General features: G+C 42.1%; 1 protein-coding gene, 2 long non-coding RNA genes and 1 pseudogene across 5 annotated transcripts; 2 read left to right on the forward strand and 2 right to left on the reverse strand.

The window, feature by feature from the left end:
- Positions 1-61,850: 61,850 nt before the first annotated feature.
- LOC140516011 (uncharacterized) lies at positions 61,851-62,568 on the reverse strand. Its single transcript, XR_011971239.1, has 3 exons — positions 62,435-62,568; positions 62,236-62,309; positions 61,851-62,019 (listed from the first exon to the last, which is right to left on the reverse strand). It is a non-coding gene; the product is annotated as an uncharacterized lncRNA (long non-coding RNA).
- Positions 62,569-63,083: 515 nt separating this feature from the next.
- On the reverse strand, positions 63,084-73,506 carry LOC140516010 (uncharacterized). The gene is made up of 3 exons (XR_011971238.1): positions 73,379-73,506; positions 63,474-63,550; positions 63,084-63,175 (listed from the first exon to the last, which is right to left on the reverse strand). It is a non-coding gene; the product is annotated as an uncharacterized lncRNA (long non-coding RNA).
- On the forward strand, positions 72,705-114,546 carry LOC140516008 (uncharacterized). Of its 3 annotated transcripts, none has more exons than XM_072626917.1 (13): positions 72,705-73,192; positions 76,883-76,934; positions 78,541-78,592; positions 79,031-79,139; positions 80,187-80,238; positions 82,362-82,488; positions 86,486-86,616; positions 86,750-86,951; positions 87,066-87,428; positions 88,705-88,835; positions 91,856-91,910; positions 92,127-92,201; positions 97,430-99,020. In XM_072626917.1, exons 1-13 carry the CDS (start codon positions 72,970-72,972, stop codon positions 97,442-97,444), a joined length of 1,587 nt encoding a protein of 528 aa, XP_072483018.1. In that variant the 5' UTR covers positions 72,705-72,969; the 3' UTR covers positions 97,445-99,020. The 3 variants fall into 3 exon arrangements, with proteins under 3 accessions (XP_072483018.1, XP_072483016.1, XP_072483017.1); XM_072626915.1 differs by lacking the exon at positions 97,430-99,020 and adding an exon at positions 114,382-114,546 and having other exon boundaries at positions 72,725-73,192; XM_072626916.1 differs by having other exon boundaries at positions 72,736-73,192; positions 86,450-86,616.
- On the forward strand, positions 97,545-98,432 carry LOC140516009 (uncharacterized; annotated as a pseudogene).
- Positions 114,547-144,179: the final 29,633 nt, after the last annotated feature.

The raw sequence follows: 144,179 nt of genomic DNA on the forward strand, positions 1-144,179 counted from the left end.
TACATACTTTTTGGCTGCTTACAGTATCTTTTCTTGATCCGATAATTCTGGGATTTGGCTACAATATTTCTTGAAGTTTTCATTTTTGAATCTCTTTCAAAATGTGACTAGTGGATTCTTTCAGGGGCTATTTTACCCTCTGCTTCTAGGACATCACAGCAGATTTCCTTGATTATTTCTTGAAAGACGCTGTCCAGGCTCTTCTTTTGATCATGTCCTTCAAGTAATCTAAGAACTCTGAAGTTATCTCCCCTGGATCTGTTTTCCAGATCAGTTGTTTTCAAGTGAGATATTATACATTTTCTTCTATTCTTTTCGTTCTTTTAATTTTCTTTGACTGATTCTTGATGTCTCATAGAATACTTAACTCCCGCTTGCCCAACTCAGATTTTTAAGGAATTATTTTCTTCAGTTAGATTTGTGTCTCCTTTTCCATTTGACCAGTTTTGCTTTTAAATTTTCTTCAGTTAATTTTTTTTCCTTTTCCCAGCTATTGACTCTTTTTTTCCATAATTCTCTTGCAAACCTCTCATTTCTTTTCTCAGTTTTTCTTCTACCTGTCTTACTTGATTTTTAACATCCTTCTTGAAGGATTTGCCTTTGAAACTTCACATGCAGGCATTTTCACATTTTTGTCCTTGTCTGAGTTTGTTTTGATCTTCTCTGTCATCTTAGTAGTTTCTATTTTCAGGCCTCCTTCTGTTTCATTTTTTTCTGCTTAATTTGTGGCTTTTAAAGTTGAAATATGTTCCTGGGGCACAGGGAGCAGTGTACCAAGTTTCTTATACAGGGTACTAGGGGTCTGATCACTTGTTTTCCACACCAAGGACTCAGGTGCTTGTGGCTGGTCTATTGTGTTATGGTGACCTGCCCTAGTTTTGACTGTTGTGCCAGGGTTCCAGGTGTTGAAGTTTGCCTTCTACAGTGGGGCTAAAGGCTTCACACAGCCTGTTGAGCCAAGACCTGTCGGCCTTGGCTGCTGATCTGTGCTGTGGCTAAGAACCTCCCACTGACTTTTGCAGACACCGTCTGCGTGGGACTGTGCTCTCCCTTTGCCCCAGTGAGACAGACGTTTCCTGAAGTCCTTCTAAGTTATTATCTGAAGTTGGAAAATTATTTCACTCTTTTTGTGGGTTGTCACTCCAGAATCCATTTAGAGTCTTGATTTAATGTTGTTAATAGGGAAAACTGTGAAAAGTTCGGGCAGCTTCCTGGCTTCTCCTTGGCATCTGCCAGTATTTGCTTTTCCAAAGATTTCTAAGTATCCAGAAAATTTTAAGTAACAAGCTTACATTTTACAGGGAAAATATATAAAGTGTTCCTCAAAAGTTTCCAAAAAGGAATCATTGGCAGGGATCTATCACCATATAACTTGGAGTCTTGATTAATTCTTTCCTAAATGATTGTATAAGACAAATTTTGATTTTATGAGCTAACTCATGAGAGATATTTAAGAGATGAAGCAGTAAAACCTTTTCATTTTATGGATATGGAAATTGAGCCCTACGAAGTTAAAGGAGCTTGTCCCAAGTCATAGAGTGAACAAAAACTTGATTGGAAAATAGAACTGAAGTCCTCTGGGTTCCTAAGCACTGCCACAAAATTGAACCTGGCTGGTCCCATGTTAAGGATTACTTGAAGCAAAGTGAGGTATTAGTGGAATAGCATCAGTTAAATTACCAAGGATTTCAGGGGTATGGATTTCAAAATAAGAAATACATAGAAGGATGCTTTCAATTGTAATCCCACATTTGTAACTGATGAATGGTTCTAGTTGGATTGAAGATACTTGAACAGGACTAGATTCCCATACAAGGAGAAAAAAAGGAAAATTCTTTCCAGGTGGGAGAAATTTCTTATGCAAAATTAGTGAGACAAGAAAGAGCAACATATTTTTAAGTGATTGATCATATGACAACATAGGTGACACAATAAATAGAATGTGGGTCTGAAGTCAGAAAGATGCATTTTCCTGAGTTCAAATCTAGTCTCAGACATTTAATAATTGTGACCCTGGGCAAGTCATTTAACCCTGTTTGCTTCAGTTCCTCACCTGTAAAAATGGCCTAGAAATGACTACTGAGTATTCCTCCAAGTACTTAGATTGCTCTTCCTTTTTTTAAAGAGTGTTTTGTAATAGAATTTATAGAAGTAATTTTTATGTTTTGGAAAGCTGTATGCCAGACATTTAATGCATTTTGTAGTTATTTGGAATGGGATTTCCCTTTCTATTGTTGCTTCTTTTCTATTGTTGTTATCATAATATTGCACTGCTGTTGGTTTTTGAGGATTTCTTTCGTAGCCTAAAACTTTGCTGACTATTTATTGTCTCAATTAGTATCTTCACAAACTACTCGGTCTTTTCCAGCAAAACCATCACACCATCAGCAAAGAGGGATAGTTTTATCTCCTCTATACTGATAATGTTTAATATAAAATTTTGCAATAATCTCTTTGTTCTCTGAAGCAAACTCAGAGAATGCCTCTTCCTATGTCAGCAAAAGCCAGTCAAGGCTGACTCTACATTCCTTAGGAGACCTTTAACCTAAGACACTATCTTGAATAACGGGACATTTTCCATATCTTAGTATTTGTAGACATATACTATGTTATGGCATATTAATGGTAAAGAAAATATAGACATCTTAGGTCGTAATTTCAATTGAAACTTTGTTTACACTTTCCTGTGTCAGCTATTTCGAGTACCTGTTTAGGACAGGAAGCCTGGTGGGATTTTCTTATTGTATGTCACAGAGACTATATGTTTACACAGCCTGGAATCGCAAGGTCCAACTGACATTGCTTTGTTAATTGTCCTGTCTTACTGAATTTATGGTTTGATTAATTAGGAGAGTTTCTTTCTCACGGCAAAATGTATATAAGCCGGAAGATTTCTGCGCTGGGTAGCCAGAACATTTCTGGCTCCATAATGCATTATGTTACCGTTGTCTTTAATAGGGAACTGATTAATTAATTAATTAAATTATAAAATGTATGCATTTAGCCTGTTACCTTTTCTTAACAAAGTTTTCAGGTCAACAATACATATCTTTATTCCTTCAGTTTCTTTCTCTTATCTAATTGCTATCACTCAAATTTACATTTATATATCAAATAATGATAGGGAGAGTGGGCATCTTGGCTTCACTCCTTTATTTATTGGAACAGATTCTATTTGCAAATGATAGCTGCTTTTATTTGTAGAGTCTTTATGATACTAGGGTTTTTAGCATAAAATATTGTTATACTTTGTAAAAGACTTTCTCTACTGAGATGATTGCATAATTTGTGATGTTTGGTGTTAAATATGATTAACTTATATTGGTCACTTTCCTAATATTGAACCATCGTTGCATTCCAGGTGATCATATCCCATTTGATCATAAGGAACGCTTTCTTGGATCAATCACTGTAATTTGACAGGATTTTGTTTTAAAATTTTGAGTTAATATTCATTAATAATGTTAGCCTATAGTTTTCTTTTTGAGTTTTATCTTTTCCCTCGTTTAGGCAGTAGGACAATATTTGTCTCATAAATAAAAGAAATCTAGAAATATTCATAAAGTGTACCCATTGAATGTTCTTTAAGAGTTTAGTGGATTTCTCCTCTGAATTCACTGGGCATAGGAATTATTTTTGGTAGTTCCTATGGAGATACACCTCTTTCCTTTTCTGAGATTGGACTATTTAAAATCTCTATCAGGCCTTCTGATAGAAGGGATACTTATTTATTTTTGAAGGTAATCCTCTATTTCTTTTGTGTTCTTAGTTTTATGAACATATTACTGCCCATAAAATATTCTAACTATTTTTTAAATTTCTTCTGAATTCAGATTGATTTCACCTTGCTCATTAAAATTTTATTGATTTGATTTTCTGCTTTCTCTTTTTTGAAAAAGATTAGCTAAGGATTTATCAATTTTATTGGTCTTTTCAGAATAGTCTCTTTTAGTTTTATTGACCATTTCTACGATATTTTGTTTCCAAGTATCTATTTCCCCTCCAATAATTAATATTTCTTCTTTTGTGCTTATTTTAGGTTAAGTTATTTGTTGATTCTCTAATTTGTATAATGCTTATTCACTTATTAATTTCTCTTTGTCTATTTTGTTAATGTATGATTTTTAGGATATGACTTTTCACCTGTGCGCTGTTATAGCTTCATCTCCCAGATGTTTATATATTGTTTCTTAATTATCTTTTTCTTTTATATTGCTGTTAGTTATTTCTACAATTTGTTCTATAGCCCACTACTTATCTAAGATTTCATTGTTAAATTTTATTTGAGTCATTATCTTTTGGTTATGATCTCTGAAGCAGTTTCTTCTTACATTATGGCGTAAAATGTATAAATTGATCAATACTGCCTTTTTATATCTGTTTGCAATATTGTGTGCCTAATGTGGTGCAAAGGACAATATTTATTACTTTCCTGTATCATTTAGAAGATGTAACAAATCTTTTTTTGTCAAATGAAATTTGTTTCTGACAATTATTTTGAAAATTTTTGAGTTTCAAATTCTCTCCCTTGGTCCTGCCCTTCCCCCTCAAATTTGAAAACTGAACCAATAAATTCATTATACATATGAAGTTATGCAAAACATATTTCGATATGAGACATGTTACAAAATATAAACTAAGAAAAATAAAGTAAATTTTAAAAGGATGCTTCAGTATGCACTCAGATCTCAGAAATCTCTCCGATTGTCTTTTGCTTTTGCTCACTTCACATTGCATCCATTCATATATACATACACATATATACGTATAGATACATATATATACATATAAACATATACATACACACATATATATACATATGTACATACATACATATGTAAATATATATGCATATATATCTTCCCAGGTTTTTTTGAAAACATGCCCTTTGCGATTTCTTATGCCACAATAATGGTATTCCATCAAAATCATACAGCACAGTTGGTTCAGCCATTCCTCAACTGATGAGCTTCTCCTCAGTTTCCAATTCTTTTCCACCATAAAAGAGAACTGATATTAATATTTTGTACATATAGGCTCTTTTCCTCTTTTAAAAAATAAATCTCTTCATGATACAGGTCTTGTATTGGTACTACTGTGTCAATGGATTAGCAAAGTTTGACAGCTCACTGGGAATAAGTCTAAACTATTCTCCAGAACAGTTGGATCATTTCACAACTCCACCAACCATGCCTCAGTGTCCCTAATTTTCTACATCTCCTCCAGCATTTGTCATTTTCCTTTTCTGTCATGCTAGCAATCTGACAAGTGAAATGTGCTATCTCAGAATTGTTTCAATTTCTATTTCTTTAATCAATAGTGGTTTAGAAGCTTTCTTCATGACTGAATATATCTTAGATTTCTTCTTTTAAAGCTTCCTATTCATATTTTTGTTCATTTGTCAATCTCATGGAATATTGTATATTATATTACCTTCATTGACTTTTTTTCTTATCTTATTGCAAGAGGTCACATTTCGAGTACAATAGTGAATCATTATAGTAATAGTAGGTATTCCAGCTTCATTGCTGATCTTACTGCAAGGGCTCCTAGTTCATTCCTATTATAGATAATGTTTGCTCTTGGTTTTAGATAGGTACTACTTATCAACTTATGAGAAACACCTGTTAAATTAAATTAATTAATTTTAAAAAAAGAACTCCATTTATTCTTGAGTTTTCTAGGATTTTTAGTTGGAATGGGTGTTACATTTTGTCAAAAGTTTTTTCTGCATCTATTGATATAATCACACTTTTTATTAAATTTATTGTTCACATGATCATTTACTCTTATATTCTGCATAGTATTGAACCAGACCTTTGCTCCTTGTAGTAATTCAACGTGGTTGTAGTTTCCACTCGTTGTGAAATATTACTCTAATCTGCTTTCTAGTATTTTGTTTAAATGCTTTATATCAATATTCGTTAGGAAAATTGTTATATAGTTTTCTTTCTCTGTGTTTGCTCTACCTGCCTCAGGTATTAAAACCATAATTTTGTCACAGAAGGAATTCACTTTGACACCTTTTTTTAAAAAAATAGTTTTTATAAGATTCAAATTAACTGCTCTTTAAATGTTTGGTAGAATTCACTTGTAAATTCATTTCGGGCTGTGTATTTGTTCTCACAGAGCCAGCTCATCTATGTTTTGTTCAACATTTAAAAAAAACGATAGAATTACTTAATTATTCTATTTACTCTTCTATTAATCTGAGCAGTTTATATACATTTCACTTAGACTGCTACTTTTATTGGCAATTAGTTGCATAAACTAGCTCTTAGATGTTGCTTTAATTTGATTATCATTGATAGTAAGTTCATCCTTTCCTTCTTGGTTTAGTTTTAATTTAGTTTTCTTTATAAAAATCAAGTTTTTTTCATAAAACAAGCACCTAGTTTTGCTAATCAGTTAAATGTTACTATTGTTTTCCATTTTATTCTTCCCTTGGATATTCAGTGTTTTAAATTTGTTGTATGATTTGGGGGGATCTAATTTGTTTTTCTGTTAACTGATATAATTATATTAAAATTATTGGGGAAAACTTAACTGGTTGACATGCAATTCCCTTTCTGAAATCATGGCTGAACTACAACCATAAGTTAGCAATGGACACAAGAGTCCTGCAAAAATCAAGAAAACAAGTCTGAGATAATCTATTGGCTATATGAAATTTATAGAAAGTGGTGTTGTATATTGCATTTTTGTTTTCAAATTGTCTGCTATAGTAACTTAGTTTAAAATTATTGATAATCACACACACATACACACACATATGCAAGCTTTTTTTTAAAAGTCAGTTTTTAAAAATTAATTTTTTTTTTTACCATTCTGCCTTATGACTTACTAGAATTAACACTGGAGAATGTAATCAAAAAGACTACTGACTTGATCATTATACTAAGCAATGGAGCTAGATTCAAATATCATTCTTCTTATCTCCAGTCAATCAATAAGCACTTATTAATTGCTTACTATGTGCCATGTACAGTGTTCATCCCTGATGATGAAATGAAAAGCAAAAGATGGTCCCTGCCCTCCAGGAGTTAATAATCTAATGAGGGAAGTAGCATGAGAACAGCTATGTACAGACAAGACACATAAAGAATAAATCAAAGATCAACAGTAGAAAGGTACAAGATAAGCAGAAATTAAAATTGTTTCCTGCACAAAGTAGAATCTTAAGTAGCGCTCTAGGGAAACCAGTAGGCAGAGATGGAGAGAATTACAGACATGGGGGGTAACCAGAGAAAATGGCCCAAGTGAGAGATGGAATTTCTTATCTGTGAAGCAGAAAGGAGGACAATGTTATTGGATCAAAGAATGCTGGGAGTCGGGGAGGCTGGCAACTTTTAAAAGTATAACAAGACAGAAAATGGAGGGACATATTTTAAAATCTTTGAGCATGAAAGAATTTTATATTTGATCCTGGAGATGACGGAGAGCCACTGAAGTCTACTGTGTGTGTATTGTTGGGAGATGGAGGAGCAAAGTGTCATAGGCACTTTAGGACGATGATATTGGCAGTGAAGTGGAGGAAAGGTTGAAGGGGACAGTCTTGAGGCAGGGAAACCATCCAGCAGGCTGCTGTATAGTCCAGGTAACAAGTGATAAGGACCTGCAGCAGTTGGTGGCACTGTTAGAGGACAGAAAACATGAAAGATGTTTCAAAGTAAAATCACTGGGCCTTGGCACTGCTTGGACTGGGCTAGGATGACTGAGAGAAAGGGAATAGTTGAGTTTCCAGGCTTCTAGCCTAGGTGATTGGAAGGATAGTAGTGTCCTCTATAATAATAAGCAAGGTAGAGGGAGGAAATGGGGTAGGAGGAAAGATAAAGAATTACCTTTTATTGTGATTGTTTTAAAATATCAACTACAAAGGGAGGTAGAGAGAACAAACTTTTATTAATTATCTACTATGTGCCAAGCATTGTTCTAAGTATATTATAAATATCACCTTCTTTGTTCCCCAAAACAACTCTGAGGTTGCTATTGTCATCCAGTTACAGAGGTGAGGATATCAAATGGACAAAAGAGTGCTCTACATGTATAATTTACCTGCCTAAACTTTTCCGTATACTGCAATACTTTTTTCTAGTAACCAGATGTGCCTGAAAGAGGGTGCTATTTTTCACAATGGTACTAAAGTATTCAACAAGTATTTTTTAAAGAACCTAGTATATGGAAAGCCCTAGGTAGGTGCTAGGATACAAATATAATAATCAAACCCCTGCCTTCCAGGAACTTAAAACCTTTGGCAAATACAACATGTACATGCATAATTATGTACAAAATATAAACAAAACACAAGTTAATTGTTTGGGGGAAAGGAAGGAAATTTCTCTAACATCCCTCTCTCCCCATGCTGAAGTATTCAGGAATAGCGAGAAGTAGGAAGAGGAGTCACATTAACTGAACTTTGAAAGGAGCTAGGTATTTTTAGAGGCAGAGGTAAGGATTGATTGCATTCCACAAGAAAGCTACAGACTGTACCAAGGCTTGTAGATGGAAAATAAAATGTTATGTGTGAAAAAGAGCAAGAAGACCAATATGACTGGCCCTTAGAGTACACAGAATGACAAGTTTAGATAGATAGGTTTTAGCCATTATGAATGGTATTGAATGACAGTGTTGTCTGGCTTTGATCCCGCATAGGCTAGGGAATCACTGTAGATTATTTAGTGATGGATTGGTGTAATCAGAACCATGGTGTATGAATATCATTTTGGCAGCTGAGGAGAGGTTGGAATGGAGAGAGGAAGGACCTGAGCAGGGCATCTTGAAATATTGTTATTATTAGTCCAAGGGAGATGGGACCAGGTTATGTAAGTGGACAGATAAGGATGCTTGTCTGAGGTATTTAGGTTGTTTTTCCAAGACTTGACAACTGAGGGTGCATAGAATCTGGAGGAGAATGAGGACAGTGGGATTAATAAATGAGCCTTTACAATGGACATCACTTTTCCTGGAACGGAATCCGACGTCAACTCTGCCAGTTTTATTTCAAAGCTTACATAAGTTCATTCCTCTGCTCTTATATCTTTGCCAAGAAAACCTGAAGTGGAGTTAGGAAGAGTGAGAAATAACTGAAGGGACTAAAGGATAGCATCAACAAAAATGTGGGGTTCATTAAGCTTCAGACAGATTGCAAATATATTAAATGATGTTCTAATGTAAATAAACATATGCCTACATTAAGAAATGATGAAATCTTCTTGACAAAATCCAATCCTCATCCCTCTTAAATATTCAAGAAAACTTAAGAGTAAATGAAACTTTCTTTAACCTACTAAATCATATCTGTCTAAATCCAAGCATAATAACTATATAATGAAGAAATTTAGAAGCCTTTCCATTAAAATCACGGTTAAAGGAAGGGTGCTTATTATTGACACTATGATTTCACATAATTCTAGAAAAGATGACTTTTATATTAACACAAGAAAGGGAGAGCGAATGATTGTAGACAAAGTGGAAAGTATAGCATCATTGTTTGCAGGTGATATGATGTTTTCTTTAGAATCCCTAAAGAGTCAAATAAAACATTCAAGTAATTGGTTAAATCAGCATAGTTTCAATAAACTAAGTTAATTCATCTATATCGTCAACATTTCTGTATTTCAACAAAAAATCCAGCAGGAAGAGCTAGGAAAAGAAACTACAGTCAAAATAACTAAAGAAACTATATAATATTTGGAAGATTATCTACCCAGATGCATCAAGGTGAATCCAAGTACAAAACACTCTGCTCAGATAAAGATGGATTGCATACTGGAATGCATACAAGTTGTTCATGAATAGATATAGCCATTACAATAAAAATAACAATACTATTTAAATTAATTTACTTAAATCCTACTGTACCAACCAAACGACCAAAGTTATATTTTATAAAACTGGAAAGATAATAGACAGTATCACAGGGAAGAAAAAAAGGTCAAGGATCTCAGTGGTAATAATGAAAAGAAAGTGGAAATGAGGAGGCCTGTCAGTACAAGATCACAAACTGTATTATAAAATAATAATCTTTAAAATGACCTGGTACTACATAAGCAATTGAAAGGTTTGTCAGTGAAACTGATCAACATACATAATACACAGGAGCAAACAATCACAGTAACATAGTGTACGATAAACTGATAGACTCCATTTTCTGTGGGAAGGACTCAATATTGAAGAAAATTACTAAGAAAATGGACAGCAGTCTTTCAAAAATCGTTTTGAACCAACATTTTATATCACATGCTAAGATAATCTCCAAAAACATACATGACTTAAATATACATGTGTCTTCTTGGCTTGTAGATTGGCCCTCTACCCACTATACAACACTGCCTCTCATTAAACCTTATTCATTGTCAGCCTTCATCCTCTAGGAATGATTTTTTTAAAGAAAAAACAATTATGGAGTTGGAGTCAAGATGATGGGTAAAATGCAGGAATTCGCCTGCTGTCTCCTACACACACTTCCAGACTCCTTTAAATAATGTTCTAAAACAAATTCTGGTGCATGGAGCCACTCCTATTTTCTCCAAATCTTAAACCAGAGGCCTTTCTCCTATTAGAGACCTACACAACCAGTAGCCCACCAAAGGATCTTAGGCAGCCCACAAAAATTGTAGAGGATGTTTTCCTCCATGTTTTTTGTGGACCGTCCAAAATCCTTTGACGTGCCATAGCTGTAAGCAGCCCAGGCCACAGGCTGTGAAGGCCTGCCTCATGAATGAGTGGAGTTTATAGGTCAATGGTAGAGAAATTTGGAGGTAGGAGAATGGACATTTTGGGTTTTTGTCAAATCACTCTTTCTAAGATGTTCCCTATTTGAATCCTTGAAGTTAGGAAACAAATGTTATAGAAATGATCATGTATATGATCATTTTCTGATGTGAGAACAGGAAAGAAATTGGCTTCTCTACTAGAATGCCTAATAGTGAATGAACACCTTAGTACAGTACTCCCAAAAACTTGGTCATATAAAAAACTAATTGAAAATTGGAGAGGACCATTCAGAAATTAACGTCTCCATGAGCCAATCAAAATCTATTAGAAGAAAATCAAAAACAGAAATAGATCATAATAGAGAGGTGACATAAGTCTTATCGTAATACTAGAAAAGGTTAAACACAAGATGCCTAGATACCATATTTCAAAAAATTAGAAATGAAAACCTAGGTGAACCAGAATGTGAAATGAAAATTAAAAAAATATTTTTTTTAATCTCCAAAAAGAAACCTTACATTGTAAGCGCTAGAAATTTTGTTAACCAAAATTTAGAGCCTCAAATTCAAAGAACTACAGAAAGAAAAAAAGAACAGAAAGAACACATATTCTAGGTAGTCAGTCAGCATCACTGAAGATCTCGTAGCTACCACTGCAAAGAACAGGTGAGATTAGATTATAATATTCCTGGGTGAAACAACCAGTGAAAACTGAATTAGCATAGAAGAATATAGTACTATAAGTGGGACGACTGGACTTTAATGAATGGAATGGAATGAGGATCTCAGTGCCCACGACTGTGCTAAGCCCATTTTAAATATTTTCTCATTGAATTCTCTGAATAGCCCTGTGACTTATTGTGCTGGTACAGAAGAGAAGACTTCCAATTATTCATGAAGAATGTTCTTCACTTGAGTAGATACTTTGAATCTTAAACTTTGGAGTCAAGAGAAACATGGAGAAATATATGGAAGGGATAACCGATGAAACATTTATGTTCAAATGGGGAGAAAAATACACATCTTCTCAGAACTCTATTTTATTCAATGGTCTCAGAGGAGATAAAAAGAACTTGAGGTAGTTTTGTGTATTCTGATTATATTATGAGATAAAAGATAAAGAAAAGGAAAAGGAATAAATAGCCTAGGAAGGAAAGAAGGATAAGAAAGGAGGAACTATTTCACCTAATCAAGGAGTGAGAAGGCTAAAAAAAAAAATATGAAGCAAGTAGACTCCCATCACTTTTTCTTCTGAAATAAATAAGGGTTAAATACATATATGCATGTAGAAAACATGTAGGCAAACTGAATTTTGTGTGGATGTACATGAAAGTCGAGCTGCTCTCATGCCTGTCTCAGGTCTCTGCTGCCCCAAATCCAGCCTTTACCATCACTTAGAAGGAGTTTCACATATGGGGTTTCAGCAACTTTTCTTGGATAGTGGCTAGCTTATGTGGAAGCCAAGGGAAATTAGAGTATGAAGCACATCTCCAAGAACACCTTGCTCATCCACTGCAAAATGGGAGAATAGCTCCATTGAAAAGATCCAAACAATTACTTAGGAGAAATACCCTTAAAGTCATCTGAAATGGCAACACAATTTAAATACAAAATACTGTAAGTCTCTTGAACTCCGATTATCTCAAAATCAACCATGAGCAGATTTTTTTTCAGATAATTAACGATTATTCCAGCATTCCTGTATCAATTATAGGCTATTACTAGAGTAGAAAGGAGCTTCCTGACAAGTATAGGAATATGGACAGAGGAGACCAGTTGAGATGGTAGAGCAACAGGAAGAAGGACACTCAGGCTCTGCCACATAAAAGAACCACAACCACATGGAAAATGCAGCAGCCTGAGTACTGAGTGTGAAATACAAGAACAAATTCAGACTGTCATTGTCCAGCTCAGGTCAGGATAGGTCAGCAGTGACCAGCAAGTCTGGAGACAATGAAGAGAGACTCTAGCCCTTATTAAGCTCTGTGGAACTTTCTATCATTCAGGTTCAATGAGAGCCTATAGATAATTGTGCACTAGGGTGAGAAGAAATAGTGTTCAGGCCTGCATAGAGGTCTTGTCCTTGTTCAGATGCAACTATCAAAGTCCCACTAGAGACTGTGCTCCTTCCTTCTCAAGGCTAGGTCAAAGACCCAGTGAGAGACTGAGGCTTGATTAGGAGGTGGCAGACTAAGGCAAGGAGTCTTCATGGGCCCTAAACTGGGAGACTTTGACCCCAGAAGCAGATCAGGCTCAGAGATCCACTGCCCAATCATTCTTGGAGACTGCCATTGAATAATCAAAGTAAGAAAACCAGACCGAAGGGAACCCTAAAGTTCTCTCATCATGAACCTGTAGATCTTTCCAGCTATTTCATCATGGGTTGAGGACAGTATGACCTGAACTAGATTAAAACCTGAAACCAAAAGCACTAAATCTCAGAGTTCAGATCCCCACTGCATGATTCAGAATCACCCAGATCAGACAGACATTTAAGAAAAAGGAAAGTTTGCAGGTGATGTTCCTGATATCCTGGAATAACGTACCACTCAATACCCTAAGGAAGCAGCAGCATGATCCAAGAGAACACAAACGTGCCCCAGACATTTTCTCTACAAGTCTAGAGAGCCAAGCACTAGTAAAAAGTTATAAATCCAGGAGAACGGCCTGAAGAATGAAGAAACAAAAGAATCTTATCATAAAGGGGCATTAGAATGACTGGAATGCTCAAGCAGCAAACTCAGAATAAGTGAATGACTTCAAAACTTCTATAGACAAAACTTCAAACAAAACACATTTGGGGCAGAAATGTCATCAGACTTTGTTTTTCTTTTGATGTGTCTGACGCTTTTGACCCCTTTTGTGGTTTTCCTGGCAAAGATACTGCAGTGGTGTGCCATTTCCTTCTCCAGGGTTAAGTGGCTTACCAAGGGTCATACAGCTAGTAGCCTATACACTGCACTACCTGGAAAAATTAGGTTGATCTAAATAAAAAGATAATGGCTATATGAGACAAGAAAATATATTAATACAAAAGCAAAAATAAAGTGAAAAATAAACAGAAGAAAATATAAGATATCTCATAGCAGAAACAACTAACTTGGAAAACAGATCAAAGAGAGATCATAAAAGAACAAATAGATTATCTAAGAACCATGACCATGGATGGAGTCAGATATTATATTTCAAGAAATCTTATATCTGATCAAACATCTCATAACCAGAATGCAATTTAGAAATGAGAAGAATCCAACAATCACCTTCCGAAAAACACCTCAAAATAAAACTCCTAAGAACATATTCATCCATATGCCAAGCTTCTTAGTTGAATAAAAAATACTACAAACAGCAAGGAAAAAAAAGTGAAATTCCAAGTAGCCAGTCAGCGTTACACCAAATTTAAATGACACTGTTATAAGAGTGGAGAATGTAGAGTATTGTAACATAGGAGGCAAGAAAACAGGCTTAAAATCAAGAATAACTCACCCAGAAAAACTGCCTGTAAAGTATGAAACTGATGACTGATTATTCATCGGTTAGTAGTTAAAAATTTTCTTACTCATATCAACAGCCATTGTAACCAGTTTCTAAAGTCTTAGATTTGGAACTATTTTGCATACACCTTGGTTGTATGATATGTGATCGGAGGTTATGTAACTTTAACTAGTGTAATATTTGATAGGAGTATATTTGTCACTATGAGCGAATTTGCCACTTGAAGGAGATATAGAACATGAACGAATGAAGGACGATTTAACCTGGTCATGGCATGCTTTTGTTAGCACCGGGTTTCTGTAGTACAGGGTATATGAACTGGAGACTTTCTAAGGATATTGACCACCTCTGTGCCCCTGTTGCCATGACGTCTGGAAGATCATTTTGCAAGTCAGAATAATTGTGGACCAATCAATACTAGTTGTGATATCTGGAAGGATCCTAGGAGAATGGGTGCTACACAAATTTTTCAGAGAAGTGCAGTATCAACAAAGACTGGATTGTATACCATAATGTTCCTTAATCATTCAGTAAAAGTTTCTCAAGTCACTACTAACTTCCAAGTATTACCTCATGTATGGCAGATTCAAAAAGAAAAATAAATCAATCCCCATCTTGGAAGAATTTTGATCCCCTTAGCAGACATCAATTTTTTCTAGTAAAAAATAAAATTGCCTGCGCAGGAGCTGATTAAACTCTGATCTACCTATATATCAACCAAGTTAATTAATACTTGGCAAAATATGAGATTTTTTTTCTCTTTTATGCTGTCTTTTACTAGTAAAAAAAAAAAGATCAATCATGGAGGGAAATGCCCTCAGGGATTCTGGCTAAAACTCATTTCTTAATTTCTTATCTGTCCTTAATTACTGTATGGGTTTTGTCTCAGTCAAAATGAGACCTGGGAAAGAGCTTAGTTTAAAGCCTGAGGTTCCCCACGGCATCCTGGGCCATCTCTAGCAGTCTTGATTTATATATCACCACTGGACCCAGGTGGTTCTGGAGGAGAAAGTGAAGCTAGTGACTTTAACAGCCTTCCCTCACTTTAATCCAATTCACTTGAAAGTCATGGCATCACCTTCCTGATGCTGTGGAATTCTTCAAGAACGAAGGACAAACAACGACCACAATAAAACAACCTTGAAAAACTCCTGAAAATTGAACAACCAGTTCTTGGAAGCCTTTAGGAACTGATTCCCACCTGTAAGACTGTCTCAATCACCCTTTGGTCCTTATTTCATAAATTTCCTTCTGTGACCAGAACAGCCGTTTTCTTCTCTTTCCCCGCCTTTGCTCTTGTGACAGTGTAACATTAATACTTCCCAGGGCCAGGCCCTGTGGAGTGAAGCCTGGTCCATGTTCTCTCTACTGCTACCATATCTTAACTTTTATCATATCACTGCTGACAAGGTTAGGACGGTAAGCACTAATTTAACTGGTGATGATTTAGTCTGAAGTTCTATTTTAACAGAAATAATTCATTACACACATCAGTTCATAAATACAAGGTTTCATTTGTCTCCTTTCTACCTTTCTATACAGCAAGTGAGTTTTCACATTGCAAAAATACAGGAAAAACGGGATTTAAGCAGGGAGAGAATGTAATACCAGAGTTTGGACACGGGATGGCAGACTAGAATTGTAATATCTGAACCGGCCACAAGGGGGCAGCCGTGCCCAAAAAGATTGCCTCGATAACCTGCAACCTTACTCTTGGACAGCAGATGGCAACAAATGACCGTTTTATCTAACTCAAATCAAATAATTGCTTACAAAGTTTACTAAAGCACCCAATATATTCTGGGGGCTGCTCTAGATGCTGAGAGTACAAAGACAAAAATGAGGCACTCCGTGCAAGGAAAATATATACATATGTATGTCTACACAAAACACCAACAAAAGGCAGGCTAATGACATGGGGGTCTCATAATTAGAGGGGATCATATTAGATTAAATTAGGCATTTATTAAGTGTCCACAATGTGTCAGACACTATGCTCAGTACCGTGAAAGGAAAAAAGGTCTAAAAAACAATTCCATCCCTCAACTAGCTTACAATCTAATTGAAGAATCAAAAAGAAAATAAGATAAAGCTTTAATACAAAATAAAGAATTAATTAAGATAGGGAGCGCCTTAGAACGAGAAAGTTTGGGATAGGCTTCAATTCAAAGATGAGTTGTTGGCTACAACTTAAAAAAATCATGGGAGCTCATAGCGAAAAATAAGAGGGAAAATCATTTCAGGCCTGTTGGATTGGCAGAGAAAATGACTGGAGCCAAGTGATGGAGTATCTTGATGATAGAACACCAAGGAGGATGACGTGCTCTGATTTCAGTTTTAGGAAAATCACTTTGGCGTCTGCCTGGAGGATGGATTGAAGTGAATAGAGACTTGGGGAAAGGCAAATGGAAGAACAAGCTCTTGCAATAAAAGAGAAGTGCATGTATGAGGTGATGAAAGCTTTCAGTGGACTGGTGGCACTGTCAGAGGAGAGAAGGGGGTACAGTGTAGAGATTTTGTAAAAGTGGCAACAAAAGGCTTTGGACATAGTTTTGACATATGGAGTGAGAGACTATAAGTAGTCAAGGATAACACCTAGGTTGTTAGCCTGAGGGACTGAGAAGTGATGGTGGAGTCTATAGTAACACAGAGGACAGGAGGGGATTTAGGAGAATGGATGAGTGGTTTTATACATATTGAGTTGAAGATTTCTACTGAACATCACATTATAAATCCCTGAAGGGAATGTGAAGGTGCAAGGTAAAGGTAAGTAGAAGTGAAGGTGAGTAGACAGGTTAGGGAAGGATAGGAAAAATTAAAAATAATCAAGACAGAAGTGGTTATTAAATCTAGGTAAGTTGGTGAGATCAACAAGGGAAACAATATAAAGAGAAGAGAAGAGGGCCAAAGACAGGGTTCTGTATGTCACCTACAGTTAGAGGGTATCATCCGGATAAAGATCAAATAAAGAACAATGAGAGGAGCAGTCACGTTAATAGGAAGAGAACCAGAGGAGAGTGCTGTCTCTAGGACAGGACAAAAAAACAAGAAAGAAAAGAATATGAAGGAGGAAAGGGTGTTCAGCGGTCTCAAAACTGCAGAGAGGTTGGGGAGAATGAGGGCTGAGAACATAACATCGGACCTGGCAACCAAGAGATCATTGGTAACTTTGAAGACAGTAGTATTGGTGCACTTATAATGTTAGGAGGCAAATAATAAAGGGTTTGAAGAGAGTGACAAGTAAGTGAAGCAGCGATTGCAGAAATATGTTTCAAAGAGTTTATCTAAAAAAGGAAAAGAGATACACGTTGATAGAGGAGACGGAAGAAATGAGTGGTGGCTTTTTGAGGGTGGGGAAGTCATGAGTATGTTTGTAGGCAGTAGGGAATGAGCCAGTAGGCAGGGAGAGGTTCAAAATAAGTGATAGAAGAGGGTGATAGAGGAAGCAATACACTGGGGGAGACAGGGTGGAAGAGGTTTGGCTGAGCAGGTATAGGACTTGGCATACTTAATGTCTAAAGACACCTCATCAAGTGAAATCCTGGTGAAAGATGAGACCTTGAAAGAAGGCACGTTCTTCATTTAAGATGAGGGAAGTAGGAGAAAAAAGAGCTAAAGTTAAATGGCCTGAACTGTTTTCTGTAAAAGATGAGGGAAGATTCTCATCTGAGAGCTTGGAGGACATGAGGGCTTTGAGGAGGGATTAAAAGGTTTGGGAGAGCTGCTGTGGAGAGTAGGGATAGTGAGTTGATAAGACAGGTGTAGCAGAATTCCCAAGCAGCAATGAGAGTGTTATGGCCGGCTCAGTGGAGAGACCCCCGACCCGCGGGATGTCTCGATCTCAGGCATGCAGTGATGATGCAAGAGACAAAGATGTTACAAGCTCCCTTTATTATTAGGAAGTACAAGCCTTGTATGCTGTGGAGCCGTAAGTTTCATACTCGTGGCAAGCTCGTGCTGTGATTACTTTCACCAATCCTCTTTCATTAACAAACGCAGGTCCCAATGACTGCCTCAGGATGTTTGTCAAATACTAAGATGTTTGCTTAAGACCCGAAAGTCTTGGGGCTATTGTATGAGATCCCGGAGGGCCGAACCAACAACCTCTGCTCCATTAGCACAATAGAGTGGGCTTATCAGGCCATCATGAACTCATGGAACTGTTGTGGTACTCAACTGCTCCCTACATGAGGATACAGTTGAAATGTTGTAACATAAATTTGTAGTGTATCCAGCAGGACTGGTTTTGTGGTTTTCTCTACCTTCATTCAGGAGAGAAACTGGAGAAGCAAAAGTGACACATGGAAAGAGAGATCCCATTCTGAGGCTTGGAAAGTCATCATTAGTGAAATAAAAAGGGGGTTGGGGATACTAGAGAAGAGAATAGGGTAGAACTGAAATGATTCGTCAAGTGAGCAAGACAGGGATAAAGTGTCCAATGCAATAGTTAGGTATGGTAGCCCTCTGGAGAAAACTGAAATGGGATAGAAAGGAATATACCTTTTTCTCAGTGGTATTTGGCACCTACACAAAAACTGACAACGTACAAGGGCACAAGAAACCTCACAATCCAATACAGAAAAGCAGATATATTAAATGCATTCTTTTCAGATGATGATACAAGAAAAATTATATGTAATAAGGGGTCATGGAAAGTTAGACTAAATATTAATTGGAAACTAAATAATCCAATCCTAAAGAATGAGTGAGTCAAACAACAAATCACAGAAACAATCAATAACTTCATACATGAGAATAACAATAATGAGACGGTATAATAAAATATATGGAACGTAGCAAAAGCAGTTCTTAGGGGAAGTTTTATATCTCTATGAACCAAGTAGAGAAAGAGGATATCAATTAATTAGGCATGAGCGAAAAAGGATAGAAAAAAAGTTTAAAATCCCCAGTTAAATACCAGATTAAAACTATGGAAATCAAAGGAGAGGCCAATAAAATTGAAATTAAGAAAACAATTGAACTAATAAAGAAAGCTAAGAGCTGGTTTTATGAAAGAAAACAGCAAAATAGATAAACCTCTCGTTAATTTGATTCAAAAAAATGAAAGAAGAAAACCAAATTGCCAGTATCAAAAATAAAAGGGATTAATTCACCACAAATGAAGAGGAAATGAAAGAAATAATTAGGAGCTATTTTGCCTAACTGTACGCCAATAAATCTGATAATCTAAGTGAAACGGATGAATAAGTATAAAAATATAAATTGCCCAGAATAACGGGAATAAAGTAAAATACTTAAATAACTGCATCTCACAAGAAGAAATTGAACAAGTCATCAATGAATTCAGTAGAAAAAAATCCCCAGAGCAAGACAGGTTCACAATGAATTCTATCAAACATTTAAAGAACAATTAATTCCACTACTTATAAATTATTTGGAAAGATAGATGAAGAATGAGTAACATGAGTAACATTCTTGAGACACAAATATGGTGCTGATACCTAAACCAGGAAGAGCTAAAAGAGAAAGAAAATTATGGACCACTTTCCCTAATGAATATAGATAGAAGAATTTTATTTTTTTTTTCTCCTTTATTAATTTTTTTATTTTTTTTAATGTTTAACAATCACTGCCATACAATTGCGATTTTATCCCTCCCCACCCACCCCCCACTACCTCCCTCCCTCCCCACGACTGCATACAATTCTGTATAGATTCTACATATACTTTCCTATTGAGTATATTTTCACTATCGTCATGCTATGTAGTCAGACTAAGATAAATGAAAGAATCCGTATAACAAATCAGAACATGATACACAAACACATACACATACACAAACATGATCTGCTACATTATGTGAGTGACTTCCATATTTCTCTCTCTGAGTGTGGAAGGCTTTTTGCCTTGAGGTCCACCATTGGGATTTTTTTTTTTTCAGAGGTTCTTGTGTTATTACAAAAATCTAAGTCTACCAGAAAAAACTCTCACACACTGTGGTTGTTGCTGTGCATAAAGTTCTCCTGGTTCTGCTCCTTTCACTCAGCATCAGGTCATATAAGTCCTTCCAGGCCTCTCTGAAGTCTTCTTGTTCATCATTTCTTATGGCACAATAGTACTCCATTACATTCATATACCATAATTTATTCAGCCATTCCCCAATTGATGGACATCCCCTTGACTTCCAGTTTTTGGCAACTACATAGAGTGCTGCTATAAATATTTTTGTACATGTGGGACCCTTTCCCATTTTTATGATCTCTTGGGGATATAGTCCTAGTAGCGATATTGCTGGGTCAAAGGGTATGCACATATTTGTAGCCCTTTGGGCATAGTTCCAAATTGCTCTCCAGAATGGTTGGATGCGCTCACAGCTCCACCAACAATGAATTAGTGTTCCAACTCTCCCACATCCTCTCCAGCATTTATCATTTTCTTGTTCTGTCATGTTTGCCAATCTTATAGGTGTGATGTGGTACCTCAGAGTTGTTTTGATTTGCATCTCTCTAACCAATAGTGATTTAGAGCATTTTTTCATATGATTATAGATAGCTTTAATTTCTTCCTCTGAAAATTGCCTGTTCATATCCTTTGACCATTTATCAATTGGGGAATGACTTGTATGATTATACATTTGGGTCAGTTCTCTATATATTCTAGAAATGAGGCCTTTATCCCCGAGCTTAGCTGTAAAAATTTTTTCCCAATTTACTACATCCCTCCGGATTTTGGTTGCATTGGGTTTGGTTGTGCAAAAACTTCTCAGTTTAATGTACTCAAAGTTATCCATTTTGCATTTCATAATGCATTCTATCTCTTCTTTAGTAAAGAATTCTTCCCTTCTCCATAGATCTGATAAATACACTATTCCTTGCTTCTCCAGTTTATTCATGGTATCAATCTTTATACCTAAATCATGTACCCATTTGGACTTTATTCTTGTGTACGGTGTCAGGTATGGGTCTATGCCTAATTTCCGCCACACTGTTATCCAGTTTTCCCAGCAATTTTTGTCAAACAATGAGTTCTTATCCCAGAAGCTGGGGTCCTTGGGTTTATCAAACAGAAGGTTGCTATATTCCTTGCCTACTGCATCTTGAGTGCCAAGTCTATTCCACTTGTCTACCTCTCTGTTTCTTAGCCAATACCAAGTGGTTTTGATAATTGCTGCTTTATAGTACAGTTTAAGGTCTGGTAGCGCTAGGCCACCTTCCCAAGCATTTCTTTTCATTAGTCCCTTTGATATTCTGGACCTTTTGTTTTTCCAAATGAATTTTGATATTATTTTATCCAGCTCTATAAAGTAATTGTCTGATAGTTTAATTGGTATGGCACTAAATAAGTATATTAATTTGGGTAGAATTGTCATTTTTATTATATTAGCACGGCCTACCCATGAGCAACTAATGTTTTTCCACTTACTTAAATCTGAGTTTATTTGTGCAAAAAGTGTCTTGTAATTGTGTTCATATAGTCCCTGGGTTTGTTTTGGCAGGTAGACTCCTAAGTATTTTATACTGTCTACCCTAACTTTAAATGGGATTTCTCTTTCTATCTCTTGCTGTTGGACTTTGTTGCTAATATATAGGAATGCAGAGGATTTGTGTGGGTTTATTTTGTACCCTGCAACTTTGCCAAAGTTGTTTATTAATTCAAGTAATTTTTTACTTGAATCTCTGGGATTCTCTAGGTAAATCATCATATCATCTGCAAAGAGTGATAACTTAGTTTCTTCTTTGGCTATTCTAATTCCTTGAATATCTTTATCTTCTCTAATTGCTACAGCTAACATTTCTAGTACCATATTGAATAATAGTGGTGATAATGGACAACCTTGTTTCACCCCTGATCTTATTGGGAATGCATCTAGCTTATCCCCATTGCATATAATGCTTGCTGAAGGTTTTAGATAGATACTGCTTATTATTTTATGGAAAGTTCCCTTTATTCCTACGTTCTCCAATGTTTTTAGTAGGAATGGATGTTGTATTTTCTCAAAAGCTTTTTCTGCATCTATTGAGATAATCATGTGGTTTTTGTTAGCTTTGTTGTTGATGTGGTCGATAATGCTAATAGTTTTCCTAATATTGAACCAGCCCTGTAGTCCTGGTATGAATCCTACCTGATCATAATGTATTAATCTCGTGATTAGATGCTGTATTCGTTTTGCTAAAATCTTATTTAAAATTTTTGCATCTATATTCATTAGGGAAATTGGTCTATAATTTTCTTTCTCTGTTTTGTCTCTTCCTGGTTTGGGTATCAAAACCATATTTGTATCATAGAAAGAATTTGGGAGGACTCCTTCTTCCCCAATTTTCAAGAATAGTGTATGTAGTATTGGAATTAACTGTTCTTTAAATGTTTGATAGAATTCACTTGTGAATCCATCTGGCCCTGGAGATTTTTTCCTAGGGAGTTCATTGATGGCTTGTTCAATTTCTTTTTCTGAGATGGGGTTGTTTAAGTATTCAACTTCCTCTTCTGTTAATCTGGGCAATTTGTATTTTTTAAAATATTCATCCATCTCGTTTAGATTATCGAATTTGTGGGCATAAAGTTGGGCAAAGTAGTTTCTAATTATTGTTTTAATTTCCTCCTCATTGGAGGTGAGTTCACCCCTTTCATTTTTAATGTTAGTAATTTGGTTTTCTTCTTTCTTTTTTTTGATCAGATTAACCAAAGGTTTATCAATTTTATTAGTTTTTTCATAAAACCAACTATTGGTTTTATTTATTAATTCAATAGTTTTCTTTATTTCAATTTTATTAATCTCTCCTTTGGTTTTCAGTATTTCTAATTTGGTATTTACTTGGGGATTTTCAATTTGTTCTTTTTCTAGCTTTTTCAACTGCAAGCCTAAGTCATTGATCTCCTCTTTCTCTATTTTATTTATGTAAGCATTCAGAGATATAAAACTTCCCCTAATAACTGCTTTTGCAGTGTCCCATAAGTTTTGGTACGTTGTCTCACTATTGTCATTCTCTTGAATGAAGTTGTTGATTGTTTCTATGATTTCTTCTTTAACCCAATCCTTCTTTAGAATTAGATTATTTAGTTTCCAATTGATTTGTGGTTTCTCTTTCCATGGCCTTTTATTACATGTAATTTTTAATGCATTATGATCTGAAAAGGATGCATTGATTATCTCTACCTTTCTGCACTGGATTGTGAGATTTTTATGTCCTAGTACATGGTCAATTTTTGTAAATGTTCCATGTACCGCTGAGAAAAAGGTATATTCCTTTCTATTCCCATTTAATTTTCTCCAAAGATCTATCATATCTACCTTATCCAGAGTTTTATTTACCTCCTTAACCTCTTTCTTGTTTATTTTAAGGTTGGATTTATCTAGTTCAGAGAGGGGGAGGTAGAGGTCCCCCACTAGTATAGTTTTGCTATCAATTTCTTCCTTCAACTCCCCCAACCTCTCCTCTAAGAATCTGGATGCTATACCACTTGGAGCATACATGTTTAGTAATGATATTGCTTCATTGTCTATGGTGCCTTTTAGTAGGATATAGTTTCCATCCTTATCCCTTTTGATTAGATCTATTTCTGCTTTTGCTTTGTCTGAGATTAGGATTACTACTCCTGCCTTTCTTACATGAGCTGAAGCACAATATATTCTGCTCCATCCTTTGACCTTTATCCTATGTGTATCCCCCCGTTTCAAATGTGTTTCTTGTAAGCAGCATATTGTTGGATTATGGCTTTTAATCCATTCTGCTATCCGTCTCCGTTTTATGGGAGAGTTCATCCCATTCACATTCACAGTTATGATTACAATCTGTGTATTTCCCTCCACCCTCTTTCCCACCATTTGTGCTTTTAACTCTCCCGTCTCCCTTCCCCTCCTCAATAGTATTCACTTTTCTCCCCCTCCTCCTGCAGCCTTCCCCTCCTTCTTTTAGCCCCCCTCCCTTTTAGTCCCCTTTACTCTTATTGCTTCTTTCCTCCCTTTTAGCCACCCTCCCCTTTCTTCCCCCTTCCCCTCCTACTACCTATAGAGCTAGTTAGGATTATCTGCTTAAGGTTATTGTTCCCTCCTTTGAACAAATCAGATGAGAGTACCTCTCAAACAATGCTCATCTCCCTCCCCTCCTTCCCTCTACTATGGTTTTGTACTTCTTCCTGTGATATAATTTGCCATTTTCTGCTTCCCCCTTTCCACACCTCCTATTACATTCCCTTCTCATACTTAAATCATATTTTTGCCATGACATCATTTACTTTATGCCCGTTCCCTCTACATATATCCCTTTTATCATAATAGCTGCACAGTTCTCAAGATTAACAGGTATCATCTTCCCTTACAGGGAGGTAAACAGATTGCCCTAATTGAGTTGCAAGTTTTTGTTTTTGTTTTTTCCCCTCTGTTTACCTTTTTATGATTCTCTGGAGACCTGCATTTGAAGATCGATAGAAGAATTTTAGACAAAATATTACCGAAAAGATTACAGCAATTATTACAAGAATTATATCCATAACAAAACTGACATAATTATGTGTAGATGCAGAAACATCTTTTGACAAAATAAAATACGCAGTCCTATTAAAAACTCTAGAGAGCATAGGAATAGATGGAGTCTTTCTTAAAAAGTACCACGTACTTAAAAACCATCAGCAAGCATTACATATGATGGGGATAAGCTAGAAGCATTTCCAATAAGATGGGGGAGGGGTACAGAAGAGGGTTGGGCTGAAACAAAGATATCCATTATGACCACTGTGATTCAATATGGTAGTGGAAATGTCATCTTTAGCAATCAGAGGAGAAAAAGAAATTGAAGGAGTAGAACAGGCAAAGAAGAACCTAAGTTATCACTCTTTGCAGATGATATGATGATAATCTTAGAGAATTCTAGAGAATCAAGTAAAAAACTATTTGAAATAACAAACAAGTTTAGCAAAGTTTCAGGAAATAAAATTGTTGTTGTGTTTGTCCGTATTTTCCAAGAAGGCCATGACATCAGGGAGATGATAACATGACTTGCAGTTGACTTTGATTTGAGTGAAGGAGGGCTGTGCAAGGGCACTAGCCTCACTTTCTCCTCCAGAGCTATCTGGGATCAGATAGGCATCAGAATATGACCATCAGGACTAGAGAGGCTGAGGATGGAATGGGAGACCCTGACCCTTCTAGGCAAAGGTATTTTCAGATTCTCGCTTTCAGTGAGGAACATCCATTCAGTGAATAGGTCCCTTTAAGAGGTGAGTCAAGGGATGGCCCCTTAAATCAAAGAAAAAAAAACCAACTGGGAGGGGAAGACCCTCTGGATTGACGGCCAAAAGAGAAGCTATTTACTATTTACATTCACTCAGTGCTGGAAAGGCAAGGACCTATTGTTGTTCAATGCATTAACTCCAGAGTGAATTGGTTTTCAGGCTTTGTCTTTGAGAAGAAAATCCCGGGAAGCTACGTGGTGCAGTGGATACAGTACCAAGCCCTGGAGTCAGGAGAACCTGATTTTAAATCTAACTTCAGATACTAAACACTTAGGATATAAAATAACCCCACATAAATTATCAGTATTTTTTGTATTGCTAAGAAAGCCCAATAGCAAAAGACAGAAAGAGGAAATTCCACTTTAAGTTACTGTAGACATTGTTAAATATTTTGGAGTCTACCTGCCAAAGCACACCAGGAACTATATTAACACAATTACAAAACACTTTTGACACAGATAAAGTCAGATCTAAATAATTAGAAAAACATTAGTTGCTCATGGGTAAGCTGAACTAGTAAAATAATAACAATTCTATCCAAATTAATTTACTTATTCAGTGCCATACCAAACTATCAAATATTATTTTATAGAGTTAGAAAAAAATAATAAAATTTCATCTGGAAGAAAAAAGGTCCAGATTATCAAGGAAATTTATTAAAAGAAATGCAAGGGAAGGAGGCCTAGCTGTACCAGACCTTAAATTGCTTTATAAAACAGCAATCATCAAAACTGCTTTGTACTGGCTGTAAAAGAGTGGTAGCTCAGTGGAATAGGTTAGGTACACAAGACTCAATGGTAAATTTCTATAGTAATCCACTATTTGATAACACAAAGGCTCCAGCTTCTGGGATAAAAACTGCTGGGAAAACTGGAAAACAGTAAAGCAGAACCTGGGCATAGACCAACATCATACTACGTATACCAAGATGAAGTCAGTATGGGTACATGATTTTGATAGAAAGACTGATGCTGTAAGCACATTATGAGAGCAAGGAATAGTTTACCTGTCAGATTTATGGAGAATGGACAAAATTTATGGCCAAGCAAGACAGAAAGAATATTATGAAATGCAAAATGAATAATTTTAATTACATTAAATTAAAAGTTTTCGCACAAGCAAAGTCAATGTTAGAAGGGAAGCAGAAAATTGGGAAAGTATTTTAATAACCAGTGTCTCTGATGAAGGTTTCATTTCTAAAATTTATAGAGAAACGAGTCAAATGTATAAGAATACCAGTCAATCCCCGGTGGTTAAATGGTCAAAGGATATGAACAGGCAGTTTTCACACGAAGAAACTGAAGCTATCTATAGACGTATGAAAAAATGTTCTAAATCACTATTGATTAGGCAAATGCAAATCAAAACAACTCTGAGGTACCACATCACACTTATCAGATTGAGTAACATGATAAAAGAGGAAAATTATGAATGCTGTATAAGATCTGGGAAAATTAGAACATTAATTCATTGTTGGTGGAGTTGTAACCTGATCCAACCATTCTGGAGAGCAATTTGGAACTAGGGCAAACAATTCAAAACTATGGCCTCGCTGAAAGTGAGAACCTGAAAATACCTTTGCCTAGAAGGGTCAGGGTCTCCCATTGCATAAAAGGGCTAAAAAAATGTGCATATCCTTTGACCCAGCAATATCACTTCTAGGGTTGTATCCAAAAGAAATCATAAAAAAGGCAAAAGGACTCACATGTACAAAAACATTTATAGCAGCTCTTTTCATGGTGGCCAAGAATTGGAATTTGAGGGGATGGTCATCAGCTGAGGAATAGCTGAGCTTGTTGTAGTATATGAATGTCATGGAATACTACTGTGCTATAAGAAATGATGGTAAACCAGGAAAGACTTATGATGCTCAGTGAGGGGAGCAGGACGAGAACACTGTACACAGTAACAGCCGCACTGTGTGATGACTAACATGGATAGATTTAGCTCTTCTCAGCAGTGCAAGGATCTAAGACAACTCCAAAAAGCTTATGATGGAAAACGCTATCTGAATCCAGAAAGATTTTTGGAGACTGAATGCAAATTTAAGCATACTATTTACTCTCTCTTTTTTAGTTTTGTTTCTTCTTTCTCACGGTTCCCCCCATCGGTTCAGATTCTTCTTTATAACATGAGTAGTGTGAAAACATGTTTAATATGAACGTATATATAGAGCCTATATCAAATTGCGGGACATCCTGTGGAGGGGGGAGGGAAAGGAGGCAAATAAAAATTAAAACACAAAAGTTTATGAAAGTGAATGTTGAAAACAAAAATAAATAAGTAAATTTAAGAAAATAAAATAAGAATAAAAAATAAAGTGTCTAATGCAGGGGAGATTGGGAGAAATCGAGCGGTACAGAAATTGGAAGGCACAGTAGGCATGAAGACTAAGGTTTAGTAAAGGAAGTGTCAGAGGGAGAAGGAGAAAGACAATGGATAAAGAGGATTTGGGAATTTTTGAAGATGAAGGGAGAATATTTGTGGAAGATAGTAAAATCAAGTCTATAGCCAATTGTTCGGTAGGACTAAAGTGGGATAAAACAGTAGGACATTAGAAATGAATAGGCAAAGGAACTGAGTGGTCAAGGGTGGTCGAGGGAGAATTAATATGTAACATGAAGTCCACTTCTAAGAGTCCTGGAGTTGGAGAAGGAAAAAAAATTTGAGTGATTTATGAAATTCACGGAGAAAGGAAGGGGGAGTGACTAAAGTCTGCAGACAACAGGTACCAAGATTCTGATTGGGTAGTAGATTTGAAAAGCACGCACTTCAATGGAGAAAACTTTACTGAGGGAGAGATTTGGGGGGGGGGGAATGAATATTCCCACTCCCCTTCATGGACATGTGAGCTGAGGGGGATGTGTAAAGGTATAGGCAGGAGTAGAGAAGGTGGACAGGAAGAGTATAAGGAGGGGACCAGGTGTGAACTACAGCTAGTAGATGGGAGGAGTGGAAGAGGAGAAAATTTGAAATGAAGGAAAGTTGGTTGTTTGTGGACAAAGCATTTCACTGGGTATATTGGAAGGGGTGGGGATGTTTGATTGAAACTTTGAGTTTGGAAGGTTGAAGGAGATAAGAAAAAGAAATTAAGTGATAGATTCTCTGTGTAATTAATTAAGTGATAGATAATTATCTAGAGGGATTAAGACTCATTGAGATATGTACTATATGCCAAAGTATAAGAAAGAGCCTAGACATTGTCTTCCAAGAAATTATCAAAGAAAACTGCCCTGATATTCTGGAACCAGAGGGTAAAATAGAAATGGAAAGAATCCACTAATCACCTCTTGAAAGAGATCCCAAAATGAAAACTCCTAGGAATAGTGTAGTCAAATTCCAGAGTTTCCAGGTCAAGGAGAAAAATATGACAAGCAGCCAGAAAGAAACAACTCATATATTGTGGAAACACAATCAGGATAACACAGACTTAAGCAGCTTCTACACTAATGGATCAGAGGGGTTGGAATATGATAATCCAGAGATCAAAAGAGCAAGGATAGAAACCAAGAGTCGCCTAGCCAGCAAAACTGAGTAAAATATTTCGGGGAAAAATGGAATTTGAATGAAACAGAGGACTTTCAAGCATTCATGTCCAAAAGACCAGAGTTGAATAGAAAATTTAACTGTCAAATACAAGAATTAAGAGAAACACGAAAGGTAAACGGGAAAGAGAAGTTATGAAGGAGGCATTAATGTAGAACTGTTTACATTTCTACATGGAAAGATGATATTTGTAACTCAGGAGACCTTTTTCAGTATTAGAGTAGTTAGAAGGAATACACACACACACACACACACACACGCACATATACACATCCATATTCATATATATGTATATGTGTATACATGTGCATGTGTGCATACATAGGTGTGTATATGTATATGTGTGCATGTCTATATTATCTATGTGTAGGTATATGTACATATATATGTGTATATATGTATACATATGGGTGTCTGTGTATGTGTGCATATATATATACATATTTACGTATATGTATGTGTACGTTTGGGTATACACGCACGTACACAGACGGAGGGCACAGGGTGAGCTGAATATGAAAGGGGCACACTTAAGAAGACAGAATTAAATATTGAGAGGAATATTCTGGGAGAAAGGGAGAGAGGGAGAATGTAGTAAATCATCTCACATAAAAGAAGCAAGAAAGAGCTTTTACAATGGAGGGTGAGGGGGCAGGTGAGAGTGAAAAAGTGAGCCTTACTTTCATCTGATTTGGTTTAAGGAGGGAACAACACACACTCACTTCCATAAGGAAATCTATCTTAGCCTGTAGGAAGACGAGGGGAAGGGTATAGGAGAAGGAGGATAATAGAAAGAACAGCAGATTGAGGGAAGGGGTAATCAGAAGCAAACATCATTGTAGGGGGACATTTCAAGGGAGAGAGTGGAATAAATGGAGGACTGGATAGGGTAGAGGGATACGTGGTTAATCTTTCACAAAATGTTATGGAAGTGTTTTGCACAGCTACATATGTAGCGAGGTGTGAATTGTGGAGGGCCTGGTTGAGAGTATAATATGAATGGATGATATCTAAAAAATAAAATTAAGCAGTGAAACTTACTGGGGGAAAGAAAGGGAGAGAAGAACGGGATTATTATCATACATAAAAGCAGCAAGAAAAAAGTACTACAGTGGAGGGGAAAGTGGGAAGGTGAGGGGGAGTGAATGAACTTTGATCTCATCAAAATTGTCTCAAAGAGGAAATAACATACGCACTCTGTTGGGCATAGAAATCTATCTAACCCTACAGGAAAGTAGGATGAGAAGGGGTTTTGGGGGGGGGGGTGATGGAAGGGAGAGCATATTGGTGGAGGGAGTAGTCAAAAACAAAACACTTCTTAAAAGGAATATGGTGAAAGGAGAGAGAAAATAGAATAAATGAGGTGGATATGAGGGAGGGAAATATAGTTAGCAATATTGTAGGGCAAAACAGATGTCTATACAGCACTGACTGTATATTTCCCATTTCCATATAAAAACAATTTTGAACATTAGTTTTTAAAATTTTGAGTTCCAAATTCTCTCCCTTCCTGCCCATATCCCACCCTTCCCCACTGAGTAGGCAAGCAGATATAGGTTATACACGTGTAGCCATGCAAAGCACTTCCATACCAGCCATGTTGTGAAAGACGAAATTTATTTCCCTCCATTCTATCCTGAACTCCTCTTATTCTGTTCTCTCCTTTCACCTTGTCACCCCTCCAAAATGTTTGCTTCTAATTGCCCTCTCCTCCCGTTTGCCCTCCCTTCCATCACTCCCCCATCCACCCCACCCCCCAATTTCCTGTAGGGTAAGATAGGTTTTCATACCCAACTGAGTGTATGTATTATTCCCTCCTTAAACCAAATCCGATGAGAGTAAGGCTCACTCATTCTCTCTCACCTCTTCCATCTTCCCCTCCACTTTTAAATGGTTTTTCTTGTCTCTTTTATGTGAGATAATTTAACCCACTCCATCTTTCCCTTTCACCTTTTCCCTATATATTCTTCTTTCATCCCTTAGTTTTATTTTTACATATCATCCCTTCATATTCAACTCACCCTGTTCCCTCTGCTCAGATACAAACACACGCACTCCCACATATATATGTACACAGACGTATATATCAGGTTGCCCTGTTGTAGTTAAACCTCTGGATAAAACACTGAGACAGTAGGCACATGGCATTAGACCTTGCCCTTGCTACTTAAACAGGTCTATTCGATGAAGGGGCATTACCTCACCCTCAATGAGTAACTGCAAAGACCTTGGCCTAAAGGGCCCAAGGTCTCCCAGTGCATCCTGAGTCATCTCCAGTCATCCTGGTCACTGGATTTAGATGTCTCCGGAGGAGAAGTAAGTGAGTGAGTGAGAAGGAGCTGGTGACTTTGCACAGCCCTCCCTCACTCAAACAAATTCAAATGCAAGTCATGTCATTATTTCTCTGATGGCATTGTCTTCTTTGGCAACGAAGGATGAACACAATATATGTATATGTAAGTATACATGTACACATGTGTATACATATGTGTGTGTGCATTTATGTGTACATGGGTATGTATTCGTCAAGGAAAGACCTTCACTTGGCTTGAGTTAACAAGTTTCATCCACATTGAGAGGTTTCTCTACCACTCCCCGCCAAAATCAAAACAGCCCCAGAGCAGGCAAACCTTGTCCTAACATCATCAAATAACTTGTGTCCTTGCTTCTGAACCACTGTCAGGCAGCCTGTCCTTCCCTCAGGGGCAGAGAGGATGCGGGGTCCCAAGCCACTGGTCTCCCTCCCAGTACAGAGCCCAATGAAAGATAGGTTTGGAACAATCCATGCATGTACAAGACTGGCTTGCAAATATCCTCAAACTCTCTTTCGGGCCCTAAACTCACCACCTTCTTCATGCAGAGCCCTGCTTCCTAGAATCTAGGGATGGGATGCAGAAAGTGAGACTAGAGGGATTTTCTCCTTCAGGTCTAGACTTCCCACTACCCCATTACCCCTCCTCTCCTCACAGTGAGTTCTGCAACACATCTGGACCCAGGCCACAACCCCTATCGTTCCCAGCCCTTCAGACCCCAATAACATCACCCTCTAACCTGGCTATGTATGGCATTCCAAGAAAGAGTGAATGAGGATTGTGACCAAGGCCTGCCAGAAGGGCTCAGCAAAAGAGAGAGAGGAAGCGGCAGTCAGGCCCTTCACAAGAAACCAGAAGCACTTCAACTCATCCAGCGTAAGGGATTGAAGAAGAGCCCTGATGTGCAGATATGGCTAGGGAGAGAATCAAAGGATCCGGGTTCGAATTCCCAGCCCAACACATGCCGTGTGAACAGGGGCCAGTCCGTGAACCTGAGATTAGAAGACGAGGGGGTGGACCTAGAAGGCCTCTGGAATCCTTGAGAATGCTAATCCCAGGGTGTCTCTGATCTGAAGTCAATACAAAGAGGGACCAAAGAAAGGCACACAGAGTAATCTGCGGGAGTCAGGTGAGGGATGTACTGGTTTTGAACTTGTGCTTCCCCCACACACACCTTGCGGCATTGTAGAGGGGCAGGGCATTGGGTTCGTGGTAAGGAAGTCCTGGATTCACATTTCCCCTCCCTTCCTAGCTGTGTAACCTGGGCCAGGCACTGACTTCTCTGTGCCACCAGGCTCCTCATCTCCATGACCTCCTCTGCTCTCTAGCCCCCTCCCAACCCATCTGTGCCTGGACCTCCCCACCCCTGCCCCGCCCAGCCCCATCACAGGGAGGAGGGGCCTGAGGGGGCTCCAGTATCAAAACCAGAAGCACCCTGCACTCCCCTCAGGCACAGCCCACCTGTAAAATCGGCCCAGCCCGACTAGGGGCGGGAGGGCTTGAGTCCACCCTAGGCCATCAACCGGACCCCCTTGTGTTACAGATGGGGAAACTAAGGGCGCCAAGGCCTGCCTCAATTTCCCAGTCAGTGTGGAGGAGACTGGGTCACCTAAGCAGATTCAGCTCCCCACGGGAAAGGGGCCCCTGGCTCACCTGCCCTCTGCTCCTCCTGCTGTTCCTCCTGCTGTCCCTCCTGCTCCTCCTCCTCCTCAGACACTGTTGCCTCACCAGCAGCCTCAGAAGCTGCTGGAACCACCCACACAAGGGACACGCCATCTACTTGGGCAGGACAGGGAAACACATGGGAGACCAAGGTGGGGCTCTTCGCCCCTACGGTGAGGCTCTTAGCCTCCTGCAGGGGAGCAGTCAATGTTGACTGGAGGCGCTGAGGGAAGCGGGAAAACTATGAGTCCCAGCGTGCCTTGTGGTGCTGCCTCCAGCCCCTTCACCTCCTTTAAGCAGATCCTTTGGTCAAGCTGGCCCATGCTCTGCAGGTTCTGCGTGTCTGTTTGGAGGCTGAAACCTCTCGAGAAAGTTTGGGGTCTGCAGGCCTGGTGTCTTCACCTTACACCTTTAAAAAGCACTCAGTCTCTCCCAGACTGCCCAGCTGGGGTCCTAAACGAGTCTCACCTAACACTTGTCTTTGGCTCAGAGTGGATGCAAACAGCAAAGGCCAGAGGCCCCCACGACACCCCGGGCCATTTGTAGTGGTGGGGGACACACTCTGGCGACCCCTGGCCCTGTCCCAGACCCCTCTCTGGTGTTCCCCTGAGACCATAAGCCTTTCATTATCGCTGTGCCTAATTCTGTATGACCCATCACCTAGCCTAGCCCCCCCAGGCGGCTCTCTCTGGGTCACCTGCAGCTACTGCCCACCCTTGGTCCTCTCTAAGACCCCATTCCTTTGGCTGTGATCTCTGGTCACCCCAGACTACTAGTCACTCCCATCAAAATCCTCCCAAGATCCTCCTCTCGTCACCCCAGCCTACTTGGACAAGCCTAGATCCCTCCCACAGTCTTTGTATAAGACCCATCTCAGTTTCTAAGAAGATGCTCAGATTCAATCTGGCCCGTTTGCATCAGCATTACAAATGTTCAGGTTCCTTAAGAGGTTGGCCAATGTGATAGATCTTCAATAAATTTTTCTTTCTTTTGGCTAAAAGGACTGAATAGAATTCATTTGCGAAAGACCAAGGTGTTGCTATTTTGGGGCCCCAGCACACCTAAACATCACCATTGACATCACATTCCTAATGTCATATTCCCCATGAGAAACATGCTGACTCTACAAAGAACAATATAGATGTGAAGCCAGGAAAGTTGTCATTACATTTATTTTACCTTCATTCTGAATGAATGGGTGTGTATTCGTCCTTTGTTGCTGAAGAAGAACATACCATCGGAGAAATAATGGCAAGACATCCACTTGACTTTGTTTTGAGTGAAGGAGGGCTGTGCAAGTCACCAGCCTCACTTCTCTTCCAGAGCCATCTGAATTCAGTGACCAGATATTCATCGGGATGACTGGAGATGACACAGCATGAGGCAATTGGAGTTAAGTGACTTGCTCTAGGTCACACAGCTAGTGAGTGTCTGAGGTGAGATTTGAACTCAAGTCCTCCTGATTCCTGCATTAGTGCTCTATCCACTGCACCACCTAGCTGCGCCAAAAGAATGTGTATCTCCCTAATGGAGTACATTTGTTCAGACAAGTGCAAGATTTTTATACTGTTCCCAAATTGAGTTCCCCCACTTGATCTCCATTGGTTAGATGCAACCTCAACAAACCTCAATTCATGTTCCCTTACTTGATATGTGCTCTTTCAAGCAGCTTGTTAAGCATACAAGCTTTTGACCTTTTACCTCATTAGAAGCCTGGTTCTGCTAGGTCAAGCCTCTGACTAGAACCTGTCACTTCTGACTTACATTCTGTTATCACTCAAAGCTGCCAGGAGTTTGAATCCTATGGAAAGAGAATTCCTTCTTTCCTTTCTCACAGTCCTCTTCAAGAACAAAGGACAAACAACAACACTTTCCAGGATATTAGTTTCCACCTAGTTTCTGCCAAACTACTTTTCAGTTTTCCCAGAAATTTTGTCAAATAGTGAATTGTCCTCCGCAAAGTCTGAGGCTTTGGGTTTATGGAACAACAGATTATTATGGTCATTTACTACTACTTTGTATTGTGTACCTAATCTATTCTATTGATCTATCACACTATTTATTAGCGATTATGCAGTTGTTTAGATAATTATTGCTTTACTTTTTTTTCTTTTTTACCAGTTTGAGATCTATTAAGGCTGGGCCACCCTCCTTCAGGTGCTTTTGGTTTTCATTGATTCCCTTGATATTCTTGATCTTTTGTTTATTTAGATGAATTTTGTTATTATTTTTTCTAGCTCTACAAAATAAGTCTTTGGTAGTTCATTGGTATGGCACTGAATAAGTAAATTAATTTGTGTAGAATTACCATTTTATTATATTGACTCGGCCTACCCATGAGCAATTAACCTTTTCCAATTATTTAGATCTGACTTTATTTGTGTGAAATGTATTTGGTCTCTCCTCCTTGTGTCCTGATCTTGAGCAGGGAATGCTTCCTTACTGATAATAAATCCTGCCAGTTTGATTCCAAGTAATCCCCTTTCTGGCTGACCCGACTCTTTATCAATCCCTCCCTCTCCAGGGAAATGTTTTACTTATCCACCCTAAATTGCTACAGAAGGTTATTGATTGGCTGTGTACTCTAAGAGGGCTTGAAAAATGACCCCCAGGAGGCAGAATGTGCTCTTAACCAGAGCTGATTCCTATACATGACTCTCGGTCAAGGCACCCTTGAAACTCCAAGTGGTGGAGAGAATTCCCAAACATTATCATTGCCTTGTGAGTTAATAATGGTACACTCTGGGCAGGATCTGGCTTTTTCATCCTGTACCTTCCCCTTTATTGGTATCCTTTTCTGCTCTAGGTTCCCTGGAGTTAGTGATCTGTGTACATAAGAGGTTTCCAAACTTATTTGGTCTACCGCCCCTTTAAAAAAAAAATTACTCAGTGCCCTTCCCCGGAAGTACATTTTCTTTAAACATTTAACAGTTTCTTTTGAAATTTGCATAATTTCAACATACACACACACACACACACACACACTCATATTAAACTGACACCTTTTAAATTTAATAATTTGTGATTTCTTGCCTGCACTGAAATTTTGATGATGCAATACTGAATCATGTAACCATATAGCATCATATTGTAAACAAGTCGTTCCATGCCCATATTCCTGCTGATGCATGCTGGACTTCCAACAATGTGTGATACACTCTGTTGACTACACTTGCTTGTCTAGACCTGTCAGTGAACTTGACCACTGATGGTTTACAACTTGTGTTTTATGTGATTATTTGGAAAATAATGTCATATGACTTTAACACAGTTGCACAACAGATGAAACATGTACAAATGTTTCTTTCTCAAAAGGTTCTACTCTTCTTTCTTTATGATTCCACCACTCCCTTGCTTTTATTCAATGCCCCAATTGCACCCGAGGTTACTACCCCACCCTGGATAGTTCAGCTCCCACCCAGGGGCAGTACTTCCCACTTTGCAAACCGGAGAGTAGATGCTTTTCTTTGCCTTAGAATGAGTGATTATAAGCACTTTGAGGTCAGAGGTTGCTTTTGCTCATTCTTATCCTTATTCTTCCTGTGAGGCACACAGTAAGAGCTCAAAACATGGTTGATTGGTTTGTTAATTGAAATTCAAGGTAATTTCTCCTGACAGTAGTAGATGTTGGGAGGGGGTGTCACTATGAAAGGACATAGGGGGAGGGAGGGAGTCAGGGACTCTAAGAGGCAGAGGTGAAGAGGAAGTACATTCGAGGTTGCACAAAAGTGTGGAGGTGGGAGATGGCATATTGTGTGTGAGAACCTGTGAGACCATAGTGTGCCTAAGATGAAAGTATTCTCTTTTGCAATTCCACAAGCACCTACTACATACTTCATCTGCAGATTGCTGTTGTTTGTTGAAGATGACCATGACATCAGGAATGTGATGCCATGATTTACGAGTGAATTGGATTTAAGTGAGGGAGGGCTTTGCACAGGCACCAGTCTCACTTTCTCCCCCAGAGCCATCTGGGTCCAGCGACAAGATATAAATCAGGATGACTGGACATAGCCTTGAATGCATCAGAAGACCTTGTCTATTAAGATTAAGGGTAGGGAAGAAATGAGTCAAAGAATAGCCTCTCTTCCCCACCTAACAAAATAAATCAACCTGGGAGGGGAAGACCCTCAGGGTTTTTGGCCAAAAAACAAAACAAAACAAAACAGTTTCTGTTAACATTCACAATGAGCCATCAGAGCCCAAACAATGACCGGATGGGGGTTGGGCTGGAAAACTATTGTTGACCATTCAATGAAAACCAGAATGATTTTTTTTTTTGAGAAAGAAATCCAGCTTGTAAACCCAGAGATATCTTACAAGTTCCCAGTGATCAAAATTTTCATTCTTTGGGCAGAGTGCACGCAGGTAAGGGTATTTTACCCTATGTGAACAGAGAGAGAGAGGAAAGAGTAGGACAGAAGAGGAAGAAGAAGAGAGGAAGGAAGGAAAGAAGGAAGGAAAGGAGGCCCAGTGGGGCAGCTACCAAGATAAGATCAAGATTGGTTCAGGATTTAGATATAAAGGGTGATACCATAAGCAAATTAGGAGAGCAACGAAGAGTATATCTGACAGATCTATGGAGAAGAGAATTTATAAACAAACAAGAAAGAGAGCATTATGGGATATTAATTTACCAAACTTTGATTTTCTAGTTCTAATTTTCCAATTCTAGTTTTAATCAGAGTTCATGGGTTTTCCTTTTTATTAAATTGTGTACTTAAGAACAGCAAAAAAGGGAACATTTCCATGTGCAAAGTAGAACAGGAAAAGATGACCCTACATGAAAATGCAAATATCTATTATGTATAGCTTGTTTTTTAAATGTATATAACAAATTCAACACCTTTTCAGGGATATCTTGACTCTTCCAAACTTTCTTTTCTTCTATGAGATCACCAATAATTCTAATATCTTGGTGTTCACATTGCTTTCCAGTGATTCATTCCTGGTCTCTTTGCAAATGACTACTAGATCTATACATACAAACCTAATTTCCCCCCGATCCTGGTAATCACTCTCACATCACCAACTTCAAATTAGACATTTCTAAATGTATGCCATATAGGCATATCAAAGTCCACATGTCCATTACAGAACTCCCCTTTCTCCACACAGTTCTCCCTACATCCCAAAATTTACTTCTCTTACGAAGTTCCCTACTTCTATTGAGTAACCCAGATGTACAATCTCTGTTTTATGCTTCCCTACTCCTTACCCTTTATATCTAATCAGTTGCCAAACCTTGATTTTATCTCCATGGACTCTTCCTTCTGTACTTTCTCCTTCACTTACCGAGCCACCGACCTGATTCAGTCCCCCTTCACATCTTGTGCCCTTAGATTGATTCACATTTGGTTTCCACTCAGCAGCCAGTTTGATACACTTAGAGCTCAGTGGTGACCATGCCACTTTCCTTTTTTCTAAAAACTGCCACTTGTCTCTGAGATAAAATACAATCTCATTTGTTTGGCATTGGAAGACCTTCACAATCTGGCAGTAGTCTACCTTTCCAGTTTTATTACATAGTCCAGTGGCAGGACAGAATCAAGGCGACTGACAATGACTCAGGATGAAGTCGATGACCTTGGCGTGTTCGATGTCTAACCAAGCTCTAAGCACTCCACATCACCTGCTTTGGTTGCCTTCGTATCCATTGGAATAAATTGTTCTCATCCACTCATTCCACCAGGCGAAGTCTTCACATGCTTGGGGTAGACACCCACTAACTCACCAGTGGGTTTGAGACCCTTTGATTACCCTCAACCTGGTTTGGCCCATCTACCTAAAGGGTTTACTGGGGTGTAGTTTCTACTCATGCTGCAGCTTGTTGGAACTACTGGTGAGAGTTGGGTGGAACAGGAGGACACCAAATGTGGAAAGTAGCCCTGAGAAGGGCTCGGCAGCCATTTCATCAATGGTACTGGTATTCAGCAGGTGAGTATACACTGCGAGCTATAGTCAGAACCCTGCACACAGGCCATAGGGTCATTTCTAACTGGAAGCGTCAGTGGGATTCGGCAGCCCCCTGGGTGTCTGAGCAGCCTTATAACCTTCTGGGTACCTTCACATACGACAGTATGACCAGAAGCCAAACAAACAATCTGAGGCAACATTATTGGAAGTGTAGCACCCATCGTGAGGGCAGTAATAAGTCTCTGTTATGCTATGCTATAATCAGAAACGATCCAGATATTACAAGTGCACACACACACACACACACACACACATATGTGTATATATATATATATATATATATATATATATATATATATATATATATATATGCCTATACATTATACATATGCTCTCAACCGAATGAACTCTCCCTGTCTCCTCCTCTTCCCTCTCTATATATTACACAAGCATATACACATATATTACATAGGTAATGTTTACATAGATACATAGATACATACGTATAAACAGATACAGCTTGTCCAGTTGAGTGTGTGTGTATAAATATAAATATATATTACATGTATACATGTACCTGAACATGTGTCAGTCTGTATATGTATATGTACATATATTGTTTATTCATTTATTTATTTGGTAGCATTTCATTTTAGGGAGGATATTGACATTGGCCTTGAAGTGGACATTATTTCCCCTCCCCCCCCAGAGCCCCTGAGTTGAGAAATGTCTGTTGAGTTTCTAGGCAGGGTTGGGCCTAGTAGCCACTTTCTGTTAGTGGCTACACTCTCTGTTGTACCCCTTTGTCTAGTAGCTGCCTGGGCCCCCGTCTTTGTTGTACCCCTTTGCCTAGCAGCTGCCTGGGCCCCCCTCTCTGTTGTGCCGCCTTGCCTAGCAGTACCCAGGAACCCCTGTCAAAACTGTTCTGTGAAAAATGTGTGCTATTGGAACCACAAGGCTGTACTGGGAAGTGCTAAGATGCTTAAAAGGCACACACACTTTTGTTCGGGGCTGCCACCTTTGTGGACAGCCGCCGACTAATAAAGACGCTCCCAAATTCTCAATTAACTCTTGTCTGTGCTTGTCTCGGTCTGTCCATTTCAGCCTCCTCTGATACATTCAGAGGAGGATGATTTGGATTGTAAGAATTTAAGACCATGCAAAAGGAAGGAGAATCAAAGGAACTAAGGAACTATAGCTGCCTTTAAATGTTCAAAGGCATATTTGAAGGGATGTAACTAATAAGAGAAATTAGGCCTTTTTGACTTGACCCTGGCTGTGGAATTAAGACCAGTGGGTAAGAAATTCAAGAGAGACAGATGTTGGACTCAATTTAAGGAAAAATAATTCCACAATTAGAGCTTCCTCAAAGGACATTGGGCTTCCTCTGGGGAGAGTAACTTCTCATTCTCTGAAAGTTTTCAGAAGGAGACTGGATGACTACTGGTCAGAGATCTTGTGGAAGCAACTCTTGTTCAAAAGAGCATATATTTCGAAGCTGTGTTTGAAACTGGGCTTGAGGTCTGAATCTGTTGCTTGCTACCTGTTTGAATTGGAAAAGTCACTTTACCTCTGTGGGTATTACAGTTTCTGTAAAATGCAGGTTTAGACCAGGTTACCTTTTAAAAAAACTTGTATTTATTTAATTTTTAATTTATGGAATAAAGCAAGCATTTCCATAACATAATTTTAAGAAAAAGATGATTGCACATGAAACTGCAAATCCATTATTTACAACTTGCTATTCCTTTTAAATATATAATAAAGTTATCATTTCTTTTTATCCCCCTTCTCCATACCCTCCTGCTCTAAATCTATGATCTTGCAATTCCTTCCAAGATTCGGTTATTCTTTGTTCCCACCACCTGGTTACCACTCCATTTAATCTATTCTTTGTGGATTCTCAGCTCAAGAAGTATGTATTGAACAACAACTAAATGTGAGGCGCTGTGACTGGACATGTGGGTAATATGCCCTGATTCCCACATTCTGACCTCAATGAAGGGAGGACAGCAGTGGGAGAAGGAAGGACTTAAGGAATTTGAGTTGAAATCCTGGCTATGATACCTGCAACTTTCATAAACTTGGATAAATCATTTCCCATGATCTTATCATCATTCTCTTGTTCTTTAAAATCTGGTTTAATCAGATAATCTTTAATGTTCCTGTCAGTTCTAATTCCTATGATCCTGTCCTAATAAAGGAAAAGGGAGGAAAGTGTAAAAAAAGGTGTCAGTCTAGGACGCTTTTCAATACATATAGTTATATTGATTTAAGTCCTCCCTCAGAAAGGTGTGGGATGGAAACCCACCTTAAGCCCTCCTTCCTTGCCCTGGCAGTATGGGGTAGTTTCCAGAAGAAGGCAAATGTCCATGAGAGGGATTCACAGGAGGAGAACTGGAAGCTAACAGCCCGTTTAGCTCCCTGGGCAAAGTCTGCATTCTCACCCACTGGCCCTGAGTGTTTCTATTGACTTGGGCTCCAGTCAGAACTGCGTGTGCCCTCAGTCTGAGAAAAGTGGAATTGGAAGGAGGCAGAGAGGAAAAAGAAATCAAGTTAAACCTAACACCAAAGCTGTTATTTTAACCACCACACACAAAGCTCCAGGGGAAAGGGGACATAAGTGACAAGACTAGAGCTTTATCTTTGCCAGTGGAAATTGCGCTGCTAGGGACGCTTTTGGCCCTTGCAGAATTCACAAACCCGGAACAGCCTATGGAGAGGTCAGACTGTGTCGTGGGACTTAATGTCAGTGTGCTTTTATTTATTTACTTTTTTTTAGAACTTCTGATTACAGGCCAAGCATTTTCAAATCTTGCAAAGGTGTAAATGAGGATTGCCTGAGGCACATAATGAAGGGCTTGCCAGACCAAGAAACCTGTATTTTACCAACCTGTTCAGGACTTGGTTACTTATAAAAGTCCAAGTTACAAATAAAAACTTCAACAATCTCTTTGCAATGAAACAAAAACACTGATCTTTTCAGATAATCACAGTCCCATAGGTGCTGTCACCTAACAAATTTCTCCAACGAGCTAATGATATCAACTGTTTAAAAGCTGGGTATCCACCATGGCCACCCTATTGTCAAGAGCTAATGCCAAGTTCACAGTAGTAGCACAGAGTCTCAGAACTTAGAAGGCCTCTTAACACATACGAAAAAGAACTTGCAAAAGGGAAGAGACCTGAACATAGCATGTGGAATGTTACAGCTAGAAGGAATTTTAGAACAAGGAATTTCGGTGCTAGAAGAGACTGTAGAGTATGCATAGAATGTTAGTGTTGGTGGATACCATGGGAAAAAAAGAACATGGAATACAAGAACTTGACGGGACTTTAGAATATAAAATATAAGAACTAAAAGGGACTTGAGAACATAGAATGACAAAGCTGGAAGAGACACTGAAACATAGAATATCAGCATTATAAGGGATCTGAGAATATAGAGCATGGAATGTTAGCAATGGAAGGGATTTAATGATATTGAGCATAGAAAGTCAAAGCTGGAAAAAAAATGTAGAGGTCATTTTACAGGTGAGGCAACAGAGGCCCACAAAACCTTAGCTTACTCAAGGTCATCAGACAATCTATGGTGGGACATTCCTAGACTCTTAGTTTCCTGGTCCTGAAACAGGGAAGGAGGAAAGAGGTTTATCACTAAACTTCGGAACTTCTGGACAATATATCTGTGGGTCAGGGCTTGGCGATTGCGGTTCCTGGTACCTTTCATAGTCTTCTGTTGCTGAGAAACCTGGGTTTCCAACAGCTTCCTCACAGTTGGATGCGTTGTAAGGGTGTGGGGGCCAGAGACAGGGGACTCCAATTCCCATGGACCCTGTGTTATTAACTGACATTTACCTTGGTTTATAACAAGAACTTTAAATACATTTTCCAATTCAGTCTTCATAGAAATCTTGCTGGGGGCAGACACTACAATTGTCATTAACTCTTTCTTACATCTCAAGAAAATGAGAAGTTAATCAGCTTGCCAAAACACTAAGCTATGTCTGAGGCAAGATTCTAACTGATTTCTCCTGACTCCAAGGTTAGCTGTCTCTCTACCCTGGTGGACAAATATTCCTTTTCTCATCTGAGGCAAAATACTTATTTTCTTGGATGTACTTTGGTTTCAGGGCAGTGAAAATGTAAGGAACAAAAACTTCTGAACACTGGCAGCACCTGGATCTGTGAAAAGGCGTTCATTCACCTCTTCGTCTGGCCCAGTTTCCTTTGTGCAGAGAAATGACCTCATTACCAAATTAGAAGTCAAGATTGACTTTTCCTGAAAAAGTTTTTCCATTTCGCATTCCTCCTGAGCCTTCCTCCATTCCCTGTCCACCTCTCACAAAGGGGACCTCTCTCCTAGTTTTGCCTCATCTTCTTTATCATTTGTTTCAGATCAAATATTAGCAAAGTTACCATCTAGTCACCACTGACTCCTTGCCAAGGAGTGCAAAGGGTTTCTTAGGGTTTAATGCAATCTTTAATTATGCAACATACTTCAGAGGAATGTGGCAGATGATACTATACCCATTTTATTGATATGGAAAATGAAGCACAACAGCAAGACCTCTACAAGGTCATACAGCAATTCTTTAGTAGAACTTAGGTTTCTTGAATTGCCTCCCTTCGTGCATACTTTTGATGTCTTTAATAGTTGCAATGATAATACTAATAAGAAAAAGAACCCACGTCCATGAAGTGTTTTGAGATTTTAAAAGTACTTTCTTCACCACAACCTTGGAAAACAGGTAACGAAAGTGTTATGATGCCCACTTTATGGATAAAGAAACTGAGTGTCACAAAGATCATCAATTATGGTGCCAGAATCAAGATTTAGAGCTATTGGGTTTATAATGGTTCTGCACTTAAGATACGAATATTCATAAATATATGTGTACATATGTCTGTGTTATTGACACACACAAACACACGTGTACTCAGCACTCTGAGCCTCAGTTTCCTTAGGCAGTAAATGAGGATAGTAATACTTATATTTTCTGTCTTTCAAGATGAGTTGGCAGGCCCAGAGAGGAGAAATGTCTAGTCCAAATTCATGTAACTAATGCCTAGCTGAACCAAGCTAAGATTCCAGGTATCTCCGAAACCCAGCCACCAGATCACACTTCCTCTCCATGTGTACTTTGAAACAAGGTTCTAGGTTCCCCAATGAGTTGACCTCTCACTTCAGACTATGAGAAAGGAGACAGAGAAAAAAGTTACATAGATTTCATCTGAAATGCTGTGCTGCAGGGGAACAAATTTTTTCCTGAACATCTGCTGTGCTCAGAGACTCATTGGGAAGGGTGACTTTGACAAGAGGAGGGAAAGGAAACAAAGAGAAATTCAGACAGCACTGCCCAAGGACATAATCTGTGGAAGGTGCCATGTTCTATGGAGGAGGAGCCAATAGGAATAAAAAAATTCCTATTCTCAAAAGTTTACAATCTAGTAAAGGAGATAAGTGAGACTAAAATAATTCTAATTTTAAAAACGCTGATTTAGAGTCAGAAGATATGGAGTTCAGTTCCGGGCTCTGTTACTAATTTGTAGTGGATAAACACGGTCTTCTCACTTGTGCTAACAAACTTATTTTCCTGGGAGGCATTTGATTGAGGAAGGGTAACTTTGGACAAATGCTTTCTTCAATTCAGGCCTTGGTTTCCCTGTCTGGAAATTTAAGGCACCGAACCAGATAATATTTATGATCCTTTTCAGCCTTAGCATTTAGGAGAAGAATGTGTGCCTCACTGTTTTCATGAGAAACTTTAAAATACACAGTAATGATTCTTTTTATGGAATGAAAGCTGGACTTAGAATCAGAGGATTTGGGGAATATTTTACAAAAAGGCTGTCTGAGCTTGGGCAAGTTGTTTACCTTTCCTGAGGCTCAGATTACCCATCTGTACAACAAGGAAGTTAAACTAGTTGATTTCTAATGGTGCTTCTGACTCCAGTCCTATGATCCTGTGTTCCTAAGTGTGCCAAGTACAGATTCTTACAGCAACTAAGACAGTTAGGTGGTGTAGTGCATAAATTGACAGACCTGGAGTCCAAAAGACTCCTCTCCCTGAGTCCAAATATGACTTCAGACACTTACTGGAAATGTGACCGCGGAAAAGTCATTTAACCCACTTTGCCTCAGTTTTCTCATTTGCAGAATGAGTTGGAGGAGCCAATGGCAAACCATTCCAGTATCTTTGCCAAGAAAACCCCAAATGGGGTCACTAAGAGCCAGACAAGATTGAAACAAGCAACAACAGTGCATACTAAACAAAGTCCAATGTATGTAGCCTCATTTTCATTCATCGCAAAACATTTGTATAGAACTCACTCTGTGCCAGGTGCTATGCTCAGTAATGTATAGTTATCTCATTTGATCCTCACAACAGCCTTGAGAGGTAGGTGCTCTTATTATCATCATTTTGTAGGTGAGGAAACTAAGGCAAATAGATTGAATGACATGCTCAGGGTCACACAGTTAGAATATATTTGAGGCCAGATTAAAATTCAGGTCTTCCTGACTTTAGGCCCAGCACTCTCTCCATTGTGTTACTTAGCTTCCCCAACACAAAGACAGATGAGATATAGGTGCTGCTCTCAAGGAATTTACTGTTTAATTGAAGGTACAGAGATAACAAAGATATAGGCCTTTATGATGTGAGTACAAAGGAGAGGCTCAGGTAAAATATTAGGAGCAACATGAAGAAGGAGAAATCACTTTACATCTCAGAAGTAGGAAAGAATGAGGGAATAAGGGGTGCCTCAGCTGGGCTTTGAAGGAAGAGAGAGCCTTCAACAGACAGATGTGGGTTGTATCCCAAAGAGATCAAAGAAAAGGGGAATGGACCTTTTCGTACAAAAATATTTGCAGCATCCCTTTTTGTGGTGGCGTTACCTATCATTTGAGGAATGTTTGAACAGATTATGGCTTATGATTCCGATGGAATACTATTTTCTATAGTAATTGCTATAAGAAATGACAAGTAAGATGATTTCAGAATCACCTGGGAAGACTTATATGAACAGATACAAAGTGAAGTGAGAAGAACCGGGAGAACACCGTCACAGTAACAGCAATATTATAACAATTATTAATTGTGAAAGATTTGACTACTCTAATCAATACAATAATACAAGACAATTCCAAAGACCCATGTTAAAAATTTTATCCACCTCCAGAAAGTGAACTGATGAGTTCTGATTGCTGATTGAAGTATACTTTTCTTTATCATCTGTGTGTGTGTGTGTGTCTGTGCGTTTGTGATTGTGAGTGTTCTCTTTTGCAACATGGCTAATGTGAAAATATGTTTCATATGACCTCACATATATAATTGACATTACATTGCTAGTCAATTGGGCGGAGAAGGGGCAGGAGGGAAGGAAAGAATTTGAAACTCAAAGTTTTAAAAAATGAATGTAAAAAAAATTTTAATGTCTTTGGGGAATACTTAATGAAATAAAAATATATTAATTTTTTAAAAAAGAGATAGACATGGAGATGTAAGGAGGCTCATTGTAGGTTTGCTGTAGAAATGAGCAAAGGCCTCCACTGAGAGTACATTTACCTTCCTAGAACTGCCTCCTTGTTTCCTCCCAAGTTCTGAGGCAGTCCCAGAACACATTAAGTCTGCTTGACTTCTCACATGATTTGGAGAGATGGGAGTAACTAACTCTATCACTTCTGGTGAGATGAAAGACCTCCCCAGGCCTCACCATTTTCCTTGCTCCTGCCTTTTAAGGTCTTTCAGGCCTTACCATCTGCCCTGCCTGTATGCCCTGCAGACCCGTGGCACTGTCAAATCTGACCTACTGTAGTAATAATCATTGTCAATCCTTCCTGATATATCTTTCATCTTAATTTCTCCTGTTTTCTTTAGAGGACTGCCCCCACTACCACCCACTCTTTCTATAACCTTCAGTGACAATGACAGAAAGGGTCACTTGTTTATCAGAAACTAGAGTAAATAAGGATAGTGGAGAATCATCCGAAGGGATATGAAATGAAAAGAAAGGAAGGAGAGAACTCTTTGTAAATGATTTTGATTTTTTTTTTTGGTGAAGTACGAGGGCAAAGTTTTTAGCTGGGTGACAGGAAGAGTGGGTGCTGTGGGATGCTTGAAGATTGATAAGAAAGTTTGGAATAGTTCCTGTGGTAATTGGAATAGAGAACCAATTAGGAAAAAGGAAAATATTACTTTTTAAGAAGAAAGAAGAAGTTAGGGATGTGATGCCAGTCCACACACTTTTGGGACTTCTTCCAACTATGTTCAGAAGCAAAGGATACGAATGGTGGGAGTAATTCAGGGTTCGAGTGTGGCAGAGTGAGCAGTGTTATGACAAGGGACTAAGAAATCCAAGAGCAGAGGAGAAGAGCTGCAGTGGTTTACTTAGGAGTAAAGACTGGTAAGATTTTGTGTAGATGAGGTGAAGAAGAGGATTAGGTCATGGAAGTGGAGGAGAATGAGGAAATAGGGATTGGAGAAGACACTTCCACCAAGGATCCACTCAAGAAAGAAGCTCATGGTCCTGCCCAGTTATTTTCTCTTTTTTTCTTTTCTTTTTAAAACATGCACATTAGTCATGTTGTGAAAGAAGAACCAGAACAAAAGAGGGAAAAAAAACCATGAGAAAGAAAAAACAGAAAACAAAAGAAACAGAGAAAATAGTTTGCTTCGATCTACATTTAGATTCCATTGTTCTTTCTCTGGATGTGGATAGCGTTTTCCCTTCATGAATCTTTTGGAATTGTCTTGTACTATTGCATTGCTGAGAAGAACTAAGTCTATCAAAGTTGATCATCACACAATGTTCCTGTTACTGTGTACAGTGTTCAGTGTTCTGGTTCTGCTCACTTCACTCAGAATCAATTCATGTAAGTATTTTCAGGTTTTTCTGAAATCTGCCTGGAACCCTTCCCGACCCATGGGGCGATAGACTTAGATTTGGGGATGGACCTGAATCCTAGGTCTCCTTGTTTGGTGACTTCCGAGTTAATTATTGATGGATGAGGAGCCTGCTGCGATTTTGTACATATTGTGCTAAAACAATCACAGTTGTAAAGATCATCTTATCACCGCTTCGGAAAAATAGGCTGATTAGATCCTGAAAACAGACTTCTAACATTCCTGTCCAGTGGTTTATGAGTGACATTTCTTTTTTGTTTACTTTTAAAGATATCAAATTATTGTTTTCAATATATATATACATATATATGTAATTTAATTTTCAGTTGCTAACATTCACTTCCATAAAAATTTGAATTCCAAATTTCTCCCCTTCTCTCCTCACCCATCACCCCAGGACATCAGGTACCCCATCCAGCTCTTCCTGCAGTCTGTCCTCACTTCTATTACCCTCCCTTCTATTCTGTCCGCTATATTTTCCTGTACGGCAAAATAGATTTCTGTACTCCATTGCCTGTGCATCTTATTTTCCAGTCGCATGCTAAAACAATGTTTAACATTCATTATTAAAGCTTTGAGTTCCATATGCTCTCCCTCCCTCCCTCCTCACCCACTTACAGAGAAAACATGCAATTCAATATAGGACATACATGTGGAGCCATGCAAAACACTTCCATAATCGTTATGTTGTGAAAGACTAACCACATTTCCCTCTGTCTTATTCTGCCCTCTACTTATTGCTTGACCTGTCTTCCCCCAATAGTGTTTGCTTCTGATTATCCATTTAATCAATTTGCTATCCCTTCTATTATCTTCCCTTTTCTATCCCCTTCCACATGCCTTCCTGCATATTTAGGTATGTATGTATATACACACATATATATACAATACACCCATGTGCATATACATACCTACACGTATATAATATAAACATTCATATGTACTCATACCGACCTACATATATTTGTGTGTGTGTATACATATATACATATATGTATATATATTTTAAAAGGCTCATGAGTTGCAAATATCTTTCTACGTAGGAATGTAAACAGTTCAACTTCCTTAAGGCTTCTCTTTCTTGTTTACTTTTTCATGTTTCTCTTGATTTTTGAATTTGAAAGTCAAATTTTCTGCTCATCTCTGGTATTTTCAACAAGAATGCTTGGATGTCTTCTATTTCATTGAAATTCCATTTTTCTCCCTGAAGTATTATACTCAGTTTTGCTGGGTAGGTGATTCATGGTTTTAATCCTGTCTCCTTTTCACCTCTGGAATATCATATTCTAAGTCCTTTGGTCCCTTAGGGTAGAAGCTGGTAAATCCTGTATTATCCTGATTTTATTTCCACAATATTTGAATTGTTTCTTTCTGGTGGCTTGTAATATTTTCTCCTTAACCTGGGAGTTTTGGAATTTGTCTACAATATTCTTAGGAGTTTTCCTTTTAGAATCTCTTTTAGGAGATGATCGGTGAATTCTTTCCATTTTTAATTTACCATCTGGTTCTCGAATACCAGGGCAGTTTTCCTTGATAACTTCTTGGAAGATGATGTCTAGGCTCTTTTTTTCATCATGGTTTTCAGGTAGACCAACTTTTTTATTTATTTAAGTTTTCAACATCCATTTCCACAAAATTTCGAGTTTCAAATTTTCTCCCCATCTCGCCCCTCCCCCACCTCAAAATGCAGAGCATTCTGATTATCCCTCCCACCAGTCTGCCTTCCCTTCTAACATCCCTCCCTTCCTTTATTCCCGTCTTCTCTTTTGTCCTGTAGGGAAAGATAAACTTCTATAACCCATTACCTGTATTTCTTATTTCCCAGTTGTATGCAAGAACAATACACAACATTTATTCTTAAAATTTTGAGTTCCATTTTCTGTTCATTCCTCTCTCCTCATGCATCCCCACTGAGAAGGCAAGCAATTCAATACAGGCTATATATGTGTAGTTTTGCAAATAACTTCCATAATATTCATGTTGTGTAAGACTAACTATATTTCCCTCCATCCCATCCTGCTCCCCCCATTTCTTCTATTCTGTCTTTTGACCTTGTCCCTCCCCAAGAGTGTTAACTTCTAATTGCTCCTTCCTCCCATTGCATTCCCTTCCGTCATCTCTCCCTGCCCTGTTTATCCCCTTCTCCCCTACTTTCCTGTATTATAAGACAGGTTTTCTTACAAAATTGAGTTTGCATTTTATTCCTTCCTTGATCCAAATGTGATGAGAGTAAGCTTTACATTTCCCCTCTTAACTTCCCCCTTTCTTCCCTCCTTTGAAAAGGTTTTTTTTTTGCCTCTTTTATGAGATAATTTTCCCCATTCCACTTCTCACTTTCTCCTTCCGATATATTCCTGTCTCACCCTTTCATTTTATTTTTTTAGATGTTATCCCTCCCAGTTCAACTCACCCTATGTTCTCTGTCTACGTGTGTGTGTGTGTGTGTGTGTGTGTGTGTGTTTGTGTGTGTATACTTCCTCCAACTACCCAGATGCTGAAAATAATTTCAAGAGTTACAAATTGAAGTGGACGTTATTTCTCCCCGGAGCCACTGGGTTGAGAAATGTCTGTTGAGTTTCTAGGCAGTGTTGGGCCCCCCCTTTGCTTAGCAGCCCCTAGAAGCCCCCCCTCTCTGTTGTCGCAGCCACTCTCTGTTGTGCCCCTTTGCCTAGCAGCAACTTGGGCCCCTGTCAAAACTGTTCTGTGAGATATGTTTGCTGTCAAGGCTGTACCGAGAAGTGCTGAAATGCTTAAAAGGCACACACACACCTTGTTCGGGACTGCCTCCTCTGGGTTTTCCCATGAGACAGCCGCTGGCTAATAATGACTCTCTCAAATTTCCCAGTTGACTCTTGCCTGTGCTTTTTCTTTTTCTCGGTCTGTCCATTTCACAAATGTTGTCTTTCCATGTAGGAATGTAAACAGTTCAACTTTAGTAAGTCCCTTATAATTTCCGTTTCTTGTTTACCTTTTCATGCTACTCTTCATTCCTGTGTTTGAGAGTCAAATTTTCTTTTCAACTCTGATCTTTCTATCAAGAATGCTTGAAAGTCCTCTATTTCATTGAAATACCATTTTTTCCTCCAAATTACTATACTCATTTTTTCTGGGTAGGTGATTCTTGGTTTTAATCCTAGTTCATTTAACTTCTGGAATATCATATTCTACTTCCTTCGATCCCATAATGTGTAAAATGCTAGATCTTGTGTTATCTGGATTATATTTCCACAATACTCGAAGTGTTTCTTTCTAGCTGCTTGCAATATTTTGTCCTTGACCTGGTAACTCTGGAATTTGACCACAGTGTTCCTAGGAGTTTCTCTTTTTGGATCTTTTTCAGGAGGTGATCAGTGGATTCACTCAATATTTCTTTCGCCCTCTGGTTCTAGAATATGAGGGCAGATTTCCTTGATGTTTTCATGAAAGATGATGTCTAAGCTCTTTTTCTGATCATGTCTTTCAAGTAGGCCTATACTTTTTAAATTGTCTCTCCTGGATCTATTTTCCAGGTCACTTGTTTTTCCAATGAGATATTTTATATTATCTTCTATTTTTTCATTCTTTCGATTTTGTTCTGTGATTTCTTGGCTTCTCATGAAGTCATTAGCCTCCATCTGATCCATTCCAATTTTTTTTTTTCTGGTCACATATTCTATGTTTATTTCTAGCCAAGTCGGCCACCTTGCTGCTTCCTGTACATGAAATCCCATCTTCATGGTTACACAAACTATCCCCCCATGTCTGGAAATCACTATGTCCTCACTTCCCGCTCAGAGAACCTGTACTGTATGTTAAAGCTCAGCCCAAGTGCAACTTCTTTTTTTTTTTTAATTTGTTTATTTGACATTCATTTTAACAAAATTTTGGGTTCCAAATTTTCTCCCCTTTTGTCCCCTCCTCCCCCGAACACCAAGCATTCTAATTGCCCCTATCAGCAATCTGCTCTCTCTTCTATCGTCCCTCTCTGCCCTTGTCTCCGTTTTCTCTTTTGTCCTGTAGGGCCAGATAACTTTCTATACCCCTTTACCTGTATTTCTTATTTCCTAGTGGCAAGAACATTACTCGACAGTGGTTCCTAACACTTTGAGTTCCAACTTCTTTACCTCCCTCCCTCCCGACCCCTTCTCTTTGGACGGCAAGGAATTCAATATAGGCCATATCTGTGTAGTTTTGCAAATGACTTCCATAAGAGTTGTGTTGTATAAGACTGACTATATTTCCCGCCATCCTATCCTGTTCCCCATTACTTCTATTCTCTTTTGATTCTGTCCCTCCCCATGAGTGTTGACCTCAAATTGCTCCCTCCTCCCCATGCCCTCCCTTCCATCATCCCCCCCACCCTGCTTATCCCCTTATCCCCACTTTCCTGTATTGTAAGATAGGTTTTCATACCAAAATGAGCGTGCATTTTATTCCTTCCTTTAGTGGGATGTGATGAGAGTAAACTTCATGTTTTTCTCTCACCTCCCCTCTTTATCCCTCCACGAATAAGTCTTTTGCTTGCCTCTTTTATGAGAGATCATTTGCCCCATTCTATTTCTCCCTTTCTCCTCCCAATATATTTCTCTCTCACTGCTTGATTTTATTTTTTAAAGATATGATCCCATCCTCTTCAATTCACTCTGTGCACTCTGTCTCTATGTGTGTGTGTGTGTGTGTCTGGGTGCATGTCTGCGTGTGTAATCCCACCCAGTACCCATATACTGAAAAGTTTCAAGAGTTACAAATATTGTCTTTCCATGTAGGAATGTAAACAGTTCAACTTTAGTAAGTCCCTTATGAATTCTCTTTGCTGTTCACCTTTTCATGCTTCTCTTCATTCTTCTGTTTGAAAGTCAAATTTTCTTTTCAGCTCTGGTCTTTTCATCAAGAATGCTTGAAAGTCTTCAATTTCATTCAAAGACCATTTTTTTCCCCTGAAGTACTATACTCAGTTTTGCTGGGTAGGTGATTCTTGGATTTAGTCCTAGTTCCTTTGAATTCTGGAATATCCTATTTCATGCCCTTCGATCCCTTAATGTAGAAGCTGCTAGATCTTGTGTTATCCTGATTGTATTTCCATAATACTTGAATTGTTTCTTTCTAGCTGCTTGCAATATTTTCTCCTTGACCTGGGAACTCCGAAATTTGGCCACAATGTTCCTAGGAGTGTCTCTTTTTGGATCTCTTTCAGGTGGTGTTCTGTGGATTCCTTGAATATTTATTTTGCCCTCTGGTTCTAGAACCTCAGGGCAGTTTTCCTTGATAATTTCATGAAAGATGATGTCTAGGCTCTTTTTTTGATCATGGCTTTCAGGTAGGCCCATAATTTTTAAATTGTCTCTCCTGGATCTATTTTCCAGGTCAGTTGTTTGTCCAATGAAATATTTCACATTCTCTTCCATTTTTTCATTCTTTTGGTTTTGTTTTGTGATTTCTTGGTTTCTCATAAAGTCATTAGCCTCCATCTGTTCCATTCTAATTTTGAAAGAACTATTTTCTTCAGTGAGCTTTTGAATCTCCTTTTCCATTTGGCTAATTCTGCTTTTGAAAGCATTCTTCTCCTCATTGGCTTTTTGAACCTCTTTTGCCAATTGAGTTAGCCTGTTTTTCAAGGTGTTATTTTCTTCAGCATTTTTTTGGGTCTCCTTTAGCAGGGTGCTGACCTGCTGTTCATGCTTTGAGTGCCTATCTCTCAATTCTCTTCCCAGCTTTTCCTCCACCTCTCTAAGTTGATTTTCAAAATCCTTTTTGAGCTCTTCCATGGCCTGAGCCCACAAAATATTTAGTCTGGATGTTTGGGATACAGAGGCCCTGACTTCTATGTCTTTGCCTGATGGTAAGCATTGTTTTCCTCATCAGAAGGGAAGGGAGGAGATGCCTGTTCACCAAGAAAGTAACCTTCTATAGTCTTATTTCTTTTCCCTTTTCTGGGCATTTTCCCAGCCAGTGACTTGACCTCTGAATATTCTCCTCATACCCACCTCACCTCCTGATCCTCCCAGCCAGAGCTTGGGCTCTGAGATTCAAATGCTGCTTCCCAGCCTCATGGCTTCCGCAGGGGTGGGGCTGCTATTCAGTGTGAGATTAAGTTCAGGTACTCAGGTAAGGACAAGGCCGCCTCACGGGGCTCACTTCCCTCAGGGGGTTTATGCAGAGACCTTCAACAATGGATCCAGGCTCCTGCCTGCTTGGGGAGCCCTGGTCTGCCGCTGCGTCAGCTACTGCCTCCCGAGGGGGCCTGAGGTATGGGGGCACCCCACTCCCCTCTCGACCTGCCAAGGAGACCCTCTCACTGACCCCCGTCACCTGTGGGTGGAGGGACCCATGCGGCCACTGGAGATTCCGTCCCTGAAGCCCGCTCGGATCTGCTCCTCTAGGTGCCACGGCCACGGCAGGGCTGGGCTGGGCTCCGCGTCCGCAGCGCAACGGACCTTTTGCGAGACGTTTGCAGGTCCCTCTGGAACAGAAATCTCCTTTGCTCCACTGTGCTGTGCCCTCTACTACTCCAGAATTCGCCATGAGTTCCTTTTTATCGATGTTCTATGGGTTGTGGGTTCAGAGCTATGTGTATATGCGTCTTTCTACTCCACCATCATGGCTACGCCTCTCCATTCCAATTTTTAAAGAGCTATTATCTTCAGTGAGATTTTGAACCTCCTTTTCCATTTGGCTAATTCTGCTTTTTAAAGCATTCTTCTCTTCATTCGCTTTTTCAACCTCTTTTGCCAGTTGGGTTAGCCTGTTTTTAAAGATGTCATTTTTCAGCATTTTGGGGAGGGGTCTCCTTTAGCAAGTTGTTGACTCGTTTTCCATGATTTTCTTGCATCTCTCTCATTTTTCTTCCCAATTTTTCCTCCACCTCTGGGACTTGATTTTCAAAGTGCTTTTTGAACTCTTCCATGGCCTGAGACCATGGAATATTTATTTTGGATGTTTGGGACACAGAAGCCTTGGCTTTTGTGTCTTTTCCTGGTGGTAAGCATTGTTTTTCCTCATCTGAAAGGATGGGAGAAGTTACCAGTTCACCAAGAAAATAACCTTTTGTAGTCATATTTTTTCCCTATTTTGGACATTTTCCCAATCAGGTACTTAACTTTTTGGTTCTTTGTGAAGAGTAGGGTATACTCTGGGGCCCTGTAAGATCTCAGTTCCTCCAAGGTGGCACAATCAAGCCTTCACACTGCTCTGGGAGCAACCAGAAAACCTTTGTGGCCAGAATCTATAAGTAGTAAAATTTCCTCTCCACAACCACGTTGCCTCCAGTTCTGCCACACCAACACTCGGGACTAAGATTCAGATCAGCTGCTCAATTTCTCCAGCAGTTTTAGGTGGGGGCAGGGGTGCCATTCAGGGCTGAGCTTTTGATCAGCTGCTCAATTCCCCCAGGGGCTTTACAATGAGGCCTCCTACAATGGATGCTGGTGGCTGCCTGCTGTAGGAGCCAGTGTCCACTGCACCCTCTGCTGCCACCACCTGGGGTCAGAGCTATGGGGCAACCCTGCTCCCTTCTTGGCCAGTGGAAAAAGCCCTCTCACTGACGTTTGGCGCCTGTGGGTTGAGGGATCTGGGCTGCCACTGGGGATTGCACCCCCGAGGCCTGCTCCAACCTTGCTCCTCCCAGTGTCATGCATCCAAAGCTGGACTGCACTTCACATTCAGCGTTACAGACCTTTCCCGTCAGGCTTCCAGGTCACACTGAGCTAGAAGTCTCCTCCACTCCATCGTTCTGTGGCTTCTGCTGCTCTCGAATTTGTTGAAAGTCTTTCTTTACATGTGTTAGAGCCCATAGGCTGTTTGGAACAATACTTTTTAAGTTATCTCTCCTTGATCTATTTAACGAGTCAGTTGTTTTTCTAATGAGTTAGATACTTCACATTGTCTTCTATTTTTTCATTCTTTTGGTTTTGTTTGATAATTTCTTAATTTCTCATAAAGTAATTAGCTTCCATCTGCTCCATTCTAATTTTTAAAGAACTATTTTATTTAGTGAGCTTTTGAACCTCCTTTAACTTTTGGCCATTTCTGCTTTTTAAAGCATTCTTCTCTTCATAGGCTTTTTGGACCACTTTTCCCATTTTGGTTAGTCTATTTTTAAAGATACTATTTTCTTCATCATTTTTTGAGTCTCATGTAGCAAGTTTTTGACTCGTTTTTCATGATTTTCTTGCATCACCCTCGTTTCTCTTCACAATTTTTCCTCCTTCTCTCTTACTTGATTTTCAAAATTCTTTTTGAACTCTTCCATGGCCTGAGACAATTGCCTATTTTTTTTTGTAGGCTTTGGATGCATTAGCCTTAATCTTGCTGTCTTCCTCTGATTATATGTTTTGCTCTTCCTCATTGGAAAAGATGGAAGAAAATACCTTTTCATCAAGAAAGTCACTTTGTATAGTTTTAGGTTTTTTTCCCCTTTTTGGGCATTTCCACAGTCGATTTAACTTTTGAGTCCTTTGTCAAGTGGAGTGTGTACTACCCTAGACTTCAGATGATTTGTGCAGTTTTTCTCTGACATATCTCTAGAGACCTGTAAGTTCTCAGCTCCTCCAAGGGGGCACAATCCAGGGAGAGGAGCTTTCTCCTCTCCTGGACTGTGCTCTAGTCTGTGAGCAAACAAAAGCACTCTTTTCTGCCCTAGAACTGTGAGTATGATTCCCTTTCCACAGCCGCCACCAGCTCTGCTAGGTCAGTGGTCCTCCTCATCCCTGCACCACCACTCAGGACTGAGACTCAGATTCTCTCAGGGTCTATATGTCTGAGGGTTCCAAAAGTAGAGGTTGGTGCTGCAGCGGTTGCCACTGCCCTGCATCTGAACCATGCTCTCGTCTCACCCAAGGAAAGCTTTCTCATTGACCTTTGAAGCTGTTTTGGGCATTTGTAGGTTGAGAAATTTAGACAGTCCAACAGCCACCCGTGATTCAGTGCCCTGAAGCCACTCCAGTCCTGTCCCTGCAGTGAGGCCCATGCTGGGCTACAATCTGCTCCAAGCTCAGTGAGATAGTCCTTTCTGGTCAGCCTTCCAGGCTGTTTTGGGCTGGAAATGTGTTCCTCTCTGTCATTTTATGACTCCTATTGCTCTAGAATTTGTTTAGTGTAATTTTTCCAGATATTTTAAGGGCTATGGGAGTAGAGCTAGAGCAGGTCCATTCTTCTACTCCATCATCTTGGCTCCACCCTATGAGTGACATGTCTTAATACAACTCATCTATATTTGACTAACTAAATGTATCCAGGGTGGTGAAGCTGCAGCCTAGAGGTCACATGTGGCCTTCTAGGTCCTTCAGTGTGGCCTTTTGACTGAGTTCAAATACTTTTATAAAGAGATTTCTTCTGTGAAGTTTGGATTTAGCCAAGGGGCCACACTTTAGGACCTAGAGGGCTACATCTGGCCTTTGATCCTCTCCACCATTTGTCATTACCAATAGATATGATGTGGTACCTCAGAGTTGTTTTCATTTTCATTTCTCTAAAAATTAGTGACTTAGAAGTTCTTTATATTTTTGAAAGCCTCTGAACTAATCCATACAGGGCCCCTTTAGTCTTATCTGGTCAGGGCGCCCCCATGCTTTAGTCCAATGCATGCAGAGTTCCTCTTGTCTAATCAGGCAAGGCCTCTAGTCCAATCCCGGGAGCCCCTGCCTTTCCAGTCCAATCTGGGCAGAGCCCCTCCTACATGATCAGGCAGTGCCACTCTAGTCTAGTCTAATCTCAAGCCATCATCAATGGGGGGATAATATCACCTCAGAGGTGAATCTGGAACCCATGTCCTCTATGTTCCCTGGACCATACATCCCTCTTCTGTGGCAAGGGGAGATCCCTGACTTTCTGCCAGGGCTGAGGTGGCACAGGAGGAGGCTTCAAGACCGTATCACCTGGTTCTCCCACAGGGTTGAGGCTTTCTCCAGGTTGGGGCAATTTCGAGTGCTCTAGAACAGTCCAGGCTAAAGGGACTTTTGGGTCCTGGTCTGGGCACAGCATGGAAGCAGCTGTGACTGAAGCTCTGTTGCCTAGAGCCTCAGGTTTGGCAGAGTGCTTGAAAAGTGCTCACCCTTTTGATCCTTATGGCAGCCCAGGGGAATAGGGCTGTTTATTGTCCCAGTTTTCCAAGGTCACACAGCTGCTCAGTGTCTCAAGTGTGGTTCTAGCTGGGGTCTTCCTGATACCTGGTCCAGCACCCCTTGGCAAGTAAGTGCCCTCTCTGTGATCACATCTGTAGGGCCTTGTACTCCCAGTCTCGGGCAGACTTTGATCCTCCAGCCTGTTGGGGGTCCACAAAGACCCCTGTACTTGGAGATGGAAGCACTTGAGTTAATCAGGTGCCCTGCCTGGGTCTCAGTTTCTTTGTCTTTAAGATGAAGGATTTGGCATCGACAGGTCCCCCCATTGGTGTGCCCTCCTTTCTGCTGAGCAGAAAAACTGGGGGCTGTTGATGGGGTTGGGTCAAGTTTGCATGTTCTGGGGTGCCAGAGCAGCCAGATTCCTCTATGCTCCTCAGTGATGTGCCCGAGTAGGTCTCCAGAGAGTCATCTCAGAGGAGCCGCCAGAGGAATGAGCACCTGCCCTCCACTCAGGAGGAAAACAGGATCCCAATCAGGAAGAGGTACGGGGCTTCTAGGGCCCAGGCCTAGGCAGGCGGGATGGGGTGGGGTGGGTTGGGGCAGGTCAGGGCAGTGGAAATGGACCCCCTTGTGTGTTAGTACCTGACACAACTCCCCTCAGCTGTGACACCTCCCCAGTCCTCTGCAAGCTGAGGGGACTGGGCCAGAAGGCCTCCGGGGTCCTGCCCGTTAAGATGGCCATCCTGCCAGGATGGCAGTGTGCCTGGCATGATGTTTGGTGCTGTGGGAATGGTGGAGATATCTACGAGACATTGAAGGTGAGGGAACGCAGATAAGGGCCAGGCAGAGCAGAGGATGGTCTTGGTGCTGACATGTGAGTTCCTAAGAGGGTATAGGACCATGGATTTCGAGCTGCAAGGGGTCTTGGAGGGCCTCAGGTGCAAGATCCTCATTTTTACAGATGAAGAAACTGAGGTAAGTGGGTAAAGTGACTTGCCCAGGGTCACCCAGCTGATAAGTGTCTGAGCTAGGATTTGAACCCGGGCCTTCCTGACTCCAGGCTTAGCGTTCCCTACACTGTAAGTTCCTTGAGGGCAGGGATTTGTTTTTTCCCTTCTCTATATCCCTAGCCCTCTGCACAGCACCTGACATGTGAGGGAGCTTCCCAAATGCTTGTAGTCTGACTGACGTACCCTCCTCGATTGGCAGTGCCCACGGCCGTGATCTCAGGGCCTGCTTTCCCTCTCATGCAGGTTGCCATGCCACACCAGCCACAGGAGTGGTCATCACAACCACCAGCTACTTTGGAGCAAGACAGGCTGAGGAAGCTGCTCCTGGGGGCAGAAATGGATGACTCATCCCCTCATGGGACTGGGACCCAAGCGGGAGGGGCCCCTGAACCTTCCATGGTGCTCCCCCAAAAGTCTGTGAACCTGACAGCAGTGGGTGAGCTTATGGCCACCAAGAAGAGTGATGCCAACATGCAGAAGAGTGTGTAGAAGTGCCTAGAGATGAGGGAGTCTGGGAAGGCTGACAAGAATCTCTCCATTGTCCTCACCTTGGGCTCTGGAGATGAGTCGATTCCAGAGAAGCAGGTGGAAAGCTTCTCTGAGCCAGTGGCTAGGACCCCTTTGGTGGTACCTGCTGAGTTGTCTAAGGTGCAAGCTGCGGGGCTGGTTCGGTCTGTGGTCAAACTTCAGGTAGTCCAACTGGTGCCTGCCATGACTGAGTCGAGTGGGGGCCCCCTTTTCTCCAGAAGCACAGCCCCAGCTAGAGACAGAGCTTCCTTCGGACTTGCTGGGAAGCCCCCAGATGTCAACGGACTTCCGCTATGGCAGTCGCTTGGTTCATAGGAGCCTAGAGCCCCGATCCTCACGGGTCAAGGTGGATCCTTGATTCACAACTATTTCTTGGTCCCGAAGAAGGTCATCTCCATTTGGCGGACCTCCAGGAAGCTGGCGCAGGAACCTGCGACCCCCAGTGGCATTTTCTGTAAGTTGTTGAGCATTTCCTGGGCACCAGCACTCGGTTCCTTTGTTCCTCTCTGTTTATGTGCCCTCTGTCTTGTTTTAGCAAAGATGAGGGTGTCCTGGACACTAAATCTCCTAGGATGTCTGGGTGAGGAGAGGAAGCCAGGACTGAGGAAGGGTAATAAGAATAAGAAAGAAAGTGGGGAGGAATAAGAATATGAAATAGAATAAGAAAGTGGGGAGGAGAGTCTTCTCACCCATCCCTGGATTCAGAGGATTATCTGAGCCCCTGCATAATGCGACAGGTGATGGAAGTCCCACTTGATGGGCTAGCTTAGGGATCTCTGCCTTCATCTGTGGGGCCCTGGAAAGTCAGCCGGGGGAGGACATGGTTGGTAGGGGCTGTCGCCCAAGGGAAAATCGTGGGGGTTGGGCTTGAGTGCAGACGGCTCCTTGTGTCCAAGAATCAGCCCAATTAAATTTGGAAGGGTTCTCCATTGACCGGGGAGGGAGTGAGGATAGAGTCTCAACTCGGGAGACCTCAGTAGCCGGGTGACCTCTCTTGCTTCGCTTACTTTTCTCATCTGTCAAATGAGAATAATAATCGTGCGCAGTCCCCTCCCCGATTCCCGTCTTCGGGGTGGGCATGCGCAGTCCCCTCCCCCCTTGCCCTCTCCCTGTGCCACTCCTCCTTCTCCTCCTCCTCCTCCTCCTCCTCCTCCTCCTCCTCCTCCTCCTCCTCCTCCTCCTCCACCGACTATTAAACTTTGGCCCAGCATTCAAAGACTTCCCACGTTTTATCCCAGGAAAATAAAAGCTCCAAACAGTCTGGTGGCCTCTCTCTCTCTCTCTCTTCCTCTTTCTCTCTCTCTCTCTCTCTCTCTCTCTCTCTCTCTCTCTCTCTCTCTCGCTCTCTCTCTCGCTCTCTCTCTCTGTCAGACCTACAGACAGACAGACAGACAGACATCTTCAGGTCTTTTTTTGGCTTTTTAAGTCCAGATGTTTTTGGTTTTTTGCTGTCTACCCTCAGGAGACCCCAGCCGGGACTTCTAGGGGGAAAGAGAAAAAGAGCAAGAAGGAAAAAAAAAAAACCTGGCTCTTGGAGGGGGGTGTTTTCAGAGAAGGCAGATACGTGACATCCCACCTTCAGTCAGCCAGTGAGACTCTGCCCTCCCTTGAGCTCCTGCCTCCCGTACCCCTGACACCGCGTCCATCCCCTGATACTTCGGCCCGCCTGAGAGATTCCTGCCCGAATTCTTGACCTTTGTCAAAACACGTTCCACGGGACTTCGGTGGTCATCCAGGCACGGGCTCGCCGGCTGTCAGGCTCTCTTGCTCTACCTAGCCCTCCGGCTCAGCCTTGACCTCCGGGCCTGCGTCCAAGGGGCATCGGCGTGAAAGGTCTCTTTTGCCACTCTCCCTCACGTTTTATTTCCAACGGTGAGGTGTAGAAACCAAATGAAGACAGTTTTCCAACACGGAACTGAGCCCCCGGACTCTGGATCAGAGGCAGGACACCTTCCTTCCGATAGAGGAGGAGGAGGAGGAGAGAGGAGGAGGAGGAGGAGGAGGAGGAGGAGGAGGAGGAGGAGGAGGAGGAGGATGGATGGATGGATGGATGGATTCCCCTGCCTTTGCCTCCCTCGCTCCCTTGGTTCTCCACAGCCCCCACCCCCAACATTCTCCGAAAGGGCAAGCGTTCCTTGAGCTAAATAGGTACGACAGCCCTAAAGTGACTTCGACCGTCATCGATTTCCCAACGTTGGCTAGAGGCACTTTAAGTACTGAGATCCATTCCCTTCATTCCTTCCCATTCGACCCCAAAGCATTTGTGGATTTCCCATTTTCTGGAAATCGAATGTCATCTTCCCTCAGCGACCAGTGGTTGGAATCAAAAAGCAGATGGATGGATGGATGGATGGATGGATGGATGGATGGATGGATGGATGGATGGATGAATGAATGCGGGAGGGAGGGGAGGGAGAGAGAGAGAGGGAGGGAGGGAGGGAGGGAGGAAGGGAGAGGGGGAGGGGGAGGGGGAAGGGAGGGAGAGACAGAGATGCAAAGTCACAGAGACAAAGGGGATGGTGTAACTGCATACGGAATGAGAATGATTGTTTGTCGCTCTAGTTCTCCGGCTTTTTTTTTTCTTTTTCTTTTTCTTTTTTTTTACTTAGCTCTAGCTTTATTCTCTTTTGCGCAAGGAGTCCAAGGTGGAATTCTATTTTCCCGGACCTCAGGTGGACAATGGGTATCCTGTGGTTTGCCTCCTGGATAGAGGGGGAGAGTAGTACAAATAAGAAGGGGATTGGAGATTCCGAAATTCTTTCCTTCCCCTCCTCCCCCAACCCTTTCCCACTTCATTTTTTCAACTACCCATAGTATTTATTTTGTATTCTGAATTTTCCAATGGCGTATAGAAACGGTTTTAACACTGTTTTTCTTTTTGGAAGTGCCGGTCGCTCTGTTCCACCCTCCCAGTGTACCTCCACGTTCTCCTCCACCTCGCTCCACCCTGAGGACCGTAAACAATCAGAGGCGTGTCACGCGGACCACGGACCTGAGAAGCAAATGAAAAGAAACGAAGGAACAGGAATTCCACCACTCCTCCCCCCCCCAAACGAGTGGCCTTTCTGACGTAGCCTCCCTCCCCCAAGGCTAACGCAAGTCCCTCCCTCGTTTCACCTGATGACTGAAGACTGTCCTGGTTTAGGGCGGTGACTCGGAGGTGCGGGAACCCAGGACAGGGAACGCTTCCTCTCTCTCGGGGGCAGCTCCATGCCGGACAACTTCTTCCACGGTCGCGGGTCCCCAGGTCCCTCACCCCCACCCCCACCCCCCTACCAGGAAAAATCCTTCATGCTCTTTCCTTCCCCCCCCTCCTTTTTCCGTTTTAAAGAAATAACAAAAATCAACCTTATTTTTTTGAGTCGATGGTTTCATTTCCCTGGACACCTCCCTCCCACCGATCGCCCCTCTCTCACCTGTCACCGCTGGCTGGCCGTCCCCCCTCCCCTCCCCCACCCCGGACTACGCCCCCTGGGATAGGCCAGGGGACCTCCAACCACATTGAACTGCGGACATCCGTTTCCTTTAGGGACGTGGGGGGTAGGGTGGTGTACAGGGTAGAGGCCGAAGTTGTCCGAAAGGCCGAGCTCCCGGGACCTGAGGATGTGAAGTTCCTCCGCCCACCTGGGAGGAGTGGACAACTTCCTGGCCGCCGCTGCCGCTCGTCTCTCGATGGAGATGAAAACTAGAAAGAGAGAAAGGAGCTCCGAAGGCCAGTGCAGGGCCTTGGACAGACAGGCTGCTCCCCAGGTTCCCAACTCCATATGTCCATCTCTGCAGGGATTCACCCAGGCGTAGTGAGTCAGCCGGCCAACTGCTCACCCACCGAGCTCCTTGGCAGGTGGTGGTACGGAAGACCTAGGAATGGAAAGGAAAGGAGATTGGTGAATGTCCAGATGAGGGGCAGAGGGGGAATTGCCACCAGCGATAGAGAAATGATTCCCTGCAGTCGGGTGGGTCAGGCAGGCAGGCAGGCAGGCACACTGGGGCTAGGAAGGGGCCAGGGTAGCCAATCCAGCCATGTCCCAGGGCTGGCCCACCTGTCAGCTCCCAGACTGAGGAGCAAAATCCTAGGCACTCTGTTGAGGAGAGCCATCAGAAAATAAGGAAAAAAACAAAAACCCGAAGCGAGCTATCGTACGATGGAACCGCCTACCTGATAAGGTCTGGGATGGGTCACCTGGATCTCATGTCTCTTCTCTTCCTTCAGTCACTGGTGGAGGATGAAACACGCTGAAGAAAAGAGATGGGAATGAAATAGCACAGAAAGCAAGGACGCACACACACGGGAAAGGGCATAAAGGGCATAGACCTGAGACTGGGGTTTTAGGAGACAGAGCTGATTCAACCATTCTGGAGAGCCCTGTGGAGCTCGGCCCAACAGTCCGGTGGTCTCCGGCCCCGTGCCTCCCCTTCGACTCAGCAGTACCGCTTCCCTTCTGGGGCTGTATCCCAAAGACATCGTATAAAAGGGGAAAGCGCCCACGTGTACAGAATACATTTGTAACAGCAGGCTCTTTAGAGAGTCTACCTTCTGAAACCAACCCGAGAACTCTACAAACCCAGTTGCAAAACGCTCTTTGCGCAAATGAAGTCAAATCTCAAGATTGGAGAAAAAACATCAGTTGCTCCTCGGTAGGTCGAGCTACTAGGATAAAAATAACCATTCTACCTAAACTAATTCACTTCTTCAGTGTCATACCAATCGAAGCACCAAGGAATTATTTCACGGAGCTAGGGAAAAAACAAACAAACAAACAAGCAAGCAAGCAAACAAACCAGCAAACGAGCAAATGGACAGACAAACAAACAACCGTATCAAAATTCCTCTGGAAGAACAAAAGATATCCCCGGAATATCAGGGGAATTAATGAAGAGGAAGGCTAGGGAAGGTGACTTAGCCCTATCAGATCTCAAATTGTATTATACACCAGCCAGCGTGTCCAAACTGCTTGGTACCAGCTAAGAAACGGAGGGGTACACACGAGGGATAGGTTAGGTACTCGAGACGTGGTAGTCAACTAACGGAGCCGTCTACCGTTCGATGAACCCGAGGACCCCAGCTTCTGGGAGAACTTGCTGTTGGACGAAAATTGCTGGGAAAACTGGAAACCAGTGCAGAGGAACTGGGCGTAGGCTGATGCCTGACACCGTACACGAGGATAAAGTCCGAATGGATACGTGATCCGGGTGTAAAGGCGGATGCTATCGATGAATTCAGGGAGTGAGGAAGAGTGTAATTCTCAGCTTGACGGAGAATGGAGAAATTTTTGACCGAACGAGAGATAGAGAACCCTGGGAAGGGCAAAAGGGATCCTTCGGGTGACATTCCATTGAAAAGTTTTGGCACGAACCAAATCCCATGCGACCAAGATTAGGAGGCAAGTGGAAAAGTGGGAAAGAATTTTTGCTGCCAATGTCTGTGATGAAGGCCTCGTTTCTCAAATATGTAGAGGACCGAGTTGAACATATGAGAACGCGAGTCCTTCCCCAATGGATAAATGGCCAAAGGGTACCGATAATATCTAATGTATAAAATTTTGGAATAATCTCTTTGCTCTCTCTGAAGCAAACTCAGAGAATGCCTCTTCTCATGTCCACAAAAGCCAGCCAGGGCTGACTTCACGTTCCTTAAGAGACCTTTAACCTAAGACGCTATCTTGAATGATGGGACGTTTTCTGCATCTTCATATTCGTAGACGTACCCTACGCTATGGCATGTTAACGGTAAAGAAAATACGGACATCTTAGGTCGTCATTTCCATTGGAAACTTTGTCAAATTTTATCTTATTGTGTTGACAACCTATGCAATTGAGAAATTCTTTTCTAACGGTCTAGTGAATCACTTATGGAGATCACCCATCTGAAGGACATGGAACACTTCTTTGTCCTAAAACGGATTTAAGGCTGCCCAGTTCTTCGTATCGGTAGCCAGAACATTTTTCTGGCTCCATGATGCATTATGTTACCATTTTCCTTAATAGGGAATTGATCGCTTCATTAATTGGTTGATTGATTGATTGACTGATTGATTGATTGAATCATAAAATGTACGCATTAGCCTGTTGCTTTTACTTGAACCAAGTTTTCAGGTGAACCGTACGAACAGGCAATTTTCAGAGGAAGAGATCAAAGCTATCTCTAGTCATGTAAAAAAAGGCTCTCCATCGCTCTCGATCAGAGACGTGCGAATCCAGACGACTTCGGGGTACCGCATTGCACCTATCGGATTGGCAGAAGTGACGGAACGGTAAGGTGATACATGTTGGGGAAGATGTGAGAGAGCTGGAATGCTCATTAGTTACTGGTGGAGCTGGGAGCTGATCCAACCATTCCACAGGGTGATTTGGAACTGTGGCCAAAGGGCGACGGAAATGTGCATGCCCTTTGACCCAGCAATATTGCTTCCGGGAGTGTATCTCAAGGAGATCGTGATAATGGGAAAGGGTCCCGCACGTACGAAAATATTCATGGCCGGGGGGGGGGGGGGGGCTAGAGAGCCAAGATGGTGGAGTAGAAAGACGCACATACACATAGCTCGGAACCCACAGCCCATAGAACATCTGTAAAAAAGAACTCCCGGCGAATTCTGGAGCAGCAGAGGCCACAGAACAACAGAGTGGATGAGATTTCTGTTCCAGAGAGCCCTGAGAAATCAGCGAAAGGTGTGTCATGCCCCGGACCCAGAGCAGAGCCCAGCCCTCCCTTGGCCATGTGGCACCGAGGGGAGCAGATCCGAGTAGGTTTCGGGGACGGAATCTCCAGCAGCCACGCGGGTCCCTCCACCCGCAGGTGATGGGGGTCAGTGAGAGGGTCTCTTTGGTGGGTCGAGAGGGGAGTGGGGTGCCCCCGTAACTCAGGCCCCCTCGGGAGGCAGCAGCACAGGCGGGAGCAGACCTGGGCTCCCCAAGCAGGCAGGAGCCCAGATCCATTGTTGAAGGTCTCTGCATAAACCTCTGAGGGAACTGAGCCTGGTGAGGTGGCTCTGCCCCCAACTGAGCACTTGAACTTGATCTCACACTGAATGGCAGCCCTGCCCCCGCCGAAGCCCTGAGGCTGGGAAGCAGCATTTGAATCTCAGACGCCAAGTACTGGCTGGGAGGATGTGGAGGCGAAGTGGGTGTGAAGAGAATATTCAGAAGTCAAGTCACTGCCTGGGAAAATGCCCAGAAAAGGGAAAAGAAATAAGACTACAGAAGGTGACTTTCTTGGTGAACAGGCATTTCCTCCCTTCTTTTCCGATGAGGAAGAACAAGGCTTACCATCAGGGAAAGACACGGGAGTCAAGGCTTCCATACCCCAGGCCACTTGATGGGCTCAAGCCATGGAAGAGCTCAGAAAGAATTTTGAAAATCAAGTGAGAGAGGTGGAGCAAAAGCTGTGAAGAAAAATGAGAGACACGGAGGTAAAGCATGAACAGCAAGTCAGCATCCTGCTGAAGGAGACCCCAAAAAATGCTGAAGAAAATAACACCTTGAAAAATAGGCTAACTCAATTGGCAAAAGAGGTTCAAAAAGCCAACGAGGAGAAGAATGCTCTCAAAAGCAGAATTAGCCAAATGGAAAAGGAGGTTCAAATGCTCACTGAAGAAAATAGTTCTTTCAAAATTAGAATGGAACAGATGGAGGCTGATGACTTTACGAGAAACCGAGAAATCACCAAACAAAACCAAAAGAATGAAAAAATGGAAGATAATGTGAAATATCTCATGGGAAAAACAACTGACCTGGAAAATAGATCCAGGAGAGACAATTTAAAAATTATGGGCCTACCTGAAAGCCTTGATCAAAAATAGAGCCCAGACATCATCTTTCATGAAATGATCAAGGAAAATTGCCCTGAGATTCTAGAACCAGGGGGCAAAATAAATATTGAAAGAATCCACCAATCCCTTCCTGAAAGAGATCCAAAAAGAGACACTCCTAGGAACATTGTGGCCAAATTCTGGAGTTCCCTGATCAAGGAGAAAATATTGCAAGCAGCTAGAAAGAAACAATTGAAGTATTGTGGAAATACAATCAGGATAACGCAAGATCTAGCAGCTTCTACATTAAGGGATCGAAGGGCATGGAATAGGATATTCCAGAATTCAAAGGAACTAGGACTAAATCCAAGAATCACCTACCCAGCAAAACTGAGTAGAATACTTCAGGGGGAAAATTGGTCTTTCAATGAAATAGAGGACTTTCAAGTATTCTTGATGAAAAGACCAGAGCTGAAAAGAAAATTTGACTTTCAAACACCAGAATGAAGAGAAGCATGAAAAGGTGAACAGCAAAGAGAAGTCATAAGGGACTTACTAAAGTTGAACTGTTTACATTCCTACATGGAAAGACAATATTTGTAACTCTTGAAACTTTTCAGTATCTGGGTACTGGGTGGGATGACACACACACACATGCACACGCACACGCACACACACATAGGGACAGAGTGCACAGAGGGAATTGAAGAGGATGGGATCGTATCTTAAAAAAATGAAATCAAACAGTGAGAGAGAAATATATTGGGAGGAAAAAGGGAGAAATGGAATGGGGCAAATGATCTCTCATAAAAGAGGCAAGCAAAGGACTTGTTAGTGGAGGGGAAAAGAGGGGAGGTGAGAGAAAAACATGAAGTTTGCTCTCATCACATTCCACTAAAGGAAGGAATGAAATGCACACGCATTTTGGTATGAAAACCTATCTCACAATACAGGAAAGTGGGGGAGAAGGGGATAAGCAGGGTGTGGGGGAGAATGGAAGGGAGGGTATGGGGAGGAGGGAGCAATTTGAGGTCGACACTCATGGGAAGGGACAGGATCAAAAGAGAGAATAGAAGTAATGGGGGACAGGATAGGATGCAGGGAAATAGAGTTAGTCTTACACAACACGACTATTATGGAAGTCATTTGCAAAACTACACAGATTTGGTCTGTATGGAATTCCTTGCCTTCCAAAGGGAAGGGGTGGGGAGGGAGGGAGGAAGAGAAGTTGCAACTCAGAATTTGAGGAACAACTGTCAAGTACTGTTCTTGCCACTAGGAAAGAAGAAATACAGGTAAAGGGGTATAGAAAGTTATCTGGCCCTATAGGACAAAAGAGAAGATGGAGACAAGGGCAGAGAGGGATGACAGAAGAGAGAGCAGATTGGTGATAGGGGCAGTTAGAATGTTCGGTGTTTTGGGGTGGGGGGAGGGGACAAAAGGGGAGAAAATTTGGATCCCAAAATTTTGTGAAAATGAATGTTAAAAGTTAAATGAATAAATTAATTTAAAAAATAAAACAAAAAAAATATTCATGGCAGCTCCCTTCTGGACTTTGCTCTCATGTACGGCGTCAGGCATCACATTGCTCCGTGCCTTGTTTCCATCACACCGTCATCTGGTTTTCCCGGCAATTTTTGTTGGAACGATGAGTTCTTATCCCAGAAGCTGGGATCCCCCGGTTGATCGAACGGTGGACAGCTCTACTCACGTCGAGTGCTGTGCGTGTGTCTCGAGTATCTAACCTATCCCACGGGTCTACCCTTCCGTCTCTTAGCCAGGACCAAGCGGTTTTGATAATTGCTGCTTTACAATGCAATTTCGGATCTGGTAGGGTTGGGCCACCTTCCTTAGCATATTTTTTCGTTAGTCCCCTTGATATTCTGGATCTTTTGTTCTTCCAGATGAATTTCGATATTACTCTTTCCAGCCCTAGAAAATAATTATCTGAGAGCTTGATTGGTATGGGACTAAATAAGTAAACTAACTTAGGTAGAATGGTCGCGTTTATCCTATTGGCTCGGCCTGCCCAAGAGCAACTGATGTTTTCCCACTTACTTAGACCTGACTTTATCTCTGCGAAAAGTATGTTGCGATTCCGTTCATGTTGTCCCTAGATTTGTTCTGGCAGGTAGACTCCCTGGTGATGGGAGGAAGGGTTGAGGAAGGGTCTTGAGGAGAATCAACAAACATCAGACTGGGGGCGCCTAGGTGGGAAGCAGGTAGGGCAATCAAGGGATAACAGACAATGATCACAGATTTGCATATGAAAGGCCAGATTCTGGGAGGAGAAGCAAAGAGAGCTCCATTTGAGTAGGAAAAGCCAGGTGAAGTGAGGCAATTCCAGGGGAGCTCAAGGAAGTTCCCAGAGTCTGAACCCCATCACTCCCTCCCCAAGATGGCATGCAATTCTGTGTGGGATCCACATGTACTTTCCTATTGAATACGTTTTCACTAGAGTCATGCCGTGTAGACGAAGTGAAATAAATGGAAGAAATCATAGAACAGATCAAAACATGATACACAAATGCACAACACACAAACATGATCTGCTACATTCTGCGGATGAATTCCATAGTTCTTTCTCCGAGTGTGGAAGGCATTTTGCCTTAGAAAACCATTGGGATTTTTTTCTTTTTCAGTTCTTGCGTTATTACGAAGTTCCAAGTCTACTAGAAAAAACTCACACACTGTGGTCGTTGCTGTGCACAGCACACTATTTTCTTTGCCGTTGCTGTTGCTGCTACTGCTGCTGTTTTCCTTTTCAGGGGGTCTCCCATTCGTGCTAATTCTTTTTACGACATGACTGATGCCAAAATATATTTCATAAGAATGTATACGTATACAAAATATTAAGACACCGTAGAAGTCCCATTCTTCAAGATAGTGTCTCGGTTTACGAGTGGCCTCCTCAAAAACACTCAGTCAACCCCACCTGGCTTTGTTGACCTAGGAAGCGGGGTGGGGGTGGGTGGGGGGGGAGGGGTATGGAGGGAGGGAGTTGTTATTCCCTGAATTGACTCAGAGAATGAGGAAACTGTGAGGTCTAGGCTCTTGTTCGGGTTGGCTAATTTCAGGCTCTGGCCCTTGTGAAGTTTCTATTGAATTGATATGAAACGATGATGATGCTAGGTCGAGATTCTCCTGCTCTTTTTGCAGCTACCAAAATTCAGGTGAAGAGGGTGAAGAAAGTGGACATGGCTCCGGGAGCAGGGTCTGAGGCCAGATTGGCACCCAGGCTGAGTCTCCTGGACTCCAGGCCCAGCATTCCCTGTGCACTCCTTCCACCTAGCTGTTCCGGCGGAGCATTACCCAGATGACTTTTTCTTCTAGAAGGCCTAAGAGGGGGAAGGTTTCTGAAAGTGCCTTGGGGGCTTGAGAGCTGCTTGTTGTCAGGGAAAGCCACACATGGACCGTGGCTGTGATGCGGTTTAAGGGGTACAGGGACCCCTCAAAGACTGAAGTACGCGGTGGGCGGGGGAGGGGGGAGGGAGGAGGGAGGTGGTCTGCAATGAATCCACCGGTCACTAGTTCTGCTTCTTCTTCTTCTTCTTTCTTCTTCTTCTTCTTCTTCTTCTTCTTCTTCTTCTTCTTCTTCTTCTTCTTCTTCTTCTTCTTCTTCTTCTTCTTCTTCTGACTTTTCACATTTTATTTACATTTCAAAACGAACTCTCAGCGCGCCTATCCGTCCACCCACTTGCTTTAGTTTTTCACCTGCCAATGAAACTCGTGGCTTGTCAGAAGAGAGACCATAAACCACCGGCATCTAAATGTCTGTTACGTGTACCACATGGGAGCTGCTTTAAACAGAAATCCATCTCCCTCCCTTTTGATATTCCTCCCCCTCCACCCCACCCCCCATTTATAAACGGGTGACAGCGTTTATCGTACCTGCTGCTTCAAACGGTTTAAATTGGGGGCTCTTTCGCTAAGTGAGATGGATCGAGCTTGCCATTGATCATTTTCCGTCTTGGGAAATTAGACTTCTGAAACACACGTTACTCCACAGCCATCCGACGCTTCTTGTCATGCTCTCGTCTTGTAAAACCCGACTTGCCTTTGGAGTGCCTCCAGTTTTGTGCTTGGATGAAAGTGCCTTGATGAGGTGGGGGGGGGGGGAGGCGGAGGGAATCCTGCTGCATTTTTCTTCCCATTGGGCCTGAAAACGTAACAGGTGTAGACGTATTAAATGTATTCTTAACAAATGTTCCCGTTACGCGTACCGTCTGGAATTCTTTCAACGCGTGGGTTTTGCCTTGTGAGAAGGCATCCGGACGTGAATGTGAGTGGAAGGTTGTGGGTTTGGTTAGGTTTGAGATTTCTTCCAAGGAATTGCCCTACCGTAGGTTTGTCCTCCTGGAGGTTGTGGAAGCTTTCTCCTTTCTTTGGACATCCTTACCTGCCTGACCTCTTGAAGGAGGACTTGAATGCTCTAACCATTCTGCCATTTTGCTAACACCGTGGTGGTTACACCTACCGTTCCGCTGGAATGATTCGTCTCGTTCCGATTCATTTTTGCCACCGACCTAAGTGTTGGAGGTCCTTCTGGGTATTTCCATCCTCACTCTGCTTTCGGACCGTATCTTCCCTTTTCCTAGTTTGTCTGCAGAGACCGCAGTCTTCTCCTGCTGCCCAGGCCTCCTGCCTCAAGCGGTCTTGTTGTTGTTGTTGTTGTTGTTGTTGCTGCTGCTGCTGCTGCTGTCATCTTTAAGCTTTTACAAAACGTTTGATTATGGATGATGTATTAAAGCTCCAGCGTTCCGGTTGTTTCCGAGGGTAACGGCAACCAGGTTACCCTGGCAAAGCAGGGAATGAATAAAGGCGTTGTCTTTTGTTCTCTGAAGTTTTCTCCTGGTGGCATGGGTGAACCCGTATTAGCTGACTGACACGTCCTGCCCCCGTTCCTGTACCTTTTCCTTATAACTGAGAACATGGTCTGCAAACCAGAGAAATGTATCTGGTTGCTTTTAGTTTTTATCCTTTCGACTCTGTGATAAGTCGGACTTGATGGAAGAAGGAAAAAAGTGAATACCAACTTAGTTGGAACTCAGCTCTTCTCTCTGGGAAGAGGGAGGAGCGCTTCCGGGAAGTTGGGTGACACTCAGACAGGGCTTATCCGAAGAAAGGGGTGGGGGTGGATACTCGGATCCGTGGCCAAAGGATTGTAGATCATCCGCTCCCCCCTCTCTCCCCACGGATCATCCTGGACCACGGAACCGATGGGATGGGGTTGGGGGTGTGGGGACTGGGGAGAGGCTCTGGCCGAGGCGAGTTGGCGGGCTCTCTGCGAGTGAGAGTGGTCAAGAGCGTGCAGGTGGAAATGGGTGGATGCGCATTTAGGGGGAGGGTGAATTTCCAGGCTACGGCCGGTGGCTCGGGCCGTGAAGACGTTGGCTTTGGGAAGGAGAGGCCGGATTTCGGACTTTGTCTCCGATGGAGCCTTTGAAGGAAGCGATCTTGCAGCGCCCCCTGGTGGGGCACCCTCGGTCGCGGGTATGGGCGACGGGTTTGGGGGAGGAGCGCCTGAAAGAGGTGGCTCCGTGTTTTCCCGGGGGGGCTTCCGCTGAGAGTCTGGATGGTCAATGACATTGAGCTCACCTATCCTGTAGGAGTTCCTCTTCCGGCCGGGCAGCGCTGATTTTGGGACTCCTCAGGGTGACGTGGCAGGTTTTTAGTTTCGTTTCGAGAGGGCTGTTCGTGCGGGCAGATTACGGAGGAACTGCGCTCTGGTGCTCTTTTCATGAGAAAAAGCAGGACCTGGAGGAGATACTGTAGGCTGCTGGAGGCTGCCCGGAGAGCCCTGCCTTCTCGAGCTCGTGGGACGGTATTTCTTCTGTAGCTGCTCTTCTTCACCCGGGCGGGCCCCTGTCTTGGTTTCCCAGCGTGAGCGGGTTCCGTTCGGCTGCGATGTCTCCAGGCTTCCTCCCGATCGAGGTGTTCGGTTGGCTGATGCGCCTCTTGATCTTGAGGCAGCTGTCTTCTCTCTCTCTCTCTCTGATCGATGTGGTGACTGTGGTCCCGCGTGGGAGGGCCGTCGGGCGGGTGATGAAGACCTCGGCTGTCGCTCGAGCCTGCTCCTGGCTCCTCCTCCATCCTGGCTGTGGGGGCGGAGTGGCGGTTCCTGCCCGAGGTGAGCGGACCGGGCCCTGCTCCTAGGGCAGTCCCTTTGGCGGTGGCAACCTCGGGGAACAGTGTGGGGGGCGTGGTGGAAGCTTGTGCGTGCCGGGGCCCCCCCCACCCCCATCGCGTGATGCGGCCGGCCCGGGCTTCCCATCCCCTCCCCGCTCCCTGCCACCTCCTTCCCGCGATTTTTTACCTCCCCGTGGTCGGGCTTGCCGGAGGAACACTTTGGAAAAGTGTCCGTTGTCGATGGGCGGTCGGCTCCCAGGCGCTCCGCTCCTTTTCGGGGCGGGGGGTCGAGGGCCGCGTTCCGCGTGAACCTCGATGTGTTGGGAAAGTGAGAGGGTGAACGCCCTCCAACGCCTGTTTCGGGGCGTGCGCAGTCGCTCCGAGTTCCCGCTGGGTCGCTTCCCCCTTGCCACGTCCGTGTGGGTCGGGTCCGTGCCAACCCCCAGTTCTTCTTTCTCGGATTCTCTGGTCTCCCGCGGGGGCTTTTCCATAAGGTTGCGTCACCGCCAGCCATCGAGTTGCAGTCGCGTGGCGGCGGTACGTCGGAGGGCTTTTGTTGTCTCTATTTCCGTCCGCCGGTTCTGTCTTCCCTGCGGGTCGTGCCGCCCGCCTCCGCCTTTGCCCGTCGTGCAGCCACCGGGCTCCTGCTGGGGAACAGACGAGTTAAGGAGAGGACGTCCGTTGCGTTCGGTCGGGCTGCTTGCCCCCACCCCCACGCGGTGGGTCTCGCTTTGGGGTCCCGTGTCGGTCCTCGACGGTGGCGTGTTGTCCGCCTTCTCTCTCTCGCCTGCAACCCTCCCCGTGGTTCGCGTTCTCGGCCCTCTCTCGCCTCCCTTGGGGCCAGAGCTCGGGGCGTTCCTGGTTCCGTCTGCCCTCGGAGCTTTCTTGATTTTTCTCTAGCAAACTCTGGACATTTCTCTTCCCCAACCCCCTCCGAGGAGGGAGGGGGGCGGGGTCGGAAAGCAATAAGTACACATTGTCGTGAAGGTCAGGGTGTTGCCAGGCTTCCTGGGCTCCCTTATAACAAGGGGGAAGGCAGAGGGCAGAGGACTCTTGCCCATGTCCTCCTTTAAGTCCTCGGAAGAGTGGCCTTCTCAATTGCTAGAGTCTCCCCTCCGTTCCCGTCAATCCTGGGGGGCCTGTTGTGCTCAGGTTGCCTGCCTCAGTGACTCCATCCTTAAAAAGGGGACAGGTAGATACCTCTAAGGCAAAGAAGGGAAGCGGTGTAGGAGGCACAAATTGGGGACAAGGCCTGCAAGGAAGTTCAGACAGCCAGCAGGGTTCTCCTGACTCTTTCCTCCTCATAACCTTTCACTGAACTACCCTGCCCGCTATTAGACGTTGGATGCTGGTGACCTGCCTGACACAGATGGGTCATCAGTTTGGTAAAGAGATTTTTAGGTTCTGTGTTAAGAGCCGAGTTCATGTAGAAAGGCCCACAGATATTGAAAGAATCCACCGATCACTTTCTGAAAGAGACCCCAAAAGGAAAACTCCTAGGAATATTGTTGCCAAATTCCAGATCTCCCAGGTCAAGGACAAAAAAATTGCAAACAGCCAGAAAGAAACAATATGAGTATTATGGAAATACAGTCAGGATAACACAAGATCTAGCAGCTTCAATTAAGGGATTGAAGGGCTTGGATTATGATATTCCAGAGGTCAAAGGAGCTAGGATTAAAATCAAGAATCACCCCCTCAGCAAAACTGAGTATTATATTTTAGGGGGAAAATAGCTATTCAATGAAAGAGGACTTTCAAGCATTCTTGATGAGAAGACCAGAGCTGAATAGAAAATTTGACTTTCAAACACAAGAATTAAGAGAAGCATGATAAGGTCAACGGGGAGAGAAATCATAAGGGACTTACTAAAGTTGAACTATTTACATTCCTCCATGGAGAGATAATATTTGTAACTCTTGAGACTTTTTTCAGTGTTGGGGTAGTTCGAGGGATTATGCACGTAAAGACAGAGGGTACAGGGTGAGTTGAAGGTGAAGGGATGAACTCTAAAAAATTTAAGGGGTGAGAGGAATATATTGGGAGGAGAAAGGAAGAAATAGAATGGGTAAATAATCTCTTACATAAAAGAGGCAAGGAAAAGCTTTTTCAATGGAGGGGAAGAAGGGGGACGTGAGAGGGAAAGAGTGAACCTTACTCATGACATTGGGCTTAAGGTGATAATAAGCACACTCAATTTGCTCTGAAAATCTATCTTACTGCAGAAAATTAGGGGATAAGGGGAGGAGGGAGGAGGGGGTGGGGGATGATAGAAGAAAGGGCAAATTGGAGGAGGGGTAATTAGAACAAACACTTTTGAAGAGGAATAGAGTCCAAAGAGAGTATAGAATAGATGGGGGACAGGATAGCATGAAGGGAAATATAGTTAGTCTTTTGCAACTTGACTATTAGGGAAGTGTTTTGCATAACTACACATGTATAACCTGTATTGTATTTCTTGTCTTCTCAGGGGAGGTGGTTGGGGAGGGAGGAAGGGAGAGGAGTTGGAACACTAAGTTTTAAAAATGAATGTTAAAAGTTGTTTTGCATGTAACTAGGAAATGAGACCTACAGGCAATGGGGTATAGAAATCTATCTAGTCTTGCGGGAAAATAGAGGGGAAGGAGATGACAGAAGGGAGAGGTGTGATAGAAGGAAAGGAGACTGGGGTAAAGGGCAATTGGAATGCACGATCTTCTTGGTGTGATCAAAGGGGGAGAGATGGGGAGAAAAGTGGGAACTCAAAATCTTGTGAAAGTGAATGCTGAAAACTAAAAATAAATTAACAACAAAAGAAAACAAGCCAGATTTAAATAGTTCCCTGCCCTCTCCTCTTAGGTCTTCCTTGCCATGGACTGGCAGGAAGCTCTGGTTGGCTGGGTGAGCTGGGCACCTGCTCCGCCATTGGAGCTGTTAGCCACACCTGGGCCCTTTTGACCCTTGTGACATGGTGGTAGAGGATGGGGAGGCCCAGAAGGACTGTTGCCATCACCTCGGTCAGCAGCTCTCCTCTCTTTCTTGGCTCTTAGAGCCAAGGAGTCATCAGACACTGACTGGGGAGGGTGATCGGTCCTCAAGAGTGGACCACGTCCAGTTTGTGATGCCTTCCCCACTGTACTTGAGAGCCACTGACTTAGGCCAACACCTGTGTTTTGCAGGGAGTGGGGGGGAGAGATAAGGCCTGGAGACAGGCGGGGCTTGGCTAGGCCTCCCCTACCAGTACATAACAGTCCTGGAGCTTGAACGTAATTTCTTTGACTTCCAAACTAGGGCTATTTCCACAAGACCAAAAGAAAAGAAAGATTAGCGGGGAGAGTGGAAGGTGAAGCTGGAGGGGAACCGCTCCCCCTGCCATGCCAGGCCCTAGTAGGGGACTTCTTGGGAAAAGAAGCGAGTGGTTCCCATCTGAGTTAGGATTGTAATTAATAAATGATTTCTGTCACACTCTCAATATTTTCTATACATTCTCTCATTTGTCCCTTCCAGTACCACCTTCTGTAGGCACTAAAGGAGTTATTATCTCCATTTTACAGATGGGGAGATTGAGGATCAGAGGGGATAGAGTAACTATCAAACGTTGTTGTCAAATGGAGGATTTGAACCCCAGTCTTTTGTGACTCCAGTCTAGTACCCTTCCAGGACACGTTGCTGTTCTCTGACTTCCTGTTCTGTCCTTGATTTCTCTTTTCAGACTACAGGTGCGTGGAGAGAGTCCTCGATGTAAAAGCTCCCAGGAGAGCCAGGTGAGGTGCCCATGCCCTTGTCTGGGAGCCGGGTCCCTGTGCTCAGGGTTCGGTGGAGACAGGCATCCCTCCTCCCTGTAATGGCCTGGGGCTGGGGATAAAAAGGCATCATCACAAAGATTTCCAGTCCCTTCAAGGAGGAGCAGAACTCCCTGACACTGGCTTGCACTGCTGCATGTTCATGGCCTCTCCAGGCCATGGCTGGACCATGCCGCAGCCCACAGCTCCCAAGGGCCAGAGGCCAAGAGCAGATGCTTGGGGCCATATGGGGCTCAGGTCAGCCTTGGACAGTAGCTGCTGCACGCAGCCTGGTCGCTGTCATCCACACCTAGGCCTCCCTGGGTTATGACCCTTTCATGGCCCTGACTGCCCTGTGGATGCTTAGTTGGCAATGCTGAAGTTCCCCATTGAGGAGAGTAGAACAAGGGGTTGGGGACATGGGAGACCCTGTGAAGACCTGCGTCTCCTCTGGAGCCAAGGGGGAAGGGGAGTGAGCGGCTTCTCATGCTTACTAACCCTGGTGCTTGAACGCCAGTGGAGCCCCCTGGAGAGCACAGCTTCTCTCCATCACTGAAGTTCCCCCATTCCCCATGGGTGAGGCAACCATTGCTAGGAACTTGGCCTGATCATTGCCAGGAGGATGCCATCATGGCCCATGTTATCATGTCCTTCAGGGGCACCAGGGGAGGTAGCCTGGAGATCCCTCCCGTAGCAAAGTCCTTCTCCAGCCCCAAGCCTGAACCCCAGATTTGTTGGAGGTCAGAGAGGGGAAGAGTCTTGCAGGCTCATGCAAAGGGCCCTGGCACCAGGATCAGAGCTGGCCTTGGGGGTGGTGTTGGTGGCTCTGCTTTTGACCTGACCTGAGTCACATGGCTTCTCTGGGCCTCAGTTTCCTCATCTGTAAAAGGCAAGAGTTGGACTTGTGGCCTTTGGCTCAAAGGCCGTGATCCTCTGAACCCCTTCATTTTACAAGAAGGAAACTGAGGCTCAAGGAGAGTAAGGCCTGTGGCTGGTTTGTGGGAGTGTCCACCCAGCACGGGAGTCCACCAGCCTGCCCCTGAGAGGGTAATGACTGTTGGTGGCTCTGTGTACTGGTGGGCAGATCTGCCCTTCTAGGGAGGCATTGATCCTTCCCCAGTGGGTAGTACTGCCCCTCTGTGCACAGCTCCCTCCCCTCCCCATTATTGTGGCCTCTTCATTGGTCTCTGCCTTCCTTGGAGCCATCAGATCTGACCATCAGATCTCTGCTTCCAAGGCCCCCTACTGCCAGCATCAAATAAAAACTCCAGTTTGTCCTTTAAAGCATGGTACCATCTGGCTTTGTGCCCTCTTTGCAGGCTTTCTGCTCCTTCCTCCCTGATCCAGCTCAGCCAGCTGCCTCACCATTCCCCTCTAAACAGTGTTGTATCATCCATCCCCATGCCTTTGCACAAGAATCCCTCCCCTGCCCCGTGCCCCTGCCAGTATAGGTGAACAGGTGGGTTGCTCGGCCTGGGCCAGGAGAAGGGAGCTTCCTGGTGAGGAGGAGGCATGGCGTCCCTGGAGCTCGCTCTTCCTGGTGTTTGAGGCCTGGGCAGTTCTTCAATCTTTCCCTGCTTCCTTTCAGCTCTGAAGAGGAGGAAGAGATGGAACATGCCAGAGAAAACCAGCAGGAGGTGGTAGGGCACCGGGGATGGGAGCCTGAGCCCCAGGTGGAAGGGCGGGCAGTGGAAGGGCCTCCAGGGCCACACACTCTTGGACTCCAGGCTAGCCACCAGAGATGCCCTCTGCCTCCAAGGACATTCACTCTTTCCCTACCTTTGGGTGCTGTGGATCAGGACCGCTGTTCATTTAAGCCATAGGCTCTCAAAGTGGGTGATTCTGCCCCTTGGGGGCACTGGAATGATCCAGGGGCATGGCAGTAGTTTGAAATGATGCGAATTTCAAATTAAAAAATGTTAAATTAGATTTCCAGGGGTGGTGCTGAAAAGGGGATGGTAGGCCTGGTAAGTTTGGGAACGAAAGTGTCTCTTGGGGGAGGGTAGCTTCAGACTCAGGAAGTGGGAGTATCAGGGACTGGGCCAGAATGAAACCTAGTGCTCTGCCCTTGCTTGCAGGCACCGGAGGGCACCAAGGGAGTTCTACATCCTCCAAATGCTAACAAGATTGCCATCAGCACCCTGAGGGCCCAGCCAGAATCTGGAAGCCAAGCAGGTGGCAGCAGTGGTAAGAGCACCTTCCTGGGGTGGTGGGCCATAGGAAGGAAGCAGGGGTTCCAGAGGTTGGTAGTTGTTTGTGCTGGTGAAATCCAGACTTGAGAACCCTCCTCACACTCTACCCCCTTGTTGCTTTCTGGAGGGCAGTTAAGAAGAAGCTGCAGAAGCACCCCACTCTGGTCCTCAGTTTCCTCATTTCTAAAGTAAGGGTTGCCAGGACAACCACTCCCGGGAAGGCTGTCCTGAGCTCGATGACCCGAGATGGTCCTTTGGGGCCATCCTGGGCAGGTTGGGCAGTGTGGGCATCCCAGGGCACACGCTGACCTGTTGGGTCAGTTGAGAATCACCAGTGGTGTCTCAGGAACAGCTTGCTGTTTTCTTTAAAAGAAATGAAGATGATTGTGACCTCAGGAGGGGGAGGAGCTGTGGAGGAGAAGGAAGGAGGAAGAGTAGGATGGTGGTTCCAGCTTGAAGCCAGGCCGGGCAGTCACACTACACAGGCACCATTGTAGGCTGGTCCAAACTGGCTGCCAGGCTCAGGGGATCATGGGATTGTGGCAGCCAGCCCTGGCATGGCCTGCAAAGTGTGGGCCACAGGTTCTAGCTGTAGCTTCAGGGGCAGATGAGGAAAAGGTTCATGGTCCAAGGAAGGAGTGGGGTGGGACTGAGAGGGAGGAGGCCAGTTGGGCAGGCTGCTGCTGGGGGACAGGGGGGCTAGGATGGAGCCCTCTGGATCCAACAGCCACAGACAGAGTGGTCTCATGGTTAGCCCAGGTTGACCACTTAGGATTGTCTATAATCTTAGCTCCAGATGATGACTTGGCTCCTCAGTGGGCTCCTGCTCACTTGCCAGCTGCGAAATGCATCAGGACACCTGAGTGGGGGGGGGGGGGCACCTGGCAACCTGTTTCCCTGGGGCTCAGTGTGACCTTGGGCAGGTCATCTCTTTGGGCAAGCTCTATGACTGAATTAGCTCCTCTATGGTGAGGATGTAAGGAGAGAGTGGGGTGACAGGCTTTGTATAAGGGATTCTTCCCTGGTCATTTTCCCCCCACAGAGAGGAAGACGGACCAAAGAGACAAACCCAAGGTGCTGTCTAAGAATGATGGGTATGATGACCTGCAGGGCCGCGATCTCAAGGATGCTGGGGAGATGGGGGGAAGGATGCTGGGAAGGTGATGGGACAGATGCTGGGGAGGTGGTGGTCAGGATACTGGGGCAAGAGTGGGGCGAGGCTGGCAGCTAACCTGAGACAGCCTCAGGAGGGGGCCAAGGGGCCAAGAACATGATGCCCCTAGAGCACTGCTCTGTGCTTTGATCAGTCAGCAGATATTGGCACCTCATCTGCCCTGGATGCTAGGCTGGGGACCTGTTCTTGTGGTGCTTGGACTTGGGTACCTCTGAAACACCAGACCCCATACACTGAGCCAAACGAGGCTTCTAGTGGGCACCCTGCTAGGAAAGGCAGCTTTTGAGCCAAGCTTGGGGGCCACGAGGCATGTCAGAGAGCTGTGATCTCTTGGCCCTGCCCAGCCCATCCTGGCACGCCTAGGTTCCTCTTGTCATACAATTTGCCTTTCGTGTCCAAATTACCTTCATTCTCAGAATCCGTTGAAGAGTCTGCTTAGTGGGGCAGGTGAAAGGACAGGATTGGGCCATCCCCTAAGATCTCTGGATGATACGATCACAAACCTAACTGTGTGACTTTAGGCAAATCACTTCTCTGGGCTTCAGTTTCTTTTTCTGTATTGGTTGGATTGAGTGGCCCCTCAGGGACCTTCTGGCTCCACCTTCACAATGCTTGGGTGTATCGGGTGGCTGCATTGGGGGCATGATGGAGGACATTGGTTAAGCCAGCCCACACTCGAGGCTTTGACAGGCAGGTTTGTGGGAGAGGGTGTGGTCTCCAGTGGAGAGACCCTCCTCACATTAGCTTGTAAGTCCTGACCTGCGTCCACGACCTGCACACATGCTCTATTCCCCAGTAGAAAGTGAGCTTCTCGAGAACAGGGCCTGTTTCATCTTTGCCTCTGAAGCCTCAGAACCTAATACAAGGCTTCTTTATGGTGGAAGTGCTTATAAAAATTATACTCAATTTATTTGAAGATATGTCGTAGTGATGAGGGCTGGAAAGGGGTGGGGTGAGACCAACCCACAAAGACAGGAGTACCAGAGGAATGTCACCTGGAATGAATTTGCTGTCTCAAGCATTGTTGAGGTCAAGGTAAAGATTTATTACGCTTTTCAGTGGGCAAGAGTTCATAGAGAACCTGAAAACTTAGAGGGGTACAGGTAATGTTTATATAGAATATTCTATAGGAAACGTGCCAAATATGCTAACTGCATATTTTGGGGTGGGATTAGGGAGTAGTTAGTACTTAAAGGACCATGCACTTTTGGTATCTACTGCACAAGTATTTTACCCAGAGTTCATCAGTAAATATCCCAAGGTGGGGGGCCTACATGGAGGTGTGGTTTTAGGTCTGAAATGTCACTAAGTCACCTAATGGTCAGGGCTGACTGAAGAATGCCAGGCTACTCTCATCAATATCTTGTTAGACAAGATAAATGTAAGGGAATCTACGTATGTCTAAATCTGATACATACGATTGGTCAGTGAGTACTAAATGTGGTGATGACCCAGAACACAGCCAGCTCAGCCAGTGCACAAGTGGTTCAGACCAATAAGTTCTGTAGGTGCACCTGGCTGCTGTATCAGGAAGGGAGATAACGGTTGTTGCTGGGGCAGGCTGTGTCCTTGGACTCAGGAGAAACTGCCTTGGATAGCGTTTTGAGGTCAGGGAGAAATGAGATTTTTAGAGAGAAATGTGATTTTTAGAGAAAAATGTGATTTTATAATTGGGGCCCAAGCACATGGACCCAAGCACCCCATCAGTAGTGGGCGAGACTTATCATCCTCCCTGTTGGCCTCTTCTCCCTTTGCCAGACGGTAAGTTCCACGAGAGCAGGCAGAGCCTGCTTCGCATTGTACCCTCCCCCCAGACCTGGCACAGAGCCTTCTAGAACTGGGGTCCCCATGGCCTGCTGGCCATGGTGACTGAAGATGTGGCCCAGGCCTAGTAAACAGAGGGAGGGGAAGCCTGAGAAGACTCTACCTGTCATGGCCTGCCTGCTTGGGCCCCATCTGAGCTGAGGAGGGGCCCCAGGGTCATGGGAGGGGCTGTTGTCCTCCTGCCCAGTCCCCCATTGGCACTACTTCTGCCCCTCACAGGCGGAAGCGGGTCTACAAGCAGGCCGTCAGAGAGCTGAATGAGAACGGGGACTGCATGGACGGTGAGGTCCTCACTCCTAGAACCAGGATGCCTTCCACCATCTGCCCTCGCAGCAAGGTCAGGAAGGTGAGGCACTTACACATGCCCAGTCTCCTGGGTTCAATAGTGGCCGCTGCACCATTATCACACCCATACACCTTCATCCTCATCCCCATCCCCTTTGGCAGCTGATGTGCCCCCATGGACCTTCCTACACATGGTACAGAAGCACCAGATGCTCCTGACACTGACCTCAGCCAGCTGCACCAGCATCATGCATCACACTGCATCAGATGCAGTGCTCTGTACCAGGTGGACGCCAAGGTCAGCCTCAGGGCTGGGGGCAGTCTTCTCTGCTTGGGCTGTGCCTGCAAGTTCCACCAGAGCTGCAAGTGCAGTTTGGGGGTGGAAGCCTTCCTGGGGAGCTGGGCTGTGCAGTGGTCCAGGCAGTGCCTTAGGCGAGCCAGAGGTCTGGTGTAGACAAGAGTCAGCTTTGATGCTGGCACTCTAGTAAGTCCCTTCTGACTTCTCTTTGCTGTTCACCTTTTCATGCTTCTCTTCATTCTTGTGTTTGCAAGTCCAATTTTCTTTTCAGCTCTGGTCTTTTCATCAAGAATGCTTGAAAGTCCTCTATTTCATTGAAAGACCATTTCTTCCCCTGAAGTATTCTACTCAGTTTTGCTGGGTAGGTGATTCTTGGTTTTAGTCCTAGTTCCTTTGACTTCTGGAATATCCTGTTCCACGCCCTTCAATCCCTTAATGTAGAAGCTGCTAGATCTTGTGTTATCCTGATTGTGTTTCCACAATACTTGAATTGTTTCTTTCTGGCTGCTTGCAATATTTTCTACTTGATCTGGGAACTCTGGAATTTGGCTCCAATATTCCTAAATCATGGCTTTCAGTTAGTCCCATAATTTTTAAGTTGTCTCTCCTGGATCTATTTTCCAGGTCAGTTGTTTTTCCAATGAGATATTTCACATCATCTTCTATTTTTTCATTGTTTTGGTTTTGTCTTGTAATTTCTTTGTTTCTCATAAAGTCACTAGCTTCCAGCTGCTGCATTCTAATATTTAAGGAACTATTTACTTCAATGAGATTTTTAACCTCCTTTTCCATTTAGCTAATTCTGTTCTTTAAAGCATTCTTCTTCTCTTTGGATTTTTGGACCTCTCTTCCCATTTAGGTTAGTCTATTTTTAAAGGTGTTATTTTCCTTAGCCTTTTTTTGGGTCTCCTTTAGCAAACTGTTGACTCGTTTTTCATGATTTTCTTGTATTGCTCTCATTTCTCTTCCCAATTTTTCCTTCACCTCTCTTACTTGATTTTCAAAATCCTTTTTGAGCTGTTCCATGACCTGGGACCATTGCATATTTTCTGAAGGTTTTGGATGTATAAGCCTTGATTTTTGATGTCTTCCTCTGATTGTGTTCTTTGTTCTTCCTTATTTGAAAGGATGCAAGAAAATACTTGTTCACTCAAAAAGTAACATTATATAGTCTTATTTTTTTTTTCCTTTTTTTGCGGCATTTTCCTAGCCAGTTACTTGACTTTTGAGTCCTTTGTCAAGAGGAGGGTATACTCTAGAGACCTGTAAGTTTTCAATTCCTCCACAGTGGCACAATCAAGGGAGAGGAGTTTCCTCCTTTCCTGGTCTGTGAGCAACCACAAGCACTCTTTTCTGCCCAGGATTTGTGAGTAGGATTTCCTCTCCAGACCCTCCACCAGCTCCACCATGCCAGTGCTCTTCCTCACCCCAGGACTGCCATTCAGGGCTGAGACCCAGATCAGGTGCTCGATTCCCCCAGGATCTTTACTCTGATGGCTCCAAAGTGGATGCTGCTGCTACGGTGGCCGCCTCCACCCTAGGGTGAGGGTTAGGGTTAGGGTTAGGGTAGCTCCAATGTGCCATGTTGGTGCAGCTGAGCTGGAGGGCAGGGCTCTTCTCCCTTGAGCCCAGGATGGGTGCCTCTGGGAGGCATAGGGACAGGAGCCCACCTGCTCGTGTCACATCACTTCTAGAGTGGGCTTTCTTGCTGGAGAAATGGAGTGGCAATGCCCCCTGGCCTCGCAGAAACCACCCATTTGTAGGCTATTTCCTTGTCTAGTTCTGGAAACCCTGGGGAACCTGGGGAGCTGCAGCGATATCCTTGTGGAAAACCTTAGATTCCTCCTCTGTGCCCCTGTGGAGGGAGAGATACTTTGGCCGTGAGTGTCTGTGGGTGAGTTGACTGCAGGGGGTCCTTGGAGCCAGAGAAGTTTCTGGCCCTAAGTTCTGTCAGAGGGAGGCATTCCCTCCGCAGCGTACAAACTTGTGCTCATCTGTCTAGCCTTGACTTGAACACCTCAGCGCATCGGGAGATCACTACTTCACTAGGCAGTTTGTTACATTTTTGAACAGCTTTTGCTGTTTGTAAAAGGTGGGGTGTCTTTTATTGTTGGCATGATGCTCGACCCTGGTAGACCCCAAGTGAATGTGCAAGTGAGTTAAATTAGAAAGCTGCGTTTTCTGTTCTTGTTGGCCTCCTGATAATTTTGAGGTTTCTGATCTTGCTGCCTGAGGGTGGTAGAGCAGAGATAATCCTTTCTCCACAGGACACCCCCTCTTTTTGCTTCTCCTCTTTCTGTAGCTCCCTCCATGGGCCCTCATAGGATAGATTTCTCAGGCCAAGCTCCACCAGCTCTCCTCGGCCCTTCCTCAGAAGGGGTGCCCCGGAAGTGCCTGGCCAGAGAGGTCCCAACCCACTGAGAGGCCCTCGGGGCAGCAGTGAGGGGGTGGCTCTCCCAGAACAGTGGGACAGTGACTTCTTTATGGACATGGGGACGAGGGGCATGAGAAAGCTGCTCCCTGTCCCTCCCAGCCACTTGTGGGGACTGCCTCCCACTCGGGCTGGTGGGCTGTTGTTCTCGGGTCCGCTGGGATGTATCATTTGTTCACACCACCAGATGAGACTCTGCCCATAGCTTTTCGGGGGTCTGAATGTTATGAATAAAATTTCTAGAGGAAAAGCAAAGACGAGGTAGATGAGGCAAGTTTGTCTGTATAGGTTCTCGAAAGAAGCAGGTATGCTGCTAAGGCAGACACACACCTCCAGAAGCCAGAGGAAGCAACTGTGTCCCTGTCCTGAAACACAAGGTCCCTCCCCCATTTCCTCATTGACTGAGTACTCTGAGGTGTACGACTTTCCTGCACACTTCCCTCATGGTTCACCTTGATATGTTTTCCTCCCTCCATATCCATCACATGTTCATTTAAATCAGCTATAACTCCTCTCTGGAAGGAGAAGGTGACCTTCATGAAGTAGTTAAGCATGCAAACTTTAAGCCTGTTTTACCCTGCGCCTCATTCTTGACTTCCAGCCCCAGATGAGACTGGTGTCATTGCGACCTTTTTTTGCTTTTCTCCTGACTCGAGGTATATATCTGTTGCAAGGAAATCCACTTCCCTATATCTGTGTGGAGACACCATCTCTTTCCATTTCTCATGAACACTGGCTTGCTGTGTTCTGCCCATGTGGTCTTGGCTAAGCCCTTTGTCCTTCTGGGTCAGTGGTCCCCTGAGGCTGACTAGGGATGCCTCAACCGTGTCTATCAGGAGAAGCCAGGGCAGACCCCAAGCCTGGAGCTCTAGGTGTTGCAGGAGGGTTTCTGGGCGGCTGCCACAGGAGGGGTGTGGCTGAAGGACAACAAGTCCACTTTGCAGATGGTAAATATTAGATCTCAGAGGAGGAGCAGTGGCCCAAGCCCACCTGGACAGTTAAGTAGCTGAGCTGATCCAGGGCAGCCACACTGGCAGGAGACAGGGCACCCATTGTGCCTGCAGCTCTGGGCATGGGCAGTAACCTCCTCCATTTCTTTGATCTCATTTGTGTCAATAATATTCATTACAGCAAGTGGAGAGATGGCTGATCTCAGATCTGGGTTCAATTCCTGCCTATGACACATCCCTTGTTGTGTTCCAGGCAGCTGGGCTGGGTGAAGGTGGGCATTGCACAGGAAGGTGGGGAAGGGTGGCTGCAGTCCCTGCCTGTCCACTGCTCCCTCATTGCCAGGCCAGCCCTTCCCTCCATCCCTCTGTCCATCTTAAGGAGAAGGAGCAGCAGTGGCTGGAGAACCTGAGAAAGGAGGAGGAGGAGCTGCTGAGAAAGCAGAAGATGGAGAAGGACAAGCTCCCACACCTGGAAGAGGTCAAGCATGTACATCTGGAGGAAATGAAGCGGTGAGCATCTGCCCCTGTCTTGCCACTGCCCACTCCCTGGCTCTTGGCGAGGCCTTGGGGAATGGGGGTGCCAGAGTAGGATGGAGGGGGTCTCCAAGCCCAGGGACAAGTCCATTCCTCCTTGTACCCCTAGGAACCTAGAAGAGTTCTTTCAGAAGGTTGGGCAGGCCCAGGAGTGGGCAGAACAGCTGGAGATAGAGGAGAAGAACCACCCTGAGCAGTACCTGGCTCAGCTGGAGAAGGACCCAGTTCAGTTGGAGAAGGACCCAGCTCAGCTGGTGCAGAACCTGGATCAGTTGGTGCAAGATCCTACTCAGCTGGAGAAGAATGAGGAGGTCACTGGCGACTCTGGGTCCTGGATCCTGAGGGGGGTGCTGACTGCATGGGGCTGGGCTGGGCAGGGGTCTGACCTAATGGGAGCTGACCAGCTGTCTTGGGGGTTCTGGCAGGTAAAGGATGGGTGGCAGACTGAGAAAGCTGGGAAGAAAGTGTCCAAGAAGCTGGAGGAGGCTGAGACCTGGAGGCAGATGCAGGAGGCCAAGATCTGGAGGCAGATGCAGGAGTCTGAGGTCTGGAGGCGGAAGCAGGAGGCTGAGGCCTGGAGGCGGATGCAGGAGTCCGAGGCCTGGAGGCAGATGCAGGAGGCTGAGGCCAGGATGCGAATGCAGGAGTCTGAGGTCTGGAAGTGGAAGCAGGAGGCTGAGGCCTGGAGACAGATGCAGGAGGCTGAGGTCTGGAGGAGGATGCAGGAGGCTGAGAATCAGAAGCGGATGCAGGAGGTTGAGGTCTGGAGGTTGAAGAGGCTCCAGCAGGTAAGGGGGATGAAGCATTGGACTGGGACATCCTAGGAAGGAAGCCCCAGTGGGTGGGGAAGGATGGAGGCCTAGGGAGGCAGGAGCAGAGTTGTCCATCCTCAGTTCCTTAGTCCCCATAGGACAAGGGACCTTCCTTGTGGGGCAGCTAGTTGTAGAGCCCAGCGTGTTGGGCTTTGAGTCAGGAACACCCAAATTCAGATCTGCCTCAACATTTAGTAATTGAGCGACCCTGGCCAGGTCACTTAACTGTTGCCTGCCTCAGTTGCCTCTTCCATAAAATTCCATTTGCCTCCCAGAATCGTTGGTAAGGAACAGAGAGGCTGACCCAAGCCAAGCACCCTAGAAATGCCATAGTCATTGTCATTCTTCCTTGGCATAGGACTGCAGCAACAACCACCCTAGCACACAGGGTGATCTCTGGCACAGGTTTTTTGATCTGCTTTTCTAAGGGAAAGACAAATTTAAAGGGGTCAACAGTCCTACTTTAATTACAGATAAGTTGAAAAAAGTGAGTATAGAAAACACAAGCAGAAAAATTGGCACAAAGATCAACAGACAGTGCTCCAACTGCCTGAACAAAGTAACACAACCACCTTCATACACCTCCTGATGGGACAGCACCAACCTCTGAGTAGCTGGGGGGCTCTTAACAAATGGCTACCCAGAGTCCCATCCAGGGAATCAAAAGGTCCTTCTCATGAGCAAGCCCCCAAAGCCAAATACCAGCCTCTCAGAACATGTAACAAAGACCTGATTGGCTCAGAGCCTGAAGGCATGAAACCTATATGACTCAGCACAGCTGTCAATCATCAGGGGTCAAAGGAGATTAATCCCTCAGATCCTCACAATTTAGCCTGAGCCTGGGAAACTGAACTCCAAAAAGAAAACTACAAAAATCCCACTTTGCTTATGCTCACAAGGGTCCAGCCCCACAAGCGAGGAGGGGACTGAGGGAAAAGACTCCTGACAGTTCTCCGCCCTTCACCCCATGGGTAACAAAAAGGAGAAGGGGGCTTCTTTCTGGGATGAGTGCTTTCCCTCCCTCACCTGTTCCTTTCTGGGGGGCTAAGCCAAATTGTTCTTTAGCCCAGAATATTCATTCCCCAGTCAAATGTGGGCACTTTGGCAATTTGGACTCATTGATGGTTCATGTACAATCTTTGACTTAGAGCTTGAAGGGGCCCGGAGTTATTTTGCTCTTCCCACTTCGCCCTGACCCTGGCCTTCCCCGCCCAGCCTGCCTGACAGGGCTCCCTCTCTTTCCCACCTCCAGGAGAAGGAAGAGGGAAGGTACCAGGAGCAGCTGCAAAATGAGGAGAAGGAACAGGAGCTTCTGCAGCAGAAGGATGAGGCCCCAGGGATCTGGGAGCAGCAGCTAGTCCTTGACTGGTTTCAGGCTGAGTGGTGAGGGCCTCCCCACTTGCCATGCCTTCCCCACCTCTGTGTGTGTGTTTTGTTTGTGTGTGTTGTGTGTGTGTGTGTGTGTGTGTGTGTGTGTGTGTGTGTGAGAGAGAGAGAGAGAGAGAGAGAAGACTATGTGTGTGAGAGAGACTGTGAGTGTGTGAGTGTGAGGGTATGTGTGAGAGAGGGGCTGTGAGATAGTGAATGTGTGTGAGCAGGATTGGGTGTGTACGTGACTGAGAGAGACTGAGTGTGAATGAGATCCCAGCAGACTCCCGGGGGCTTTGCCAAACTCTGCTTGGACGGGGGGCTTGATAGGGATGTTCTGGACTACGGTGAGATCTAGGCCTGTGTCTTGGCTGTATCTTTTACTCTCAGTATGGCCTTATGCCCATCCCTTCCCTCCTCTAAGACTCAGTTTCTTTTCCTGAAAACAGGGTGATAATTGAACTCTGTCTTGAAGTTCACGGGGTCATGGTGGGCCCTGGTCCATAGTTGCCCACCATTTTGGGGGGATCCTGAGCTTGTGGTTGTGTTGGTGGCAGGGCAGGGTCTTGGAAATGATGGATTTTCAGATCAGGGAGCAGTTGGTGTCACAGAGGATCTGCACGATTCCCCAAACCGATGCTATTCTGCTGCATTCTTCCTTCACCATTCTGGGCCCAGTTCACCGTCTTCCCTTGGACAGGCCATCTCTCCTTTGTTCTTTGACCACAAGTAAGAGCCTTGATCCCTCACACTCAGTCTAGAGCAGATGCTAAGTTAAGGCCTTTCTCCTTCATTTGTATATGTACCCATTGGGGTGACAGTCTACCTGTATGGGATAATCAGGGCAGGATGTATTCTTTGCCTACTTTGTTTTCCAGTGTGGGCAGCTAGGCTGAGTCTCCTTCACTTTTTTAAGGTCTCACAACTGTTTTGAGAGGTATACATTTGCAGGTATTAACCCCATCTTGTGGAAAAGGAAACTGAGGCTTAGGCTTTTTATGAGACTTGATTATTAGATGATTAGTAATTGTTGGCAGAAGGATTCAAGTCCAAGGAAGTGTTTATTTTTATTTATGTATTTTAAAAATAAGTTTCATTATTGTCTTTGACAGATATGCTTCCTTTCCTCCACCCATTGAATTGAAAGGAAAGATAAGCTACACCAACCCCATTTGGGCAGCATTGTGGGAACAAGAGGGATTGCTATGACTGTTTAGTCTGTTGTCCTTTCCTTAGGCTTTTGAGCTGACACCATTCTGTCATCGTGCCTGAACTCCTGGGACTTCTCTCAGTGCCAGGTCATCGGAGTCTTCCCAGGTCTTCCTGAATGTCTCATTGGTCATTTCTTGCTGCATGGGAACATTCTGTCACACTCGCAGATCACATTTTGATCAGCCCTCCCCCAGTCGTCTTGTTCCCTCTGTGGTAGAGATACTTCCACTGTGTCTGTGTGGTTCCAGCCTCTCCCCCTTGTAACTGTGGCCTCTCGTTGTGTCTGAGAGCCCTTTCTACTTCCTCAGGTAGCACAGAAAGACCTGAGAAGTTAAAGAATTAAAAAAGCCTAGAGAACTCACTAAATCTTTTCTATTTTTTTTCCATCTGTTTGATGTTCTAGTTCCAGCCTTAGATGCTTGCAGGATGATGCACTTACTTGGGCTCTCCAGCCACATCCCATATATGCTTGTTTTCATGCTGTTTTCTGAGGTATCCCTGCTCCTAATTAACCTTCCACCCTGGTTCTGCATGAGACTTTACAGATCACTTTGTATTTTTACCTGGCGTCTCTTCACTTGATGAGGAGATCAAGTGTGGACTCTTGGGTTCCTTTTACAGCAAGACTTCTGTAGGAAAATGCTGATCTTGTCCACTTTGCACTTTTTCCAAGTGGCTGGCTTATTTAAGTGAGAATTGCTTCAATTTTGTCCCATCTCTTCTAGTTAAAATTTTTCTTAGTTGGCATTATTCTTGACCTTTACTGGAACAAGTGAGTCTGACTGTACCCAGATGGCAGAGGCATCTCCAGGCGTGTTACACACGTCAATCAATAACCACTTGTTTTCTTGACCTTCTGTGTTTCTCTTGAGTCCTGTGTTTTCTATTAAGCGTTAATTTTTTTCCCCCTCTGTAGGATTGTTATACTCATTTTTAAGCCAATCTCTTGACTGATTCTTTGGCTCATTAAGGAGACCCTGTAGCATTCTGTAGCTACAATCCTTTTAACATTTTGGACTGTTAGAAGTCAGAGGTCAAGGTGGACAGCTATAAGGAAAGAGGAGGGATGGGGTCAAGACAGGTTGTGTGCCCTTGCTTCATACCTACTCATTTAACTTGCATCATCTTTAACATGTGGACCCATCTACATTGGGTGGGGCAGTTTCAACACTAAGTTCCCTTCCTCTGATGAAATTCCTGGTCCAGATATGAAATTGCTTCCCTATACTTGCATGTATATTTATGCATCTCTTACACTAATCATTTCTTTTGGTTTCATAACTCTTTACACTCAGTCTAATTTGATCTCTGAACGATCTCTATAAGGTCTTCCAAGTGCATCAGTTGGGAGCCTGAGCCATGGCACCTATTCTGAGAACTATACAGGGAGGGATGTTCTGTTGGGAAGCAGTGCTGGTTCCCAGCTCCTTCATCAGTGTCTCAGGTTGGAATAAGTGGTGAAATGTATGTGGTGCTGGAGAGAGAAAGGAGGGCTTAGGCACTTATATGCCACCTTTCCTCTGGCAGAAGAATGTTTGGGAATGTCCTTGGAAAAGATAGAACAGAAAATACATTTCAATTCATTGAGCACTTATTAAGTCCCTGCTATGTAGAAGACACTTGGTATAGGGGTACCCAGACAGAAACAAACCAGGCCCTGCCCTCTAGGCCTGTGTCTTGGCTGCAACAGCAGTAAGTGGTGTGTTAAGCCCTGGGGATAGTGGCAGATGGTGCTGTGGGGTGGGCTTTGGGTCAAGGTCAGCTCTCTGCCCCATCCCCTCTTCCTGCTGGTGACTTGACGAGGTTGGGCTCTTGGTTTTCAGGGATCAGCAAGAGAAGGCGAGATTATTGAAGGAACAACAGGAGAAGAAGGAGAAGGTGAGGCACTGAGTGGGACCTAGAGTGGCCTCGGTCTCCTCATCTGTGCACTGACGGGTCCTAGGTTGTGACTACAGCTGTGCCCCTTCTCCCCATGGCCCGTTCTAAGGCTACTGCCGCTGGCCACTCAGGCTTTTTCTGGGAACGGGACAGGAGGTGGAGGGCAGCACCTTGGGTGAGTTTCCAGGGCTCACACCTATACTTTGTTGGTTCCAGGAGGAGTGTCAGCACCAGGAGCAGGAGAAACAGAAGCTGCAGGAGGAGGCCATGGACACTGCAGCTGCTGCCTGGGTCAGTAACATGTTCTCGCGTATGTGAGTGTGTGGGTATATTTACAAATTTGTTTATTTATTTTTAGTTTTCAGCATTCACTTCTATAAGATTTTGAGTTCCAAATTTTCTCCCTATCTCTCCCCTCCTCTCACCCCAAGACAGCATGCACTTTGCTGTAGGCTCTACACATACATTCATATTAAACCTATTTTCAGTATTAGTCATGTTGTAAAGAAGAAATAGAACCAAAGGGAGAAACTATGAGAAGGAAGAAACAAAACAAAACAACAAGAGAAAAGGAGAGCAAATAATATGCTTCCAACTCCATTCAGCCTCCCAAGTTCTTTCTCTAGATGTGGATAACATTTCATAATGTTCTATTTCTCTTCTTTAGTCATAAAATTTCTCCATTCTCCCAAAGTCTGACAGGTAGACTATTCCTTTCTGTCCCAATTTGCTCATTGTATCAACCTCTATATCAACATCATGTATGCGTTTTGATTTTGCTTTCCTATATGTTGTACGATGTTGGTCTATGGCTGTTCTCATCATGCTATTTTGCAGTTTTTCCAGCAGATTTTGTCAAACAGTGAGTTCTTATCTCAGAAGCTGGGGTCTTTAGGTTTATAAAACAGTAAATTACTATAATCATTGACTACTGTGTCTTGTGTATCTAACCTATTCCACTGGTCCACCTATTCCACCTATGTGTATCTAACCTATTTCGCTGGCTATTTATTAGCCAGTAAGAAGTAATTTTGATGATTGCTGTTTTACAATACAATTTAAGATCTGGTATGGCTAGGTGACCTTCTCTTGCATTTTGTGTCATTAATGACTTTGACATTCTGGACCTTTTGTTCTTTCCGATGACTTTTAATATTATTTGTTTTAGCTCTATAACCTTTTTTTGTAGTTAGATTGGAATGGCACTGAATAAGCAAATTAATTTAGGCAGAATTGTAATTTTTATTGTATTACCTCCTCCTCCTCAGGAGCAACTGATATTTTTCCAATTATTTAGATCTGACTATTTGTGTGAAAAATATTTTGTAATTGTGTTCTTACAGTTCTTGGGTATGTTTTGGGAGGTAGACTCACAAATATGTTATAATATCCACGTTAACTTTAACTGGAATTTCTCTGTCTCTTGCTGTTGGGCTTTGTTAGTAATGTATAGAAATGCTGATAGTTTATATGGGTTTATTTTATATCCTGCCACTTTGCTAATTTTGTTTATTATTTCGAGTAGCTTTCAAGTATTTTGTTATTTCAAGTAGTTTTTTACTTGATTCTCTAGGATTCTGTAAGTATATCATCATATCATCTGCAAAAAGTGATAACTTAGTTTCTTCTTTGCCTATTCTAATTCCTTCAATTTCTTTTTCTTCTCTTATTGCTAAAGCAGTATTGAATAACGTATTGAATAGCAGTGATGATAATGGACATCCTTGTTTAACTTCTGATTTTATTGGAAATGCTTCTACCTTATCCCCATTACATATAATGCTTGCTTATGGTTTTAGGTAGATGCTACTTATCATTTTAAGGAAGTCTCCATGTATTCCTATTTTCTCAGTTGTTTTTAATAGGAATGGGTGTTGTATTTTCTCAAGAGCTTTTTCAGCATCTACTGAGATATTTATATGGTTTCTGTTAGTTTTGCTCTTGATATGGTCAATTATGCTGATAGTTTTCCTAATATGGAGCCAGCCCTGCATTCCTGACATAAATCGTACCTGGTCACAGTGTATTGTCCTCATGATGGGTTGCAGTAATCTTTTGGCTAATCTTTTATTTAAAATTTTTCATGTATATTCACTAGGGAAATGAGTCTATAATTTTCTTTTTTTAATGTTTATTTATTTATTTTTAGTTTTCAACATTCATTTCCACAAAATTTTGAGTTCCAAATGTTCTCCCCATCTCTCCCCTCCCACACCCCAAAACGCTGAGCATTCTGATTGCCCCTTCCCCAATCTACCTTCCCTCCTAACATCCCTCCCTTCCCTTATCCCCATCTTCTCTCTTGTCTTGTAGGGCAGGATAAATGTCTATACCCCATTACATTTATTTCTTATTTCCCAGTTGTACACAAAAGCAATTCTCAACATTTGTTTCTAAAACTTTGAGTTCCAACTTCTCTTCCTCCCTCCCTCCTCACCCATCCCCACTGAGAAGGCCAGCAATTCAATATAGGCTAGATATGTGTAGTTTTACAAATGACTTCCGTAATAGTCATGTTGTGTAATACTAACTATATTTCCCTCTATCCTATCCTGCCCCCATTTCTTCTACTCTCTCTTTTGACCTAGTCCTTCCCCAAGAGTGTTTGCTTGTGATTGGACCTTCCTCCCATTTGCCCTCCCTTCCATCATCCCCTTCCACTCTCTTTATCCCCTTCTCCCCTACTTTCCTGTTGTGTATGATGAGCTTTCATCCCAAATTGAGTGTGCATGTCATTCCTTCCTTGAGGCAAATGTTATGAGAGTAACCTTCACTTTATCCCTCACACTTACCCCCTTTCCCCCTCCATTGCAAAAGCTTTTTCTTGCCTCTTTTATGAGAGATAATTTGCCCCATTCCATTTCTCCCTTTCTCCTCCCAATATATTCCTCTCTCACCCCTTAATTTTATTTTTTTAGATATGATCCCTTCCCATTCAATTCACCCTGTGTTCTCCATATATATACATATGTATCTATATATGTCTATAAATAGATATATACGTGTATGTGTGTGTGTATGTGTATAATCCCTCCAACTACCCCAATTTTGAGAAAAATCTCAAGGGTTACAAATATCATCTTTCTATGTAGGAATGTCAACAGTTCAACTTTAGTAAGTCCCTTATGACTTCTCTTTGCTGTTTACCTTTTCATGCTTCTCTTGATTCTTGTGTTTGAAAGTCAAATTTTCTATTCAGTTGTGGTCTTTTCATCAAGAATGCTTGAAAGTCCTCTATATCGCTGAATGCCCACTTTTTCCCCTGAAGTATTATACTCAGTTTTCCTGGGTAGGTGACTTCTAGTTTTAATCCCTGTTCCTTTGACTTCTGGAATATCATAATCCAAGCACTTCGGTCCCTTAATGTAGAAACTGCAGGATCCTGTGTTATCCTGATTGTATTTCCACAGTACTCTAATTATTTCTTTCTGGCTGCTTGTAATATTTTCTCCTTGACCTGGGAACTCTGGAATTTGGCTGCAATATTCCTAGGCATTTCTCTTTTTGGATCTCTTTCAGGAGGTGATCAGTGGATTCATTCAATATTTATTTTGCCCTCTGGTTCTAGAATATCAGGGCAGTTTTCCTTGATAATATCTTGGAAGATAAAGTCTAAGGTCTTTTTCTGATCATGGTTTTCAGGGAGTCCCATAATTTTTAAATTGTCTCTCCTGGATCTATTTTCTAGGTCAGTTGTTTTTCCAATGAGGTATTTCACATTATCTTCTATTTTTTCATTCTTTTGGTTTCTCATAAAGTCATTAGCTTTGATCTGCTCCATTCTCATTTGTAAAGAACTATTTTCTTCAGTGAGCTTTTGAACCTATTTTCCCATTGGCTAATTCTGCTTTTTAAAGCATTGTTCTCCTCACTGGCTCTTTGGACCTCTTTTGCCAATTGAATTAGCCTATTTTTAAAGGTGTTATTTTCTTCAGCATTTTTTGGGGTCTCCTTTAGCAAACTGTTGACTCGCTTTTCATGATTTTCTTGTGTACTCTCACTTATCTTCCCAATTTTTCCTTCCACCTCTCTCACTTGATTTTCAAAATCTTTTTTGAGCTCTTCCATGGCCTGAGACCGTTGCATATTTATTTTGGAGGCCTCTGATGGTAAACATTGTTCTTCCCTATCTGAAAGGATGGAAGGAAGTACCTGTTCACCAAGAAAGCCACCTTCTGTAGTCTTATTTTTTCCCCTTTTTTGGAAATTTTCCCAGCCAGTTACTTGAATTTTGAGTCCTTTGTCAAGAGGAGGGTATATTCTGGGGACCTGTAAGTTCTCAGTTCCTTGAAGGTGGCACAATCAAGGGAGAGGAGTTTACTCTCTGGCCTGCTAGCAGCTGAGGTTCAAATCAGCTGCTCAATTTCCCCAGGGCCTTTAGGCTGAGACCTCCAGAAAGGGACGCTGCTGCTGCTGCCACCACCATGACCACCATTGCCACCTGGGGCTGGGGCCAGGCGGGACCTTGCTCTCCTCCCGCCCTTAGGAAAAGCCCTCTCACTGACCCCTGAAGCTCTATTTGACCTTTTTGAGTTGAGGGATCTGGAAATCTCCACTGCTACTATAGGGACCCCGCCCCTGTGACTTGCTTTTGTCCCACTGCTCCAGGTGCTGTGCTACCAAACCCGCACTACACACTATCCCACGTCAGGTGTGACTGACCTGTCCCTTCAACCTTCCAGGTCACCCTGGGCTGGAAATGTCTTTCACTCTGTCATTCTAGGGCACTAGAAAGTGCTCTAGAGTTTGGTGAGACTAACTTTTTACAGGTATTTTATGGGCTGTGGGGGAAGAGTTAGAATATGAGTGTCTTTCTACTGTGCCATCTTGGCTCTGCCCCTCTATAATTTTCCTTCCCTGTTTTGTCTCTTCTCGGTTTATGTATCAGCCCCATCTTTGCATTATAAAAAGAATCTTGTAGGACGCCTTCTTCACTTATTTTCCCAAGTAGTCTATATTGTATTGGAATTAGTAGGTCTTTAAATGTTTGATAGAATTCACTTGTAAATCCATCTGGCTCTGTATTTTTTCCTAAGGAGTTAATTGGTGGTTTTTTCAGTTTCTTTTTCTGAAATGGAGTTATTGAAGTATTTTATTTCCTCTTCTTTTAATTTGGTCAATTTATATTTTTGTAAATATTCATCCATTTCACTAAGATTGTCAAATTTATGGGCATACAGCTGAGCAAAGTAATTTCTAATTATTGTTTTAATTTCCTCTTTATTGGAGGTGAGTTCATCCGTTTCATTTTTGATATTGATAATTTGGTTTTCTTCTTTCTTTTTTAAAATCATCTTGACCAAAGGTTTATCAATTTTATTGTTTTTTTCATAAAACCATCTCAATTTTATTTATTAGTTCAATAGTTTTCTTAATTTCAGTTTTATTACTCTCTCCTTTGGTTTTCAGTATTTCTAATATGGTATTTATTTGGAGATTTTCAGTTTGTTCTTTTTGTGACTTTTTCAGTTGCATGACCAATTAATTGATCTCCTCTTTCTCTATTTTATTCATGTAAGCATGAAGAGATGTAAAACTTCCCTGAAGAACTGTTTTCCATTTAACCTGAAGATAACAAGGTTCAAAAGGAAAACTTCAAATGAAAATCTCACCAAAGTTGAAGGAGAATGTTGAGGCAACGCAGTTACATGAGAGCCTTGCTAGAAAACACAGTGTGCAGTTGAATGTTGCACACCAAAAAAGAAAAAAACTACAAAAAAGTCATCTTAATGAGGACTCCAAGAATATGAACACTCTGGCATCATCAATGACTGATGATGACCTCCAAGGTGAAAATAATCCAAATAACACTCAAATAAATTCAGGTAAATCTGTTTATAATGTTTTGCCTGAAACAGAAAAAACGCCAGATGTCAAGACCGAAGAATATAACGTTGCCTTTGAGGACTGCTTTAGCTGCATCCCAGAAATCTTGGGTCAATGCATTACATCTGAAATATGCTATATTGTTAAATCATCAATGAGAAATACATCCACAAAAATGCTATATTGCTGTCCTAAAAGAGCACCTAAAGGTGTGAGAAATGAACTAGTGGATAAAGAGAGACTAAAAACTAGGGGAAGAATGAACACTGCTGAAAGCATAATCATGCAGTGGAGAGAGTATGTGAAGGGACCAAGGGCTCAGAAAACAAATTGCTCTGTCACCATTGGTGGGAAAAATAAGGGATTTCTGGGAAGCTCTCCATCAACAGAGAAAGGCAGGTTAGAGGCTCCATGTCTTGTATCAGAAATATGCTGTGTTATAAAAACATCACCACAAATAAGATGCACAGAGGTGCCAGGTAGTGCACCCAAAGGAATGTGTGAAGATATGGTTAAGAAGCAAGTGGATAAGGAGAAATTAAAAACTCAGGTGATGGTGGACACAATGGAAGGGACAAGCAACCAGTGGAGGGAGGAGGTGATGCAGTCGAGGGTTGAAGTAGAGAGGGTTTCACTGGCAAGGTTTCATGTATTACATCTGAAATATGCTGTATTGTTAAAGAATCACATCTATGAAAATGTTTTGTCACCCTTCTAAAAGAGTGTCTAAACATATACTGAGAAAAAAAACATCGTACTGAAACATATCATACAGAACATGTCAGTTCTGGCTGAGGTTTTCATTGCTATTCAAGATTAGCATAAGAAGAGAAGTCTGAATGTATCTGACTGGAATGAGTGGCAGTGATCCTGGTTCAGATTCTCAATGAGAAGTATTTTTGTTGCTGTGCTAGATATATTTCTTTCTGGATTCAGATGTTTTGTTTTTAAAGTTTTGATCTTTTCCTTTTGGTCTCTTAAATAACCTTCTCTTTGGCATGCTGTCACAGGATGTCATTTGCTTTGAAAAGGAAAACTCAATTTATGTGTAGCTGAAATTGGAAGGTGAGATGACTGTGCGCCAAACCAAAAGTTGTTTACTTATGGAGTCAGCACTTGTTAGTTACGTAAAGTTCTTTGTTTTTGGTATCTGCTTAATAAATATATTAAGTGATTTTTCAAAAAAAAAAACCCAACAAGCTGTATTCACTGCATCCCATAAGTTTTGGTAGGTTGTCTCATTGGTGTCCTTCCCTTGAATAAAGTTATTAATTGTTTCTATGATTTGTTGTTTGACTCACTCATTCTTTAAGATTAAATTATTTAATTTCCAATAAATTTTTGTTCTTTTTTTCCGTGATCCTTCCTTTTTTACATATAATTGTCACTGCATCACGACCTGAAAAAGGATTTATTGACTGTTTCTGCCTTTCAGCACTGGATTGTGAGGTGTTTATGTCCTAGTACGTGGTTAATTGTTGTGCATGTGCCATGTACCACTGAGAAAAATGTATATTCCTTTGTATCTCCATTCCGTGTTCTCCAGAGCTCTATCATATCTACCTTTTTCCAGAATTCTACTCACCTCCTTAACTTCTTTCTTGTTTATTTTGAGGTTATATTTATCAAGTTCAGAGAGGACAGGTTGAGGTACCCCACTAGTATAGTTTTGCTGCCTATTTCTTTCTGTAATTCCCTTAAGTTCTCCTTTAAGAATTCTCATGCTATACCACTTGGTCTGTATATGTTTATTAATGATATTATTTCATTGTCTATGTTGTCTTTTAGCAGGATATAATTTCCTTCCTTATCTCTTTTGATTAGATCTATTTTTGCTTTTGCTTTGTTTGAGATTAGGATTGCTACCCCTACTTTTTTTTTTTACTTCAGCTGAATCATAATATATTCTGTTGCAGCCTTTTAATTTTACCCTGTCTATATCCTCCTGTTTCAGATGTGTTTCTTGTAAACAACATATTGTAGGATTATGTTTTTTAATACATTCTGCTACCTGCCTCCATTTTATGGTAGATTATATCCCATTCACATTCAGAGATATGATTACTAGCTGTGTCTTTCTCTCCCTCATATTCCTCTCCCCCATTTATGCTTTAATTTCTCCCTTCTCTCTTCCCTTACTTAAAATTTTTACTTTTAACCACTGCCTCCCTCAGTCTTCCCTTCCTTCTATCAGCCCCTCTCCCTTTTCTTTGCCTTTCCCCCTCCTACTGCCTGTAGTGAAAGTTAGATTTCTTTACTTGACTGAGTATGTTATTCCCTCCTTGAACCAAATCTGATGAAAGTAAAGCTCAAACAATGGTCATCTCCCTCCCTTCTTTCTCTCTGCCATAATATATTTTTGTGCCTCTTTATGTGATGTTATTTACTCTTTTGTGCCTCCTCCTTTACTCTTCCTCCATTATAATCCCTTCATACCCTTTAATTACGTTTTTTATCATCACATCAGTTAATTTATACCCCCTCCTTTCATCTATATATATATATATATATATAATATTCCTTTTAAATGCCCTAATAAATATACAATTCTCACAAGTAACAAGTACTATTCTCTCATATAGCAATGTAAACAGTTTCCCCATATTGAATGACAAGTTTTGTTTTGTTTTTCCCCTGCTAACCTTTTTATGCCTCTCTTGAGTCTTGTATTTGAAAATCAGATTTTCTAATGAGCTCTAACCTTTTCCTCAGGAAGGTCTGGAAATCCCTTATTTCATCAAATATATACATGGAGTCTTCCCTAAGATGATAGTTATCATCTATGCCAAACCATTAGCAAGCATCACATGTAAAGGGGATAAGCTAGAAGCATTTCAAATAAGATTGGGCATGAAATAAGGACGTCCATGATCACCACTGTTTTTCAATGTGGTACTACTGTATTGACATTAACTAACAATGTTAGATTTAGCAATAAGAGAAGAAAAGAAATGAAGGAATTAGAACAGCGAAAAAGAAACAAAGCTGCCACTCTTTGCAGATGATATGATGGCATACTTAGAGAATCAAGTAAAACATTACTTGAAATAAGAAACACATTTAGCAAAATTGTGGGATATAAAGTAAACCCTCATATATCATCAGCATATATATGTATGAATGTATGTATACATGTATGTATATGTACATGTATATACATATATACATACAACTAACAAAGCCCAACAGCAAAGGATAGAAAGAGAAATTCCTTTCAAAGTTACATTACAAAGTATTTGGGAATGTACCTGCCAAAATAAACCCAGGCACTATGTGAACACAATTACAAAACACTTTTCGTGCAAAGTCAGATCTAAATAGTTGAAAAAATGTCAGTTGCTCTTGGCTAATATGAACTAATATAATAAAAATGATAATTCTACCTAAATGAAATTACTTTTTCAGTGCCATACCAATCAAACTATCTAAAATTATTTTGCAGAGCTAGAAAATATCAGAATTCATCTGGATGAACAAAAGGTCCAGAATATCAAGGGAATTAATGAAAAAGAATGCTAGGGAAGGTGGCTTAGCCATACCAGACCTTAAATTTATTATAAAGCAACAATCATTAAAACTGCTTGGTACTGGCTAAGAAACAGAGTGGTTGATCAATGGAATAGATTAAATACACAAAACACTGTAGTAAATGACCATATTAATTCTAATGTTTGAAAAATCCAGAGAATCCAGCTTCTGGGAGAAGAACTCACTACTAGATGAAAACTTTGGGGAAAGCTGGAAAACAGTGTGGTAGAAACTAGATATAGACCAATATCTTATACTGTATAGCAAGAGAAGGTAAAAATGGGTACATGATAAGGGGGATACCATAAGCAAATAATGATAGCATGGAATAGTTCACCTGTCATTTCTATGCAGAAGGGAAGAATTTAGGATGAAAGAAGACATAAAGAGCATTATAAAATGTAAAATAGATAATTTTTATTATTATGAAATGAAAAGAAGTTTTTTTTTGTTTTTGTTTTTTGTTTTTTCCAAACAAATTCAATGCAACCATGATTATAAGGGAAACAGAAAGTTGGGAAATGATTTTATAGCAAATTTCTCTGATAAAGGTCTCATTTCTCTAGTACATAGAGAACAGAGCCAAATTAATGAGAATGAAAGTCCTTCCCCATTGCATAAATAATTAAAGGATATGAAAAGCAAGTTTTCAGGGGAAGAAATCAAAGCTCTCTATAGTCATGTGAGAAAATGTTCTAAATTGTTGTAGATTAGAGAAATGCACATTAAAACATATCTGAGGCACCAACTCACTTCTATTAGACTGACCAATATGACAGAAAAGGAAAATCATTAATGTTGGGGGGGATGTAGGAACATTGAGACACTAACGCATTGTTGTTGGAGTTGTGAACTGTTCCAACCATTCTGGACACCAATTTGAAACTATGCCCAAATATCAATTAAACCTAGTAGGTTTGTAATTAAGAGAGATCAAAAAAAGGGGGAAGGATCTACATGTACAAAAATATTCATAGAAGCTCTTTTTTTGTGGTTACAAGGAATTGGAAATTGAGGGGATGCCCATCAATTGGGGAACGGCTGAACAAGTTGGGATATATGGATATAATGGAATGTTGTTGTGGTATAAGAAATGACGAGCAGGCAGATTTCAGAAAAACCTCGAAAAATTTACATTAACTGATGCTAAGTCACATAAGTAGAGCCAGGAGAATATGAAACACAGTAAAAGTAGCATTGTAGGACTATCAACTATGAATGACTTAACTCTTCTCAGCAACACAGTGATCTAAGACAATTCCAAAAAACAGAGGAGGAAAAATGCTATTCACATCCAGAGGGAAAAAATTGATGGACTCTGAATACAGATCAAAACATACCATTTTCACTTTCTTCATGTTTTTTTCTTTGGGGCTCTTTCTTTTTCCACAATGTGACTAATATGGGAATGTGTTTTACAAGACTGTGCACATATAATCTATATTAAATTGCTTACTGTCTTAGGAAGGGGGAAAGGGAGGGAGAGGGAGAAAATTTGGAACTCAGTGTTTTAAAAATGTCTGCTAAAATTTGTCTTTACATGTAGTCTAAAAGTAAAATATTATTTAAGAAAACTCTTATGGGCACCTCCTGGCCCCCTCAGTCTGTTTTACTCCAACCCCAGCCTTCCCACATGCCATGCTCAGTGCCAGCCACACCACCATTATCCTCCTTACCAGAGCTGCCTGTCGGGGCCCGGTTGCCAGCCTGTGCCAGGATGGCTGGAATGGTCTTAGTCATGAGGCCTGTTGAATTATTTCAAGATGAGACTATCCATCTGAGGCAATCAAAGGGGCTGTTATTGGTATTGACTTGGGTACAACTAATTCCTGCATGGCAGTAGTGGAAGGGAAACAAGCAAAGGTGTTGGAAAATACTGAAGGTACCAGAAGCACTCCCTCAGTTGTAGCCTTCACAGCAGACAACGAACGCCTTGTTGGCATGCCTGCCAAACGACAGGCAGTCACCAACCCAAACAACACATTCTACGCTACCAAGAATCTCAATGGCCATCGATTTGAGGATCCTGAAGTGAAGAAAGATACTAAAAATGTTCCTTTCAAAATTATCTGTTCCTCCAATGGTGATGCCTGGGTAGAAGCCCATGGAAAGCCATATTCCCCAAGTCAGATAGGTACATTTGTGTTGATGAAGATGAAAGAGACTGCAGAAAACTACCTAGGACATTCAGCAAAAATGCCATTATTACCGTGCCTGCTTCTTTCAATGATTCTCAGAGACAGTCCACCAAAAATGCTGGGCAAATATCTGGCCTAAATGTCCCTCGAGTGATTAATGAGCCTACAGCTGCTGCCTTCGCTTATGGCTTAGACAAATCTGAAGACAAAATCATTGCTGTGTATGACTTAGGTGGTGGAACTTTTGATATTTCTGTCCTGGAGATGTCTTTGAGGTGAAATCTACCAATGAGGACACTTTCTTTGGTGGTGAAGACTTTGACCATGCTTTGCTCCAGCACATTGTGAAGGAGTTCAAGAGAGAGACAGGACTTGACCTGATCAAAGATAATATGGCTCTTCAGAGAATATGGGAGGCCTCTGAGAAGGCCAAATTTGAACTTTCTTCTTCTGTGCAGACTGACATCACTTACCATATTTGACTATGGATGCTTCTGAGCTCAATCACTTGTACATGAAGCTAACTCGAGCTTAGTTTGAGGGCATTGTCACTGCTCTCATCAGGAGGACTATTGTCCCATGCCAAAAAGCAATGCAAGATCCTGAAGTCAGCAAGAGGGACATTGGGGAATTCATCCTAGTTGGTGGCATGAGCAGAATGCCCAAGGTTCAGCAGACAGTACAAGAGCTCTTTGGTCGAGCTCCTAGGAAAGCTGTCAATCCTGATGAGGCTACAGCTATGGGAGCTGCCATTCAAGGAGGCATGTTAGCTGGTGATGTCACAGATGTGCTGCTTCTGGATGTCACTCCCCTTTCTCTGGGAACTGAGACATTAGAAGGTGTCTTCACTAAACTAATCAATAGGAACACAACTATTCCAACTAAGAAGAGTCAGGTATTTACTACAGCTGCTGATGGTCAGACACAAGTGGAAATTAAAGTGTGCCAAGGAGAGAGAAATGGCTGCAGACAACAAGCTTCTTGGACAATTTACTTTGATTGGAATTCCACCAGCCCCACGTGGAGTTCCACAGATTGAAGTCACATTTGACATTGATGCTAATGGGAATGTACATGTTTCTGTAAAGGATAAAGGCACAGGATGTGAACAATAAATTGTGATCTACTCTTCCGGTGGATAAAGCAAAGATGACATTGAGAATATAGTTAAGAATGCAGAGAAGTATGCTGAAGAGGACAGAAGGAAGAAAGAATGTGTAGAAGCTGTCATTATGGCAGAAGGAACTATTCACGATACTGAAACAAAGATGTAAGAATTCAAAGACCAACTTCCAGGAGATGAGTGCAATAAACTAAAAGAAGAAATCTCTAGAATGAGAGAGCTCTCAGCTCACAAAGATAGTGAAACAGAGGAAAACATCAGGCAAGCAGTATCTACTCTGCAGCAAGCATCATTAAAGCTCTTTGAAATGGCATATAAAAAGATGGCAGCTGAGAGAGAAGGATCTGGGAGTTCTACTTCTGGGGAGTAGAAGGAAGATCAGAAGGAGGGGAAGCAGTAATGTCACCAGTTGACCTTGACTGGAGTAGAAATTGGGAAAACATTTGTGAAGCTTGGGAACAAAGGGGCACAAGGACCTTTCTGAGCAGAAATGTGCAAACTTCAGTGTTACTGTGTTTTTGCAGTATTCTATATATAATTTCCTTAATGTATAAGTCTAGTGAATGTATTAGCTAATTAACATTTGACAGCTAATTCAGATAATATAGAGTTCTAAATGTTAGAAAAAAATACTATATTGCCATAAAGAATAACAAAGGGGGCCATTTCAGAGAAACATGAGAAAACTGATGCTAAGTGAAGTGAGAAGTGGAGAAGGATTTATGTAATAAAAGCAACATTATAAAGACAAACAATGTCAAGACACTAAAGAACTCTTATGAATGCAATGACCAAGTATGATTGCCGAGGACCCACGAGACTGCATATTGTGTACCTCCAGACAAAGAGGTGATGGACTAACTCAGGGTGCAGAATGAGACACATTTTCGGATGTGGCCAATAGGGAAATTTGTATGGCTTGAATATTTACTCATAGTTTTTTTTTTTTTAATAATTGCTTAATTTTTATTTTTTTTTCATTGTAGGGAGGGAAGTGAGCTAGAAGGGAGAGAAAATAAACATTTGTTCATTGAGTAAAAGTAAAATGAAAAGCTGCATTTTTAAAGAATATAGATTCCCTGAAAACAAATAAGTAAGTGAGAAGGGGTGGATTTTGAGAAAAATCATTATGCCATCCAGTAGGTGACCTTGCTGACATACTGTTTACCAGTTGGTGGTCTCACAATGGGGTTAGGCTTTGACTCGTGGTTTCATTTAAGGGGGTCCAGGCCTTTGTAGATGACCTGACTGGATGTCTCTTGCCAGCAACTGGTGAATTGGAGGCGTGGCAGTGATGGAAAAGAAAGAAATAACAGTAGTGGGGGCTAGGTGAGACTGTACCATCTGTATATGACTGGTTTATTGATCTGAGCTTATCTGAGCAATAAACTGAGTTTATTGATCTTATATATTCTCTTATTCCCATGAGAATATTTTTAGTTTACATCTTTTATTTCCATATCTCAGTTCCTTCTGCATAACAACCTTGGGATACACAATCAGAGTCAGGATGATCTCATCCTTGCTTATCAAGACTGGGATGGTGCACCAATCCTGAGAACACCAGCCTTTACACTAGTACAAGTCTCAAGTAAAACCTGGGCAGTACTTCACATTCCGGACTCCATCAGTACTGGCCTTCTACAGTCTCTTATTCACCTGGTGATCTTTATGGGAACCTAGCATTCAAGTGGTGATCTCAGTGGGCTCTGAATCAGTGGTTTAGCTAGGGCTCTGTTATATGAGTGGGGTCTTGTGGAGTCCCTGGAACAAAAGTGGTGGTCACAGTTGGGGCCTGAGATTTCAAGTGTCACTCTCATGGGGTCAGGTGGACAAGTAGAAATCTAAATAGAGGTCTGACAATTAATTGTAAATCTCTCCATGCATGTGATGACCATGGCAGACACTACCCCTGCTTTGGGGGTCTGGCAGCTCCTGGGAGGAAGAAAGAGTGGAAGAGGCTTTGATTGGGTTTATCCTTCTAATCTCACATTCCTGGCATTGCAGTGGAAGCTGCTGGGAACTCCTCCAAGGGCATCACTGAGGAGCTAGACTCCCATGAAGATTACCAATCAGATGCCAGGGTCCCACTGAGATCTGCAGGTAGGGGCCAAGGCCCCATTAGGATCACGAAGTGGTTAGAGAAAGTATGAGGAAAACATGAAGAAAGTGGGAGAACCAAAAATAACTGCAAGAGAGAATTAGCGGGAGCAGGCACACCAAGGCTGTGTGGCCTTAGGGAACTCACTTCACCACTCTGTGCCTCAGATTTCTAATCTGCCGCATGAGAGGGGAACTGGATTCACTGTTCTCTAAGGTCCCTTTCAGTTCTGTATTCTATAGTCCTTTCCTCCTCAAACCATGTAAGTTGACCCTCCCACCTACCCTCATGGCTCCCCACCCCTAGATGAATGGAGACTACATTATTTTTATTGGTAAGGAAAGAAGGGTTCTAGGCCCCTCAATTCATCAATGGGGCCAAAAAACATCCCAATCCTAATCTAGGTTGGTTCCAGAGTCCCCCAGTCTGTCTGGGGCATGAACAAGCAGTACATATACACTGGTTTAGATATGCTAAAGTTTATACATAAAGAAAACTGTTTGAAGGAGTCTACCCTGCAGACCTGCCCACAGAGCTGCTCCTGGGGGAACCAGGGCTGGGCAGTGAGCATAGAGTCCAAGTGAGAGTCTCTGGGAAGAGAAAATTGCCTGGGCTGATTGAAACAGTGGGAGCAGCCTTGGGGAAAGAATTGAGTTCTGCAGAGGAAGAAGGGTAGGGCAAGTCAATCCCTGTAAGTGGCAGCCCAGTCTGGTGGTACAGTAAGGGAGGAGGAAGGACTGGGAGGGCAATAAGGAGCTTCAGCTTCCAGGGCTTCAGTCCTAGAGCCATGGAATCTTCCAGTCACAGACCCCCAGAGATAGAGGGGACTGCAGATGCCTCATTCCTGCCCAGGCCTGAGCACCAATCCCCTGGACAACATTAAGGACTCACGGGCACCCAGCCAGTGCTGGAGAACTAAATGCTTTCCTCCTGGGCCAGCTTCTTCCCTGTTGGGGCAGCTGCCTCAGGGAGGGAGAGCAGTGATTTCAGCCTGATCCCCCTCCCTCCTCCCAACTACAGAGAGTCCTCAGAGCCTCTCCATCATCCCTCCCCTGTGCCCACAGAGGGGGCTACAAGTGGCATCCCTGCATATCAGGGCAGCTTGTCCACAGGGATCCATCTGAGGACCTAGGGATGTCAGAGGTGGGCCTGGAACCCCAGAGAGGTCCAGTGAGTTGTCATGGTGACCCAGGTTACTAGAACCCTAGAAAGTGAGAGCGAGGATTCCAAACCAGGCCTTCTGACTCCAAACCCAATGTTCTGTCCGTTACATGGCAGCTGTCTGTCCCTTCAGGGAGTGCAGGAAGAGATACATAGGCTTAAATGATGTCCAGATGTAGAGGATCTATCTACATGGGAAACCTTGGCCAGGAAGGTAACTGGAGAATGGGAAGTGGGGATGCTGGAGAGAACCTCTCCTCTCCATGAGATCAGATGTAGCCATGGTTCCCTGCAGGACCAAGGTTCAGAGGTCAATCAGGTCAGGCAGGGAGGCTGCAGGCTGAATGTCACAGGTGGGAGTAGCAGGGCTGGTTCCAGTTAGCCTGCCAGCTCAACCCTGGCTTAACGAGTGGGGCAGTGACATCGAGAGAGCTCTTAGGGGACAGTAGGGAAAGAGAATTGAATATTTAAAGATTTAAAGTGGAGGAGGTCCTTGTAGTTCATCTCAACCACAGAGAGAAGGAGGAGATTGTCAAGGGGATTCACAGAATATTTAGCAAAAAATGAGAACAATTCCATCCATGAAGTTACAAATGTGTAGGTGTACCCTTGGAGAGGGTGAGTGATATCTTTAGGCAGTAGAATTTATTGCATTTCTCATTGAGTAAGAGACACAGGAAGGTTTACTGAAAAGACAAGGGATGTGGGGCCTGAAAAGGTAGGGAATCCCTGGTCTGAAGTAGTCATCTGATCCACTGCACAGAGGAGGAGGGACACAGAGCCCAGGCTTGACTTCAAAAACTTCCTGCTACACTCAGCCCAGGCCACATACCTGGCTCTGTCACTTTCTACAGTCAAACACAATCTGATCATCTCCTCCACTTTGGCTATTCGTTCTCCTGGCACACAGTCAGTCTGTGTCTCCAGCAGGACACAAACAATGGAAGCCGCACATTTCTCCTGAGGGTAAAACCGAATGACAATTCCCAGAAAGGTCAAAATCCATAGAGAGAATCTGGTCTGGGCTTCTCCTCCCTTCTCTCTATCATCAGCAACATCTGCAGCAGCAACATCATCACCATCATCATAATCTTCCTGAAGTGATTTATTATTAATGTTTTTGTTTTCAATTTTGAGTTCCAAATTTTCTCCCTTCTTCTAGCTGCTCCTCAAGCCACTGAGTGGCAAGCAATGTGACATAATTACTAAATGTGAAACCATGTAAAACCTATTTCTATATTAGCCATATCAAAAAAAAAGCAAGAAAAATTATGAAAGTGAAAAATGTACTTCAGTTTGCATTCAGAGTTCATCAGTTCTGTCTCTGGAAGAGGATAACTTATTTTCATCATGAGTCCTTTGGAATTGTCTTGATCATTTTCTAGATCAGAGAAGCTAATTTCTTCACAATTGATCATCATTACATAAATGTTTTTACTGTAGAAAATACTGTCCTATTTCTGGTCACCTCACTTTGCATGAGTTCATATAGGTCTTCCTATGTTTCTCTGAAACCATCACCCGGGTCATTTCTTATAAGACAATAGTACTCCATCACAATCATATTCCACATCTCATTCAGCTATTCTCCAGTTGAAGAGCAGTTACTCAATTTCCAATTCTATGCCACTACAAAAACAGCTGCTATAAATACTTTACACTTATAGGTACTTTTTCTTTTATCTCTTTGTGATACAGAACTGATCGTGACTGGGTCAAATGTTATACATAGTTTTATAGCCTTTTGGGCATAGGTCCAAATTGTTCTCCAGAATGGTGGGACCAGCAAACAGCTCTATGAACAATTAATTAGTGTATTTATTTTCTTTGATCCCTATGACTATTTACCATTTCTAAAAGATATGATGTGGTACCTCAGAGTTGTTTTCATTCTCATTTCTCTACAAATTAGTGACTTAGAAATGCTTTATTTTTTTAAATTTTCTTAATTTTTTTTAAAATTTTCTTTATTTTGGGGTTTTTTTCCTTTTGCAAGCCACTTCTATACACACACACACACACACACACACACACAATTTATTTATTTTTTAGTTCTCAACATTGAATTACACAATAATTTAAATTCAAAATTTTTTCCCCATCTCTCCCCATCCCCACCACAGGAAAGCATGCATCCCATCCACCCCGTCCTCCAGTCTGTCTTCCCTTTTATTACCCACCCATAGTCCATTCTCATTTCCCTCTATTTTCCTGTAGAGCAAAAGAGATTTCTATACTCCATTGACTATATAGCTTAATTACTAGTTGCATGCTGAAACAATTTTTAAAATTCTTTCTTAAAGCTTTGAGTTCCATAGTCTCTCCTTCCCTCCCCACCCACCTTCATTGAGAAAATAAACAATTCAATACAGGTAATACATGTGTAACAATGCAAAGCACTTCCATAATATTCATGTTGTAAAAGACTAATCACATTTCCCTCTGTCCTATTCTGCCCTTCATTTATACCTTTCTCTCCCATGATCTGTTGTCCCACAATAGTGTTAGCTTCTGATTATCCCTTTCCCCAATTTGCTGTCCCTTCTATTATTTTTTCTCTCCTATCCCCTTCCCCCTTGCCTTCCTGCAGGGTAAAATAGATTTCCATATCGAATTGAACATGTGTTATTCCCTCCTTAAGCCAAATCCTGTGAGAGTAAGGCTCAGTTATTTTCTTTCACCTTCCCCTTTTCCCCTCCATTCTAGAAGCTCTTTCTTCCCTCTCGTATGTGAGATGATTTGCTACATTCCACCTTTCCCTTTCTCTTACTCCTAGTACATTTCATTCAGTGGTAAATTTTATTTTTTAGGTGTTTGCCCTTAATGTTCAGTTCACCCTGTGCCCTCTGTATATGTGTGTATGTATGTATACATACATACATACACACACAACCACATACATATACACACATAAACATACACACATGTACATATGCTTACTTACACATATAAAATACACACGCACATACACACATATATATATATATATATATATATATGTATGTATATACACATAGACAGAGGGCACAGGGTGAACTGAACATTAAGGGCAAACACCTAAAAAATAAAATTTACCACTGAATGAAATGTACTAGGAGCAAGAGAAAGGGAAAGGTAGCATGTGTGTGTGTGTGTGTGTGTGTGTGTGTGTGTGTGTGTGTGTGTGTATTCCCTTTAACTACTCTAATACTGAAAAGGATTTCATGAGTTACAAATAACATCTTACTATGTAGGAATGTAAACACTTTAACTGTGATGAGTTTTCTCTTTCCTGTTTACTTTTTCATGTTTCTCTTGATTCTTGTATTTGAAAGCCAAATTTTCTATTCAGCTCTAGTCTTTTCAACAAGAATGCTTGGAAGTCCTCTATTTCATTGAAATTCCATTTTTTTCCCTGAAGTATTATACTCAGTTTTTCTGACTAGATTATTCTTGGTTTTAATCCCATCTCCTCTGACCTCTGGAATATCATATTCCAAGCCTTTGATCCCTTAGTGTAGAAGCTACTAAACCCTGTGTTATCCTCATTGTATTTCCACATTACTTGAATTTGTTACTTTCTGCTTATGATATTTTCTCCTTGACCTGATAACTCTGAAATTTGGCTACAATATTCCTAGGAGTTTTCCTTTCTGTATCTCTTTCAGGAGGTGATCAGTGACTTCTTTCCATTTCTATATTACCCTCTGGTTCTAGAATATCAGGGCAGTTTTCCTTGATAATATCTTGGAAGATAAAGTCTAAGGTCTTTTTCTGATCATGGTTTTCAGGTAGACCAATAATTTTTAAGTTATATCTTCTGGATCTGTTTTCCAGGTCAGTTGTTTTTCCGATGAGATAATTCATATTGTCTTTTCTTTCATTCTTTTAGTTTTCTTTTATAATTTCTTGGTTTCTCATAAAGTCATTAACTTCCATCAGTTCCATTCTAATTTTTAAAGAACTATTTTCTTCAGTGAGCTTTTGAACTTCCTTTTCCATTTGGCTAATTCTGCTTTTTAAATCATTCTTCTCCTCATTGGCTTTTTGGAGCTCTTTTGCCATTTGGGTTAGTCTATTTTTAAAGGTGTTATTTTCTTCAACATTTTTTGTGTCTCTTTTAGCAAGTTGTTGAATTGCTTTTCATGAATTTCTTGCATAGCTCTCATTTTTCTTCCCACTTTGTCCTCCACTTCTTTTACTTAATTTTCAAAATGCTTTTTGAGCTCTTCCATGGCCTGAGAGCATATTTTTTGGAGGTTTTGGATGTAGAAGCCTTGACTTTTATGTCATCCTCTGTTGGTATGCTTTGTTCTTCTCATCCAAAATGATGGGAGAAAATACCGGTTCACTAAGAGTGTAACCTTATATAGTCTTATTTTTTTCCCTTTTGGGGGCTTTTCCCCTGCCTTTTACTTGACCTTGGAGTCCTTTGTCAAGTGGAGGGTATACTCTAGGGACTTGTAAGTTCTCAGTTCCTCCGAGGTGGCACAACCAAGAGAATGGAGTTTTCTTTTCACTTGGCCTATGCTGTGGTCTGGGAGCAACCACAAGCATTTTTTTCTGCCCAGGATCTGTGAGTGGGATTCTTTCACCAGAGCCTCCACCAGCTCTACTGTGCCAGTGGTCCTCCTTACTCCAGGACTGCCACTCAGAACTGAGAGCCTGATTGGCCCCTTGATTCTACCATGGTCTTTAGGCAGAGGGCTCCAAAAGTGGAAGCTGCTGCCACATTGGCTGCTCCCACCCTTGGGCTGGGGCTCGGGTCGGACTGAATACCCCTCTCATCCAGGTGAAAGAACTTTCTTATTGATCTTTTAAGCAGCCTTTGGTGTTTGTGGGTTGAGAAATCTGGGAATCGCATTTGCTACTCGTGATTCTGTACCCTGAAGACTGCTCCAGTCCTGTCCTTGCTGCGTGGCCCAAACTAGGCTGTGCTCCACTCCCAGCCCAGTGTGATAGACCTTTCCTGTCAGCCTTTCAGGCTGCCTTGGGCTGGAAATGTCTTTCAATCTGTCTTTTTGTGGCTTCTCCTGCTCTAGAATTGGTGTAGAGTCATTTTTAAGGGTATTTTATGTATGGTCTATGTGGGGAGAGCTCCAGGAGATCGGTCTTTCTACTCCACCATCGTGTTTCCACCCCCTAGAACATTCTTTAACATGACTAAAGATTGCTTTGATGAATTCATATCCTTTGACTATTGATCAATTAGGGAATGGCTCTTATCTTTATAAATTTGACTAAATTCCCAATATATTTGGGATAGGAGGTATTTATCAGAGAAACTTGCTGTAGAAATTTTGATATTACTTTCTTGTTTGTGGCACATTTTAATAAAATCACAGTTTCCCTGATTATCTCTTTTAATTAGGTTGATAATTGCTTTGCCTGAGGTCATGATTTATCCATTTGCCTTTTTTACTTCAGCTCAAGCATAATAGATTCTGCTGCAGTCCCTTATTTTAGCTCTGTGAATGTAGTTTGGGTCAGCTGTGTTTCTTGTATACAAACATATTATTGTATTCAGGTTTCAAATCCATTATGCTATCTACTTCTCTTTCATAAGTGAGCTCATCCCTTTCAAATTTGCAGTTATTATTAATAACTGCATATTTCTTTTCATCCCATTCTCTTCTATTATTTCTCTTTTGGGTAAGATAGATTTCTATATAGAGCTGAGTGTATATATATATATATATATATATATATATATATATATATTCTTCCCTCTTTGAACTAATTCTATGGCAGTGAGGTTCAAGCATTGCCCACCAACTCCCCACATTTCCCACTTCATTTTAAAAGCTCTACCTTGTACGACTCTTTTATGTAAGGATATTTTTTCCCATTCTATCTCTCCCTTCCCCCCTTTTCCCAGTGTTTGTCAATTTCTCATTCCAATTTTTTTTGAGATCACCCCAACATAATCAACTCACTCCCATGGTCTCTGTCTATGTAGACCACTTCTAATTGCCCTTATGATGACAAAGATCTTAAGAGTTACATGTTTACATATGGTAATGTAATTAATTCAACCTTATTGAGTGCCTTATGATTTCTCTTTTCCGGATTATGATTTTCTGCTTCTCTAGAGTAATGTGTTTAGGAATGCTGAAAAAATTTTTCTATTTTATCAAGTGTCCATTTCTCCCTGAATGATTATACTCAGTTTTGCTGCGTGCTTTAGTCTTCATTGTAATCCTACTTCTTTGCCTTCCCGAATATCATATTCCATGCTCTCTGCTCCTTTAACATGAAAGCCACTACCTCTTATGTGATCCTGACTCTAGCTCCATGATATTAGAATTGTTTCTTTGTAACTGCTTGTAATATTTTCTCTTTCACCTCAGAGCTCATTTTGTTGTCTCTTTCAAGAGTTAATCAGTATATTTTTTTTTCTGTTTCTATTTTACCTTCAGGATTTCATATAACAGGGTACTTTTCTTAGATAATTTCTTAAAATTATACCTAGGCTCCTGCTTTGATCATGGGGTTTCAGATAGTTCAATAAGCCTTATATTATGTCTCCATCTATTTTCAAATTTATTTGATTTTCCAATGAGCTTTTCATATTTTCTTCTATTTTTCCATTCTTTCTGAATTGTTTTATTACAGGAAGTCAATCACCCTCCACTGAAACATGCTATGGATGGAAGGGAGAGTGTTGGCAAGCAACATCATCTTCTAGAGCCCTATCTATGACAGTACTGAAAGCCATGGAGATTATTGAGTATACGAGCAGGAGTGAGAGTGGAAGCTGTTGGGAAGGAAGGGATAAGGCAGAAGAAGAGAAATAGCTCACTGATGGTAATTGTTCATTTATACCAACTGTATCTCAACCTTTCTGCCAATGCTCCCATGTCTTATCATCCCTCTTGGACAGAACCCTGAAGCCCTTTTCCTTTCTGACCCTTATGCCTGCTTTCCTCCCCTTTCTTCATGGCATTGTGGGGTGGGGTAGGCCCAGAAACCCAATTCTCCAGAACAGGCTCCCTGATGTGTTCTAGGGAGTTCTGGAACTTGTCTTTTGCCCTGCCACTGGCACCCTTAGTGGCTCTGGCTTTTCCATCCAACCTGCAGACAATCTTTCCTGTATGCATTGTCATCTCCAGTTAGAGTGAGAGATCCTTGAAAGCACCGATTCTCTTTATCTACTTGTAATGGCAGCTTTTAGCATGGTTCATGGTACATAGTAAGTAAACCCTTAACCAGTGCTCATTCTTTCATTCATTCATGTACTTTTCAATAAAATTACTTGTGTTTTGAGCCTTCTGAGCCTGTGTGCTTGTCACAAAAGCTGATATTGCTGGTGGAAGTGGGAGTGGATTGTCAAGTGCTGAAGTTCCCATATTATCCGAAGGGGTGAGATTGGAGGACAGAAAACGTCAGGGACATGAGAGGTCTTTGTAAGTAAGGTAAGAGTACAGCTAATGAATCGTGTGAAAGTCCAACATTTCAGAAGCACAGGTGGTACTGGAACTGAGGAAGCCTGGCCACAAAGTCAAAATGCAAGTCCCAGGAGAATTTTGCTAATGGGAGAATGGCCAAGAATTACAAATATGTATTCCTCTTGCAGAGCCCTTGAGGGAAACTGGATAATGTATGGGAGAGAAAACAACAAGAAGAGAAGGAATTTCCAGAACAAAACTGTAGGCATGATAGAGTGTAGAGATATGGTATATCCGAAGCACTGTAAGAAGGGGCCTGAGCATTGTCCAATCTGGGCCCCTCAACCAAAAGGAGGCCCCTGAGGGAACCATTCAGTGAGAGAAGGGAACTCTAACATTGCGTGGGTGTTGCAGGATGAGAAGTGCACAGGAGACCATGGATACTCCATGTGAAGGGGGACCTATTCTCTAATGCATTTTCCATGGTAGGGCTGCATCTGAAGTATGTCATTGATTTCAGGAAAGTCAGAAGCAGTTCCTGGAATGACAAACAGCATGGATAGCCTGGGCTCCTCACCAAAATGGAGTACAAGAAGGAAAGTCACATTTGCAAAAAGTAATTTTGATTGTGAGGTGAGAGTGACTGGTTGGGGGAGATTCAGGTCTAGGCACCTGCAAGAATGCAAGGATATTTCAAGAGGAAGAGAGCCCAGGCAGAATGAAACTGCAGCTGAGGCGTGGTAGTGACATGCAATAAATCAGTCAGGCAACGAACATGTTTGAAGCAACTACTATGTGCCAGTTAATAGGCTAAACACTGGGGATACAGAAAAAGGCAAAAGACAGTCCTTGACCTCAATGAGCTCATAAATCTAACTGGGGAAGATTATGCATAAAAAGCAGAAGAAAGACAGGGAGGAGTGGAGGGGAGGGAGAAAAAATAAAAGGGAAGGGAGGGAGGGTACCTAGTATAATGTAGTCCTGCAGACAGTGAGAAATCTGTGAGGTAGATGCCTCAGGCCCTGCTCCCCCTTCAAAGACTGGATCTGGATGAAGATCATCAATGCCCACTCTAGACTCTCTCCAATTGGAGGAAGGAGGGATCCAATGGGCAGGAAGTACTGAAGAGGTGGGAGTTGCAGAAGTGATTTGATCTTGCAAGAAGATGAGCCTCTGGAGACAATGGTGAATTACAGATGACTGGAGTTTTCTGTCAGAGCAGACCAAGGGAGGACTTTTAAAACCTTTCATATATTTGTTTAGATATATTTTAGGAAATGTGTGGTGAATTTTTCCTGCTTTGGTTGGTTGTTGTCCTTCTTTTTTGAAGAGGACCAAAATGACATCAGCATTGAAAAGCAAAATTTCAGTGCGTCCACTCATGGCTAATCAGACCAATATGAGCTCAGAATGCTCTACCATATGTTGGGCACAGACAGTCCATGTGAATATTTGGTGTGAATATCCCAAATTTGTGCATGCTGCGTTTACTTAGTGCTCTCTCATTTCTGCTTTGCTCAAGGAGCACAGCACCTTTTCTTATGTGGGTATGCCAGGCTGAGCCGTCCTGTGCCAGCATCTCCCATGTTGTACAGTCAAATCCAAAGTTCTTGAGAGAGACCTTGAGAGTGTCCTTGTATCGTTTCTTCTGGCCACCATGTGATTACCTGCCCCATGCAAGCTCTCCATAAAATTGTCTTTTTGGCAAGCGTACATTTTGCACCTGAACCACATGGCCAGCCCATCAGAGATGCGCTCTCTGAAGCATAGTTTGAATACTTGTCAGTTCACCTTGAGCAAGGACTTCAGTGTCTGGTATCTTATCATGCCAGGTGATCCTCAGAATCTTCCTAAGACAGTTCAAATGGAAGCAATTAAGTTTCTTGGCATGGCGCTGGTAGACTGCCCATGTTTCACAAGCATATAACAATGAGGTCAGCACAACGACTCTGTAGACCGTCATTTTGGTAGTCAGTCTAATACCTCTTCTCTCCCAAAACTTTCTTCAGAGCATCCCAAACACTGAGCTAGCTCTGTCAACACGTGCATCAACCTCATTGCCAATGTGTACATCCCCGGAAAGTACACTACCAAGGTGAATGAACTTATCTACAGCATTCAAAACTTCTCCATTTGTTGTAACTGATGATTCCACATACGGATGGTGTGGTGGTGACTGATGGAGCACCTGTGTTTTTTTGGTGTTAATTATTAGACCAGTGTCAACACCAACTTTACAGAATATATGAAAATCGTATCTGTAAATGAATACCGTATGAATTTGAACCAGCACTATTACACATGAACACAATAATTATATCTTGCCCTAACATGATTAATGAAGTTTTGCTATTGGAGGCAGAATTTCTGGGACTATAATTTTCTGTACTTCTCAGTCTTGATTTCAAGTTTCAGTGTCTGACTTCTCATAAGGCCACTAGTAAAAATGGCAACAGCTCAAGGGTGAGTGGCATCTGTGAACTCACACCAATGGATGTCTGTCTCTTGGGAATAATTGGGGGGGTGACCCTAGGAAGACTCAGGTAAGGATGCTCTTGACTCAGTTTCCCATAAAAGACCCTTTTCCATCTGGCTAATTCTGAGCCTGGCTGTGACATGCTTTCAAACAATTTGGCTGTTTGTGAATCATACCTGAAATCAAACAGAACTAATGAATAGTATAAATACTGCCATATTCATCTTTTTCTCTTCACATAGCAAATTCCATTGATAAGGGCAAGTGTACAATGGTGCCTCATTATTTTCATTGTGATAAACATAAGAAATAAACCCTATGAGGAATCATTTAAGTTGTCATTTAAATTACAAATAATGGAGACCACGGGGCCTTTCAATTTATGGGTATTTAGTTCATGGAAGATGGATATGATGACATCCTTTCCTTGTGTCAATATAAGAACATCCTCATTGGGAGGAACCTAGTAGGATATGTGACACAGATTTCAAAAAGTGGATTAAGAATTTTAAGTGGATTAAGAATTTCGCTGATAATTGTGAAGAGGGTGAAATTATTTTCCTTTTGAAACATCTCTCTGATAATTTTTTGAGGACTCATTTTCCAATTCAGGCCCTCAGCATGTACAACTGAAATTCCTCGATGATTCTGATGACCTATATGGTCTTCATTTGATGTTCCTCATATAGCTCTATGTTATACTAAGTTTGTATTGTCTTCCTATATGCTCTTAGAACTTAAAACTTGCAATTCCCTGAGTTCAGGAAAAGATGTGTCCACTTCTCTCAAGTATCTGGTAGTTTACGGGAATGACTGAATAGCACACTATTGAGCTATGGGACATCTAGCAGAAAACCGAATGTGATTCACCTGATCATTTACTTTGGCTAATTTGGCTCTTATCATTATTGCGAATTAAAGAAAGTCATTCAAGAGTCTTACTCTGATCAGATGACATTTTGGTTTTGAGGGTAGCCATAAGTGATGGTTTCTGTCCACATTCCCCTAAAAGAGGAGAAGCCAATAGTCGAATTAGACTAAAGCAAGTTGTACTCTTGCTAAATTACATGTGTTGTTGAAAAGATTCTAAAAGCATTAAGATAATTAGGAAACAGATGTATTATCTTAGTCTGGCAGCAGGACTCCATCTGAAAAAGGTTCATAAGTTCTATACTTAATAGAGGAGACAGGTAAGATCTTGACTTCAAAATCTCCTTGATGCAACCATTCTGGAGAACAATTTGGAACTATGCCCAAAGGGCTACAAAAATGTGCATACGCTTTGAGCCAGTTATATCGCTTCTGGGACTGTATCTAAAAGTCATCATAGAAATGGGAAAGGGTCCCACATGTACAAAAATATTTATAGCAGCTCTCTTTGGGATGGCCAAAAACTGAAAAACAAGGGAATGCCCATCAATTGGGGAATAGTTGAACAAATTGTGGCATATGAATGTAATGGAATACTATTGTGCTCTAAGAAATGATGAAAAGAAAGACTTCAGAGAGGCCTGGAAAGCCTTATATGAACTGATGCTGAGTGAAAGGAGCAGAACCAGGAGAACCTTGTACACAGCAACAACCACAGTGTGAGAGGAATTTTTCTGGTAGACTTAGTCCTTCATTGCAATGCAAGGACTTAAAAAATTCCCAATGGTCTCTTGAGACAAAAATCCCTTCCACATCCAGAGAAGGAACAATGGAATTAAATTGCAGAATGAAGCAGACCATTTTCTTTTGTATTACATTTTCTTTTCCTCTGTTTTGTTTTATGGATTCTCTCATTCAATTTAATTCTTCTATGCAACATGAATAAGGTGAAAATATATTTAATAGGAATGTATGTGTAGAACCTATATAAGATTGTACACCATCTCAGGGAGAGAGTGAAGAGGGAGGGGGGAAGGAGGGGAAGGGAGAAGAAAAAGTCTAAGATATATGGAAGTATTTGTAGAACACTGAAAACAAAATAATTTTATAATAAAAAAAAGCATTGAGGTAATTAGGAAGCAGAAGTATAATCTTAGGCTGACAGCAGGACTCTATCTAAAAAAGGTTGCTAAGTTCTATACTTAATAGAAGAGACAGATAAGATCTTGACTTTAGGAGAAGTTCAGATTTGATTTAATGTTGTGTCTTGTTTAATGTGTGTGTGTGTGTGTGTGTGTGTGTGTGTGTGTGTGTGTGTGTGTGTGTGTTTGAAACTAAGTTTAGGAATATATTTGGGCTGTGGGTAAAGCAGGTATGGGTCATCACCCTTATTTCACAAATGGAAGAAACCCATTCTGTGAAGGCATAAGTTTGGCTAAGAGTCACTTTGTTACTTGTGAATCTCAGGCTGACACAAAGCTGGGGATAAGGTAGGTAGGTGGGCGGCTTGGTTTGTCTTTTGTTTAACCCCACAATCATAATTGAAGACTCCCAGAACCCCTAGCTCTATGGGGAACCTGTCCCCCAGCTTCTGGGTTCTTTTCCTATGAACCTTCATCACATAAAGCTTGGCGATCAGAAGTGGTAGAAACCAGGATGGAAGCCAGCTAGCCTGGCATGCAAGAGAGACACAGGCTCAAGTTCTGTGTCTGCCCCTTACAGGTTCTGTGACCTTGAACATATCCCTGTCCTCCTTTGGATCTCAATTACCCTTTCTCTCAAATGAGGAGGTGAAACCAGATGTCCTCTGAGGTCTCTTTTAGGTCTCCATTCTGTCCAAACATACAAGTTCATTCAGATTCTCCCCTCATGATCATACTTTCCTCTTCCTCCCCAGTACTAAAATTTGCACTCCCCCCCATCCCCGCTGAGAAAACCCTGTTAATCTAACACTTTTTTTTTGAGTAGTCACATATCACCAAGTTCTGCCCTTATTCTAGCCCTAAAGATTGGAATAAATATTCCTGGACGAGTCAACTGAACCAGAGGTGCCCTCTCCCCACTCCCGGACCCCATGTAACAGGGATTGTCAAACCTCAGAACCCAAGGTGGTGGAAGCGCAGAGTTCCATAAGGACTACTTCTGGACTGTTTCCCTACCGTGGACAGCAGTGCTGTGCTCTGAGGCTTGATTTACTGGCCTCTTGACTCCCTTGTTCAGGAGACTGAGCCTCACATGGGCTTTGAACTGGTCACCAGGCATCTCTTGCCTCTCAGATATCCACTCCAAGCTCTCTAGGGTGTCAGGGAGCCACCAGCCAAGCAGACCTGAGTCTGGGCAAGGCGGACCCTTCCCCTGAGTGCCAATGGCCTAGGACAATGATGTCATCACCTACCTTTGTGAGACAGGAGTTCCCTTCCAGCCAACACTGCCCCTCCCTTCCCTCATTCTCTTCAGGCATCCCACCCACACTTCCCGAAGTCACCATACCTTCCGCACAGCCGCATTCCTACCCTCTCGGACTCATTCCCCCGCCCCCTCACCGTTGCCTACTTGGCTAGTGCAGCCAGCGGGATTATTTGACTGTTGCCATTTGGGGAGCAGGACATAAAAGGAGAGGACCACAGGGACCAGGGCTGACGCTCTGTGTCTGTCCAGAAGGATTTAAGTCCTTTTCTTCAAAGCACTGTGCTTTGTATACTCTTGTTCATGAGTGCTCAAACCTTTCTTCTGTATATTCGTGTAAGGGAATTCCATTCTGTCCATTCCATCCTTCCATTCTGTCTCTCTATTCTTCTTTGTGAGTATTGGATAATTCTCTTCATAATAGTATTTTGGGAGATTGTGTGTGTGTGTGTGTGTGTGTGTGTGTGTGTGTGTGCGTGTGATTACATCATCTTATATATAGGAAAAAACTCATATTTCATTTATATATATTTTCTTCATTTATATGTTCTTATATACACCTATTGAGTGTATCGCCTATTATATATAACTTCATAATTATGTAAATGAATATATAGACAATACACTACAACTCATATATATGATGATAAAGAATATATTCGTGTCAGTAAGTACTGAAATACTTCCTCTTCATTACTATGTACATGAAATCTTTTTTCATAAATTTCATTTGTATAACATAAATTTTATCTCCTCAAGAACATTAGTAACTGCTCTGTCTTCTCCTACATATATGAGTACTCTCTATTCATATCTATGAGGATCCACATTTTCTCTATCCATTTATTTACATATGCATACATGTGTGAGTATACATTTCCTCTCTATTCATATACACTAATTCTATATCCTTTGTATATGCCTAAAAGTATTCCACTGCTTCTCTTCCTTTAAGAGAATATAGAAAAACTCTTGTCTGTTTACATGCAAAGTATATCACTAATCATATGCAGGAATATAGATAGAGAATAAACTACTGGTCCATGCAAAAATATGAACTGAATGGGTATTCATAAATAAAGCACTCATGTAGGAGTTTAGAAAGAGTATGTAAGTGCTCATATATGCAAACATGTAAAAATATATGAATAATCATATATGAGTCAAAAAAGAACAGATACAATACTTATAGCATTGATTATGTGCACTTCTGTGTGTGTGTGTGCGTGTGTGTGCGTGTGTGTGTGTGTGTGTGTGTGTGTGTTAGCAGAAGTTTTACCGAGCCAGTCTCTAACCTGAGAATGCTTGGAGCTGCACAGAGTACACTTAGAGACTAGAGTACCAGTAATCAAGTAGTTTAATTAAGCAATTTCAGAGTGAGGAAATGTTTTCTTAACTGAAGTAAAAGTGTCGCTTATATACTTAAATCACAACAGGGGAAGCACAGGGCAAAGGTGGATTACAAACAATTGTTTAGTGGTTTCCCATGAGAAAGTCACACCACACACTAATTCTGGAGTCAAGTCTTTGGGGGTTGTGACCACCTCCCCTAGAGCACCGAACCAGAGTTCTGTGATGGGAACGCGTTGTTCAATCTTTGATTAGCTTCACTGAAGGTGCAGTGATTGTGAGCATTGTCAGAGTTTTGATGAATCAGTTTAAGGTGCATTGCAAGCTCTGACTTTCAAACAAGGAAGTCAACTCTTTGAAAAACTAAATTATTAATATATTCATTACACATCTATTGATTAATATGAAACTTATCAGTTCTCTTCTCAGTACCAATCTTGAGTATATGGAAGAACCCATGTATACTGATTCATTTGTAAGAGGATATGTGAGTACTAATACATGAACATCAAGGGACTATGGAGGAATATTCATACGTAAAGACAACATATCAGATGTATGGTTGTAGGGAGAGAAGAGGTGATTACTCATACATGTCAAAATAAACATGGAAAATAGAAATGCTCATCTAAGAGGAGATATGTCTAAATATTCCATTTTTTCCCATGCAAGTTCCTTTTGGAGTTAAGGTTTTCACATTTATTTGTCTTTCTCTGCCCAATGTCTCCACATCCCAAGTCAATCAGATGCTTCTGAAAGCACTACTGGGAAGTCCTTTTGTCTGCTCATCATGATTAACAATTAATAAAGATCAAGTTTTTGTGTGTGAAATTATTTTTTAAATTTATTATTATTATTATTATTTTCATTTTTAATGTTCTACAATCACTACCATAAAACTTAGATTTTTTCCCCCTACCTACCCATCACCACTCCCCTCCCTCCCCAAGACAGCATACAATTCTATATAAGATCTACACATACTTTCCTATTGAATATGTTTTCACTATAGTCATGCTGCATAAATGAATTAAAATAAATGGAAGAAATCATATAACAAATCAAAACATAATGCTGTGTGTGAAATTATTGTATCGGAGGTGTGTGCAAGTGTGTGCCAAAGTGTGCATAAGTGTGGGAGAGTATGTTTTTCAATATTTCTCTGTGTGTGGTACCATATCCAGCATGTCCAATGAACACCTTTTTGTCCATTAACTAGGAATTCTCCCTAGACAGGAAAGACACCTTTTGTACACTGACAACTCCACGTCCCAGGAAATGATTAAAATAAGGTTGTGAGTGAAGGAGCTAGGGGTCATCCACCTTATTTCATACGTGGAAGAAACCCATTCAGGCAAGGTACAGAATCTGCTCAGTCTCATCCTGCTTAATATGCTTCTCATGCTGGCTCAACCTTGGTGATGGGGTGGGGGCTCATTATGCCCTTCACTTAACCCCACAGTCCTAATTGAAGACTCCCAGAACCCCCAGTTCTAGGAGGATCCTGCCCAGCGTCTTCCCAGGAATAATCAAACTTAGCTGTCAGATGAGGAAAGGTCCAAGATGGAAGCCGGGCAGCCTGGCAGGCAAAAGACACCTGGGAGCAAGGTACTGGTCTGCCCCTTACTGGCTCTGTGATCTTGGCCACATCCTTTCCCTCCTCTTGAACTCAGTTAACTTTTTCTCAGATGAGGAGGCTGGACAAGAGGAACTCTGAGGTCCCTTTTAACCGTCCATCCTATTCAAAACTACAAGCCCATTCAGACTCTCTCTCACCATGACTCTATCCCCCCAAAACCACTCCCCCCTATCCTTATGCTCTGACACCACTGAGAGATCTGTGCTAGTCTCATCTATTCCCTTGGGGTCGCCACCAGTTGGGAAGCTCTTCACTTCTTCTAACCCTAAAGATTCAAATAAAATCAATGGTTCTTCCTGGGCCTACCTCCTGAAGCAGAGGTGAACTCACTCCCACCCACAAGGATTTTTAGACCTCAGAACTCAGGGGGCGTGGAAGAGCAATGTCCAAAGGGACTAGTTGGGGACTGGTTCCAAAGCATGGGCAGGAGTCCTGGGGTCTGGGGCTTATGTTTCCGGACCACTTGTTTCCCATGCTCAGGAACCTGAGCCTTCATGGTCTTTGACCTAGTCCTCTGACATCTTTTGCCTCACAGATATCCACTCCCAGTCCTAGGTGTCCTCAGGGATTCAACAGACTAGGGGTTTTATGGGACTTATAAGGTAAGGCAGATGAGGAATTTTATGGTTCCAGAAAGCTCTGTGATATTTTGGGACAATCAGCCTCATGACTCGTTCACCTTCAAAGTCCGGTCATTATTAGAGAAGGATTTCTTAAGATCTAATCTGACCTCAGAGTTAAACTCAGTAAATTAATAACTAAGTAAATTCAGTAACTCAGAATTAATGGGAAAAGCAAAAAAAAAAAAAAAAAAAAAAAAAAAAAAAAAAAAGGAAGATGACTCTTTCCTATTGTCAAAGGAAAGGGGAAGCGCCACTCCCACCTTGGGTCCCTAAGGTTGGATAAGCCAAGTGGCTAGTCCGAGGCTAGAAAGTAGCACGCCTCAGATTTGGGTAAACTTGCTTTGTTAAAGTGGTAGTCTCTATGTAAAGTGTATCAAACTGGTATGTGGAGTTCCTAAGCAAGGAACTTGTTTTGGTGGTAAATCATCTCTAGTGATTGGCTTTTAGAACAAGTTTAAGATGTAAGTCCTGGTTAAATTTTTGGTTAGTGAAACCTGCCTTCTGATGGAAAAGCCTCTAGGACAATCCTCAGAGAAGAATGTGACTGTTACAGGCAGAAGTTTTCTTAGGGGACAATCCTGTCCTTAGCATGGGATGGGATCTTTCTGGCACAGTTTCTCCATTGTGTTCTTCTGAAAAGGAATGTTTTTCCACCTGACTATTTCTGAGTCGGGCTATATAAGGTAGAGATGATATCTTATTAGGTCCTTGCTTTTCATCTTTATGACTTGTTTCTGTAAGTCAAAACAGATGGTTTAAATTGGTACTCTTGTATAGTCTCATGAAAGATAAAATCCCTGAAATAGGACATTCTTTTCCAGGGGTGGCCCCAGGTGGTCTGGGGGTTCCAGGGATGGTCTTGATGGGAGTGGCCAGTAGCCTGGAGATTTGGATTGATAGGATTAAGCGTGGGAGGTAGAACAGAGATTTGGGCATAGTGATAGCTTATGGGCCTCAAGAGAGCCAGATCAAGTGGGGAAATCCAAGGGGGCTTTCAGTGTGAGGTTTTCCAGGGCCATTTAGACAAATGGAACAAAAACATGAGGTCCTTGTAGGTTTCAAAGTGATGTAAAAGCAATTATGTATTAATACAATTGACTGAATTAATTACTGAGACTAAATCAGAGACATATTCAGTTTGGGGAAAAGAATTTCAGTGTAGTTTCTTAGTCAGGTAACCTCTGGTAATATTTTGCATTGATGGAAAAGTTAAATGCTTCTGTTTTAATTTGAATTCATTTCATGAACATGAGTTGAAGTTACTGTTTGAACTTATCATTTGTATAACTCATTCTTTCAGATTGTGCATGGTTAGAAAGGGATGGAGAAGCTTGGGAAAGAGATGTGAATCTATTAGAGCAATATGTTATTATTTTAATGGTAAATTCGATTTTATCATTGCTATTTAATCAGGAACTAGAACAAGTATAGAAAGGCATGCAAGTTACTTAAGATGTGCTTGAAAGATGTTCCTTAGTCAATATGAAATTATAGTCATATCTGAAACTGATTATTAGAGCTTGCTATTTTAAGATTTTATGGAATTATTAACTGACTGTTCTTATGAGTCCAACTCCAGGTGTGGATATGAAAAAAGGCTGTCTGAGCCACTGATCAATGATGCTAGCGAGCCTCTGAGATGCTGGTGTTAACTGAAAAAAAATGATATCTCATGGGAAGGTTGTGAGAACACTGTTCAGCCTGAGCTGAGGTAAGATTCTCCTGACTCAATTTCCCCACTGACTCCGGGAAGAGTTGAAGTCTGGCTAAAATTCCAATTGACTATCTACTTCTGCCTGTAATTGACATGAAGGTAGGGAGAGGTTGTTTCCCTGGTGTGTCCCTATTCTTAATGGCAAATTCATATAATGAAAAGTTTTGTAAGCATAATTCCATATCTATTAAGTAATAAGTTGGTGGGGGAATATCTAAGGTTAAGATGTAAGTCTACGATTAAGCTAGTAGTCTTAGAATTTTAGACCAACAACAATAAGTTGGGATCCTTTAATCTTTAGTAAGAGTATGGAGACAGTTAGATTGAGGCCTTGAGAAGTTAGCATACTTAGATAATGTTATTCTTGTCTCAGTTGGTTAATGTTAAGAGAAGAATGTAAATGGCAGAAGTTGTCATTGTTTTATTATGTGATATGTACTGTGTTTAAAAAAATGATTGCTTATTGTATTTATGTATGTACTGGAGCCTTATTAATTATTATTGAGTAATTCCTTAGTGGAAATCTCATCCTCCTTATGGGGGGGGGGGATCAATGTAAAAACTGTGTTGTAATGTGAATTTCTTAAACATGACATTTGGCTAGAGGTCTAGTTTTTGATTTCATAAGAATGTTAAGGGTAAAAAGCTTGGGAATGGTAATCTAAAATTGTGTCAAGGTCAGTTTTTGTAGGAGAATGGACATCTAGATTTCTACAGGAAGATAAAGGGAAGAAGATGCAGACATGCTGTGTTGAAGTTGAACAAGCATCCAGATCAGAAAACTGCATCAGATGATGTTCCACCCCAGACTGCTGCATGAGATGGAACTTCTAAAAGAACAATTCATTGATTTACCTGTGTCTTTTGAATCTCTGTATCCGTACTTATAACAAGGGGACTGCCCCCTTGTAATTTGTCAATGCTTCGTCTGACTTTGCTCCCTTCTCTTATTTATTAACAGGGGAGATAAATGAAGGAAAGAATTCATATGGAAAAGAAAGTGAGGAGGTATAGGTCGAATTTAGGTGTGGAAACAAAAATTTTAATAAAGGTAAAAAGGGAAGAGTTTGTGGGAAACAAGGAAGGAGTTCTGTTTTCACAAGGCTAAAACTCATCCCAGCTTTAAGTGATCAGAGTTGTGACCTATCAAGGTCGGTTAAATGGTCAGAAACTTGTGAGCAGGCTTGACAAGTTGTTTGAGGGAAAGCCCATCAGAAAGAACATGAAGTCACATGGCCAATGATGGTGTGGCAGGAAGCCCAAAATTTGGAATGGTATGAAGGGCTTGCATTGGTCTGAGCAAATTGTAGTCTTCCTGTAACCTTACTTTGGAGCTACCCATTCATTCAGGAGGAATGAAGGTAGACGGCACTCCCTCCTCCAGAAAAGAAGAGTGGGGTCCACTTTGGCCAAAGCATTCAATTCCTCTGAAGTTGCTGTAATAAATACTCCTTGATACCTTTTTATGTGTCAAATGTGTTTCTAACAAGGTCATACAAAATCTCACATTTTACAAGCTGTAAAATAAAACAGAAACAAAACAAATAAATAAAAATAAAGATACATTAGAGAAAATGTATCTTGCAATTTCCATTCAGAGTTCAAGAGTTCTCTCTCTGGATATGGAGATCATTTTTCATCATGAGCCCTTTGTCTTGGATTATTATCTTGATCAGAGTAAGTCTTTCACATATCATATTTGTAACTCGAGGCTTTTCTCAGATTTAGGTAGTTGGAAGGATTATATACATATAGACAGATAGCACAGGGTAAGTTGAATAGGCAGGGATAATATCTAAAAAAATAAAATTAAGGGGTGAGGGAGGAATATATTGGGAGGAGAAAGGGAGAAATGGAATGGGGCAAATTATCTCTCATAAAAGAGGCAATAAAAAGTTTTCTCAGTGGAGGGGAAAAGGGGGAGGTGAGAGGGAAAAAAGTGAAATTTACTCCCATCACATTTGGCTTAAGGAGGGAATAACATGCACACTCAATTTGTTATGAAAATCTATCTTACACTACAGAAAAGTAGGGGAGAAGGGGAGAAGTGGGGTGGGGGGATGATAGAAGGGAGGGCAAATGGGAGCAGGGGGTAATTAGAAGTAAACACTTTTGAGAAGGGATAAGGTGAAAAGACAGAATAGAATAAATGGGGTCAGGATAGGATGGAGGGAAATATAGTTATTCTTTCACATCATGACTTTTATGGAAGTGTTTTGCATAACTACATACATATATACATATATATGCATAACATATGTCATATTGCTTGCCTTCTCAGGGTATGTGTGGGGAGTCATGAATGGGCAGAAGCTGGTTTAAAAACGAATGTTAAAAATTGCTGTTATATGTAACTGGGAAATAAGATATACAGGCAATTGTGTATAGAAATCTATCTTGCCCTACTGGAAAACAGAGGGGATGGGGACAAGTGAAGGGATGGGTGTGATAGAAAGGAGGGCAGATGGGGGACATGGAAATCAGAACTGATGAAATGAAAAAGGATGTCCAAAAGCTCACTGAAGGAAATAATTCCCTAAAAATTAGAATGGAGCAAATGGAAGCTAATGCATTTATGCGACATCAAGAAACCATAGAACAAAACTTACTTTGTCTGTTATTTCAGAAGTTTCATAACCTCATTTTGATTTTTCATTGCATAGATATTGGATAAGTTTGCCATTTCCTTCTCCAGCCCATTTTACAGAGAAGGAAACTGAGATAGCAAGGTTAAGTAACTTGTCCAGGTCACCCAGTTAGTGAATATCAGAGGCTGGATTTGAACTCAGGTCTTGCTGACTGGGCCCAGATCTCTATACCCTGAGCCCCCTCACTGCACTGATCTCTATACAGGTAAGCACTATAGACATACAAACCATCTATTGGTCAAGGATCTCAGAGTAAATTAGAGGAGGCAGAAGGCTCCCCTCTGATGGATGTCCAGGAGTTCTGACTGGTAACTTCTTCGCTATTTCCTCAACCAGACCCCTGTCCCTCTTGCCTACTAAACACTTTTCACTTCAGTTTCCTCATCTATAAAATGAGAATGATCCTGACATTTTGTACTTATCAGGGCTTTTGGATGGAAAGCACATTGTCCATCTCTGAGTTGTACAGAAATATGAATTGTTCCGTCGCTATTTTTGTATCAAGGGATCTTTGACCTGGGAACAGGTGAGAAAGAAAAGGGAGGCAAGTAAGAGGAAGCCTGTGCAAGGACAAGGAATGACTGAAAAGTGAGTACCTCAAGTTTGGCAAACAAAAGGGAATTCTAGGCATCAGAGGACAATGAGCCCTGGGAAGGATGTCTATCCCAGTGAGGTGGGAAAGGAAACCTGGAGCCCAGATCAGCAAGAGAGGGAAAGGGACAGGAGGGAATGGGAGCAGGAGAGGTAAGAAGGGATTTCCCATAGTTCTCACAGGAAGGGAGTCAGAGAGCAAGGACACGGAGAAAAAGAACCTGTCCCAAGGAGAGGGGAGACACTGGTGCTGGCTCAAGGCCCTTGGGGAGACAGACCCTGCAGGCATTAAACAAATGATGTTCTTCTAAGAAGAGAAAGGCAGAAAAAAGTTCTTGCAGCCAGGAGATCATGAAAACATTACATAAAGGGTCCCATGGATAGCACAAAGACCCCCCTGGGAAAAATCTCTGGAGCCCAGCAACAGGTCCCTTTTGGAGAAGAGATTGAACAAGTGCACCAGTGTATTTGCTCTTGAAAGAAAGATTGGGGGTGGAGGCAAGATGGCAGAGTAAAAGGATAGACTTGTAGAAGCTCTCCCCAATAGCCCGTAAAATACCTGTAAAAAATGACTCTAAACAAATTCTAGAGCAGCAGAAGCAACAAAACAAAAAAGTGAAAGAAATTTCCAGACCAAGACAGCCTGGAAGGCTGACAGGAAAGGTGTATCACACCAGGCTCAGAGTGGAGTGAAGCCCATGGAGCACAGCCCAGCTTTGGCCGTGCAGCTTGGCAGGAACAGGACCAGAGTAGGTCTCAGGGGGTGGAATCCCCGACAGCAACTCTGGTTCCCAGATTGTTCAAACCACAAAAGCGAAAGACAGCTTTAAAGGTCACTGAGAAAGCTCTTTCACCTGGTTAAGAATGGAACGTAGTTTGGCCTCACAAGCAGCAGCAACTGCAGCAGGAGCGTCCATTTTTGGAGCCCTCAGCCTAAAGACCATGGGGGAATTGAGGGGCTGATCTGAATCTCAGCCTTGAGTGGCAGTCCTGGGGTGAGGAGGAGCACTGACTGGTGGAGCTGATGGAGGCTCCAGAAAGGGAATCCTACTTGCAAATCCTGGGCAAAACAGAGTGCTTGTGGTTGCTCCCAGACCAGAGCTCAGGACAGGAGAGGAGTAAACTCCTCTCCCTTGATTGTGCTATCTTGGAAGAACTGAGAACTTACACGTACCCAGAGTATACCCTCCTCTTGACAAAGGACTCAAAAGTCAAGAAACTGGGTGGGGAAATGCCCAAAAAAGGGAAAAAAAAATAAGGTTATACAAAACTACTTTCTTAGTGAGCAGGTATTATCTTCCATCCTTTCGGATGAGGGAGAACAATGCATATCATCAAAGGAAGACCTAAAACTCAAGGGTTCTGCATCTAAAATCTCCACAAAATATAAGCAATGGTCTCAGGTCATGGAAGAGCTCAAAAAGGATTTTGAAAGTCAAGTAAGAGAGGTGGAAGGAAAAATTGGGAAGAGGTATGAGAACAGTGCAAGAAAATCACAAAAAGCGAGTCAACAGCTTGCTAAAGGAGACCCAAAAATGTTGAAGAAAATAACATCTTTAAAAATAGAGTAACTCAAATGGCAAAAGAAGTCCAAAAAGGCAATGAGGAGAAAAATGCTTTTAAAAGCAGAATTAGTCAAATGGAAAAGGAGGTTCAAAAGCTCACTGAAGAAAATAATTCTTTAAAATTTAGAATGGAGTAGATGGAAGCTAATGACTTTATGAGAAACAAAGAAATTAGAAAACAAAACCAAAATAATGAAAAAGTAGAAGACAATGTGAAATATCTGATTGACAAAGCAATGTACCTGGAAAACAGATTCAGGATAGACAATTTAAAAATTAAGGGATTATCTGAAATCCATGATTAAAAAAGAGAGCCTAGACATCATCTTTCATGAAATTATTTAGGAAAACTGCCCTGATATTCTAGAACCAGAGGGCAAAATAAATATTGAAAGAATCCAACGATCACCTCCAGAAAGAGATCCAAAAAGAAAACCTCTTAGGAATATAGGAGCCAAATTCCAGAGTTCCCAGGTCAAGGAGTCAATATTTCAAGCAGCTATAAAGAAACAATTTGAGTATTTCGGAAATACAATCAGGATAACACAGGATCTGGCAGCTTCTACATTAAGGGATCGAAGGGCTTGGAATAGGATATTCCAGAAGTTAAAGGAATTAGGATTAAAACCAAGAATCACCTACCCAGGAAAACTGAGTATAAAACTTCAGGGGAAAAAAATGGTCATTCAATGAAATAGAGGACTTTCAAGCATTTTTGATGAAAAGATGAGAGCTGAATAGAAAATCTGACTTTCAAACACAAGAATCAAGAGAAGCATGAAAAGGTAAAGAGGAAAGAGAAATCATAAGGCACTAACTAAAGTTGAACTATTTACATTCCTACATGTAAAGATAATATCTGTAACTCTTGTAAGTTTTCTCAGTAATTGAGTAGCTGGAGGAATTATACATACATTCATACATACATACATACATACATACATATATATATATATATACATATATATATACACATACATATAGACACAGGGCACAGGGTGAGTTGAATAGGAAGGGATGATATCTAAAAATAAATTTAAGGGATAAGAGAGGAATATATTGGGAGGAGAAAGGGAGAAATGGAATGAGGGAAATTATCTCTCATCAAAGAGGCAAGAAAACGTTTTCAATGGAGGGAAAAAGTGGGGAGGTAAGTGAAGCTTACTCTCATCACATTTGGCTTAAGGAGGGAATAACATGCACACTCAATTTGGTATGAAAATCTTACTCTACAGGAAAACAGGGGAGAAGGAGATAAGTGGGGTAGGAGGATGATAGAAAGGAGGGCAAATGGAAGGAAGGAATAATTAGTAGTAAGCATTTCTGGGGAGGGACATGGTCAAAAGAGAGAATAGAATGAATTGGGGGCAGGGTAGGATGGAGGGAAATATAGTTAGTCTTATGCAACGTGACTATTATGTAAATCTTTTGCAAAACTACACATATGTAGCCTATATCGAATTGCCTGACTTCTCAACAGGGATTAGTGGGAAGAACGGGAGGGAAGGATGTTAGAACTCAAAATTTTAGGAATGAATGTTGAGAATTGTTTTTGCATGCAACCAGGTAATAGGAAATATGGGCAATGGGATATAGAAGTCTATCCTGCCCTAAAAGAAAAGAGAGAAGATGGGGATAAGGGAAGGGAAGGATGTGATAGAAGGTAGGGTAGATTGGGGGAAGGGGCAATCAGAATGCACGGTGTTTTGGAGTGGAAGGAGGGGAGAGTTCAGGAGAAAATTTGGAACTCAAAATTTTGTGGAAATGAATGTTGAAAACTAAAAATAAATAATTAAACATAAAAAAGTAACAAAAAACCAAAGGTTGCCAAATTTCTAGGAGAGAAGAGTAAAGAAATGGGGATACCCCTCCAAATCCCAGAGTGCCAAAGCAGAAAATTGACAGGACTTTTGAATCTTAGACCTGGAAAGGACTGAGACTTAACATCTCATTTACAACCTGAGACACATTGAATCCTTTATACTATCCATGACAAGTGGCCATACAATCTCTGCTTGGATTCCTTCAGTGATGGGGAGCTCACTATCTCATGCCTAGGCCATTTAGGGTTTGACTGCCTTAAACTGTGGTGATTTCAGGTTGCATTAATACGAGCGTGTAATGGAGCCTGGGGAAGGCAATAGAGGGCAAGTCTGGGAGTCAGGAAGACCTGGGTCCAAGTTCTACCCACTGTCTTGACCATGTGACCATAAGCAAGCCATCTAACTTCTCTGTGTGCCAGGCTGATTGACATGAGCACCAGGACTCTCCAAGCTGGAATGACCCCACACCAGTGAAATCACAGGGCTTGATAAATTATCATGCAAAGAATCAAAGCCACTAAACATAGTCCTGGTCAGACCACACCTGGAATATCATGTTCACTTCTGGGCTCCACATTTAGTGAAGACATTGACAGGGACAGTGATGGGACCTGGAAATCTCACCCTGTGAGGAACAGATGAAAGGAGGAGGATCTTGTGGTAGAAGGAGCCCTGAATGCAAAATCAGGACCTTGGTTTGAACTCCAGCTCTACTCCCTTCTGTCTGTGAGTTCCTCTGCCAGTCACTGAACCTCCCTGCTTCCTCTAGTTTAAGCAGAGGGGATTGGACTCTGCAGCTCTAAATTTCATGAATCTATAAGTGGGTGGTGTTTCACTCTGAAAAGAGAAGACAGTGGTGGTAGTGGTAGTTGTGGTCACATATCTGAAAGGCTGTCACAGCACAAAGGGATGAGATTTGGTGTGGCTTCAGAAAGTAGATCTAAAATCAAAGGGAAAGATAAAGAACCTGCTACATAGTAGGTGCTTAATAAATCTGACACTGATTGATTAATGGCTTGATTACAGGATTGTAGGTATGTCTTAACAGGGATGAAAAACTAAACTCTCCAATGCATAATGACTTAAGTTGGGAAGTAGTGAGTTTCCTGTTACTGAAGGACTCCAAACAGAGGTTGGATGGCCTCTTGTCAGAGATATAGAGGATTCACTGTATCTCAGGCAGGAAATGAGAGGCTGACTTTTGGTCCTTTCTAGGTGTAAAATCCAAGGCTCCTTGGAAATGTCTGCATTGCTACACTTTTGATGGGATTACAGGGAGGGGTATCTACATTTCTTTAATTTTCTCTCCTGGGTAGTTGACAAGGTCTCTTTCAAGAGCAAATACACTAGTGTCCTTGCTCCATCCCTTCTCCATAGGGGACCTGATGCTGGGTCTCAAAGTTTGTTGACAGGAGGGATTTTGGCACCAATGGGGTCTTTTCTGAAATGTCTTCATGATCTTCTAACTGCCACATCCCTTTTCTGCCTTTCCTTTCTTAGAAGGACATCATTAGTTTAACGTCTGCAGGGTCTGTGTCCTCAGGGGCCTTGAGGCAGCACCAGTGTCTCTCCTCTGCTTTTGGGAGGCTTTTTTCCTCCTTGTTCTTGTTCTGTGGCTCCTTTCCTGTGAGAGGTATGAGAAATCCCTTCTCACCTCTCCTGCTCCCATTCCCCTTGTCCCTTCCCCTCTCTTGCTGATCCAGACTCCAGGTTTCCTTTCCCACCTCACTGGGATAGCCATCCTTCCCAGGGCTCAGTACCCCCTGATGCCTAGAATTCCCTGTTTGCCATACTTGGGGTACTCATTTTCAGCCATTCCTTGTCCTTGCACAGGCTTCCTCTTACTTGCCATTCATGGTCCTGGCACAAGCTTCCTCTTACTTGTCTCCCTGTCCTTTCTCTCCTATTCCCAGGGCAGAGATCCCTGGAGATAGTAATAATGACAGAATAACTGATATATCCGTACATGTCAGAGATGGATATAGCACTTTCCTTACCTAAGCCCTGCAAGGTAGGGAATTCCAGGACCATTCCCATTTTACAAATGAGGAAGGGGAGGTTGATTAGCAGAAAAGAGGGGTAGGGGCCTGAAAAAGAAGTTGTGACTCAGTGCTGCTGGAAGGAAGAGCTCCCATCAGAGCTGAGCCCTTTGGTACTCGACCATTCACTGTAACGGTCTTGATTAATACATGATTCATGTGTCTCTAGTGATTTACTAGACAGAGATCAGGACAACTTGGTGGCACAGTGGATAGAGTTCTAGGCCCAGAGTCAGCAAGATCTGAGTTCAAATACGGACTTAGGCATTTTCTAGCTATGTGACATTGGGCAAGTCACTTAGTCCTTTTACCTTCAGTTTTCTTATGTGTAAAATGAGCTGGAGAAGGAAATGGCAAACAACTCCAGGATCTCTGCCAAGAAAACCCCAAACAGAGTGATGAAAGTCTGACATGACTGAGGAGTGACTAAACAAAAAATGTATATAGAGTCATCCTACAGAAGAAAAAATAAAGAAATATTTAGTAAAATGAATCAAGACATTGAAAATGCCTGAAAATAAATTCCTGCTGCCATCCCTGTGAACCTTTCCCTCTGGAATGGAGTGGTGAGAACTGTCTTCTTCCCCTTTTGAAGGGCCATGCGTACTGAGTGTTGCATTACTCATGCAGAGCTGGTCTCCATCAATAAGATGCCCTTTTCTCTGAGGGCAGGCACTCTTTCCTTTTTCTCTTTGAACTCCTGGCACCTGAAGCAGTGTGTTCCCCATAATAGACAGTAAATATTTTTTGACCAATTCAATGCTATTGAAGAATATGTCACAGTCTTTGGTCACATCTGATGGCCAAATAAATAATGTAACACATTATAGCATGTTCTTCTGATTAGCTGGACATTTCAGAATTTAGCATCTTCTGGCACAATCTCGTGGAAACACAGAACATTGCAATGCAATGAAAGTTTTAGGACAGAGATGAATATATTATACAATGGACATCCATGTCTTGTGGACTAAGCAGATATTACAATTCTAGTCTGTTATCTCAGGTCCAAGTCAGCAATTCGTTTTAAAACACGTTTTTATTGAATTTTAGTCCATGTTACAGATACTTTCTGGTTAAGCAGGCAGAATGGAAGTAAATAAAATCCTTAATTTATGAAAGGAAGACAGTACGTAATTCCTCTGTGGTCAATGTGAATTCAGACTCAATCATCACTATCAAAATTATGTATTAAACTCTCCATCATGTGAAAAGTCATCTGGAACAGGAAAAGACATCATAGCAGTGGGGACAGCACGGAGCAGGTTTTACCCTCCAATGTGGTTAGGGAGATAAAGTCTTAATGTTACCTAAAGTTGAACTCGAAAATTTTGAGGACATAAGTGCAAAAAAGCCTGATGTTTGTTTTGAAGGAAATTTTTGAAGAAAATATCAAGTTGGACTCAGACTTTACAAATATGAAATCAGCCACTCGGAAATATTTGTCCAGTTGCCCAAGCGTGTTGCTGAGTAGTCACTTTTAAGATTTATTTATTTATTTATTTATTCATTCATTCATTTATTTATTTAACTTTTAACATTCATTTTCACAAAATTTTGGGTTCCAAATTTTCTCCCCTTTTATCTCCTCCCCCCACCCCAAAACACAGAGCATTCTAATTGCCCCCATCACCAATCTGCTCTCTCTTCTATCATTCCTCTCTGTCCTTGTGTCCATCTTCTCTTTTGTCCTGTTAGGGCCAAATAACTTTCTATACCCCTTTACCTGTATTTCTTATTTCTTAGTGGCAAGAACAGTACTCGACAACTGTTCCTAAAACTTTGAGTTCCAACTTCTCTTCCTCCCTCCCTCCCCACCCCTTCCCTTTGGAAGGCAAGCAATTCAATATAGGCCAAATCTGTGTAGTTTTGCAAATGACTTCCATAATTCTAACCATATTTCCCTTCATCCTATCCTGTCCCCCATTACTTCTATTCTCTCTTTTGATCCTGTCCCTCCCCATGAGTGTCGACCTCAAATTGCTCCCTCCTCCCCATGCCCTCCCTTCCATCATCACCCCCCACCCTGCTTGTCCCCTTCTCCCTCACTTTCCTGTATTGTAAGATAGGCTTTCATACCAAAATGAGTGTGCATTTTATTCCTTCCTTTAGTGGAATGTGATGAGAGTAAACTTCATGTTTTTCTCTCACCTCCCCTCTTTTCCCCTCCACTAATAAGTCTTTTGCTTGCCTCTTTTATGAGAGATAATTTGCCCCATTCCATTTCTCCCTTTTTCCTCCCAATATATTTCTCCCTCACTGCTTGATTTCATTTTTTAAAGATATGATCCCATCCTCTTCAATTCACTCTGTGCACTCTCTCTCTATGTGTGTGTGAGTGTGCATGTGCATGTGTGTGTGTGTAATCCCACCCAGTAGCCAGATACTGAATAGTTTCAAGAGTTACATATATTGTCTTTCCATGTAGGAATATAAACAGTTCAAATTTAGTAAGTCCCTTATGACTTCTCTTTGCTGTTTACCTATTCATGCTTCTCTTCATTCCTGTGTTTGCAAGTCAAATTTTCTTTTCAGCTCTGGTCTTTTCATCAAGAATGTTTGAAAGTCCTCTGTTTCATTGAAAGACCAATTTTTCCCCTGAAGTATTATACTCAGTTTTGCTGGGTAGGTGATTCTTGGTTTTAGTCCTAGTTCCTTTGACTTCTGGAATATCCTATTCCACACCCTTTGATCTCTTAATGTAGAAGCTGCTAGATCTTGTGTTATCCTGATTGTATTTCCACAACACTTGAATTGTTTCTTTCTGGCTGCTTGCAATATTTTCTCCTTGACCAAGGAACTCTGGAATTTGGCCACAATGTTCCTAGGAGTTTCTCTTTTTGGATCTCTTTCAGGAGGTGATCTGTGGATTCCTTGAATACTTATTTTGCCCTCTGGTTCTAGAATCTCAGGGCAGTTTTCCTTGATAATTTCATGAAAGATGATGTCTAGGCTCTTTTTTTGATCATGGCTTTCAGGTAGTCCCATAATTTTTAAATTGTCTCTCCTGGATCTATTTTCCAGGTCAGTTGTTTTTCCCATGAGATATTTCACATTGTCTTCCATTTTTTCATTCTTTTTTTTTTGTTTTGTGATTTCTTGGTTTCTCATAAAGTCATCTGTTCCATTCTAACTTTGAAAGAACTATTTTCTTCAGTGAGCTTTTGAACCTCCTTTTCCATTTGGCTAATTCTGCTTTTTAAAGCATTCTTCTCCTCATTGGCTTTTTGAACCTCTTTTGCCAATTGAGTTAGCCTATTTTTCAAGGTGTTATTTTCTTCAATATTTTTTTGGGTCTCCTTTAGCAGGGTGCTGACCTGCTGTTCATGCTTTACCTGCGTGTCTCTCATTTCTCTTCCCAGCTTTTCCTCCACCTCTCTAACTTGAATTTCAAAATCCTTTTTGAGCTCTTCCATGGCCTGAGCCCATTGAGTGGGCTGGGATACAGAAGCCTTGACTTCTGTGTCTTTCCCTGATGTTAAACATTCTTCTTCCTCATCAGAAAGGAAGGGAGGAAATACCTGTTCACCAAGAAAGTAACCTTCTATAGTCTTATTTTCTTTCCCCTTTTCTGGGCATTTTCCCAGCCAGTGACTTGCCTTCTGAGTGTCCTCTCCACCCCCACCTCGCCTCCAGATCCTCCCAGCCAGCACTTGGGGTCTGAGATTCAAATGGTGCTTCCCAGCCTCAGGGCTTTGGGCGGGGGCAGGGCTGCTATTCAGTGTGAGATTAAGTTCAGGTGCTCAGGTGGGGGCAGGGCAGCCTCACGGGGCTCAGTTCCCTCAGGGTGTTTATGCAGGGACCTTCAGCAATGGATCTGGGCTCCTGCCTGTTTGGGGAGCCCCTGTCTCCTCCAGCCTCCACTGCTGCCTCCCGGGGGGGCCTGAGTTATGGGAGCACCCCACTCCCCTCTCGACCTCCCAAAGAGACCCTCTCACTGACCCTTGTCACCTGTGGGTGGAGGGACCCGCGCAGCTGCTGGAGATTCTGTCCCTGAAGCCTGCTCAGGTCTGCTCCTCTCGGTGCCGCACGGCCAAGACAGGGCTGGGCTCAGCTCCAGGTCCACAGCACGAAGGACCTTTTGCGAGAGGTTTTCTGGGCTCTCAGGAACAGAAATCTCCTCCACTCCATTGTTCTGTGGCTTCTGCTGCTCCAGAATTTGTCTGGAGTTCTTTTTTGCAGATATTTTTTGGGCTGTGGGTTCGGAGCTAGCGTATGTGTGTCTTTCTACTCCTCCATCTTGGCTCTGCCCCTCCAGAAATCTTGTTCAAAAGATCAGAGCTGAATGGAAAATTTTACTTTCAAATACAAGAATCAAGAGAAACATAAAAAGGTAAAGAGAAGTCATAAGGTCCTTATTAAAGTTGAACTGCTTGCATTCCTACATGGAAAGATGATATTTGTAACTCATGAGACCTCTTTTAGTATTAGGGTAGTTAAAGAGAATATATACATACATACATACATGCACACACACATATCTACATATGTAAATGTGTATGGGTGTGTATTATGTGTATATTATATATGCATATGTATGTATATGTACAGGGGTGTATGTGTGAATGCATGTATATATATGAATATATGCATACATACATGCACATATACATACACACATGTGTGTATATATACATATATATGCACATACATACATACAAAGATGGAGGGCACCAGGTGAGCTGAATATGAAGGGAGAATACCTCAAAAATAAAACTTATAGTTGAGTGGAATGTCCCAGGAGTAAGAGAAAAGAGAGAGGTAGAATGTAGCAAATCATCTCATATAAAAGATTCAGAAAAGAGCTACTATAACGGAGGGGAAAAGTGGGGAGATGAAATGGAACAAGTGAGCCTTACTCTCATGGAATTTGGCTTAAGGAGGGAATAACATACACTCAATTGGATATGGAAATCTGTTTTACGCTGCAGGAAGGCAAGGGGGAAGAGGTTAGGAGAGGGAAGATAATAGAAGGGATGTTAAATTGTGGAAAGTGTAAATCAGAAGCAAACACTATTGTGGGCAGACATTTCAAGAGAGAGAATGGAGGGCAGGATAGGACAGAGGGAAATGTAATTTGTCTTTTGTAACATACCTATTATGTAAGTGTTTTGCATGGCTACACAAGTATGATCTACATTGAATTGCTTGCAATGGGATATAGGAATATATTTTTCCCTACAGGAAAATAGATGAGAGGGGAACAGAAGAAGGGGCTGGTTATAGAAGGGAGGTCAGACTGGAGGAAGGAATGGATCAGCTGCATTTTGTCCTGAGGTGGGAGGTGGGGAGAGATTGGAACAAAATTTTGAATTCAAATTCTTGTGGAAGTGAATGTTGAGAATTGAAAAATAAATAAATTTTTAAAGAACTATTTTCTTCAGTGAGCTTTTGGGCCTCCTTTTCCATTTGGCTAATTCTGCTTTTGAAAGCATTCTTCTTCTCATTGGCTTTTTGAACCTCTTTTGCCAATTGAGTTTGCCTATTTTTCAAGGTGCTATTTTCTTGAGCATTTTTTGGGGTCTCCTTTATCAAGGTGTTGACCTGCTTTTCTTGCTTTTCTTGCATCTCTCTCATTTCTCTTCCCAGTTTTTCCTCCACCTCTCTAACTTGATTTTCAAAATCCTTTTTGAGCTCTTCCATGGCCTGAGACCATTGGATATTTATTTTGCATGTTTGGGATATAGAAGCCTTGACTTCTGTGTCTTTCCCTGATGGTAAGCATTGTTCTTCCTCATCTGAAAGGATGGGAGGAGGTATCTGTTCATCAAGAAAATAACCTTCTATGGTCTTATTTTTTTCCTTTTCTTTGGGCATTTTCCCAACCAGTTACTTGACTTTTGGGTCCTTTGTCAAGAGTAGGGTATACTCTGGGAATCTGTGAGGTCTCAGTTCCTCCAAGGTGGCATGATCAAGCATGTACTGGTCTGGATGTAGAGAGGGATTTTTATGCCCAGAATCTTGGCGTTTACCTCTCCACAGCCACCTGATCTCCATTTCCCAAGTCAGCACTGGGGGCTGATTTTCAGAGAAGCTGGATGGGCAGGGCCACCATTCAGTGTGAGACAAAGGCCAGCTCACCCAGGGCCTCCACCCAGGGCTGAGGAAAGACGAAGCTCTTCAGTGACCCCAGGGGTTTTTATGCTCCAACAATGGCGGGGTCTGTACGGGCTGCTATGCAGCCTCTGCGGCGGCTGCCTGCTGCCAGAGCTATGGGAAGGCCCTTCTCCTTTCCTAGCCAGCTGAAAATACCCCATCACTGACCTTTGGCACCTGTGGGCCAAGGGATCTGAGGACCCACTACTGCGACTGGAGATTCCTCCCCCAAGATGTCCTCCTCTCAGACTCACCCCGCCACGCTGCCTGACCAAGTCTGGGCTGGGCTCCGCCCTCAGCTCTGCATCTGGCGCAACCAATGTTTCCATGGGCCTTTCAGGTCACTGTGGGTTGGAAATCTCCTACACTCTGTTGTTCTCCACTTCTGCTGCTCCAAAATTTGTTGAGAGTCCCTCACTACAGGTATTTTATGGGCTGTGGGGGGAGACCCTCTGTAAGTGTGTCTTTCTAGTCCACCATCTTGGCTCCACCCCCTAAATTTTTAAAAAAGGAAAAAAAGTTAATCAATCAATTAATCAAATACAATAAGAATGGGTGCTGCATTTTGTCAAAAGCTTTTTCTCCATCAAGTGAGATAATTATATCATTTCTGTTAATTTTATTGTTTCTACAGTCAATTATCCTGATAGTTTCCCTAATATTGAACCAGCCCTGCGTTCCTGGTACAAATCCTACTTGGTCATAATATATTCTCCTCATGTTGAGTTACTGTACTTTCTTTACTAATACTTTATTTAAAACTCTTAGATCTATATTCACTGGGAAATTGTTCTATAATTTTCTTTCTCTATTTTGGCTCTTTCAAGTTTAGTTATCAGCACCATATTTGTATCATTAAAGGAATTTGATAGGATTCCTTCTTTGCCTATATTCCCCAATATCCAATGTGATATTGGAATTAATTCTTCTTTAAATGTTTGATAGGATTCTCTGTTTTAAAAATTAATTAATTAATTTAACTTTTAACATTCATTTTCACAAAATTTGGGGTTCCAAATTTTCTCCCCATTTGTCCCCTCCCCCACCCCAGAACACCGAGCATTCTAATTGCCTCTATCACCAATCTGCCTTCTCTTCTATCCTCCCTCCCTTCCCTTGCCCCCATCTTCTCTTTTGTCCTGTAGGGCCAGATAACTTTCTATACCCCATTACCTGTATTTCTTATTTCCTAGTTGTATGCAAGAACAATACGCAACAGTTGTTCCTAAAACTTTGACTTCCAGCTTCTCTTCCTCCCTCCCTCCCCACCCATTCCCTTTGAAAGGCAAGCAATTCAATACAGGCCATATCTGTTTAATTTTGCAAATGACTTCCATAATAGTCGTGTTGTGTAAGACTAGCTATATTCCCCTCCATCCTATCCTGCCCCCCATTACTTCTATTCTCTCTTTGGATCCTGTCCCTCCCCAAGTGTTGACTTCAAATTGCTCCCTCCTCCCATTGCCCTCCTTTCCATCATCCCCTCCACCCTGCTTAACCCCTTCTCCCCCACTTTCCTATATTGTAAGATAGATTTTCATACCAAAATGAGTGTGCATTTTATTCCTTCCTTTAGTGGAATGTGATGAGAGTAAACTTCATGTTTTTCTCTCACCTCCCCTCTTTTCCCCTCCACTAAAAAGTCTTATGCTTGCCTCTTTTAGGAGAGATAATTTGCCCCATCCCATTTCTCCCTTTCTCCTCCCAATATATTTCTCTCTCACTGCTTGATTTCATTTTTTAAAGATATGATCCCATCCTATTCAATTCAGTCTGTGCTCTCTCTCTCTCTCTGTCTCTCTCTCTCTGTCTCTCTCTCTGTCTCTGTCTCTCTGTCTCTCTCTGTCTCTGTCTCTGTCTCTGTCTCTGTCTCTGTCTCTGTCTCTGTCTCTGTCTCTCTCTCTCTCTCTCTCTCTCTCTGTGTGTGTGAGTGTGCATGTGCATGTGTGTGTGTGTAATCCCACCCACTACCCAGATACTGAAAAGTTTCAAGAGTTACAAATATTTCCTTTCCATGTAGGAATGTAAACAGTTCAACTTTAGTAAGTCCCTTATGACTTCTCTTTGCTGTCTACCTTTTCATGCATCTCTTCATTCTTGTGTTTGAAAGTCAAATTTTCTTTTCAGCTCTGGTCTTTTCATCAAGAATGCTTGAAAGTCCTCGATTTCACTAAAAGACCAATTTTTCCCCTGAAGTACTATACTCAGTTTTGTTGGGTAGGTGATTCTTGGTTTTAGTCTTAGTTCCTTTGACTTCTGGAATATCCTATTCCACGCCCTTCGATCCCTTAATGTAGAAGCTGCTAGATCTTGTGTTATCCTGATTGTGTTTCCACAGCACTTGAATTGTTTCTTTCTAGCTGCTTGCAATATTTTCTCCTTGACCTGGGAACTCTGGAATTTGGCCACCATGTTCCTAGGAGTCTCTCTTTTTGGATCTTTTTCAGGTGGTGATAGGTGGATTTCCTGAATACTTATTTTGTCCTCTGGTTCTAGAATCTCAGGGCAGTTTTCCTTGATAATTTCATGAAAGATGATGTCTAGGCTCTTTTTTTGATCATGGCTTTCAGGTAGTCCCATAATTTTTAAATTGTCTCTCCTGGACCTATTTTCCAGGTCAGTTGTTTTTCCAATGAGATATTTCAAACTGTCTTCTATTTTTTTATTCTTTTGGTTTTGTTTTGTGATTTCTTGGTTTCTCATAAAGTCGTTAGCCTCCATCTGTTCCATTCTAATTTTGAAAGAACTATTTTCTTCAGTGAGCTTTTGAACCTCCTTTTCCATTTGGCTAATTCTGCTTTTTAAAGCATTCTTCTTCTCATTGGATTTTTGAATCTCTTTTGCCAATTGAGTTAGCCTGTTTTTCAAGGTGTTATTTTCTTCAGCATTTTTTGGGGTCTCCTTTAGCAAGGTGTTAACTTCCTTTTCATGCTTTTCCTTCATGTCTCTCATTTCTCTTCCCAGTTTTTCCTCCACCTCTCTAACTTGATTTTCAAAATCCTTTTTGAGCTCTTCCATGGCCTGAGGCCATGGTATATTCTTTTGGATGTTTGGGATACAGAAACCTTGATTTCTATGTCTTTCCCTGATGGTAAGCATTGTTCTTCCTCATCAGAAAGGAAGGGAGGAGATATTTGTTCACCAAGAAAGTAACGTTCTATGGTCTTATTTTTTTCCCCTTTTCT

This window comes from Notamacropus eugenii, chromosome X, assembly GCF_028372415.1.
Source record: "Notamacropus eugenii isolate mMacEug1 chromosome X, mMacEug1.pri_v2, whole genome shotgun sequence".
In the NCBI taxonomy this organism is placed as follows: domain Eukaryota; kingdom Metazoa; phylum Chordata; class Mammalia; order Diprotodontia; family Macropodidae; genus Notamacropus; species Notamacropus eugenii.

Bases quoted from the DNA above. Each gene is read 5' to 3' on its own strand.
- LOC140516008 (XM_072626915.1), top strand. From the start codon at position 72,970: ATGTCTCCAGGCTTCCTCCCGATCGAGGTGTTCGGTTGGCTGATGCGC. The intron at 79,140-80,186 runs GTAAGAGCACCT...TTCCCCCCACAG, and splicing joins CCAAGCAGGTGGCAGCAGTG to AGAGGAAGACGGACCAAAGA. The intron at 91,911-92,126 runs GTGAGGCACTGA...TGTTGGTTCCAG, and splicing joins AACAGGAGAAGAAGGAGAAG to GAGGAGTGTCAGCACCAGGA.